Raw genomic sequence first — 138082 nt, forward strand, 5'->3', positions numbered from 1 at the left:
CTCTTTGCATCCATTTTATTACTACATATATAGCATTTTGGAGTTTTCACTTCTGAATTTACATGCCCCCACTATCTACACCCCCCCTTTTCTACTTTCATTGGCCTAGCCCTACAAAATTCTTTCCACAGACAAAAGTCTCAAATCTCAATCATTTCCCACAAGTTTCCCTTTTTTTGTTTGTTTGTTTGGAATTTCCATCCCCTCCCTTCCTCATCACCAATTTCCAATCTATCACACTGACATTTAAATATGAATTTATTCCGCATTATTTTAACATAAAAACATTTCGTATCTAACTGCAAATTATATTGCAGGAATCAAATATATACAATAGTTTTAATTTTCAGCCTTGCAATTGAATAGACTATTAATTATGTATATATGATTAAAAGATAAATAATTGTCAAAGTTCCAAAATCATGCCATGTTTAACAGCCATTACAAATATATCTTATACTATATATCTATATACATATATACATAGATTTTTTATCTGTTGGCATCATAGGGCATCTTAAAGTAATTGTTTGTTACATGAATAATTTTTTTGTAATTGTATATTAGAATCCATCTCATTGCTTTATTTTAGTAGGATCACTACTAGAATTGCATTGATAAATGACGCAATAAATGCATCGCACAAAATAAACAATGACATATCGAACAAAATCGTCTAACTTCCTGTCGCTAAATCCATAAGATAATAAGTGATGCAGTATGAGAGTTGCCTATCTTTTAACTTTTAGCGACGCATTCCATCAATCCATTTATAGCGACTCTTATTTAGCGACGCTCTGCAATAATGTCACTAAAAATATATTAGTGACTGTTTTATATAGAGTTGCTAAATATATTAGTCGCTAATGAGTCATCTATTTAGCGACGCATTAATAGAGTTAACTATTTAGCGACGCATTATTAGAGTCGCCTATTTAGCGATGCATCGACACTTTTAGTGACGCATTATTTATTAATACGTCGCCCCTTTTTTGTTTTTAATTTTTTTAAATTTGTGAAAAGTAATTAAAATAGGAAAAATATAAAAATAATTAAAATACAAAAAAACGAAAACTAGCTTCATCCAAAATAATTAGAATACAAAAATTTAAAATAAATATTTTGTTATAACAAATTAATTATCAAATAAATTAAATATCATCTTATTGACATATTTTTACATAATTTGTAAGCTATTATATGTTTCATAAAAAAATTTAATATTAATTAAACTTCCATGAATGCATACTCATTAAGATGGAAGTTGACGTCCTTTTGTTGACAATATTACACCCTCATACTGCATATGGAAAAATTAAAAAAGTTATTAATACTTATGCAAAATAAATAAAATATTAATCATTATTAAATTTGTAATTTAGTAAATGAAAATTTAAAGAATATTACCATTGTTCTTAAAATTTGACGAGACATATTTCTCCCCTCACAGTTATTACAAACATAGTCACTCTCACATCCATCCTCATTACCATTTTCATCGATACTTGGCAACTATATGTCAAATAGATTGTGAACCATCGTAGTATCTCCATGAACATCTTCTTCAACAAAAGTACGATGTTGTGGTGAAGTTAAAACAATAAACCATCTTAAATCAAGTTGATCTTTAACATAAAATACTTGTTGAACTTAGCAAAACAATGTCAAGCAATATCGCAAACAAAATTTCTACAAAAGTAAGATTAATAAAACCCAACGAACCTAACCTGCAGTTAAAATGAACAAAAAAAAAAAAAAAAAAACCCACCTCATGTCTTTGCCAACCACAAAGAAAAAAGAAACTCACCTAAACGATGGAGACAAAGAAAGATGAAACCCAGAAAATCACAAGAGCGACATAGAGAAATCCAGCTTCCCGACCGACGACAACGTAGGCAAATGAAAAATGAAATCCGAAATATCTCACTCTTCAAGTCTCTCTTAGATTGTTTCTAAATCTAATATCTATTAGCTAGTGTACTTAATGTAGTTTTAAAAAAGAAAAAAGGATTCAAAGGAACGCTTAAAAATTTTAAAACACGCCAAAAATTTTCAAAAAATGGCAAAAATGCGCCTTTTTCTCCCAATTGCATTTTTTTTCTTTGATTAATTTTTTATTTTTCATCTACAAATAAAAACTGAAAATATTTCTTAAAAATGCGAAGTACAATATCGAAAATTGCTATTTATTTTTCTGTTTTTCAAGTACATTTTTATTCTTTATAAAATTTGCATGTCTTTCAAAATTTTTGTTTTTTTTAATTAAGAGAACAGGCGACTCATTCTCTTCAAGAAGGGTCGCCTATTCTTGAATTTTGGGATCAAGCAATGCAATATGGTCCAAAAGCATCGCCTATTTCATTTTTTATATTTTCTTTATAATCTTTAAATAATTTTTTAATTGTTCATCTACAAATATGTTCATGTAACAATCCAATGGACATAAATTCCATTGATCTAAAAATAGAAAATAGTTTTGTCAGTGCTTTTCTCAGTTATTCACATATATGTGTATAGACGAGACACAAAATAACTCAAGACCAAATTTGAGATAGGGTACCGAATATAGAATTCTTATTCAACAAGCATTTATTTACCAACTTATCTACATAAGTATGTTAAATGAGTTTAACTTTCATGTGTTTGTGGTCAATGATAGTTTACTTGTTTTTAAAAATTGAAAGTCTATTAAATTGCTTTTCTTTTAAAAAAAATAAAAAATAATTGAAGGAACAGGCGACGCAATTCAATTAAAATGTGTCACCTATTCCATTTTTTTTTTTTATCTTTAATTAGTTTTGTTGATTGCTCATTTATAAAAAAAAAAAAAAAAAAAACATATTTGCAAAATTAAAAAATTACTAAAATAATTTTCAAATTGAAAAAAAAGTTAAAAATTAGTTGGGTGAAACGGCGACGCAGTTGCTGACAAATGAATCGCCTTTTCGTCTATTTAGCGACTCTTTCTTAAAATACTACGGCGTCTAAAACTATATTAGCTAGTTCTTGTTGTATTATTACATCCAAGTGATTTGGCTTGGTGGTGGGGTGATTTCTTGAGAGTGTAGGAGGTCATAGGTTCAATTCTTGTTATGGCCTTATTTTGATTTTATTTTTTTTATGGGTTTCTAAATGTTTACACAAAAAAATTGAAAAAAATAAAATAAAAGGCGATGCATTTGGTGAAGAATGAGTGCCTGTTCATATATTTGGCGATGCATTCTTTAAATAATGCGTCGCCTAATACTATATTAGCTAGTTTTTATTGTATTAGTACATACAAGTCGTTTGGCCTGGTAGTGTGGTGATTTCTTGAAAGTGTAGGAGGTCTTGGAAAAAATTGAAAAAAAAAGAAAAAAAAGGCAACGCATTTGTTGAGGAATGCGTCGCCTATTCATCTATTTGGCTACGCATTCTTTAAATAATGCGTCGCCTAACACTATATTAGCTAGTTTTTGTTATATTAGTATAGACAAGTCATTTAGCTTGGTGGTGTAATGATTTCTTGAGAGTATAGGAGGTTTTGGGTTCAATTTTTATTATGACTCTATTTTGATTTTATTTTTTTTATGAATTTCTAAATGTTTAAACAAAAAAATTGAGAAAAAAAAAAAGAAACGACAGCACATTTGTTGAAGAATGCATCGTCTATTCTTTAAATAATGCATTGCGTAACACTATTACCTAGTTTTTGTTCTATTAGTACATACAAGTCATTTGGTTTGGTGGTATGGTGATTTTTTGAGAGTGTAGGAGGTCCTGGGTTCAATTCTTGTCATGGTCCTATTTTGATTTTATTTTTTTTATGAGTTTCTAAATATTTAAAGAAAAAAATGGAAAAAAAAAGAAAAAAGAAAAAAAGAAAAGGCGAGCATTGGTTGAAGAATGATGCGTCGCCTGTTATCTATATTTAAAAAAAAAAGTTCAGTTTTGGCGTTCTAATATTTTTACTGGTTATTTATTATTGAAATAAAATTATATTTGTTAAAAGAACTAAAAAAAAAAAAGATGAGGAGAGAACAGGCGACGCACAATCTAAATAGTACGTTACCTGTTAACTATATAAAAAAAAAATAGCTTAGTTTTGGCGCACTAATATTTTTATTGGTTATTTATTATTGAAATAAAATTAGATTGATTAAAAGATCTTAAAAAAAAAAAAGTGAAGAGAGAACAAGCGACGCACAATATTATTGGTGCGTTGTTTGTTAACTATATATATATATATATAAAAACTAGATTTTGGTACACTAATATTTTTATTGGTTATTTATTATTGAAATAAAATTATATTGATCAAAAGATTTAAAAAAAAAAATGAAGAGAGAACAGGCGATGCACAATCTTATTGGTGCGTCGCCTGTTACACATATAACAAATAAATAAAAAAAATAACTCAGTTATATTGCTCTAATATTTTTATGGATTATTTGTTGTTGAATTAAAATTAGATTAATTAAAAGAACTAAAAAAAAAAGGGAGGAGAGAACATATGACGCACAATCTATATAGTGCGTTGCCTATTAACTATATATATATAAAAAAAAAAGCTTGTTTTTTTTTTGTCTAATACTTTTACTGATTATTTGTTGTTGAAATAAAATTAGATTGTTTAAAAAAACTAAAAAAAAATTAGAAAGTAAAGGAAAGAGAACAGGTGACGCACAATCTAATTAGTGTGTCGCCTGTAACATATATAATAAAAAATAAATAAAAAAATATCTCGGTTATGTTACTCTAATATTTTTACTGCTTATTTATTGTTGAAATAAAATTAGATTGATTAAAAGAACTAAAAAACAAAAAAGTAGGAATGAATAGACGACGAACAATCTAACATAGTGCGTCGCCTATTAACTATATATTAAAAAAAAATCTCAGTTTTATTACTCTAATATTTTTACTGGTTATTTATTGTTGAAATAAAATTAGATTGTTTAAAAGAACTTAAAAAAAATTAAAAAGTAAAGAGAAGGTAACAGGCGATGCACAATTTAGATTGTGTGTCGCCTGTTATCTCTATTAAAAAAAAAAAGCTCAGTTATGTTGCTCTAATATTTTTACTGGTTATTTTTAGTTGAAATAAAAGAATACTATTTAAGATATTTGCAAAAATAAGCTATACAAGAAAAATTATATAATTGAACAACAACCTTGTATAATTAAATTTTATTATTATGTAAATATAGATTAACGGTTGGTATTCATTTTTCATTAGTAGTATTTAAACGTATAGTACAATTCAGATAAAATATACACACACTATTAATAGCGACTCTGGCCAGCCCCACATTCAGCCACCTTTAATGGATATATCGCGTATTTTTTGTTTTTAGCGACCTTTTGAGGTCGACAGTTTTTGGATGCGTTGTATATTTATTGAATTTTTACTGACACATTAATCTCAGGGTCGCATTTTTGTTTTTTCAGATACATTTGTTTCGTAGCGTTGCTAAGTGAGTGTCGCTAAATATCAATTTTTGCATAGTGAATAGATCATGGAAGTGGGTCCAATCTACTCCTTGCCCTACAAAATTTCAATTTATGTAATTATTAGCATGATAAACAAGAGGTTCATTTGTCATGAGTTTACACACATTTTACCAATCTAGTTGATAAAGCCGCACTTTGTTATTTGAGTGCTCACCGGCGAAGTTATTATCCCACCACAAAACTAACTCTGTCTGTAGAATAAAGAATTAACTAACTTCATTCTTATAAGTGCTAGGTTCGTTTAATTTCTTGCTTAGGTATGCATCAATTTGTAATTTATAAATCAAAACTTTCAAAATAATTGGTCCGTGTAAGGTAGAATATTTCTCTACTAACGGGAAGTTTTTACAAGCGGATTTCTAATAAATAATATGTGTTTAATTTTTGTTTTTAACTTTTTATTTGATATAGACATATCATGTTTCAAAATATCTATCTCCTCCCCCCCCCCCCCAAAAGAAAAAAAAGGGTACAAATGTATTTAAAATGTAACTGAAATCCATGAAAATTAATATATGTATATATATATATAACAAATGAGAGTTCCCATAAAATAATAATAATAATGAGAGATCTAAAAAAGTATATAGATAGAGAATCAAGCTTATACCAAATTGACCTGAGAACATGTTCAACAGTGAGTAATAGTAAATGCGGATTATTTTATATATACTATCAAAATTAACACTGGATAAATATATGTTGTACGAATATATAGTCAATTATAACATTATTTTTTAATAATAATGTGCATAAAAATTTTTTATTAACTATTAATTTAATAAAATATTTTATTACATTATTTTCTCTTTTGATGGAATTTTAAAAAAAATTATATTTTAGTAAACTTTATAATACTGAATAGACTTTCCAAATCTTAAAGGTTATCTTGATAGTATTTTCTTTTTTTTTTTTTGTCATATTAACTTGAAAAAGATGTTTAGACAAACCCATTAAAGAGAAATTTTTAAATAACAATTTATTTTTCTAATATGATAAAAAAAAATCTATCAATAAATACAATTAGTGGAGATACTTTGATAATTCATAGTTTCAGCATTCGATTTTTCTTTTATTAACTTATTTTTTTATTGAATATATAAGCCCTAGTGTAAGATGCATTTTACAATAAAAAATAACAATTTAATGAAAGAAAACCGATTCAATCATTGATATTAAATTCTATAAAATTATAAAACATAGCCCAAATGAGATTATGATGTATAATTTTGATTACGATTTATCCATTAATTTACCTAGATGAGAAGTATTTTCTTTTTAGGGGGAAATAATCGAGGCAAAGTTGTTTATTTCTGTTTATTATTATTATTATTATTATTATTATTATTATTATTTTACGTATGTAGAGGCAAAATTGATGTACGCCTTTAAAAGATTTCCACTATGGTGTATCTCCGCCTACTTCATATACTTGATATAATTGGCCCAATAAATCATCTTAATAATTAAAATACCTTAATCACAAAAACTGAAAGATAAGCATTTAGATTTTCATGGTTTTTACTTTGATCCTATTGTTGAAAGTTTCATGGAGTATGTCTAATTTTATAATTTACATTGTTATTAGAGATGGATTAAAATTAATTGCACTTAAAATTGTTTAATTTAAATTTTTAGAAAAAAAAAAAAAAGATTGAATGTTTCTACTTTCTATCAAGTATGTGAAACGTTCAACTCGTGTAGTTGTTGTTACTCGGGGCTTTTGCCCTCCATTAATAACAATATATATATAAATAGATATATATATATATATATATATATATATAATCATTAATTCAGAAAGTTGAGCGTGTTGTCCCTCATGATAAAATTAGATGTATTCTTTATAGATTTTCATATCTATTTTCATTGCAAATCTCTGTTATTGTATAGTGCGTCTATAATGTGGGAAGACCGCACTTTATCCATCGGGATCAAAAATGTGATTTTACTCTTGACCATTCGATTAAAATCAATGGTTTGCAGATCAAAATCACAAATTTCCTCCTAAAGATTCATTCTCACATTTTGAGAACATTTTCTACAGCCTTCCTTTCCCTTCCCCGTCTGCTACCACCATTCCACCTTTCTTTATTTCCTCTTCTCCTCTGTCTCCTCTATCTCTTTCTTTCTTTTTTTTTTTTTTTTTTCCTTAAATAAAATTTGGGCGACATCCCAGACATTCCAAAACCCATCGCCCAGGCCTTTCTTGCTATCAGCCTCAAATCACTCCACACAGAAACTAGGATCCCCATACTATTATCAAATCGCTTTGCAGTCCCTCATCTCACCTCGTCATTTTCCAGTTACCAAATTTCAGAATACCGATTTAAAAATAAAAATAAAGTAAAAATCAACAACCGAATCTCACTCAGTTTTTCAATCCTTCAATAATAGGAAAATGGACCAAATAACTCGATCTTCAATGGAAAAGTAATGAAATATTTGGTCATGTATTTTACCAAAAAAAGAAAAATAAATAAATATTTGGTCTTGAACCTTTACTGATCATGAGATTTAAGTTTTCTTTTTTTTAAAAAAAAAAAATATAAAATCATACTTAATTCGCCCTTGCAAGAAGAAACCAACTTCCATAAGATGTTGGGTGGTTTTAGATTTCTAATTTTTTATTTAAGAGGGAAAAAAATTATCTGCAGTACAATCTTTGGATTTGGTTCTCTGTCTACTCAGCAACGTTGATTTTGCTTTACAACCCAAAAATGGAATAACAAGGCTTTTATTACTTGGAAAAAGATAATACACATGTTATTTAAAGAATGCTGAGTTCTGAATACTCCACACTCCACACTCCAGGAATACTTGAAATTTTTCCCTCCCACATCCTTTCCTTCCCTTCCCTTTCTCTTTTCCTCTGCTTCCACCATTCCACCTTTCTTCATTACCTTTTCTCCTCTGTCTTCTTTGTCTTTTTTACAAATAAAATCTGGCAGTGGATTGGATTTGGGATTGTACCAGGGTAGTGGCCCGGTTTTGGGATCCTGGACGGTGGGTTTTGGAATCTTGGGCGGTGGGTTTCGAAAGATCTAGGAAGTCGCCAAGATTTTATTTAAGAAAAAAGAAAAAAAAAATAAAAATAAAAAGATAGAGGAGATAGAGGAGAAGAGGAAATAAAGAAGGTGGAATGGTGGTAGCAGAAAAGGAAGGGAAGGGAAGGCTGTAGAAGATGTTCTCAGCACGTGGGAATGAATTTTTGAGAGGAAATTTGTAATTTTGATCTGCACCGTTGGTTTTAATTGAACGATCAAGAGTAAAATTATGTTTTTGGTCAGGATGGATAGACTGCAGTCTTCTCACATTGTAAACGCACTATATATATATATATATATATATACACATATATATAATCATTAATTCAGAAAGTTGAGCGTGTTATCCCCCGTGATAAAATTAGATGCATTCTCTATAGATTTTCATATCTATTTTCATTGCATATCTCTGTTATTGTACAGCCAGGATTTATATCAAATCTACCGTACAGTACAGCGAGTTCATTAAAATCTTATAACCAGATGCCATAGCATCTTGTACCAGTTTTCTTAGCTTTTTGTCTTTTCTCGTAAAGGAATGACACAAAGCTGACGAAAGGACTAGCTTCTTCTCAAACAGGTAGCCCCTTATATTTTCCTAATTCAACATTGTTAGGTTGGCAGTATCAGTGTTTCTACATTTGGTTTTGCAGATATGCAAACATTCAACATCGAGCTAAAATGTAAGAATAGAGAAGCATATACTTTCTTTTGCTATCAATTTCCAAGTGCAAAAACTATATTCTGGAATAATAATTAGTTCTGCACCAAAACCATTTAAGAGTCGATAGATCAGATGATGCATTTGTTAGTTTGACTCCAAACCTAAAATTGTTACCCATATTCACGGCTAATCAACTTAATACATCGACCTCATATATATTATAAGTATGTATCAAATAAAAATAAAAACTTGAAATTACCGAAGAAAGAAGATGGATATTGGAATTTTGATATTTAGCGTCTATAAATGGTAGTCCGTTTACTTGTGTACAAGAAAGTGCCAAAAACAAAAAAAACAAAAAAAAAACAAAAAAAGAAAAACCACTAGCCTTGTCACGGTGGGCTTTTATTATTCCCATTTCTGTTACCGTTTGGGCCGAAGGGCTTGTTGTTTACATGAGATTTGTTAACGTTGGAGATTTTTTTTTTTTTGTTTTTTGAATAAAACGGTTGGAGATTTGTTAACGGTTGGCCGCTTTTTTTATCTATCACGTGCTGGAAGGATTCACGAATCTCAAGTTCGACAAATAGGCAGCGCTGTGTGCACTTGACATAAAAGGCTTTCCTCAGGTCTCAGAGCATTTTAAGGGAATTTTTAAAAGTGGTTTTTTTTTTTAAATAATATATAAAAGAAAATTTTAATAAATTTTTTATTTTAATTTTTTAATGTAAAAAATTGGTTTAGCTTTCTAAAATCTACAGGATTAAAATTATTTTTTATTTTAATATTATATTTATATAATTGAATGTAATACATTCTTCTATGTTACTGTTATAATATTTAAAATATAAGTAACTCATATAAAAAAAAAACTACAAATAAAACAATAAATATTTATTGAAAAAATAAAAATAAAAAACTTAATAGAAAGTTTATTAGAAAGTATTTATAAATTTTACTAGTTATTTTAAAAAATACTCTTTATTATACAGAATATACTCTTTTATCTTAAAGAATAACTTATGAATGCTCTTACTTTATTAAATAGAAATCATTTGTTGTTAAAAATACTAAGAAATTTAAGTGCCATTGGTAACTAAGAAATTTAAGTGCCATTGGTAACGTGTTAAGAAACAGTAGCTTAGTATACAAGGATATATAATTTTTCATATTACATATTTTGTAAGTATTTATAAATTTTCGAGCATATATAACTTTTCATATTACATATTTTTTAAGTATTTATAAATTAAGGAAGTATCCCATGAATTTACGCCCTAGGTAGTTTCTTAGAGAAATTAATCCCATGCCAAACAGAACAGTCCTGGTCATACATAAATACAAATGAACAGAAATTGAAAAGCTAACATTCTTTTTTGGTAGAAATTGAAAGCTTACATGTTTACACTTACATGGAGGCAAACTAAAGCATCAAATGAAAATCTTCACAAGGCAATTCCATTTTCGTTTTCCGTGAAAAGAACGACAACAAACTTACTTAAAGTACAGCTAAAAATATTATTTATACACTTACTTAAATTACAGCTAAAAATAATATTATTTATATACATTTTGCATGCTTTCTTTAGCTGCAAAACATATATAATTATTTATGATCTTCATTTTTTTTTTCTTTTAACTATAGCTTGCCAAGAAAAAAAAAAAAAAAAGCAAACTTGCCAACAAGTCGAATACAATTTTTTTTCTGGCAAATTTGATTTTGGTTCTCCACCATCACTTCGAGCACATGTATCAATCTTTTACCTTTCGAATCCTAGCTTCAAATAATTGCTTATCCAAGTTTTTGGAATATTGAAAATGGAGGATTTGAATTGGATCATTGTTTGGGAAATTAATTATCACTTTTGCCTAATTAACATACAAGTAAGCCTCGGATAATATATACGCATTGCATTAATTAGTAATTAGTAATTTCGCTACAACAAATTAGCATATTATTTAATTTTCTCATCGACAGATATACTGAAAAGGCTTGATTTGTCAAGAAGGTCATATTCAGGCAACAATTCAAAATAATGATAACTACTCTTATTCAAGCAAAAGCATCAAAAGAAAAGGAAGGAAAAAAACAAAACACTACCGCTTTATAAAGTTATTATTCTATTCCCATAAACTCACAAGCCTACTATTATTTATATTTTAGCTTATCAAAAAAAGAAAAAAACATCACTTACATTATTATAAAGCATTTTCTTATCATAACATTTGCTCAAATGATCCATATAATATAGTATATGTATGATATGTATAACGATAATCTTTTTTAACATAAATATGAATCAATTAGCTACAAGCACCAGCAACCTTCTCTTGATCCGTTGATACATGCATATAGAAACCATATCCTCATCATTGTTTTCCACCTGATATAATTGACAATTAACAAGCAGCAGAGTGAAACCCGACTCTCCCTCCTCCGATACCATACACTGCCTCCAAACTTTTCTGCTGGACATATGTTCCCGAAGATGGTAATGGCAGTATCGTCCTGGTTCCCAGCACATGCCAAAGAAATATTGGACTTACTAAAGGCATAAAATATGCCAGTGGCATTCAAGTCCACCGTAGTCCCTTCGCCGAACAAGAAGCTTATTTTCGGAATCTTCAACTTTTCAACCCCGCTGATGTCATAGCAAGTATCCAACAATGAGTTCGCAGCTGTTATCAACGTGTAATTTTTCATCTGTTTCTGGAACTCGGATCGTAAGGCGCTGTACACCCGTCGCCGGCAAACGAGTTATGACAGTTCCGGAATCGATGACTATGCCAGGGAATGAAAACAGCAATGCTGAAATGGATAATTGACATCTACCAACAATTATCCCTTGCAATCGTAGGCCGTGAAACGAATCATGCACCGAAAGTGTGGTTAGCGAGGTGTACTTGATGTTGCTGGAAGCCTTTTCATCTATGCCAAAGGTCAAGTATCCGGTGGAGCCGGAGGTGTGTGGTAGGCAGTAGGAGAAGATGCGGTTGTATTTCTGGGCGTCTGTTCGACGAGGGAGATTTCATTTTGGCCCAAACCCATCAAACCAGCAATACCCCTAAAGAGATCTGAAGAGACCTTGATTGTTATGGCCACAACCAAAGAGGAAATCGTCGAACATGTCGAACGGGGACAATGTTATCATTTCTTTACTAAAGTATTCAAAGCCGTTTATGGTCTATCCTGGTTGTCATACAAGGATGGTCTAAATCTCCGCAACACATTATTCTTTCCATTCGACTCCAAAAACTTGTTGCTAACTTGCTTACATCAGCAAGTGTTTAAAGTTTAAGAATTTGTTAATAAGTTTGAGTTTGTCTTTCCACTCATTTAATCAAATGGATTTTTTGCCCTCATAAACTATCACGCCCTGGAAATTCCACCAGAACCAGTAATAAAGGAAATGACACAAAAACGACACATTAATTTTGCTCTTCCAAAGGTCTTACCCTTTATCAAGAAGAAACAATATGGTCTATAGTAGTAGTAAACAGAATCTGGGAAGCATAAGAAGAAAATCAAATTACTGATTCACAAAACCATATATATTCCATTTCCAAGCCAAGAAGAACAACATTAAGGATGCCATTACAAACACACTCTTTTCCATCTATGCTGTAAATTATTTGATTAATAACATAGTACAACATCCTATTGGGCTGGCATTAAAAACACACTCTTTTCAGTCTATGCTGTAAATTATTTGATTAATAACATAGTAAATGTCCTACTAGACTGGCATTACAAACATTAATAACATAATATAACATCCTATTAGGTTGGCATTACAAACACACTCTTTTTAGTCTATGCTATAAATTATTTGATTAATAACATAATATAACATTTTATTAGACTGGCTGTACAAACACACTCTTTTTAGTCTATGCTGTATATTATTTGATTAATAACATGGTATAACATCATATTTTGTCGTAAACTTCAGGTGACTTCTTTTAAGTCAGTGACAAACAACAGGGCCAAATCCAATCCTTCCTTCACCAGCATCGTACACCACCTCCAAAGTTTGCTGTTGGGCATTCCCGAAGATCGTGACCTCATCATCGTCGCTGTACCCAGCAAAAGCCAAACAAATCTGTGTAACACTGCCCACGTACAGTATACCTTGGGGTTTCAATTCCACCACAACCCCACCGCCGAACAAAAAGCTTATCTTCGGAATCTTAAACGATGAATAACTGCTGAAGTCGTAGCACGTGTCCAGAATCGATAGCGCCGGTGCCCTCGGATAACTGCTCATGAATTGCCGAAATGCTGACTTCAAGGCCTTATAAGCAGTGGCCGGCAAACGCGTTATGACGGTTCCTGAATCAATAATTGTACCCGGGGATGAAAAAATCGATGACGGAATGTATAGTTTAGTACCGGCAACGGTTATGCCTTCTAGATCAAGGGCGTAAAATGAATCTTTGATATCAGTGGATGTGGATAGAGGCGTGTACTTTATGTCTTTATAACTCACGGGAGTTCGGCCGAAGGTTAAGTGTCCTGTAGAGCCGCCGAAGTGGGTTGGAAGGCAATAGGAGAAGATGCGTTTGTAAATGTTGGAGGTCTGTTGGACGATAGAGAACGTGTCTCGGCCCAGGCCCAACAGCCCAGCAGTTCGGCCGAAGAGTCCGCGGTTTTTATGGCCGCATCCGAAGAGGAAACCATCGAACACGTCGTACTTGGATAACGTAATCGTTTCTTTGCCAAAGTATCCGACGGAGTACGATCGATCACCGTACTGTATGCCGTATATACACGTGGATGTCTCGGAAGCACATTCCGGTGTGTAACCTATTGGAACATAATGGCCAGTTAAATTATTATTGCAAATATCTCACTTATAAATTATTAATTAATGAATTTACCTGTGGATGAAGCGAGTAATGAGCACACAGTTGATTTACATGAAACGTTGATGTATGTGGAAGACTTCGAAGGGTCAAACATTGGATCCTTTTGGTAATAACAAGAGCTCGAACAAGGCAGGCACTGGGTCCAAGTGAGAGGGCTGCCCGTATCAAATATTAGAGATAAGTCCTTTTTGGGTGTGCCTAAGCCTACCGTCACAATGTAGTTTCCGGAGCCTAAGCTGTCACCGGAGCCTAAGCCTACCGTCACAATATGCCTCTCTTCATTTCTTCATGCTTTCTACGCCACCACACCGCAGCAAGATTAGTAAGATATAGGGTAGCGGTGTTTACCTTTTGCTTCTCGTCTTGGAAATCCAAGACCTCGAAGTATCGCTCCATGTGCCACATGTAGTTGTCCAACTCCTTTGCATCCCTTCTCCCACTAAACTCCTTGGGCTTGGGAACATCTACCCTTGGAGTAGAGACTATTTGTTGGGTGGTGGCCGTGCCACTAGTTGCAGCTCTCTTGCATAATGCCCAATCCTCACGAGTCTCCTCTAAACTCTTCTTAAACTCATCTAATTGAGCTTGCATAAGGGACAAGGTTTCAATTACCTTTGTTTGGAAAGCTTGGCTTTCATGACGCCATGCCTCGGTGTTGGCCTCGTTGGTGTCTTGCATGGTACCTCTAAGCTCCCCCACTTGGCCTTCCACTCGGCCATCGAGCTCCCCCATGCCTTGCTCCACACAATCAAGCCGCTCCAACATGTCGGCAACGGCCAACTCCATCTTGACCACCTTGGTCTCCATGGCGGTGAGAACGTCCTTCGACTTTGAACGCCCACGTCCCTTCCTTGCAGCTTCGGGGATGACCTCCCTTCCCCTTGCTTCTTCAATCACAACCTCTGATGAAGACATTTTGCTCTAGATGCTAGCTTTAACCTGGCTCTGATACCACTTGTCACGGACTTGTTTGTTTACCCTTCAAGCCGTGCGGCCTTAGTTGCTATTCCGACCCTTTGTTGCAACTAAGTAAGCCTTTTGCCCACTAAAAGAGAAAGCTAAGCAAAGAAAGCTAGAGCACAAAGAGAGAATGAAAGTATATTACTTGAAAGAGAGCTTTACAAGTATAGATGAGATTTCTTGGATGGTTTGGCCAAATGAGGCCTCCACCTATTTATAGGCATACAAAGCTTAATCCTACGGCTATAATTGCTTTAATCCTACGGTGGAGAATGGTTCCCACCTACTCCCACCTACTTTACATAAAATATCTAAAGAAACATCTAGAATGGATATGTACATGGCTTGGCCCATTGTAAGGCCCAAAATAGGCCCAAAGTGGATTATAAGGCCCATAATGGAGAGAATGCTCACCAAGTGTTTGATGAAATGCTTTAACCGTGACATTCTCCCCCACCTATGCCGTCGACGTCCTCGTCGAGCTTGCTTCATGGAACCTCTTGATATGATCTTCAAATTGCCAAAGTGCGATAGCAGGTTCCCAACTTGCGTCGCTATCAGGAAGTCCCTTCCATTTCACCAAGTACTCATGACTCGGATGGTTGTCCCTTCCACGAACTACTCGATCAGCTAAGATGCTCTCCACATCCTTGTCATAAGTGTTGTAGACCCCTATTGGTGCTCGCTTGGACTCCCCTCTTGTTTGGTCTTCCTCATCCTTGTAGTATGGTTTTAGACAACTCACATGGAAGACCGGGTGAAGTTTGAGTGTAGGAGGTAACTCCACCTTATAAGATACCTTGCCCACCTTCTTGACGATTGGAAATGGTCCCTCGTATCGACGAACAAGGCCTTTGTGTAGTCCTCGGGTAGACTTGTGTTGGGATGAAAGGATTTTGATGAACACCAAGTCTCCCACTTGATACTCCACGTGCCTTCTTTTGGCATCCGCCCACTTCTTCATCTTCTTGGTGGCCTTATGAAGGTACGACCTTGCTAAGTCCACTTGTTCATGCCAACCTTTGGCAATCTTGAATGCGGCAGGACTCCTTCCTCCATACTTGGTAACAAGTGTTTGTGGAGTGAGTGGTTGTTGCCCCGTGGCTAACTCGAATGGACTTCGATTGGTGGACTCGCTCCTTTGCAAGTTGTAGGAGAATTGGGCAACATCTAGCAGTTTTGCCCAATCATGTTGATTGGCACTCACAAAGTGCCGTAGATATAGCTCTAATAGCGCATTAGCTCGCTCGGTTTGCCCATCTGTTTGTGGATGGAAGCTTGTAGAGAAATGCAACTCCGAGCCCATGAGCTTGAATAACTCCGTCCAAAACCTTCCGGTGAACCTTGAGTCTCGATCACTTATAATTGATCTTGGGAGTCCCCAATACTTCACCACGTGCTTGAAGAATAGCCGTGCCGTCTCCTCAGCTGGACACTCCTTTGTCGCGGCAATGAATGTAGCATACTTGGAGAATCGATCAACTACGACGATTATCGTGCTACATCCCTCGGACTTGGGTAAGCTAATGATGAAGTCCATGGAGATGCTCTCCCATGGTCTCTCCGGAGTTGGTAGTGGCTCCAATAAACCTGCGGGTTGTCGCTGTTCCACCTTGTCTTGTTGACAAACAAGGCAGGTCTTTACATACATTTCGACATCGTCCCGCATTTGTGGCCAATAATAGTTGGTCTCTAACAAAGCTCTCGTACGCTTTTGCCCTGGGTGGCCGGCCCATTTGGTGTCATGGCATTCCTTGATCAAATTCTTCCTTAGGTTGCCCCACCTTGGTACGTAGATGCGATGCCCCTTAGTGTAGAGAAGGCCGTCCTCAACCCAAAACCTCTTAGTCTTGCCCTCCATGGCAAGTTGTAGGAGTTGCTTGGCCACAACATCATGGTCCATGCCCTCCTTTAGTAGGTTGGGTAGTTCCCCTTGGAACTTGGTTATCGATGCTAGTTCGGCTTTCCTACTTAATGCATCGGCAACTACATTGGCTGTACCGGGCTTGTATTCGAGCTTGTAGTCGAACTCGGCAAGAAAGTCTTGCCAACGAGCTTGTTTGGGGCTTAACTTCTTTTGAGTTTGGAAATAGCTTGTGGCCACGTTGTCAGTCTTTACCACGAATTTGGACCCCAGCAAGTAATGTCTCCAAGTGCGCAAGCAGTGGATGATGGCGGTCATCTCCTTCTCTTGGACCGTATACCTCCTCTCCGTGTCGTTGAGCTTGCGGCTTTCAAATGCGATTGGATGCCTTTCTTGCATCAACACGCCCCCTATGGCAAAGTCGGAAGCATCAGTGTGCACCTCGAATGGTTTGGAGCAATCGGGCAATGCCAACACGGGTTCCTTCATAATAGCCTCCTTCAAATTCTCAAAGGCTTGTTGGCATTGGGTGGACCAACTCCATGTCTTGTTCTTCTTTAGCAGATCGGTGAGTGGTGCGGCTAGGGCAGAATACCCTTTGATAAACCTCCTGTAATAGTTAACAAGACCAAGAAAAGATCGCAGCTCACTCACCTTGGTTGGAGGATCCCACTCTTGGATGGCTTTCACTTTGGCTTCATCCATGTGCAGCTTGCCATCCTTGATCTTATGGCCGAGGAAGTACACCTCATTGGTTGCAAACGAGCACTTCTCTCTCTTCACGTAAAGCTCATTATCCTTTAGAACCTTGAACACAATTCGTAGGTGGTGGATGTGTTCCTCTAGCGTCTTGCTATAGATGACAATGTCATCCAAATAGACCACCACGAATTTGTCCAAGTAAGGATGGAAGATCTTGTTCATGAGAGTGCAGAAAGTGGCGGGTGCGTTGGTGAGACCAAAGGGCATGACGAGGAATTCATATGCTCCATATCGAGTAACACATGTAGTCTTTGGCTCATCACCCTCCGTAATTCTAACTTGGTAGTACCCCGACCTCAAGTCAAGTTTAGTAAAGTACCTTGCTCCTCCAAGTTGATCAAACAAATCGGCTATCAACGGTATAGGGTACTTGTTCTTGATGGTAACCTTGTTGAGCGCCCTATAATCGATGCATAGCCTTAATGAACCATCGTGCTTCTTTTGGAACAAGACGGGTGCTCCATAAGGTGCTTTCGACGGTTGAATATAACCGGCATCCAGAAGCTCCTTAAGTTGTCTCCTTAGCTCTTCTAGCTCCGGTGGAGACATGCGATATGGTGCTTTTGCGGGCGGTTTTGCACCGGGCTCCAACTCGATGCAATGATCCACCTCCCTCCTTGGTGGAAGTTTCTTGGGTAGTTGTGGTGGCATGACATCCTTGAACTCCTCAAGGACTTGGCTAACCTCCTTCGGTGGCTCCTTGGAAGTAGCTTCTTCTTCCTCGCGTAGAGTAGCAAGAAATGTAGGCTCTCCTTTCTTTACTCCTTTCTTGAGTTGCATGGCGGAGAGGCGGTTGGAAGTACTTGGCTTGTGCATTGTTGGAATCATGCAAGGGCCTCCCTCCATTATACACACCGTGTTGTAGCGAGGGAGTGGTACCACATTGAATTGCCTAAGAAATTCCATGCCAAGTACAATATCAAAGTCATCCATAGGAGCAATGGAGAAGTTTACGTTACCTTGCCAAGTGCCGAGGTGTAACTCCACGTTACGAGCCACGCCATCCAGCGGTTTAGCCTCTGCATTCACAGTTTTCAACCACCCTTGACCTTTGTCGAGTTTGAGGCCAAGCCTCATGGCCTCCTCCTTCCTTACGAAGTTGTGAGATGCGCCGGTGTCTACCATGACTTGGGCATCTTTCCCGTTGATACGTGCCGCCACGTACATTAGGGAGTTCTTCGTATTGTTGGTTGGGATTGGACTAGCCTTCAGTGAGTTGAGGAGTTGTATACAACCCATTTGCGTGTGCTCGTGAGTTTCCCTCTCCTCGAGCATGGCACTTAAGGACTTCCTCTTTGGACAATCTCTAGCCCAATGGGGACCATCACATAAGAAGCAATTTTCTTTCGGCTTGAATTCGGGCTTACCTCCTTTCTTCCAATCTTTGGTTGGTAGTGGTGGCCTTCTTGGAAACTCGTTACTTTGGGGAGTTTTATGGAATTTGGCTCCCCCACCTTTAATATAATTAATCTTAGGCTTAGAGTTGGAAGACTCACCTTGCCTAAATTCGACAAGCGTTTCAGCCGTAGTGAGGGCAGTGGAAATATCTTGTACTCCCCTTCGTTGAAGCTCTTGGCATGCCCACGGTTGCAACCCATCCATGAAGTTGAAAAGGAGATCCTCCTCACTCATGTTGGGAATTTGGAGCATTAACCCGGAGAATTGCTCCACATATTCACGGATGGAACGTTGGTGCTTCAACTCCTTCATGCGTTTCCTAGCTTCATTCGCCACATTCTCGGGATAGAATTGTTTCTTCAATTCACTCTTTAAATCTTCCCAAGAATTGATAGCGCATATGCCTCTCTTCATTTCTTCATGCTTTCTACGCCACCACACCGCAGCAAGATTAGTAAGATATAGGGTAGCGGTGTTTACCTTTTGCTTCTCGTCTTGGAAATCCAAGACCTCGAAGTATCGCTCCATGTGCCACATGTAGTTGTCCAACTCCTTTGCATCCCTTCTCCCACTAAACTCCTTGGGCTTGGGAACATCTACCCTTGGAGTAGAGACTATTTGTTGGGTGGTGGCCGTGCCACTAGTTGCAGCTCTCTTGCATAATGCCCAATCCTCACGAGTCTCCTCTAAACTCTTCTTAAACTCATCTAATTGAGCTTGCATAAGGGACAAGGTTTCAATTACCTTTGTTTGGAAAGCTTGGCTTTCATGACGCCATGCCTCGGTGTTGGCCTCGTTGGTGTCTTGCATGGTACCTCTAAGCTCCCCCACTTGGCCTTCCACTCGGCCATCGAGCTCCCCCATGCCTTGCTCCACACAATCAAGCCGCTCCAACATGTCGGCAACGGCCAACTCCATCTTGACCACCTTGGTCTCCATGGCGGTGAGAACGTCCTTCGACTTTGAACGCCCACGTCCCTTCCTTGCAGCTTCGGGGATGACCTCCCTTCCCCTTGCTTCTTCAATCACAACCTCTGATGAAGACATTTTGCTCTAGATGCTAGCTTTAACCTGGCTCTGATACCACTTGTCACGGACTTGTTTGTTTACCCTTCAAGCCGTGCGGCCTTAGTTGCTATTCCGACCCTTTGTTGCAACTAAGTAAGCCTTTTGCCCACTAAAAGAGAAAGCTAAGCAAAGAAAGCTAGAGCACAAAGAGAGAATGAAAGTATATTACTTGAAAGAGAGCTTTACAAGTATAGATGAGATTTCTTGGATGGTTTGGCCAAATGAGGCCTCCACCTATTTATAGGCATACAAAGCTTAATCCTACGGCTATAATTGCTTTAATCCTACGGTGGAGAATGGTTCCCACCTACTCCCACCTACTTTACATAAAATATCTAAAGAAACATCTAGAATGGATATGTACATGGCTTGGCCCATTGTAAGGCCCAAAATAGGCCCAAAGTGGATTATAAGGCCCATAATGGAGAGAATGCTCACCAAGTGTTTGATGAAATGCTTTAACCGTGACACTAAGCCTACCGTCACAATGTAGTTTCCGGAGCCTAAGCTGTCACCGGACTTAGCCTCGACATCCACGGCGGCGTTGGTTTGTTTTCTATTCTTCAAAACACGGGAGCGGATCGAATTTACTCTGGATTGATCCTGGAGGAGGATTTCAGAGTGAGAAGGTGGAACCGTGGCTTTGTCTTCGTGGTGTTGATTGCATGGACCATACTTGTGTACCACTTTTAGTGACCCTTCCTTATAATTATCTACTTGATTAAAATCGTAAATTAATAATAATAATAATAATAATAATTTCCACAGATATAAATTAATAATTTTTGCAATTTTTAAAGCATAATGCAAGAATATCTTCTATTTCGGTATGTTTTTGTGCATTAATTTGATCCGTTTGAACTGTAAAAGTTTTAATTAAAGACAAAATTTTTAAATTTTTTATTCTAATACCAAATTAAATTATCTCATCGAAAATGAACTTTCATTTCTTTAATACCTTTTCTCTAGCAAATATCATGTTACAACATTTTGGTTAATTTTGATTTCATATATATAATAGAACAATTTTCTTCATAAAAAAAGGGTCGGAAATATGTGTTCTATATGTAGAAGAGAATTATATGTAATATATGATACTATAAATGTACGGCAAAGAAAATGAGAATTAATATAACCTTTGGTGGATGGGCTGCTGGTGCAGACAGTCGGGGGCAGCAAAGAGGTGAGTTGAACAGTATGATGAGTATCGTAGTGGGTCTCCGGGGGGTTTTTTCCTTCCAAAGAGCAAACGAGGCATAGAGATAAGAGAAAATAGGCGATGGGTAAGGAGGAGGAGGAAATGGGAGTATCCATGAATAATTATTAGTCTTTCTCTGATATCAAAATTATGGATGATACTCTTTGCAACCATTATATTACTACTTATATAGCAATTTGGAGATGAAATTTTCCAATTCTGAATTTACGTGTCCGCACTATCTACACCCCTTCTCTACTTTCATTGGCCTAGCCCTACAAAATTCTTTCCATAGACAAAAGTTCTTAAATCTCAATCATCTCCCACAAGTTGTAATTTTTTTATTTTTTATTTTGGAATTTCCATCTCCTCCCTTCCTCGTTACCAATTTCCAATCTACCACGCTAACATTTAAATATTAATTGTCAGAATCCATCCAAAATTCCTTATCGGAATCCTAAACAATCCTTAATCTCAGGGAAACACTACCGGATACTCCAATGGAAAATCCGACAGAACCTCCCCTAAGGAATGAACTTACCACAAATTTCCTGAACTGAAAACACACTTTTATATTCATCTCCTTATTCCTCCCACATTACTACAAGTTGATTCCACAAATTTGCAGCACTCCAATTGAATAACGGTAAATCAGTGCATAATTAATAACTACATGTCTAATACAGTATACAGAGCATTATACAATTAAATATGAAATTAATACGATGACAAATAAAGAAGCAATATAAGATGGAGAGGAAAAAGGGAAGAAATGCTCCGTGGACTTTCGGCAATGAACCAATACGTCGGGCTCGCCCCGGACGATCAACGTCTCCCAACCTGGATCTAGGGGAACGGAATTTAAAAAATCATGAGATGCTAATCATCTCAGTGAGTGACCCTATCTACTGTACACCTTTAATATTAATAATATAACAAATAAAAGAATTTAATTAATACCAACAATTAAATAAATAAATAAATAATAAACAATTGAAAATAATATTTTCTCTCAAAACCCTCACTATTCACTCTGTTGGAAATGTTCCCCTTTTAAAACATTTTCACAAAACCCGTTATTCATATTTCCCAAAAACCAAGGAATCAATTAATTTAATAAATAATAATTAAATAACTCAAATATAAATAAAATGTAATAAAATATAATAAATAATTTTTGAACACTTTGGGGTTTGAAATTTCTATCCGAAAATTTATACTTGACGCACCACACCATATACCAGTGATGCCCTCCGATACCCAGCGTCCCGAGCACCGACTGGTGGGGAGATTAAAGAGAGAAACTTGCATACGGTATTTCGGGGTCCCAACAGCACCGCTATTGAAACCATCATCCCGACTACGGAGGGGGGCGGCTGATGCGCAATATATAAGACTTGTCTGCCCTCGGTCCAATGGCAACTCACGGGAGATATAATAACTTGCGCTCTAATCCACATATACAACCAGAACACCAATATTGTATGAGTGCGTCTGAAATAATTATTAAATTTCTTATTACCGTATCGATTTTCCAAAAATCACCGTGGGAATTATACCAGTTTTCAAATTCACCATCCCACATTTTCCTTTAACATTTCCGGTACGAAACCATCGATAACAATGTACAAATAATTTTTCTCGTAGCACAAAATCCATCAAATAATATTCCACGAGCATAATTATCAAATTTAAACCCACCAATTTCAACAAATATTTTCCTTAAAATATTTAAACCAATTATGCCCAAAAAATAATATAAAAATCCAAACACAAGTAATTAATGAAAATACTTTGCTCATGTGTAATAAATACAATTAAATCACAATAATAAAAATCGGGGATTTCTTAATAACTCAAAAATTCCGTTTAGCACCAATAAACATATACGTACTTATAAAATAATATTTTTCCACAATTATAACTAAATTTCCACCACATGAGTATACTTCCAGATATCAATTTAACACCAAATAAATATAATTAATTACCCCAAAATATTTTTAAAGGTGTGTCACTCACCTGGAGCACGCAATTAATCCAAGATCCTCCATGGGATCAATTCCACAACTCACTCGTGCTCCTAGAACAACAACATTACACATTTCAAATAAATTAATATTTTATTCGGGTAAATAATACCCGGTACCCGGGGGGTTAAACACAAACGTTAACCAAAATTGAAGACTAATATACTGAATCGAAGCTTGAGTGACGAGGATCACAAATCCGGTCTTAGTTCCCGGAGATCGGACCGGTGGTGGCCGAAATCTCGCCGAAAAGCTCTCGGCCTTTAGAGCCTCGATTCTCTCAAACCATCGTGAATTGGAGGAAAATGACACCGGATTTGGATTCAGGGGGTCGGAATTAGTGGAGAGGGACTGACGGTGCAACTGGGTACTCGCTGGAATAGTGATTTCTCCAGCGAGCCGCTGTGGTCACCAGCAACCGTCGCTGGCGGCGGCGCGTCCGGTGGCCAATGGCTGAGATTTTTGGCGGTTTTGTAGATCGAGGGGAGAGGTTTCCAACAGGACCGGCGATGAGGTAAATGGAGGCCGGACGGCGAAGAGATCTGGGTTTGAAGATTTTCGGCCCTCGCCGAAAAATACTCCGATCCCGGCACGTCGGAGGTCCGGTGGCCGTGAAATTTGGTGGGTATGCTGGAATTCCCATATGTGAGAGACCGGTCAGGCGCGTGTGGCTTGGGGTGGCTGGAAACTGGGCAAATCGGCGGTGGCCGGTGGTGGAGGGGAAAAATCACCGTCGACGGAAAACGCTCCGATTTGGGCGAGTCGCCAGTCGGTTGGCCGTGAAATTTTGGGGATTTTCCAGGAATGGGGAGGTGCTCCCGTCTGGCTGACGCATGTGGCAAGAATCGACTGGAAAATTTGACAACTTCGGTGGCCGGCGATTCTCTCTCTCCCTCTCTCTCTTTCTCTCTCCTCCCCCATCATTTTTGCCAAATAAAAGCCACCGTGGGTGACACTGTTCACCCACGTGGACCACTTAGGTGTCGACACATGGTATCACTGTGCACTTAAGCCAGATATAATAAAATATTACAGTAGTCGGAAAACTTTACACGTCCATAACTTCTTAACCAGATGTCCAATTTAAGTGTGTCGCTAGTCTATGAACTCGTATCGACGAGCACTTTGCAACCATACAAAAGTCAGCGCAAAATTCTACAACCATAAAAAGTCAACTCGGACACCTTTTGGACAGTTTGCATCTCGACTTGTTTTGCTCATATCTTTCAAACCGTAGCTCCGTTTTCAACGTGCTACTAGTCTACGAACTCGTGCCAATATTTAGTTCGTAACGGTACCTCAATCAACCAAGAATTCTATCCAAGTCAAAAAATCAACTTTTGACCCCTTAGGTCAACGATTAAAGTTAACGGTCAATCTTGGTCAAGTTGGAAAATTTCCGTTGTACTTTGGGACGGGATGTTACATTAATTTAGTCCACATTATTTTAACATAAAAACATTTCGTATCTAATTGTAAAATTACATAGCTGGAATCAAATATATACAATAGTTTTAATTTTCAGCCTTGCAATTGAATATACTATTAATTATGTATAAAAAGATAAATAATTGTCAAAGTTCCAAAATCATGCCATGTTTATCAACCATTTCAAATATATCTAGATATGTATATATATATACATAGAAAATTATCTGTTAGCATCATATGGCATTTTAAATTAATCAGTTGCTACACGAATAATTTTTTGCAATTGTATATTAGAATCCATCTCATTGCTTCATTTTTGTAGGATGGATCATGGAGGTGGGTCCAATCTACTCCTTGCCCTACAAAATTTCAATTTACGTAATTATTAGCATGATAAACATAATGTTGGTTTGTAATGAGTTTATGCACAATTTACCAATCTTGTTGATAATGCCGCACTTTGTTATTTGAGTGCTCACCGGCGAAGTTAGTATCCCACCACCACACTAACTCTGTCGGGAGAAGAAAGAATTAATTAACTTCACTCCTATTAAGTGCTAGGTTTGTTTAAATTCTTGCTTAGGCATGCATCAATATGTAATTTACCATTATAAATATAACGTCAGCAAAATGGAAAATCAAAACTTTCAAAATAATTGGTCCGTGTAATGTTTGAATATTTATCTACTAATGGGAAGCTTTCTAAGTGGATTTCTAATATATAATGGTAAACTTTTGTTTTTAACTTTTTATTAGACATAGACATATCATGTTTCAAAATATATATATATATATATAGACATATCCCAAAAAAAAAAAAAAGGTACATAGGTAAATGTAACTGAAATTCATAAAATATAATAAAAAATATATATAGAACAAATGAGAGTTTCCATAAAAAATAAAAATAAAAAATAAAAACAAAAATGAGGGTTCTAAAAAAGTACATAAACAGATAATTAAGTTCATAGCTGGTTGATCTAAGAACATTTTCTATAGTAAATGCATATTGTTTTATATGTAGTATAACAATTAACACTATATAAATCTATGGGGTATAAATATACAGTTAATTGTAATATTGATTTTCAATGATAATGTATATAAAAATTATTTATTAACTATTAATTTAATTGAATATTTTATTAGTTTATTTTTTTTTTGAAAGAATTTTTTTTTATTTATGAAATATGAGAATGTCTAACAAAATTTTTAAATGTAAAATGTCATCTTAGCAGCGCTTTTAAATAGACCAATTAGAGGGAATTATTTTTTAATTGCCAATTATTTTTTTAATATAGTAAAAAAATCCATCAATAAATAAAATTATTGGAGATATTTTGATAGTTCATAATTCTAGCATTAGGTCTTCTTTTTATTAATTTTTGAACCCCTATAAGGTATAAGATATTTGAGAAGTGAACTTTCTAGAGACTTGGTCAATCCTAAAGCAATATAATAGTTAAGAAAGCCATCAGACAAATTTGATGTGATATGTATATATATATGTATGTGCAATAAATATTACATCACAATATCATGATTTATTTGAGTTTGCCTGTCTAGACATATGCAATAATTATTACAATAGGATATCAAAATTTTGATTGATTCATATAAAGTCTAATATGATCAATACTATTTTTTTTTTAATGAATATATAAATAATACTATAATATAACTAAGTTCTAGTAGGATGCATTGTAACATATGATAGTTTGGTAAAAAGAAATCGACTCAATTATCAGTGTAAAAATTATAGAATTATAATTCGAGTTTTAATAAACTCATTATAATGAAAGGTATTTTTTTATTCATAAAGAAAAAATAAATTGTATTTTATTTTTAGATAAAATCCGTTATAGTCATTGAATTCCATAAAATTACAAGGCATAGCCCAAATGAGATTTTAATGTATAATTTTGATTACGATATATCCATTAATTCATCTACACGAGCAACATTTTCTTTTTAAGGGGGAAATAATCAAGTCAAAGTTGTTTGTTTCTGTTTTTTATTATTATTTGATCATATCTAGAGACAAAGTTGGTGTGCGCCTTTAACAAATGTCCCCTTTGGTGTATATCGGCCTACTTCATATACTCGATGTAATTGGCCTAATAAATCATCTTAATAATTAAAAAACGTTTATCACAAAAACTGAAAAGATAAGCATTTAGATTTTCATGGTATGTACTTGATCTTATTGTTGAAAATTTCATGGAGAATGTTTAATTTTATAATTTACATTTTTTTGGGAGATGGTTTAAGATTAGTTGGACTTAAAATTGTTTAATTTAAAATTTTAGAAAAAAGAATGAATGTTTCTACTTTCTATCAAGTATGTGAAACGTTCAACTCGTGTCGTTGTTGTTACTCGTGGCTTTTGCCCTCCATCAGTACCAATATATATATATATATACATGAAAAATCATTAATACAGAAAGTCGAGAGTGTATTAATTTTTCTAATTCATCAAAGTTCGGTTGGCAGTAATTGTTTCTTCATTTAGTTTTGCAGATATGCAAACATTTAACGTTAAGCCAAAACGTAAGGGGAGAAAAGCATATACTTTCTTTTGCTATCAATTTCCAATTGCATAAAACTATATTCTGGAACAGTAATTAATTCTGCACCAAAACCAATTAAGTGTCGATAGATCAGATGATGGATTTATTAGTTCACTCCATCCCTAAAATTGCTACCCATATTCACTGCTAATCAACTTAATACATCGACCTCATATATATTACAGGTATGCATCAAATAATATTAAAAAAAAAAAAAAAAAAAAAAAAAAAAAAAAAAACTTGAGATTACCGAAGAAAGAAGATGGATTTGGGAATTTTGATACTGAGCGTGTATAAATAATAGTTCGTTTACTTGTGTACATGAAAGTGAAAACAACAAAAAACAAAAAACAAAAACAAAAACAAAAAAACAAAAACAAAAAAACTGGCCAGGTCATGGTGGGCTTTCATTATTCCTATTTCTCTTACCGTTTAGGCCATACGGCTTCTTGTTCACATCAGAAAGTATTTGAGATTTGTTGAACGGTTGGCTGCTATTTTCATCTATCACGTGCTGGAAGGATTGACATATATCTAAGTATTGACAAATAGGCAGCACGTGTACTTTATATAAAAGGTTTTGCTCTTTTATGGTCACACATACATACGAATGAACAGAAATTGAAAAGCTAATATTCTTTTTGGTAGAAATTGAAAGCTTACATGTTTACACTTACATGGAGGCAAATTAAAGCATCAAATGAAAATCTTCTCCCACAAGGCAATTCCATTTTCGTTTTCCATGAAAACAACAGCAAACTTACTTAAAGTACAACTAATAATATTATTTATATACATTTTGCATGCTTTCTTTGGCTGCAAAACGTATATAATTATTGATGATCTTCATTTTTTTTTTTTTTTTTTTGCCCTTTCAATTTATATTGTAAAATTAATAATTTTCCCAATTGATTAATTTCCAATGGTACAACAACATTTTGTTATAATTGGAAGATTTTTATGTTTAAAGGGATTGGCTTTAGCTGCAACTGGCAGGGCCAAACCCAATTCTGCCTCCCCCAATATCATACACCACCTGCAACCTTTTCTGCTGGGTATTCCCAAAGATCGTCACGCTACTATCGTCGCTGTTCCCTGCAAATGCCAAACAAACTTGTGTACTACGGACCACGTACAGTATACCTTGTGGGTCCAGCTCCACCACAGTGCCACCCCCGAAGAAGAAGCTTATTTTCGGAATCCTAGCCGACGAATAACTGCTAAGATCATAGCACGTGTCCAGTATCGACACCGCCGCCGCAGATGGATATCCGGTCATTTGTTGCCGGAACGCCGATCTCAAGGCGCTGTACGCCGTAGCCGGCAGACGCGATATGACGGTTCCGGAATCGATAATTGTGCCGGAGGATGTGAAAACCGAAGGAGGGATCGAGAGTTTAGTTCCGGCAACACTGATTCCGACCAAATTGAGGGCGTAAAACGAATCGCCGAGCGAAATCGTGGACAGAGGTGTGTATTTTAAAGATGAGGATACTTTGCCGCCAGAACCGAAGGACAAGTATCCTGTAGCGCTGGAGACGGAGGGTAGGCAGTAGGAGAACACGCGATTGTATTTCTGGGCCGTTTGTTGGACGAATGAAATCTTGTTCCGGCCCAAGCCCAGCAATCCAGCGGCTCCGCCGAAAAGGCCTCGGTTGTTCTGTCCGCATCCGAAGAGGAAACCGTCGAACACATCGGACCGCGTTAACGTGATCCTTTCTTTGCTAAAGTATCCCACGGAGAAAGACTGGTCACCGTACTGTATTCCGTATAAACACGTGGACGAACCCGAAGCACATCCCGGTGTGTTTCCTGAACAAACCAATTAATAAAAAATTTATAAAAGTTTAATTAATTAGGGTTTTGATGATAATATTACCTGTGGCAGAAGTGAGGTCAGAGCAGCTGGAGGAGGTACATGAAACGTTGGCGTATGAGGAAGATTTGGAAGGGTCAAAGATTGTTTCTTTTTGGGAATAGCAAGAGCGGGCACACGGCTGGCATTGGGTCCAAGTGAGATCGCTGCCGGTGTCAAATATGAGAGATAAGTCCCGTTTTGGTGTGCCCAGACCCACGGTCACAATGTAGTTGCCGGAGCCGACGACGGAGCCTGACTTCGCCGGGAGAGTGGTGCCGTCCGTCTGTTGTACATTGTGGGGGCTTAGTTTGTTGGAAAGACGGTAGTGGATCGAGTCGACTCGGGATTGGTCTTGTTCGAGTAATTGGTCGTCAGTTGGTGACCCAGTGGCTTGGTCTTGTTGGTGGAGTCGAGCGCACGGACCGTTTTTATGGACCACTTTCAATAATCCTTCGTTGTAATTATCCTCTGAATTAATATGATCAAAATCAGTACCACAATTACTACATTTAATTATCTTAATGGAAATCAAAAAGATGTTGCAAAATAAGGAAATTAATTAATTTGGCCATTTTTCATTGCGTGCATGTATCTCAATCTTCGTTTTGAATGCTGACTTTTTTTTAGATTTGCGTATCTTTCTGTGCAATTGGTTCACAGAGAGTGGTGGACCCTCCTTTAATGATTCATTGTCTTAGAAGTCATGACAATTTTGATGTTTTTGGTTTTATATCCACTATCAATTTTTTTATTAAAAAATAAAATAAAATAAAAGAGAGTGGAAAATATGTAATCTTGAACTTCATTAGATGCTTTTTTTGTTTAAAAAAAAAAAAATTAAAATAGAAACCAACACTTTGATATTTTTGATTTTATATGACTGAAACTTCACCCGTGAGTATGTGACTATCTTTCACAGATTTTTTCAGTCACAAGAGACATTGACTAAAAAATTTACCTAGAAAAATAAATTAACAGAGAGAAGAAAGCAACGTTTGGAAATTTTTTTAAAAAAGAATATATAAATATAACGCTTCTGTTAATAGTCTTATATAAAGCCAAAACAAATTATGATTTGTCACGGGAAGTAGCTAATGCTGTTAATTTCTTGCAAGTTGCAATATATATGAGTCAGAAAAAAAAAAAAATTCATAGTTTTCTTTTTGGACATTACTCGCCTCAACAGAAAACAAGTATATATATAATGACTACAAGTTAAGAATTTCTATAAATATATTATATATATGTATATATATATATATATAGTTGAAGCACTCTAAAAACTACTAATTAATGTCCAGTAGGAAACAAAGGAGGGCTAGAATTAATAATTAAGAAAATCATAATAATTTGTTGCAGAAGCAAAGTTTCTTTCTCACAAACTTTCCGACAATATTGAAAAACACTCCACTGACTATTACAATAATTGGGTGCTTGAATTATTACCCAAATTCCAAATTTTCATCACAAATTTAAACATTTTTAGTCTATACTTAAACTTAATAAAACAAAATGAAATAGAAAATTAACAAAAAGAAACATAAATTTTTTTCGAATTTCTATATTTGCTTTTGAAAATATATATATATATATATATATATGAACTACTAAAATAAAAAGGCAATAATTATATTTTTAAAAGTGCTTGTGAGAAGTTTATATATATATATATATATATATCATATCTAGATTTGGTAGTTTTTATACGGGAGATAGATTTCTTGCTACCTACAAAATAAACAAACACATGTAGGATGTACACATGGGAACCAATATGCTTAAATAAATAATAAAGTCGTAAAACATATTAGTTTATTGCGTATGCTTGAAAATTCATGTCTTTTTGTAGGACCCACCCATTGGAAACTTCTTTAATCCAATTCTCTTATATAATTATTACCATACTTCATTAAATTCAATACATCATTTCTGTGTTAGATACTATATGTGGAGTCCTTTTGCGTACTCTTTTAAAATTATTACTTTCAGTGGTGGCGGGAGGCCGTCCGCTAAAGGCGGCAGCCTTCCTCTATTAATTGTGTGGCCATGGCTACACATGATAATCAAGCATGAGATATTTGATTGATTATTAGCGATTAAAAAATGATTAATTTTCATTTGTAATTTTCACAAAACTGTCTCTCGTAGCAAACTATATATATGTCTTTTAAAAAGAACTTAACAATTCAGAAATTGCAAGATTCATTAATAGCTCAAAATTAATAGTTCTAACACCATAAGCAATATCAATCAGGTACAATTATATATCTGTTTATATATACACAAGCAATCATAAATACATAGATGTATATAAATAGATATGGTCATAAATGGAGATTGAATCGAAGAGCGAGAGAGGGGTTATATAACCTTTGGTGGCGGGAGTGCAGATGGTTGCTGGAAGTAGAGAGCTGAGTTGAAGAGTATGATGAGTTTGATGAGTTTTGTGGCTCTTCGCCGCAGTGGTGGCTTTTCCATCCAAAGACCAAGCAAGACATAGAGATAAGAGGAAATAGGTAAGGAAGAAGGAAGAGGAAATGAGAGCGGCCATGTATGATTAATTAGCCTCTCTCTCTCTATCTCAAATATTATGTTACTCTTGTGGGTCTGCAAACCATGTATAGTGTTAGTTTATATAAGCTATAATTAGAGATAGACTTCCAATTCTTATACGTCACCTCCACTATCAATGACAACCACCTTTTTCTCCTCCCATTTGCCTTCCGCTTCAATATTATTCTTTCGATGTATAAAAATATATATAATCATCTCGTTGGAATTGGCCAATCCATGTCAGACACGTGGCCACTAAGCTTACGGTAAGTAGCCTCAGAGCCACACTTCCCCTACCAATTTACACAAGACACATAATTACTTTCCTCATCCCCCACTTAAATTCCCTACCAATAAGGGTAACTTTATTACTATATTTTTCTTTTAACTTTCGAAAGTTTCAGTACTTTTGATTGTTAATTTTTAAGTTTAAAACTTAAGTTATATGCATGGGATTATTTATAAAATCCTGATCTTTTTTTTTTTTTTTTTTTAATCATGAATTTGGGAAATATATATATATATATATATATATATATGTGTGTGTGTGTGTGTGTGTGTGTGTGTGTGTGTGTATTCTTATCTAAGTGATTTAGACGTCATTCAAAAAAAAAAAAATCAAATATATAATAAGAACTTTACTATTAAAAAAAAAAAAAACGAACACTAATCATTTTCAGGATAGATGCATTTGTATATGATAAGGGGAATAAGTTAAAACATAATTGTCAAGTCGAAATCATGCCCATGTGTCCCAAAAAAACATGGTAAGGTAGCTGTTAACTTTATGTTTTCTTATTCACCCAAAAAACAAAAAAAAAAAAAAAAGCGCGCACACACACACACACACTTCGTGCTTTGCTTGTGTAAGAATCCATCTGATTGAGTGATCTCTGAAAATTGAACAAAAACGATGGAAAACATCTAATTATAAGTTCACATCCGCATTTGACCTCCCAATAACTCGATGCCTATCACTTTATTTTCAGTGGAGGCATGCTGGGACACAGGAGATATATATTTTTTTTATCTGATCAGTGGTCTCCCACTGGTTTTTATCCCCACCATTCCTACTATATCCGTACTCACACGTAATTGTTCATCACTACTTTTTACTATAATTTCTTCATTTGTAGCCACCACTACAAATGTACACGGCCGCCATTAAATGGAAAAAAAAGAAGTTCAAACCTTCAAAAATAAGACAGAAATGGGAAATAATATTCGTCAACCACAATATTCAACCAAAACATAATCGATAAAATGGGGAAATCTTATTATTATTTTTTATTTTTTTGAAACCTTAGTGTTTTGAATTTTTATATATATGTGCTTTTTTGTCGCAAAGTATATATACAATATTTAAATGGTAATTGAAACTAATTATAATTTCTATAAATACAAACTAAATTGTGAAAAAAAAAAAAGGTATAATTTGTAATTTTCTTTTTGTAATTCACACTTGTATCCAGTTTGCAAAAAAGTGCATGAGAGCGCTTTTTTAACCGATTTGATCGACTTTGTATCTCTCTTCCCATTCCTTAGTGCATATAGCTGGTCCCACTAGGCCATCAATATGATTCTTTTTATTGACTGATAAATTATTATAAATCTACAATAATTAGAACAAGTTGATAAGGGGGGGAAAAAAAAAAAACTGATAGATAAGTATGTAGAGATTATCGCTTTCATGAAAGACTTCATGTAACCATTACAAAAAATTAATGAATCCCCCTAGAAGTGATGTGGCCGCCAATCACCATTTGCATCCTACAAAATAATAGAGTACATTAACATCACCCCACTCTCTTAATTATTGGAAAGGTAATGTAGGATTAATTAGGCACCACAATAAACATATCTTACCAAACCATACAACTTAATGAGAATCCCAACACCACCTAAATAAATTTTTCAAACAAAAGACAAATAAACAAATTGTAAATAGTGAATCCAAGCAGAGCCCATAAATCCTACTACTAGTAGTGGTAAATTTGATTAATATTAGCGTGGGAGTTAATTTCATGAAACTGAAGTTGAAAAACATCATTTTCCTGGCTGTCTGAACAAATAAATAAAAGCAAATGTAAATGCAAACAGATGGACGGCCAGCAAGCTAAAACCCAACAGGAGCTAAGTGGTGGGCTTGGTGGGCCTTATAAGCTGAATGTTGTTTATAATATATATTTTCTTTCATATTATCAACTGGAATCTTGTAGTTATAAAAAAGAGAAAAAAAATAAAAAATCAATTGGAATCTTGTTTAAATGTGGGGTATCCTGAATTTCTGGTTAGTATGAAATAGCTGGATTTCTTTACCATCTCTTGGGTGTGATAGCCGAGAGAGATGATACGATTGGAATCTTGTTTGGGTGTAGGCTAGACTAACTTCTTGATGTAGAGTGGGTGGTGGAAGAAAGCTGGAATCTACATATACCTCACCAAATAATTGAAATTGGGAAAGGAGAAAAGAAAGAGATTTTGATAGAAGGTTTTCATATATATATATATATATATATATCATATATTATGCCTTTTTACTTTTCCCACTGAGATTGGGTGGGAATTAATATTACTAAGAAGAAAAACCAAAAGGTCGAGGTGGGTGCAAGTTCAAATCATCTGTAGCTGTCTCTAAGCGTATACTCAATGACAACCGATCATCTCAATATGCTTTAAATGGCATTAATTGGTAATAGCAAAAAACTATGATTAATATTAATTAATGTCATGTCCCAAATGATCGAGGAATGATCAATAATTAGTGGGCGATTTGAGTTGGCTAGCTATTGAAACGGTCGCGCGATTTTTCCATGTACCTAACGTACTCGAACTTCATTTGATGAAACCTTTCTTTCTGACGCACAACTAATATGGTTTGGAACTCAAAATGGATCAAAATTTATAACCACAAACCTTATTTTAAACCAAAAACAGAAATTAAAAAATAAAAAAAAAATTCATGCTCTTCCTTAACGGCCACCCCCCCAACCCACCCAAAAATAATAATAATAATAATAATAAAAAAATAAAATATCATAAAGATGACAAAAATATTCCTGTCATGGCAGCCTGCACTTGTTGGTTTTCTTAGTGCGCTTGCCATATTAAATATCTTGAGAGATAATTAATTATTATATTTCTATTAAAACTTTTTTATTTTATTAGATGTCAAATTGATATTTCGTCTCGGGCCATAAATAAATATTTTTTAAAAAATTAAATTATTCATATATATATTTGACAGGTGCAACAATACTATAGAAAAGTTTCTTATTGAAAAAAAAAAACAAAAACAAAAAAAAAAACTAAATTAGGTTTCTTTTCGTTGTTTGATTTGAAAAAAAAAAAAAAAAAAGATTCTTTCATTGTTAAAGGCTGTATATAGAATGGGAGTGATAGGTTCTGGCCCATAGGGACTTGTAAAGTAACCACGTAATTTAGGATCCTTTAAACTTTGGATAAATAACACAAAGTTTAAAGTATTCTTTGATAACACAAGTTTAAAGTTTGCACATATATATATATCATCCAACTTTTGCTTATTTCGGTGCTCCTAAAAAAAAAAAAATAAAAAAAATAAAAAAACTTTTTCTTATTTCTAAATTTCAATTTTGTTACAAAAACTGAGAACTTGGTTTAAAGAAGGGTAAATTTCTCATTTGGGACTTTGTTTGGCAAATGTTTTGCACGATTTCATTGCCCGAAGGGTATATACTGTAACCAAATCAAAATTCAAGAGGCATCTGAAAAAACTAAAAAACCAATGCTATATGTGCAAAAAAAAAATTTTAATCACACGTCACCTTTATGTAATTTACCCTTAAAATTTTATTTGGTAGCGACTACTACGAACAAGGTGCAAATAACTAAAAGTATTCCAACTTTATTTATCTATTTAGCATCGATCAATATTATTTGGGTCATATCAGACCTCAATAAAAAGATATTTACAAAAAATAAAAATAAAAAAATCAATAAAAAGATTCGTCCACTAGGGCTAGGGGTCAAATAATTTGACTAGTGGGCCTGGTGTCTAGATAATGGATGATCTTCGTATAGACTAATAAAACTGTATACACTTCTAACTTCTGGCTTATTTTCTAGACAAAATCTTCACTTGAATATAAAACTTCCACTTTATCATGTCTATTACACGACCTGTTAATGGTTAATTTACTTTATTTAGGGAAATGGTAAAATAACTCTCATTTTTCATTTGCTACCTTTTTATGCTATGGTTAGACATTTTTACATATAAAATTTTAATGTATGATTTTCAAAGAAACAAATATAGTACTTTATGGCCAATAACGACCAAAGCTTTTAACTTTGATTTGAAGTCCTATCCTAGTGTCCCACAGCAAAAATAATAAATAGACTAATAGTTGAGTATTTTTATTTGTATTTATGAAAATATGTATTCAAGTTATGTGAATAAAAAAATTTATTCGTAGTTTGTAAAATAGATAGTTTGTTAAAAAATAATAATAATAATAAAACTTTACTAAAACCTCCACTACAATTTTTTTTTTATTTTTCTCTCCATTACAATTATTCTCGATTTTTCTCGGCAAATTTTAAGTTTGGGCATCCAATTCCTTCGAGCACCAATGTCAATCTTTTACATTTGAATCCAACACATAGCTTAACATTGTTTATCCTAGTCATATTAGATCTTGGATAGATAATATGAATAGTATTAATTAGTAATTACACTCTATAACAAATTGGCATATATTATTTAATTTCCTCATGTGTGACAAGAAATATTGAAAACAAAAAACAACAATTATTCAGGCATTAAAAAAGAAGGAAGAAAAAAAAAAACCACTCATTTATTTCATTTACAAGCCAACAACAATAATAACAAACTTACAAGCCCCACTGATGCACATTATATATCCAATTGATTCATAAATTATATATAACAAAGCCATTCCATTTTAACATAAACGTAAATAATCAATCAGCCACAAGCTAGCACCTCCAACCTTGTCTTTTTATTGCCACACATATTTATATAAACCATATCCGTATTCTTTTTTCACCATATTATTAATTAGTTAGCAAGCAGCAGAGCGAAATCCAAGTCTCCCTCCACCAACATCATACACCACCTCCAACCTTCTCTGCTGGACATTCCCCAAGATCGTGATGTCACTATCGTCGCTGTTCCCAGCAAACGCCAAACAAACCTGAGAATCACTCAGGGCATAAAATACACCGTTGGAATCCAATTCCACCGCATTTCCACCACCGAACAACAAGCTTATTTGCGGAATCTTCACGTTGTCATTTCCACTGAAGTCATAGCAAGTATCCAATAAAGATTCCGCGGGTGTTGTCAACGTATAATCTTCCATCTGTTGCCGAAACTCGGACCGGAAGGCACTGTATGCCGTCGCCGGTAAACGAGTTATGACGGTTCCAGAATCAATGATCGCGCCGGAGGATGAGAACACCGATGCTGGAATGGATACTCTACGTCCATTGATGCTTATTCCTTCCAATGGCAGGCCGTAAAAGGAATAGCTCCGGGAAACTGTGGATAGCGGTATGTAGTTCACATCGCCGGAAACCTCGTTGTCTTTGCCAAAAGATAAGAATCCGGTGGAGCTGGAAGTGGGAGGTAGACAGTAGGAGAAGATGCGGTTGTATTTCTGAGCGGTCTGCTCCACGAATGAGAGTGTGCTTCTGCCCAAGCCCAACAACCCGGCAGCACCCACGAAAAGACCTTGGTTGTTATGGCCACATCCGAAGAGAAAATTGTCGAACACATCGGATTGCTGTATTGTGATCCTTTCTTTGCTAAAGTATCCGACGGTGTACGAACCATCACCATATCGTACGCCATAGATGCACGGAGATGTAGGAGTAGAACAACCTTGAGTTCTACCTGATCATGGAATCATTAATATATAATTAATTATGCTAAACATAATGGTCATCAGCGGAATGGAATCTATCCTGACGTAGCAGTAATTATATGCCAAAATGAATCTTAATGGTAGTTTATTAAACTACCATGTCAGCATGTTGGTTTACTAGTGATGATGATCAATGATGATAAATACCTTTTTTTTTTTCTTTTTTTTTTTTTGGATAATAATGTTATTTTGGCGTAGGTACCTTTGGATAAAGCTAACTGCAAGCATTGTTGGGAGCGACATGAAAAGCTGGTGTAAGAGGTTGACTTGGAAGGGTCAAACAGTGGTTCGTGTTGTTTATAGCACTTGCTTGCATTGCAGGGTTGACATTGAGTCCAAGTGATATCACTGCCAGTGTCAAATATGAGAGATAAGTCTCTTTTGGGTGTGCCAAGCCCCACCGTCACTATATAGTTGCCGGAGCCAATAGTCTCGCCGGACTTGGCCGGAATGGTTGTGGCGTCAGTTTCTATGGGTTTCTTGGAAAGACGGGACTGAATTGAATTAACGCGGTCTTGATCTTGCTCCAGAATTTCAGCCGGAGTTGGTGCTCTAGTGGTTTCGTCTTTGTAGAGTTGAGAGCATGGACCGTGCTTCTCCACTACTTTCAGTACTGATCTCTTGTTGTTCTTCACTGATGAATCAATAATTGGTTATTAAATTGACAGAAAATTTAAAAAATAATAGGATTTAATATTCAATTAAAAGTGTAATTTATAACTTACTATTTTGGTGGATACTCATGTAATCGATTCTCTTGACCAAAAAAAAAAAAAAAAAGAGTGTAAAAGCCTTGTTGGCTTATTTTTAAATAAGGTTCTCAATTATTTTAGTGTCCTACCAAAATTTATTTTTGGCAGAGTATGACTTTTTTTGGGTAAGAGGTGATTGCGATGAAGCGCAAAAAGCTTCCCACAGGAGGATTACAGAGCAGAAACAACAACGCCAACCATATAAGCTGATATTTAAGTCATCAAACAAGGAGTCTAAATTAACAAAATTAAAACAGAAAGCAGAAGTTAAGCTAAGGGACTTCTTTCACGAAAGATCAACAAGACAATCTTAGAAGTCCAGATTGCTTGGGAAAGGTTAGCCTTATTCGAAGGATGTGTTCTCCCAAAGTCCAGCAACCAGGGGAAGGAAGAAACAGGGGAAAAAAACAGGGGAGACTAAGCGGAGGGTAGTAGTCAATATTATTGATACCATAGAATAGGAAAAAAAAAAAAAAGAAGAAGAAGAAGAAAAGGGTGTTTAATTAGCTTTTTATTCCAAGCTTCACTAAATTAATGACAATGAGTGGTTTTAATTTTATATCGTGTTTTCTTCATGTTTTGCAGCCAATAGAAGTAATTTTAGGCGATTATGGTCCAAATATTCCTAACCAATTCATATATATATATATATATATATATATAGCTTGGTGGAAAATTCGTATTGATCATGGTTAGCAAGTTATACTAAATTACAAGGTCTAACCTTTCTTTCGAATGGTTAACACCCTTGTTTTGTTTATTATTATTATTTTTTAAAAATGTATTTTGATACTGCCGTGACTTCGTGACTATCTTCTTAGAAATTTTTTTTCTTCCGGAAAGTTTTAACCAGGTAATAGAAAAGAAAAAAAAAAAAATCAAAAGAAGAAAAGAAAACGTTAACCACATTAAAATATATATCTTATATCGACCTCATAAATAAAACAATAAACGTTAACCACAATAACAATAAAATATATATGTTAGATCGACCTCATAAATAAAACAGTAAAGAGAAGAAAGCTAAAAGAAAAGAATTTGTCTTTTACGTACTTCCCTTTGGAGGACCAATCAATAAAAGCCAAAACCGTTGCTTGTCACCGGATGTAATGTTTTTGTCTTGCAAGTTGCGACGGGAGATGTTGTTTTAGAAGGAAGAAGTGGTATCACAATACCACCATTTGTATTGATAAATTCATTACTAATATAACATAGATATATTTATTAAAGCAATTAGTTTATGAAATCCTTATTTATTACTACATGAGTAAGACTAGAATTTCTAAACTATTAATCTAGTATATATATATATATATATGCATTCCAGAGTAAACAATGGGTCTCGAATGGTGCCAGTCTATAAATTCTAGTTTTCCATATAACGAAACCATGCTTGCTTGGCGATGACTTACTAACAGCAGTTCAACTAATTGAGCTTTACGGGGTGATTATAATAATCAGCTTCAAAGTTTATTAGTATTCTTTGATATATATTCACATTTGTAAATTCGACAAAAACAGTTTAAAGTTACTTAAGAAAATTATGTTTACTTCAAAAAAATAAAAACAAAATTATGGCTATCAAATAAATTAAAGATACGACCCAAATTATAAAATTCAATGAAACAGTTTTTCAACAACGAATTAAATACTTCTTCAGAAGTTGAGAGAGATCATTTTTATACCACAAAGTAAACATTCAGCAAAAAGATTCAGGTATAAAGAATAACCACCCCAGCGTCCTGCTACTATATACTGTGCGAAGATAAACAAGCACCATATAATACATATATATTTACAGAGACACATATAAGAAGGGCTAGAAATTAAGTAAGGTGGTTAACATTAACCTTTAGTGGAGGGACTGCAGATAGTTACGGGCAGTAGAGAGGAGAGGTTAAGACCATGACGTGTTTGATGGTGGCTCCCGGAGGTCGCCTTCCCATCAAACCCAAAATTCTTCTCCAAACAGAAAACATTATTAATTAGGAAGAGAGATAACAAGAAAGCGAATAGGAGGTAGCTGGGGAAAGAGGAGGCCATGAATTATTGACAATATTTCTCTCGATAATTTATGCAGCTTTTCCACTCCCAATCATGCTCGTCTTATATAAGGCGATGTCACCATACTATTTGTCTCAAATTGACGTCATCACTCTACCAAGAATTTTTATTATTATTATTATTATTTAAAATCATATTGAGACAAAAGCATTTCTATAGTTATTAGTTTTTAGCTTGTCATCATATATTTACTTGGCCTTTTATTTGAGAAGATATAATTTGTAAAAAAGTGAACAAATTTGATGTCTGTATATCATGCAATGTGAACGGAAAGAAAAATGGCGTATGGATTTTATCAAAACTTGCAAGCCGTTTGCGAGAAGGTTTCCCATCTAGCTATCACTTCAGTCACTGTTATGGTTTGCTTGGTGTCCGTTCGGTATATATATATTTTTTCTTTTTGATCCAGATGCTCTTTTTTAAAGAGTGAAAGTGTGTGACAACAATTAAAAAACACCAATTGACAAAAAACCAAGAAAAAAAAAGAGGTTTTTTAAGTTGTCCTAAAGAAGAAAAAAATTAAGCTTGTTAAAATAAAAATAAAAAAGCTTCTCTTCTAGTTTTGTACCCCAAAAAAAAAAAAATTTAAATCCATTTAATGCCGTATTGTTTATTAACAATCAAACATCCATTAACTTATCAATAAATTATGTTATTTAAAAAAATTTATTATAAAAAAACTCTACAAGCAAAAGTTTATTTTCACCAATTAACTTATATTTTTTCAAAAATATTTTCTAAAAGGCATTATTCTTTATTAATTTTGATTGAAAGCTCTTTTAAATACCTAAGCACCTTCAGCAAGTTAACCAAACATTCTGTGCTTGTGACTTCTCAAAAGATACACATGGTTGCGTGAATCTTATTTATTTATTATTTATTTTTTCAGACATAATTGTGCGATTCTTGTTGTAAAGGGAATAAACAGCGGCCCCAAATGAATCTTCGGATTTCTCCATTCAGACTACTTTTTTAGTTTCTTTTTGTTTCTCAATGGTATTCAAACTTAATATGACAATTCAATGTCAGTGTAGTACAATCCAATCATGCAAGTTCTTTTACATTCGTCCAGCTGTACTATTTTTGTAGAATATATGTTGTTATATATAACAAAAAATTATATTATAAATTTATTATTATTATTCTATTTTTTTTTTTGTAAATATAATTTTGGAAAGATGGTGTTATCTGCATCAAATACGCTCTATATTCTTTTTATAACTGTTTTCTTTTTTATATATAATTTTCCATATAGATTATAATGCCAGATAAACAGATGCATGAATATAATAAATTAATTAAAAGCAAAAAAAATGAATTAAACACAGCTTTAACATCAATAGTAGCAGTAGTAGCAGGTAACATGGGGAAACCATACATGTGAAGATAGAGAGCTAATCAAACTATCAAAGGCTTGGAGACATGAGCATCGTTGTCGGTCTCTGTCTTATATTCTATTAAAGTTGAATCCCAAATGGAAGTATGATGGGCTACGTACCAAGCTTACCCCTAATAAAAGGCTAGGATAGCTCGGTGGGCCCTACCAGTTCTTTTTAATCAATAATAATACTTTATTTCGCCGACATGGTTTTGGATTTGGTTGGAAACTGCAATATGAACTCCAGAAAAATAAGAGCCGGGGACAGATTTTGATGGGATAATTACTTTAATTTTGTAATACAACTTTGAAGCATTAAAAAAAATATAAAAGATAAAGATCAATACTTATCCCTTCCAATTGCAAAAGAGCCTTTATTTTATTTTTGTGCTACATATTTTATCTACATGATATCCTTATTCTTTTCCGTCTATATATTGTAAATTATTTGCCCAATTGATTTATGATTGACTGTAAATAAATAAACAAACCTTAAGCTGACTGAAACTATATTATTCTTTAATAAATTAGCCATGTTTATCAAATTAATATAAAAAAAAAAAATGGCCACCTCCAACGTAATTTATCAAGAAGCTTATTTATCTATGGAAACTTCACCTAATTTTCATTACCGCTGAAGCCGCAGCAAGTACCCAAAAACAAGTCCGGTGTTGTTAATGTATAATCTTGCAAAGCTTTGTGTACACCTTCCCCAGCAGTTTTGACGGTTCAGGAATCGATAATGGTGCGCGAGGATGAAAAAACCGATACAGGATCGATATTGGGCTAGTAGTAACATGTTTTCTAGACAGTATAATATCTTCACTTATACTTTAAATTTCCATTTTTTTCATGTTTATTAAAGGCAGGACATTGTAAGGGTCAATGTCCTTATTATTTAAGGCAATGTTGAAATAACTCTCCTTTCCATTTGTTTAACCATCTTATATTAAAATTTTATTATTTGTTATTATTGATAACGATGATCAATTTATCTAATAAATTTTAATTAAAATATTTAATTATTTTATTTTTTATATTAAAATTTTAAAATTAAATTTTTTAATACTATTTAATTTACCATATAACATGAAAATCTCATTAGTAATCACCCATCAATAATAACAAATAACATTTTTATTTATATTATGGTTAGCAATTTTAATTACATATGCAATTTATTGGTGTTTGATTTGAAAAGGAAACAAGTGTAGTTTATGGCCAAACAAAAATGGCAAAGGCTTAACCTTTTGGTTTAAATCCCTATTCCCACCGCAAAATGAGATCCGATAGACTTTTAAGTGAGTAAGTAATTATCCTTCATTCACGTACAATTATCCTTTTTGCATGTGGAAGATATTAATTATAAATTGCCAAGAAAAAAAGCAAAATTGTCAATAAGTCAACTTACATTTTTTTTCTCTTGGAAAATTTAATTTTGATTCTCCACTTTCACTTCGAGAACCTATATCAATCTTTTACCTTTCGAACCCTATCTTAAAAGATTGTATGTCCATTTTTTTTTTTTTGTTTTTTGGGTTTTTTGGATATTGGATCATTCATCAGGAAATTAATTTTGGCTTTTACCAAATTAGCATATAAGTAAACCTCGGATAATCTATATGCATTGCCTTAAGTAGTAATTGCACTATAACAAGTTAGCTTATTATTTAATTTTCTCATGGACAGATATAATCAAAAAAGACTTTATTTTCAATGAAGTCATGTTCAAGCAACAATTCAAAATAATAATAAAAACACTACCGCTTTATAAAGTTATTATTCCATTCCCATAAACTTAAAAGCCTACTATTATTTATAATTTAGCTTACCCAAAAAAAAAAAAAAAAATCACTTACATATTTATAAACCCCATCCTTATTCATAAATCATTTGCTCAACTGATTCATGTAATATTCCGCTATAACATAAGTATGAATCAGTTAACGACAAACACCACCAACCTTCTTCTGTTGCTACATGCATATATAAACCACATCCTCGTATTGCTTGCCTGATATTAAATAACTAACAAGCAGCAGAGCGAAACCCAATTCTCACTCCTACAATATCATACACCACCTCGAACCTTTTCTGCTGGACATTCCCGAAGATGGCAATGTCAGAATCGTCCTTGTTCCCAGCAAATGCCAAACAAATTTGGGACTTACTCAATACAACCAATATCCCGGTTACATCCAAGTCCACCATAGTCCCTCCGCCGAACAAGAAGCTTATTTTTGGAATCTTTACCTCTGCATGACCGCTGAAGTCATAGCAAGTATCCAATAAGAAGTTTGGGGTTACTGTTATCAACTTATAATCTTTCATCTGTTGCCGAAACTCGGACCTGAAGGCGCTATATGCAGTTGCCGGTAAACGAGTTATGACAGTTCCGGAATCAATAACGGTGCCGGAGGAAAAAACGGATGCCGGAATTGGTACTTGACTTCCACCAACACTTATCCCTTGCAATTGGAGGCCATAAAACGAATCGCCCTGAGAAAGTGTGGTTAGCGGGGTGTACTTGATGTCGCTGGCAGGCTTGTCTTCTTTGCCGAAGGTTAAGTATCCGGTGGAACTGGAGGTGGGTGGTAGGCAGTAGGAGAATATTCGGTTGTATTTCTGGGCCGTCTGTTCGACGAGGGAGATTTTGTCTCGGCCCAAGCCCAGCAAACCTGCAATACCCCTGAACAGACCTTGATTGTTACGGCCACAGCCGAAGAGGAAATCGTTAAACACGTCGGACGGGGACAGTGTAATCCTTTCTTTGCTCAAGTATCCTATGGAAAAGGACTTGTCTCCGTACTGAATTCCATATATGCATGTGGATGTAATGGAAGAACATCTAGTTGGAGTACCTGCAAATAATATAATTTGTCAAGGTGATATAAAATATTAAATGTCATGTAAATATACAAATTGTTGAACATCCAAGTGCTATTATTATATTATATTATATATATATATTTAAAAATTATCCGAACTATTTAAGCATTCACTATAATTTGATGGAAATAGTCTTCTGTATATGATCTCCACATTTCTATAGTGTGAACATAGACAAATTAAATATATATATATATATATATATATTTGTTTGGAGAGTCTGGGAAACGTACTGGAAGTTAGCTGGGAGCATTGTTCGGAGGCGGTACAGGAAATGTTGGAGTATGAGGTTGACTTGGTAGGGTCAAAGAGTGGTTCCTTTTGTGGATAGCAAGACGTGGCATTGCAGGGCAGGCACTGGGTCCAAGTTATATCACTGCCGGTGTCAAATGCGAGAGATAGGTCTCTTTTGGGTGTGCCAAGCCCCACCGTCACTATATAGTTGCCGGAGCCAATAGGCTCGCCGGACTTGGCCGGAATGGTTGTGGCGTCAGTTTCTATGGGTTTCTTGGAAAGACGGGACTGAATTGAATTAACGCGGTCTTGATCTTGCTCCAGAATTTCAGCCGGAGTTGGTGCTCTAGTTGTTTCGTCTTTGTAGAGTTGAGAGCATGGACCGTGCTTCTCTACAACTTTCACTACTGATCTCTTGTTGTTCTCCACTGATGAATTAATAATTGGCAATTAAATCGTAATGAAAGAAGTTAAGCAAATAATAACAATAATAATAAGTTCTTTGAGAACTTGACTCGCAAGGATTAAAAATAGAATCTTTCAAAATAAATAAATAAATAAAAATTATAAAAATATTAGAAATAACAATTAGAATAAAAAATGATACATATAATTAAATGTTTTCAACAAACAATTGTCATGTTGTTAATCATCACAATGAATAACAAAGAACAATTTTTTTTTTTTTTGTAATTATTACCAAGCAAATGTATTATACACATATATATATATATATATAGTTAAATATATATATATATATATATATATGGAAATTCTATCGTGAAGATGGTCCGTATGAGGATCGTAGTATTAGTGACGGTTTTTCATAGTATTAACGACGGTTTCTTAAAAAATCGTCACCAATATTATAGTCCGCATGAGGACCGTCCGCACCATAAATGGACTATGTATATATATATATATATATATATATATATATAAAGAAAAAAAAAAAAGAAGAGCTAGAGTAAAAGAAAGATGGTTAATTAATATTACACCTTTGGTAGAGTGGCTGCAGATAGTTGACGGAAGTAGAGAGAGGAGCTGAACAGTATGAAGAGTTTGAGAGGTGACCTTCTCTTCAAACCCAAAGCTCTTCTCCAAGCAGAAAACATTATTAAGGCAGCTCAGATATAACAAGGAACCAAAGAGGAGATAGCTGAGGAAGGGGGAGGAGGCCATGAATTTATTACTCTAAGATAAATTCTCTCAACTTGTGTTGCTTTTGAACAATATTGCATACATTTTCTATATATCCTTATATAATGACACAATACTGTACTAGCTTGCAAACGTTGTTTCCAATGCTATTGTTATGGGTGATGTCATTAAATCTACTAGCTAGTGATGAAAATTTTCTATTTCATTTTTTTTAAAATAGTACTAAGAGTAATATATATTAAGGGGTTTTAATAATTAAAGAGTCGCAAGCTGTTGATGCGGACAAACCTACGGGTTACTTTCGAACGGGACTTTCATAAGACAACAACCAATCACGCGTGTCGCTGCGTGACTGTCACTTGTAAGTGGGGACGAACCCACCGCACCCTCAAAACGACTTTTTGGATTTCTCCGTTTATTCGACTTTTAAAATTTTGCTCGTTTGAATTTTCTTCTTATTCCATGGAACTTGACTAGTTAGTTGACTTGAACAAACAACCCATATGTTCCTGCTCTATTTCACAGTGTAGAGTACATGAAGGGTCCATTTGGCATGTAGAGCAGGACTGCACTGTATTTTTAACTAATATTAGATTAGAATTGAATGGGACATGATAAAAATTAATCCTGTTCAATATTTGGTATCAATGGATTGGACTGATTTTTATATTAAATAAATAAAATAAATAATTTAAATTAAGTTTAAGATATTGTTTACTAATATTAAATTAAGCAAAATGATTTCAATTTGATAAGTTTTTTATCTATAATTTTTTTCCAAAAATTGTTTATTTTATCCTTATTATAGTATATTAATATTAGTTCCCACAATTGTTAATTTACACATCCCAAAAATTTCCACAGATTATTGTTATATTGCTAAGACGAAAAAATATAAATAAATAATAACAAATATAAATAAACAAGGAAAAAAAATAAATGCAAAGAAAGATAAAGGAGAAAAAAAATAATTATGGAGGAGGAAACAAAGATTAAAAGAAAAAAGTTGAATATAGAAAACAAAAAAGGGAGAAAAAAAAAAAAGCAACCGAAATTGAAAAGAGGGGGGGGGGGGTAACGGAAACGGGAAAATGAGGAATAAAAAAAATAAAAAATAAAAAAAAACCAACAAAACTGGAAGACAAAAGCAAAAAGATAATGGGGGATAAAAGAAACAGAAAGAAGAAACTGAGAGATTAAAAAAAAAAAAACTGAAGGCAAGTGAAAAAATAAAATAAAATAAAATAAAACAAAGAAAAAAATAATATTAACGGAAGATGAGAAAAAAAAATTAAATATTTGATATCCAATGATTTAAACTGTCAAATAATAATGTTAAAATTATCAAAATATTTACTAAAATTTATTTATCAAATGATGTGAAAATATACCGTATAAGTAATATGAATAATTAAACACTATTTTTTAAAAAATTGCTTTCTAATGCCTATAATAAATGTAAAACTAATATGTTCTATAAATCATTAGGATAATGTTTGCTTCTAAATGCTATGTTAAACATTATAAGATTTTTTTAAAAATAAACTTTTTATTAAAAGTTAAATCCTTTTCCAAAAAAGTGGAAAAAAATAATAAAATATTTAATCAATTAATAATTATAAATAACTTTTGTATAAATTACTATAAAAGAACAATTTAAAAATTACCTACTTATTTATATCACTTAATAAACATAGAAAACAATTTCCATTGACCATTCGAAATACTCTTACTATTACTTCATTTGACTTATCTTTCTAGCGTTGTTAGTTTATCAATTATTAATAAACTGCCATATCACTTGACATCAAAGATTTATTAGATAGTAAATTTGGTGTATGCGGCATTGGCCTTTAGAAAAAGATAAAATGAAACCAATGATTCCACCCAATAACAAAAGCTGGAATTCCCTTTTTCAAACCATTTATTTTCCATGTAACAAGTTATCTTATGAGGCGTAAATGTCCTGTCCCAACTTGTTAGACACACCAAACAGGCCGAATATTTCAATCAAAAGCTTCTTCATCATAAATATTTTGAAAAGTACTTAATTTATTATTTTATTTAGAAACTAAAAAAATATTCACAAAAAACACTTAGGTGTAATTTAATAACATGATTAACTTTTAATTTTTATATATTTTATTTAATTATATATAATTTATTTATATCAAGAATTAGTTAATACAGAGAAATTTTTATTAAAAAATCTTATATTTTAATAAAATTCAAGATTCTATTATTGACTATTGGATCTAATCAATCGTGAAGATTAAATTTATTTAAAAACCCCACATGCCTTTATATATATTTTTTTTTCTTTCTCACTCTAACTTAATTTTTTCCAACGCCGCCAGTGGCTCTTCATCGGCGTGACAAGAAGTTGTCTTCCTCCCCATGCCACCATCATTTTATACCCTTCTTCGTCTTCTCCTTTTTATTTTTCCTTGAACAAATTCAATGCCTCAATTGAATTCCATTGCCTTAGGTTCTAAGCATTCCATTGGAAAAGATACGAAACCTTTCTCCATGGATTCTCCATTAGCTTAGAGTGAAGATAGACCTTTTCCTACATATGTTGCAATAGGTCAAATTATGATGTTTCACCAATAATTCTGGCGGTGTTATCAATTTAATTTTAAGTCTTAGGTTTTCAATAGTTGTGTAAAATCTGAGAAAGGGCTATATAATTAATGCTAGTCTTTGTTGAGTATTCACTGGACTGGAAAATAATAATAACAAATTGATATGAATTAGAAAATAATTTGAAACCTGACAACAAAAAGTTTAACAGGTGGAGTTAGAAAGGAAAAGTAAGATCTAATAGTCAATATTAAAATATTGAATCTTATTAAAATATAGAATTTTTGAATAGGAACTTTCTATTCACTAATAATAGTTATAATTAATTTAATTTAATTTTGTATTTATGTTTTTTTTTTCCTTAACTTTATTACTAACGTACATGTTTAATAAATTATAACTACTACTCATTTAACATTTAACATAAATATTACTAATTAATTAGAGAACAATAAAAAAATAAAAAATAAAAAACCAATCATGTTATTAAACAATACCTAACATTAAAAAATTCAGCATATAAATATTTTAAAATAAAGAAAATGTGTGGTTAAAACAAAGACTTGACATCATTATCGTAACCTTATCATACTAAAGTTGAATCCCATTGGTTGGGTATGGCTAATATGTCAGCTACCATGGTCACCCCAAAGGCCCAAACAAAACGCGAAGGAAAGGCTCGGTGTTTGGTAGGACCCCGATGAGTTGTTTCATCGTAAATACATGATCTCGTTGATCTGGTTTGGATTTGATCGGCTGAAGAGTTAACTCCACAAACTTGAGCCAGAGAAATACTTAGTTTCAAAAAGGGAAAGAACGAAATAACGTGCCAGTGTTATAATACTATTCTCACTGATGTTATTGGATGTGGTTGGTTGTAGAATGCTGCAATATTAACTTGAAAAACATGAGATCCAGAGACAAACTTTGATTGGATAACTAACTTAATTTTTGTAATACAAACTGTTGACTTCAAGAAAAAAATAAATGAAAAAGGTTCGAGAATATATATAATATAAAGAGAAAGAGTAGGGTGCGAAATTCATATAATCTTCTAGTATCTGCCTTAATTAATTTAATGGCCAATTACAACGTTGAGATTAATGCCATGTTCAAATGATGAGAAATGATCTACTAATCAAGATTTTTGGAGGGGATTAAACCAATAACAAACAAACTCCAAAACTCTACTAAAATTCGTAGATGGTAGGGACCAAAAGGATAAGTACGAATTTCTGCAAAAGATTTTCAATCCACGCGAGGGGAAAAAAAAAAAAAAAAATGTTCCTCTCATGACAGCTTGCATTTTTCGTTCTTATGGAATTTGAAATTAATGATGGAAAACAATATTTATTAGTCTTTTTTATTTTCTTTCATTTTTTTTTTTGGAGGAAAATTTTAGAAAATCATTCAAAAGTCATAAAGCAATACGAGGAGTCAAGGACGTTAATTTATTTTTCCTTTCAAAAATATATATATTTTTTTTTAATAAAAAAAATTGCTTTTTTCTGACTTCTAACTTTTTATTTTTTTAAATCCCAACGACATTGTACGCTTAGGCAGTAACTAAAAGGATTTCATTTTACAATTTTGCTACGGTAGATAATTAAAAGGCCCACATACTATATGCATGACACAGCAGAACTCTAGTGTATAACATCCTACGCAACAGCAAAAGAGCACAAACAAAAAGACATAGTCAGTGAAGGAGTTTTTAGAATAAAAAGATGGAAAAGAAGAGAATGAGAAATACAAAATTTTCCATTATTAATTTAAGTGCAGTTTGTTATAATATTTGGGTTTTTTTTTTTTTAATATATAGTTTGTTTACTTTAATTGTTATGTTAAATAATGATAATTAGACATCTCAATTAATTATAAATTTAAAATGAAAAAAAGCTTAAACACTAAATAAATTATAATTTGAAATATAAATACCAACAACTATCATTTTGAATTGCAAAAGAGACTTTATTTTACTTAGTACTATCTATTTGTATAAATGATAGCTTTAAGATCAATTTGTATAGTTTACATAAAAAGGGTTTATTGATTGTAAAGCTTATATGACAATAGTTTTTATTTTTATTAAAAAACTAATAGATATTTGATTGTTAGTTCAGAACATGCTTTACTATTCATTTAATATATATTTTTTTTAATTTTCCATACAATCTTAAAATTTTTTTTTTTTTTGTGGGGGGGGGGGAGAAGTCTAAAATTTTAACTTTTCCATTTTAATTTAAAAAGGTTTTTTTTGGTCGACAACATTTATTGTCCCATAGCCAAACACTCTTTCTTTTTATTGACAACATTTATTGTCCCATATAGCCAATCACTCTTTCTTTTTATTTAAAAAGCTTACGACAATCATAAATATTTTTTGCTAAAAAACAAAAAAAAAAAAAAAACCATACCAAACAGGTTTACTCTTTTTCCATGTATACTATAAATTATTTTGGCCCGTTTGATTTATGACTGACTATAAATAAATAAACCGTAGGCCTTTGGATGACTGAAACTATGCTATTCTTTTATAAATTGGCCATGTACAACCGGCAGAGTGAAACCCAATTCTGACCCTTCCAATATCATATTAACGAGTCCGGTACTGTTGTCAACGTATAATCTTTCAGCTCTCGCCAAAACTCAAACTAGAAGGGCGCTATAAATCATAACCAAAATTCAAAAAATCGATATAGACAGAAATATTAAAAATTTTCATAAAAATATCAAAAATATCAAATATTAATAAAAAATTATAAAGAAGGATAAAAATTTATTTTATTTTAATTTTTTATAAAAATAAAAATTTTAAAAAAAATATCAATTTTTTTTTTATTGATATTTTAAACTATGGCCGTAGCCAGCAAATTATGTACATGACAAGGAAAATACCGACGCTGGAATCGGTATAAGGCGCGTAGTCAGGTTGATTTGACTAATGGGCCTCGTTGGATCATCTTTGTATACACTAAAAAAAATTTGTATACACCTCCAACCTCATTACATGTTATTTTCTAAAGAAGACCTTCAATTTAAACTTAAAAACTTCCACTTTTTTCATGTCTATTACAGGCTCGGCATTGTAGTGGTAAATAAATAAAATAAATAAATAAATAAACAGATAACATTATTTAATTATATGATTTATATAAGCCACCCATATCCTTATTCATAAACAATTTGCCCAATTAATTGGTATATGATAATATAACGACGACGTTCTCTTTAACACACATAAATTTATGTAAATAATCATATAGCCACAAGCATATCCAACCTTCTCTTTTCGTTGCAATGTATAAATATTTATATAAACCATTTATTCTTAGTGTTTTCAATTGATATTAATTAATAATTAACAAGCAGCAGAGCGAAATCCAACTCTTTGTCCTCCAATATCATACACCACCTCCAACCTTCTCTGCTGGACATTCCCCAAGATCGCAATTTCAGTATTGTCGCTGTTCCCAGCAAACGCCAAACAAAACTGAGACTCACTCAATGCATAAAATACGCCGGTGGAATCCAACTCCACTGTAGTCCCGCCGCTGAACAACAAGCTTAATTTAGGAATCTCCACGTTGTCATTTCCACTGAAGTCGTAGCAAGTATCCAATAACGATACTGGGGATTTTATCAATATATATTGTTTCATCTGTTGCTGAAACTCGTACCGCAAAGCCCTGTACGTGCTCGCCGGCAAACGAGTTATGACGGTTCCAGAATCGATAATCGTGCCTGAGGACGAAATAACAGATACTCGTCGTTCATTAATACTTATTCCTTCCAATTGTAGGCCGTAAAAAGAATTGCTCAAGGATGCGCTGGATAGCTGTACGTAGTTTACAACGCCGGAAACCTTGTCGGCTTTGCCGAAGGATAAGAATCCAGAGGAGCTGGAAGTGGGTGGTAGGCAGTAGGAGAAGATGCGGTTGTATTTCTGAGCCGTCTGCTCCACAAATGAGAGTTCGCCCCCGCCCAAGGCCAGCAACCCCGCAGCACCGCTGAAGAGACCTTGGTTGTTATGCCCACATCCGAAGAGAAAATTATCAAACACATCGGATTGATTTATTGTGATCCGTTCTTTACCAAAGTCTCCAATGGTGTACGACCTGTCACCGTATCGTACGCCGTATTGGCATGGGGATGCAGGGGAAGAACAACTTTGCGTTTTACCTGATCATGGAATCAATAAATATTTAATTAACTATACGAGACATGAGCAAATCATATTACTTTGATAAGACTAATTAAGCCCCTTTATCACAAAACAGTGACTTTTACAATTGGACAAAATTATATAGGAAAGTAAATGGAGTCTATAAATTCTGCCACATTAGCATGTAGGTCTACTAATGAATCAGTGCCGACCGATAGCATTATTTATCTATTTATTTTTTATAATTATGTTGTTTTGGAGTACGTACCTGTGGATGAAGTTAGGAGAGAGCATTGTTGGGAGGTACAAGAAAAGCTGGCGTAAGAGGTTGACTTGGAAGGGTCAAAGAGTGGTTCGTTTTGTTTATAGCACGCATTGCAGGGCTGACATTGAGTCCAAGTGACATCACTGCCGGTGTCAAATATGAGAGAAGTCTCTTTTGGGTGTGCCTAGTCCCACCGTCACTATATAGTTCCCGGAGCCAATAGTGTAACATTCCGTCCCGAACCATGTCGAAATTTTTGCACGTTGACCGAGGTTGACCGTTGACCCAAGGGGTCAAAAGTTGACTTTTTGACCCGGTTGGAATTCTAGGTTGACTGAGGTACCGTTACGGAGTACACGTTGGCACGAGTTCGTAGACTGGTAGCACGTTCAAAACGGAGCTACGGTTTGAAAGTTTTGAGCAAAACAAGTTGAGGTCCAAACTGTCCAAGGGGTGCCGGGGTTGACTTTTTATTCATGTAAGGTTGAGTGTTGACTCATGCATGGTTGTGAAGTGCTCGTCGATACGAATCCGTAGACTAGTGGCACGTCCGATTTGGACATGTGGTTTGAAAGTTATGGACCTGTAAAGTTTTTCAAATACTGTATTATTTTAATATTATTTTTTTACACGCATAACGATGTGCCACGTGTGACTCAATGAAGGTGGCCATGTGTCACCATGGTGAAATGTCACATGTCAAACATGTTTAAAATCAAATTATTTTTATTATTATTTTAAATAATAATATTATTATTTAATTATTTTTATATATTTTATTTTATTTCTTTTCTTTTTCTTTTTCCTTTTCTTTTTCTTTTTCTTTTCCCCACGTGGGAAAACACCTGTTTTTCTTTTTTTCTTTTTTTTTCTTTTCCTTTTCTTTTCTTTTTTCCCTTCTTCTTCCCCGAAACACACACGCACAGTACCTTTCTTTTTCTCTCCCACCGGCCCTCTCTCTCTCCCGTGTTTTCAAATTCCGGCCACCTACACAGTACACGCGCCAGCCAGTGACGTGCGGAAGGAGGAGGCGAGCTTGGCCGCCAATTTTCACGGCCAGCCGCCGCCGGACGCGCGTCGATCGGGCCGGAGAAGCCGCCGGATTTTCTCTCTCCTCTTTTCTTGTGTTTTCCGGCCAGCCCACTCCCAATTGAGCCTTCTATCCCCCTATTTTGGGTCCTCTGAATCCAAAAATGGCCTCCAATCCCAAAAATTCGAAGCGGTTTGCGAGATACGAGGAAGTAAAAACTGGCCGAACCTTTCCGGCCAAATTTTGGCCACCTCCGGCGGAATTGGGGTCGATGGAGACTGGATTTGTGATCCTCGTCCCACGAGCTTCGATTCGGTATATCATTCGCCTATTTTGGTTAAAGTTTGTGTTTGACCCCCCGGGTACCGGGTATTAATTACCCGAATAAAATATTATTTTATTTGACTGTCTGTGAATTTTGTTCTAGGAGCACCGGTGAGTCGTAGAATTGATCCCGTAGTGGATCGTGGGTTAATTGCGTGCTCCAGGTGAGTGACCCACCTTTAAAAATATTTTTGGGGTAATTAATTGTATTTATGTGGTATTAAATTGATATCTGTAATTTGTGCTTATGTGGTGTATTTTAAATACAATCGGGAAAAAATATTATTTTATATATATATTTACCCAATGGTGCTAAATGAAATTTTGGGGTCATTAAGAAATTCCCGATTATTATTTTACTGTGGTTTAATTTATTTATTATGCATGAGCAAAGTATGTTCCGGTATTAATTGTACGTGGTTTCAGTATTAATTTTCCGGGCATAATTGGGTTAATATTTTATGAAAATATTTGGTTAAATTTTATAAATTATGCCCGCGGTATTTTTATGGTTGCATCTCGTATTTCGAGAAAATTGTGGTTTGTTATTATCGCTGTTTCGTACCGGTCTGGTTAAATAAAAATGTGTGGGATGGTGTTTTGTGAAAATTTGGTATACGTCCCACGGTGGTTTTTGGAAAAATGGTACGGTTGTTTATTAATGTTTATTTTTAGACGCACTCATACAGTATTGGTGTTCTGGTGTATGGTGTATGGACACGTGGTAGTGCGCGGTTATTATCTGGTTTAGCGCACGGTTATTACTTCACCCGTGAGTTGCCATTGGACCGTGGGCAGGCAAGGTTATTGTTGTGCACAGCCGCCCCCCTCCTTGGCCGGGTTGATGGTTTTAGCAGTGGTACTGTCGGGACGCCGAAGTGACCGTTGCAGGTTTCTCTCTTTAACCCCCCGCCATTCGGTGCTCAGGACGCTGGGTATCGGAGGGCATCACCAGTATATGGTGTGGTGCGTCTGTGTAAATTGCAATTAAAGTTTAAAACCCCAAAGGTGTTCAAAAAAAAAATTATTTATTATAATTTATTACCGTTTATTTATATTTGGGGTATTTATTTGTTTATTTGTTTATTTGTTGTTTATTAATTTGTTTGGTTCCTTGGTTTTTGGGAAGTACGTACAAGGGTTTTGTGAAAATGTTTTAAAAGGGGAACCTTTCCAACTAAGAGAATTGTAAGGGTTTTGAGAGGAATTATTATTTTCCAATTAATTATTATCTATCTACTGTATTACCGTGATATTATATTGTATAGTAGATAGGGTCACTCACTGAGATGATTAGCATCTCACACTCTTAAATTCCATTCCCCTAGGTTCAGGTTGGAGACGTTGATTGTCCGGGGCGAGCCCAACGTCTCAGTTCGTTGCCGAAGGTTCAAGAAGTTTTTCTTCCCTTTTTTTTTCCTCTCTGTCTTGTATTGTTTTCTTATCTGTCATTTTATAAATTCCGCATGTATTTGTATAATGCTCTGTATATTGTATTGGACGTGTAGTTGTTTTTTATGCACTGGGTTGCTGCTGTTGTTTTATTTTGAAGTGCTGCAATTTGTGGAATCAATCTGTAGTAATGTGGGAGGAATAAGGGGATGTTTTTAAAAGTGTGTTTTCAGTGCAGGTAGTTTGTGGTAAGTAAATCCCTTAGGGGAGGCTCTGTCGGATTTTCCGTTGCAAGGTCCGGTAGGGTTTCCCTGGGATCAGGGCTGTCTAGGGTTCCGGGGAAGGAATTCTGGACGGGTCCTGACAAATAGTCTCACCGGACTCAGCTGGAATGGTTGTGGCGTCGGTTTCTATGGAGTTCTTGGAAAGATGGGACTGAATAGAATTAGCACGGTATTCATCTTGCTGGAGGATTTCAGCCGGAGTTGGTGCTTTACTGGTTTTGTTTTTGTGGAGTTGAAAGCACGGACCGTGCTTGTCTACCACTTTCAGTCTCTTCTTGTTTTCCACTGAATTTAAAAAATTGGTAATTAAATGGAAAGGAATATAAATTAAATCATTTAATATTCAATTAAAAATATATTTTATAACTTACTATTTTGGTGAATATAAATATAATGTATAGTCCAATTTAATCATTCTCCCGTTTAACAAACATATTCTTAGTGTTTTTTTTTTTTTTTTTTTTCCAAAAATGAGTTAATAATCCCTATTAAAAAAGGGAAAAAGAAAAAACGAGTTAATCAAACAGCACTTTTTTATTCCAAATAGTTCTAATATTGAAAAAGAGGTGATGGAGCCACTGTTTCTTGAAACGTTAATTATGATTATGATTTTTTTCTTTTCTTTTCTTTTCTTTTTTTTAAAGTGCACAATCATTTGAGTGATCTACCAATTTATTTTTGGCACAGTAGGACTTGGGACAGAACAGGGGAGACTACGCGGAAAGCAGTATCCTATTTTATCTATTCCAAAGATTTAATAAAAAAATAAGGTTTTTAATTAGCTTTTATTCCAAGCTTGAATAAAACAATGAAAATGACTGGTTTATATATTAATTTATATCATGTTTTCTTCATGCTGCCAATAAAAATAATTTTGGGCTATTATGATTGAAATATGCCTAACTAATTATTCATATATTGTTTGGTAGAAAAGAGGTATTCATCACTATATAGCAAGTTATAAGAGCATTGGGACTTTTTTTTTTCCCCCTTCTTCAATGGCAAGTGGAAAATTTTGTAAAAGTCATTTTTGGAATTTTAGACCAATTTTGTAATTGATAAATTTGATAGTGAATTAAATTAATTTTTAACTATTTTATTAATTGATAAAAACAAAAATTAGTGGAATTTATCATCATTCAATACTTAAATTATTATAATTTCATATTTTTTAATTCTTAAAATGGGTTCCATAATTATTCAATAATATTTACAATTTGACAATGCTATTTTTTAAGCATATACAAAGTTAATATTAAAATTTGATTCTAATATTGGCGTTTAAGCTCATGTTAATATTAAATTTTAAAATGCAAATGATGAAATGACATTTATTGTTAGAGATATTGTTTTAGAAAACCAATTAAGCCAAAATCGTTAATTATCACGGAATGCGATGTTTTTATCTTTGCAAGTTTGCAATGGAAGATAGGTTCTTTCAGAAGCAATAGCAAAATATGCACCACTTGAATTAATTGATAACTACATTACTAGTTAAGAGCGAAGTAAGGCGTTTAAATACGTTACCAATGTTGGAGTGGGTGCAGATTGTGGCCGGCAGTAGAGAAGAAAGCTGAAGAGTATGATGGCCGCTCACGAAGTTGGCCGTCCCTTCAAACCAAAAGCTCTTCTCCAAACACAAAACATTATTATTAAGGCAGCTGAGAGATAACAGGGAAGCAAATAGGAGAAAGCTAATAAGGAAAGAAAGGTCCATTAATTATTTTGATGATATCCTCTCTGTTAATCTCCACCTAGTTACTTTTGTTGCTCTCCCACTTCCAATCCTGTTGCTCTTATATAATGAGAGATCACCATACTATTTGTCTCCAACTGACGTCATCACTCTATGCAATGATCCAATAAAATTATTTTATTTTTAAAAAAGTAATATGAAACACAATTTTATAGTTTATAATTATTTTTATTGATTTAAAAGTTTTGATGTCAATATCATGCAATATGAAAAGGAGAAAGGAACATTGACACATGGCTTGATATTTTGTATGCTAAATTATTTTATTTTTTTTGGTATTGTGCACTTTAAATCTCTTTTTTTTTTTTTTGGCATCTTGCAACATTATTCTTTTTTGTTAATTTTTTAACAAATGTGTAACATATTTGAGGCATGGGATAAAAATAAAAGTGTAAAGTGCAATTTTATATAGTTTGCAAAATACATATATTTTCAAATAAATTAATTAAAATATAAAAATCATTAAATAATACTATTACATTTTATAGAAGTTTGTAAAAGAACTAAGAAAAATCTAAAAATGTAATTTTTCAAAAATCAAAATAAAAACCTTGACATATAATTTATATCCAAAAAAAAATTAATAAATAAAGACAGATAAAAAAAAATTGTACATGCATTAAAAAATATTTTTTTGGGAAAAGTAAAAATTTTATTAAAAAAATACACATTAGAAAATCTTATAAGTATCTTTTTCCAAAATAATGAATATAAATGTAAAAAATACATGTAATAAATAAAATAATATATTTTATGATAATAATTTTTCTTTTTCTTTTTTTAAATTTGATAAATACGTTATACTTTTTTCAAGGATCTTCATTTTTTTAATTATTTAAAATCTTTGTAATATGTATAAATTATTATTTAAATTTTATAAAAATAATATATATATCCAAGAAAACATAAAGATCAATAAAATTTTGAACCAAGCATTAAAAAATTATTTTTTTTAAAAAAGTAAAATTTATAAAAAAATACAAATTAGAAAATCTTAAAAGTAATTTTTTAAAAATAATAAATATAAATACAAAAATACATGTGATAAATAAACTAACATATTTTATAAAAATAATCTTTCAAAGTTTTGTTTTAGATTTTTATAAATACTTAATTATTTAGAAAGCAAAGTAAAATTCAGGGATGCATAAGAAAAATAAATTTTAAAATACAAAATATCAAATCCTAATATTTAAAAAAAAAAAAATTGTGTATGAATTTTGACGAAGCTTGCAGCGGTTTGGGAAATTTATGCGAACAGCTTTCCCATCTAGCTCTCTTTATCACTTTACTCGTTTGTATGTATCATTGCGTTGCGTGACTCTTATCTTTTCATTATTAGTTCTTGAAATAATTGGGAGACTCTTATTGTAAAGGGAATAAATAGCGGCGTCAAACGAATCTTTGGATTTCTCTTCGTTCAGACGTGACCTTTTTTTTTTTTTTTTTTTTTTTTCTTTTTTTTCACTATGGAATCAATTCACACTTTAATATTATGACTATTCACTGCCTTGGAGTAGCTTCTTTTACATACGTCTATAATCTATCTATCGAAAATTATAAACAAAAGAAAAAATTATAATTAAAAATAATATTTGATCTGAGTACGCATGTTGGGTTATATGATAAGAAGTTATTTTATTATTTTACTTTAAATTATTATTTTTTTCAAAATTTTAACTGAAAATTCAATAGTTGGTTTTTTTTTTTTTTTTTTTTTTTTTTTTTTGGGTACAGATTTCCCTATGTGATTAAGCGAGTTTTGAAGCACTAAGGATTTTTTAAGCTCTATTTAAGATATATGTTTTTTTTTTTTTTTGTTTCTAATGGAATATATATATATATATATATTTTCAATTGGAATAAATGAATGTTTTGTTATGATGAAAATTATAAACTTTTAGTTTTTTTTAGGGATAAGTTTGAAACTATAATACTTACCAATTACTAACTCACACTGTATCAATTGCAATTCTATATTTTATTTTTTATAGCTTTGTTTTTTCCACATAATTTTCCGTATAGTATGTAAATCAGAGATAAATAGATGTATTTAATAATGATAAAAATAATTAAAAAAAGGTGGAGCACCCATTAACAACAAGCTAACAACGAAAACTGCACAAGCTACAACTGAATAAAGAGATGTAATGAAAGACTTATTGGAGACATGGACACCGTTGTTGATACGCTATCCTAACCCTTAGTTGAATCCCAAAATGGGGTATGAATCATAATCATCTAGCTAGCCTGCCCTCTAACAAACGGCAAGCGATGCTCGGTGGGCCCGATTGGGTTCTTTCCTTTTTTTATCTCATTGATTTGGCCATGATTTGGTTGGCTGCAATATGAACGCGAGAAACATGAGAGACATAACTACCTTAATTTTTTAATACATCTTTCAACCAGAAAAAAAGGCCTGCCTGGAAAATGGAAACTGGGAATGCATAGAATAATATTGCTATTTCCTTTAAATCATATACACTACTATCACGCTGATCTGGTTTTTGATTTGGTTGGTTGGAGAATGCTGCTATATATAAACTCCAGAAATATTCACAACCAGAGAGATTTTAACTGGATAACTACTTTAATTTTGTAATATAACTAATTTGAAGGGAAAAAACACATTTATGTGTGTATATATATATTGTTGGAGATTAAAAATGAAAACAGATTGCAAAAGAGAAAAATGAAAATGGGGGGTAACTTAATTAGTGCTAGATATTTATATAAATCATTATCATATCATTACTCTTTTCCGTCCATATTTATAAATTATTTGCCTGATTTATAAACCTTAATAAGCTGACAGAAACTATGTTATATTATTCTTTAATAAATTAGGCACAAGCGGAAGGGCGAAACCCAATTCTGCCTCCACCAATATCATACACCACCTCCAACCTTCTCTGCTGCACATTCCCCAAGATGGTAATGCCAGTATCGTCGTTGTTACCAGCGAATGCCAAACAAATCTTGGACTTATCCGATCCATAAAATACACCGGTGGAATCCAAGTCCACCGTGGTCCCATCGCCAAACAAGAAGCTTATTTTCGGAATATTCACTTCTTCGTTACCGCTGAAGTCATAGCAAGTATCCAATAACGAGTCTGCAGGTACTGTTACAAACGTATAATCTTTCATCTGTTGCCGAAACTCTGATCGGAAGGCACTGTACGCTGTTGCCGGCAAACGAGTTATGACAGTTCCAGAATCAATAATCGTGCCGGAGGATGAAAACAACGATGCCGAAATCGATACTCGACGTCCATTGATACTTATTCCTTCCAATTGTAGGCCATAAAAGGAATTGCTCCTAGTAACTGTGGATAGAGGTACGTAGATTACGTCACCGGAAGCCTCGTTGTCTTTGCCGAAGGATAAGAATCCGGTGGAGCTGGAAGTTGATGGTAGGCAGTAGGAGAACATGCGGTCGTATTTCTGGGCTGTCTGCTCGACGAAGGAGAGTTTACCGCGGCCCAAGCCCAACAACCCGGCAGCACCACGGAAAAGACCTTGATTGTTATGGCCACAGCCGAATAGGAAATCGTCGAACACGTCCGATGGCGGTATTGAGATCCTTTCTTTACTAAAGTATCCGGTGGTGTACGACCCATCACCGTATGTTACACCATATATGCATGGAGATGTAGGGGAAGAACAACTTTGCGTTTCATCTGATCATAAAATCATTAATATTAATTAAATAATTTTGTTAATAATATTAATAATTATATATTGTTAATTTTCATTTGGTATTACCTGTGTCAGAGGTTAGCATCGAGCATTGTTGGGAGCTACAAGAAAAGTTGGAGTAAGAGGTTGACTTGGAAGGGTCAAAGAGTGGTTGTTGTTGTGAATAGCAATTGCTTGCACTGCAAGGCACACACTGGGTCCAAGTAATATCGCTGCCAGTGTCAAATATGAGAGATAAATCTGTTTTGGGTGTGCCAAGTCCCACCGTGACGATGTAGTTGGCAGAGCCAATGGTGGCACCGGACTTGGCTGGAACGGTGGTGGTGTCAGTTTCTATGGAATTCTTGGAAAGACGGGATTGGATTGAATTAACTCGGGCTTGATCTTGCTGGAGGATTTCGGCATCAGTTGGTCGCTTAATGTTTTTGTCTTGGTTGATTTGAGAGCATGGACCATGCTTGTCTACTACTTTCATTGTTCTTTTATTCTTATTCACTGCATTAAGATTGATAATTAAATCGTAATAAAAAAAAACAAAAGAACAAAAACAAAAACAAAACATAAAAAGCATTCATTTAATTTTTAATTAAAAATGTAGCTACTATTTTGAACTATATTTTGACACGCAGGAATTAAAAAATATGTAAAACAAAAAGTTAGCTTATAAATGTTTACTTTGTCATATTTATTTACTCTGGAGGGAAAAAAAACATTTTAGTTGTATTGATTTCTTAAACTAGCGTTTTTTTTATTCTGCTAGTGAATATAAATTTGGACTATCTATAGTCTGAATTTGCAAAAACATTTATAATTAACCCAAAGCTAGTTATAAATTTCATGGAAAATACATATTTATTAAATAGCTAGTTATAATTAACCCAAAGAAGAAAGGCAATGGAGATTGACAACTCCATGACTATATGTCTTGTTAATAAACTTTTCCAGAAAGTTTTGACCAAACATTGATTAGAAAAGGAAGAAAAAGAAAAAGAAAGAGAAGAAAGCAAGGATTTTATTTTATTTATTTATTTTAGACATCTTCCAGACAATAAAAGAAACATACTCCTGTAAAACACAAAATGAATCTGTAGAGAAAAAATATATATACTCGTTTTAAGCGCAAGTATATAAGCATGACCAAGTGACTAATTATTAGCTCCAGCTCCAAACATTATCACCTTTTATTGATAGTTACATAATTAAATAATTTTCACTAAATAAACAAGCAGAATATTGCATATAGCTAAAAAGTAATAAAGTGTTTAAATATTAACCTTTGGTGGAGGGGCTGCAGATAGCCGCCGGCAGTAGAGAAGAGAGCTGAAGAGTATGATAGGTTTGATGGGGCCTCAGAGTGGATATGACCTTCCCTTCAAAACCAAAGCTCTTCTCCAAACACAAAACATTGTTTAGACAGCTGAGAGATAACAAGGAAGCAAATAGGATATAGCTAAGGAAGGAGAAGTAGGCCATGAATTATTGATAATTTTTATCTCTTCAACTAATTATGCTGCGCTTGGACTTGCATACATGTTGCTCTCGCTCTTTCTCCGTATATATATAATGAGAGAGATCACTATACTATAAGCCGCGTCATCAGACTGCATACGCAGTGTTGAATTTTTTTTGCTTTTTTTCTAAAATTTTTTTCTCTGAAAAAAGAAAAAAGAAAAAGAAAAAGAAAAAAGACATAATTGTAATAGTACAGTTTTTGAAGATTTTTGAAGCCTAAAAATTGGGCAAGGAGAAACATGATTGTACAGGGATTTAACAAAGACTTGAAGCAGCAGGTGAAAATTAATCGAAAAAGACTTTTTAATTAATACTCCAATCAATCACTTGTATCGTTGCGTGATTGTTGCTGTAAAGGGAACACACACACACACACAGAGTAGCCTCAAAACGAATCTTGGGATTTCTCTCGTGTTCAGACATTTTCGGTTTTCACATTTTTTCCATGAAATTTCACACTTGACTTTGACAAACTTACCTTGTATCATGAATGCTCGGTGGGCCCCGATGAGTTTGTTTTAATAATTAATGATTTAGTAAATATCATTGATCTGGTTTCGATTTGGTTGGCTGAAGAACACTGTAATATATCAACTCCAGAGAGTCAGACACGGATTTTGATGGGAAATTATATATAAAAGTGGTCTACTTCTTTACTTCATGATATTATTTTCTTTTTTTGTTCATCTGGTTTGGATGTGGTTGGTTGAAGAATGCTGCAATATCAATGAGCCAGAAACACTCTTTTATGAGATTATAACTGTCATACAGGTTTGGAATAAAATAAATATTTATGTCCTTTTAAAACAAGAACATTATTTGATTTCCAATTAGCATTTAGATTGATGTCATGTTCAAAATGATGAGAGAGATGATCTATTAATGTGGATTTGTGACGTAGAAACTCGAAAATGGTGAGCAAAAATTGCATGGACCCGAACTATAGATCGCCTACATACAAATTTTATCACATCACATAGGTTCACATATAGATCCATAGGAATATATATATATATATATATATATTTAGTAAATGGTGATGCTGAGGCAAAAATACAAAGTAAAATTAAAAAATTATATATGTACGAAGCTCTACTTCCGCACGCCTTACTAGATAAATGATTTCAGTAGAGACAAAAATATTAATCATTTTTGTTCTTTTCGAATATGACAGCATCTGCGATGGAAAATATTAATCATGAACATTTTCTTTTCATTTAGTTTCTTCATTAGATGAAAATTTGAGAAAACCATTGAAAGGTCACAAAGCAATGCAAAGATTTAAAAAAAAGGCAATGCAAAGATGTCAAGTTAATTTCCAATTTAAGACTCAGTTTGCTTTATCTTACTTTAATTCATTTTGAAAATAATTTTTCCCTAATTTTGATTTGTAATATTGATTTTTTTTTAATTACATATTTTCTTTTTAAAACCCAGAACACGTTGTAGGCTCAGCCGCTTAGGTGGTTTTTTGGTGGAATCAGCCGCTTAGGTAGGTAGTTATTTAAACTATTAAGGATTTCATTTTGCAATTTTGCTACGGTATATAAAAGGTACGCATATAATATACATATAACACGGCGGACTTCTAGTGTATAACACTGTAACAGCGAAAAAGCAACAACAAATATAGCCAGGCACATTAGGATCCTCAAAAAGAATTTTAAACAAGACAAAAAAATCAAAAAAGCTGACGCCAAAATTCCTAGTCACATTATGAAAGAGTAATACACCTCCAATTAAATTTGTCATCTAAAGGGAGTAGCTTGAAAAATAACACTTAGCAACATTCATTCCTGCCCGTATTCAAGAGGAAGAACTTCCTCTGAGACATCTAACAACTCCTCAACCTCAACTTCCTTGGCCTCATACTCCTCTTCTTCATCGCTGGCCTCTCCATCCCTAAGTTTCTGCCTCTCCAATCTCTCTTCATCATGCAACCTCTTCCACTCACTAATCCACTTGTCCCATTCCTCCTTTAACATTCTTCGTTTTTCTCGCTCTTGCTCGCTCAATAACATGGACACATCTTGGTCCTCTGCCTCATACTTCTTGCTGTACTTCTTCAGGTTCTTCGCAATTTCTTCCTCCTTCTCAGGGCTCAAGAACGATGGAGGCCTTGGGCGCCACAAAAACTGTTAACATATCAAAATAAATTATTAAATGATAATATGTACAAGAATCACTGAGAGGCGATTTTGTCAACAGAAATTACATGCATAAAATATCTGTTATAACCAATGAAAAATGAAATTACCTGGAAGAAATGATCCTTTAGTATCCGGTATAATAGCTTCCCATTGAAGGACCATATATTGAAACCATTTTCCATCTCATGGACAGAAGTCACAGCAGTTGCAACATATCTATAATAACCACAAGAAGATAACTTAAGAACTAACATATATATACAATACAATGAGAAGAATTCATCTCCAACAAATAAACCAAACAAAAACAAAGAGCTCTTTAATTCGACTCAAAATAACATAAAATTTTCTGGTTAAGTCTATAATTTCAGAAAGTTATCATCTCAATTACGATGTTTACTAAAAACTTCTCAGAATTACCTTCCGGTAGGATCCCATTCGATATCCGTTGCCATGAAATGCTCTGCTGTGGCCATAGTCTCTAGCTCATCAACATTGTAAAATTCCAACTGTCCGTTGAAACCCTTCAATCCTGCAAGGATTATGAATCGGCCAGAAGGAGACCAAAAAAGAGCATTCGCTTGCTTGCCTTTGAGAGTGGTCAGTTTCGAAACGCGGCCAGTATTCTGCGCTGTCCGCATTGAATAAAAGCTAATGTCAGGCCTCGGGTTATCACCATGGATAACTGCAAATCTATGGCCCTTAGGCTCCCAAGCGAAGGCAATAATCTTATCATTCTTATTCTCTAGCTCCAAAACTTCAATAGGGATGTCACGCTCCTTGATTCGGAAAAGCTCAAAGCCTGTGTAGGTGCTTTTTTTAGTTTTTGTATAGCGATCAACCTTGACAGCAAGATAATCCCCATTGCTTTGCCAATACATTTTGCAGTCACTAACACTAAAGAGATTCTTTTGCCTCAACTCCTCTTTGCTTGGGATTTGAATGAGACTCACCTACAATCAGAGAGAATAAAAACAAATAATTAAACAAACCCACAACCAAGTCAAATTAACTGGGGGGAAAAAAAAAAAAAAAAAAAAAGCACTGAAACACAATATGACTATTGACTAGTTACAAATGAAACATCACAACTCACCCTAGCAGGCTGGTTTCCACCCCCCAATTCAGGAACAAAGATTGCAAGAATTGGATCCGTAGGTGACCAACTGAAATCCATAACATTTTCAACCTTTATAGACTTCTTGTCAATAAGAGAAAATGTTTCTGTTTCATAAACAGAGACAACATTCTTGCCAATTCTGGCAAAATATTTGTCTTCTCTTCCACCACCCCATCTGTTAAAATAATCATGCAATTCATTAGAGGTGTTAGTGATGCTTAAAATGGTAATACCAACGCTAGAGTAGATGGGATAGTAGTTTTAACAAGTTATGCAAATTAAAAGAAAATGAATATTACTTAAAAACAGGCCATGACAACCCTGCTACACCTCCAGTTCCTCCAATTGCAAAATCATCAGGAGTTCCCTTAAAATCTCTCATCACTTTTCCAGTTCTCACATCAAAAATGTTTATTACAACCCTCTGTATAATAAGTTCAAATTAGTAACAGCAAAAATGGAACCATATTTACCACAAAGTAATGAATGGCTCATTAGAACTCACAGTTGCATCACGAGGATTGCTTGGTTCATGGCTGCTGTAGGTCACCAAATACTTCTCCCCAGGAGAAAAATCAATAAGTCTAACCTGCAGAGGATATGATTAAATCCGAGTGCCAAGAAACAAAATAAATAATGGCTAAAATTGAAACAAAAAACAAACCTGGGGATGGGCATAACGCATCAGCCGATTAAAGGAAGAGGCACCACCCCAGACAGCAGCACCCTGTCTGTGCACAGTTGCCAAATAAGTCCCAAGTGGGGACCACTGCACAAAGCTTTCAGTCCAGAACTGTAACAAAAAATAGACAAGATCATTCATACTTGCAGTATTTATAGGTGATCAAATTTACAAGAAAACAATTAAAATTTACTGATCCTATCAGTCCTCATTCTCAAGCTTGAATGATTTATAGAAAATGACCAAGTACATAAATAAGCTAAAACCCTCCCTCCCTCCCTCCCTCCCCCAACACACACACACACACACACAGAGAAGATCCTGCTACCAAAAGCCTTAAGTGAGAAAAATGTAAATGTTCTATATGATGCCCACTCACAGGACGGTTGTAAACAGGTGCAGGCTTCAAGTGTCTTGCATCATTCCAGAAAACTTCAGTATCTGAACCTGCACGAATCACAAACTGATCCCGAGCCTTTTCATCTGTAAGCCAGTGTTGAAGATTTTCCTGAAATAAAGTCCAAGTAAATACAAGGCACAATAAATTAATAAATAAATAGCTTAAAGCGAGAGAAAGGACAGCAAGGAGGGAAGAAAATCATTTAGAAGATTACAGGAGGGCGAAAGGTGGCAAATGCACACACAGAACATGACCCTCAGTGGCTATATCAGACATGAATCCATCATAGCCTCAGGATAACATAGAAATTAATAGTAACATCAACAATTACTTGTCTTACTAAAATTTTAAAGTATCAAGTTGGTGACACAATAAATCTGATTCAAAGACCAAAATATTAAATTATTGAGGACATGACTATTAACAAGTCTCTAAATACCAAAATGTCTATTATCCCCAAAGCAAAGGCAAAAAATAAGTTACCAATACCAGATAATATGGCAATTTAATGAAGAAAAAAAAAAGACTAAAGTTTACACATAGATACTTTATTATGACCTACCAACATTCTGTGTTCCTTAAAATTCAAAAAAAAAAAAAAAAAAAAAATCTAAACAGTCTGCAATGAAGGTTTATCACAATAGTCTAAACAGTTTAAAATCATACTAAAACTTCTGTCACAAGTTGTACCACATTTACTAGTAAAATCAACAACACAATAGCAGCAGAATCAAGAAAGAGAAATGAAATCATATTGAGGAGAATGTATAAGGACATTACCCCAGGAGTATATGGAGTAAATTCAGGAGGGGCCCACTCATCTGGAACTTTCATGAATCGATCAAAGTCATCGAACATGTTAACAGCAAAAATATGAGACCTGTCGAGTTTATATCCATGGGTCTTTTCCTTAGCCAGCTCAGCTTCCTATAAGTATGATCAAACATGAAATTCCATTGTGAACGTTATAACATAATTACCATAATGATCACTTCTTCATGAGGTCAATGACTAAATGATTCTGAAAGAGTTCTTCTCAAACTACACATAAAGGGATCAGGACCCTGAATTATGTAGCAGTTTAATTTCCACCAAACCAATAATATCCTGTCTATTTCAAACTCTTAAGCAGATAGATGATTTTATTGCTACAAACATATCAATAAAAGGGCAACTCACTTACAACACTCAAATATAAATCCAGTTGCCCAGGGTCGTCTAGAGACCTTGTTGAGTAATATACAATACACAGAATGTCATGCAGAAGAATATTGCATTGTGGTGCAGTCATCATAGAAATAAAATTGGAATTTTCTTTTTGGATAAATTTGTAATTTCATCTTAAGAAAGCAGAGAGTTACTTCACTTTGCAGGACAAGTTAGCACTGCTCCAAAAAAAAAAAATGCTTAACAAATGCAAAAAGAGAACTAGATGATAAATTAGGATATAATGATATGGTAGAGAAAATGGGTTAGTAAAAAAGGGGCGTATACCTGAGGAGTATTATACTCAATAAAGCAGTAACCTAAGGTTTTCTGGGTCTCAGGATCTATAGGCATCCAAAGGCCATCCTCCTTGATTACACCAATCTGGCTGTAGATTTTCCGGATTACACCTTCTAATTTCTCAAACTTCTCGCGAGCAACAACCGGGAGATTATCGACAACTATGATGTTCCCAAACCCAGAATCAAACTCTAAATTATCCTCTTCGTATATATCTTCATCATTGCTGAGAAATTATAAACAAAATAAACAGCCTGCTAATGTATAACAAAATAGGGGAACGCACGTTTGACGAAAATGTAAAAACAGAACTCACAGTAGAAACACACATTGGACAGCTTACGGAGCCAAAAGTACCCGAAGAACAAAAATTATTTGGCTTGTAAATCAATAATCAAATATTTCTGTAATTTCCGAAGCTTTCTGGAGAACCAAACAGAAAAATTGAAAAAAAAAAAAAAAAACTATAGCGATAGGTTATAGGCTTTACCTTATAATGCCAAAGTCTTCACCCGGAGGAAGGTGGATGGAGTTGAGATCGATCTGCGAGAGATCGATACCAAGCCGTTCCGCCGTCTCTTCTATATCCTTCATCACCATCACGTCCGCCATGATTTTTATAGCTTTTAGCTTTTATGCGTTGCTCTCAGTTCAGACCAATTGAGCTTCCAGCGAGGACAAACGGTTTGGTAAAGAATTCCGCCAGCTTTCTGAAGAAGATAAGCTATGCTGACTGGCGATCGAGAGCACAGCTACACAGACTCAAGAGAGAATAGATGGGGGTTAGGGTTTCTGTGGGAGAGGACGTAAATATGGTAACACCATTTTTCGGGTTTGGGCCGTATAAGTTTTTTACGATTTTGTCAGAAGCCCAAACACTAACCACATTTCGACCCATCTACAACCGACTTCTCCATTTATATCCCTGAATTGTTGTTGTTATTATTATTATTATTATTTTGCAAAAAAATTAAATTTGAATATTGCAAAAAACCACCTACTAAAAGCTTAATTCTATTTAACACATTCATTATTGATTATCAATGGGATCTTATTAGGCAATCTAATTGACCACCAAAAGGAGTTGATTTTCCATAACCAAGTTTTTAGTATAAAAATTAATATATAATTTAATGTATCCAATTAATATTTGTCATCTCAATATGGATCTTACTAATGATCATATGATATCTATTTCAATTTTTAAAAAAAATATATTTATTTCTTTAAAGAAACATAATTTATTTCTTAAGTGCATTTGAAATCATGACTTTATTAACCGTTTGTTAATTTGTTTTTGAATAATCAATAAATTTTCTTCATACAATTGCGGGAAAAAAAAAAGAAAAAAAAAAAAAACCACCAAATTAGAGGCTTGGGAAAGCATCAGCATAGAAGTCACAATACGCATCCAGATTATGATCCAAATCACACATTAGAACATGTGAATTGGCAACAAAATCTCTACTGATTTCATCCATCAAACCTCCCAATACAAAATATATCTCTCCACAATTAGGGTGCAAACGGTCTTCAGCTTTAAAAGCATGAACCTGGTTCTTAATCTCTATCCAACTCCAACCGGGGACTTTTTTGACACCCCGCTCTTTCATAAGCCTCTTTACACTAGCTTTTTCATCCCACCTCCTAAGATACCCATACATATCAGAGAGGAGAACGTAAGTGCAGTGCTCTTCAGGCTCTAAGTCTAGCAGACGACTTGCCACCTGACTAGCTAATTCGATATTGCCACAAGCCCTGCAGGCACCTAAAAATGTTTTCCATACTATTGCATCAGGTTCAAATGGCATTGTTTCAATCAAGGCTTTTGCCTCATTGAGACGCCCAGCTCTCCCATAGAGATCTACTGCACAAGCATAATGCTCCATCCGTGGGGTTATTCCATAATTTGACTCCATCGACTTTAGAAGTTCACATCCTTGTTCAACCAATCCAATGTGGCTACAAGCGGTTAAAACTGCAACGAAAGTTATGTGATCCAGTTTTACCTTTCTCTTTTCCATTTCAAAGAAGATATCCAGTGCAATATATCCCAGGCCATGTTGTGCATATCCAAAAATAAGTGAATTCCAAGTGATTGGACTGTCATTGGGATTCTCTTCAAATGATTTTCTAGCATCTTCAATGATCCCACACTTGGCATACATGAAGATCAAAGAGCTGGCAACGAATTCATTGGACTCGAGGCCTGATTTAAGGGCCAAGACATGAACTTGTTGACCTAATTGCAGGGTTGCTAAATCGGAGCAAGATCTAATGACAGCTGATAAGGTGTAGTGATCTATCTCTACTGCCACGTATCTCATATGCACAAAGAATTTCAAGGCATCTTCACTCAACCCAAACTGTGATAACCCAGTCAAAATAGAGTTCCAGGAAACCTTATCCTTCATTTCCAAGCATTCGAATATATGCAGAGCTTCTTCCATGGATTTATTGATTGATTTGAGATACATGGCTATCAAAGCATTTGCGATGGGAACTGATTGTTCTAGTCCCCTTTTTATTATCAACCCATGGAGGGATTGTCCAAGGTTTTTATGTGCTTCTTCAAAACAAGCACTGACAATGCTAGTATAACTATAGATGTCCGGTTCAAACCCAAGCCACTGCATATCCATAAAGATGTTAAATGCAAGTCCTTCTTTACCATGTATTAGGTATGCTGCAAGCATGGAATTCCATGTCACCACATCTCTGGTATCAAATGATCTATCAAATACCTTTTTAGCATTTTCAATGGACCCACATTCTGAGTATGAAGTGATTATGGCATTGCACACTGTATTACTAAATTCCAATCCAAGTTTCGTAATTTTTCCATGAATCTGCATGGTTGTCCAGTAAAACTCAGAATCATCAAGCAACGTCAAAAGTGGAGCAATTGTGCCATCATCAGGCTTCACAGCATCCTTCTCCATACAGCCAAATAACCAAAATGCAGTCCTCCGATCACCCACTTGCACAAAACCAGCAATCAGAGCATTCCATGATACAGTGTTACGCTCTGGCATATGTTCGAACACAACATATGCCTCCTCAACTCTCTCACACTTCGCATACATGTCCAAAAGAGCACTTCCAGAGTAAACATTTCCAGCATAACCCATCTTGATAATCATGGAATGTACCTCTTCCCCAATATCCCATTGATGAGAACCAGCTATCCCTTTTAGTATGCTTCCAAATGTGTACCCATCAAGTTCAAACCCAGATCTTCTCATGTTTCTTAGAAACTCCCATGCAATCCCGAAGTTCCCACAGTTTACATACCCAGCGATCATTGTATTCCAAGAAACAGTGTCTCTGTTAAGCATTTTGTCGAAAAGCTTGTGAGCAAGACCAAATTGTTGATTTCTGGAATACCCATTGAGGATATTGTTGGCTATGTATATGTCCGCAATGGTTCCTGACTTGACTGCGTGAGAATGGGTTATCAGAACCTTCAACAAAGCATTTGTAGAACTCTCAATCGCCGAGTGCAATGACCTCATTCAAGAGTGATCACAACTAACGCTTCGGTGTTTGAATGAAATCAGAAACCATAAAAATTTGTTACCTTTCCTCTCTCACTCATTTCCGTTAGATTGAATCAAACTGTTATATTTTAGTAGAGATACAAAGAAGACAGCACAGAGAACCGTGTCATTTTGGGTTCCATAACCGGCTTGGAGCTACCAGAGTTTAATGGCGGCAACAGTGACTGGTGGAATCAAAGTTTGAATTTTTATTTTTTTTATTATTATTATTAATTTTTTTTTTAACATTTGCAGAAGAGAAAAGAAAGAAACAGATAAAAATTACACTGGCTTGTAGAGTGTAAATAGCTGGGTTGGTTATACCATATCACCGCAAGATGAAAAGCCGATTGTTAAAGAGTTTTAAATCTTAAAAATTATTATTATAATAATTAAATATAGAAAATTATTTATTTATTTATTTATTTATTTTTGAGGAATCTATAGAGTATAAGTAAGAGGTAAAATTCTTAAGTTAGCTTTGTTTTCTATTCCATAAAAAGCATTGACTTTTCACAGAAGAAAATCCACCAACAAAGAATGTTTTAACACAATTCCAGTAGGTCTTAGGTTTCAGGATTCAGAATTGACAACCATGTCGTACTTACGCTTGTATTTGTTTATAAATTTTTCCGATGTTGGATGTCAAACTATTTTTAATTTTTTCACTCATTAATTTATTCCATATCTGGATAGCAGAAGCTAATATTACTTCCATAGAATAATTACAAAAAAATTAAAAATCAAAAAAATTAAAAATTAAAAAATTAAAAAATTTACTGACAAAGAAAGAAAGAAAATTTACTCACACCTTGGCTTATATTTGTTTTATACAATCTTCGTCCCACATAACAATGAACACAAACATTCACAAACCAAACCCGGCACCTTCCCCACCCCCAAAAAAAAAAAAAAAACAATGAACACAAACAAGAAAACCTCATAATTAACAATATGAACTGTGTATGCATGTTGAAATTGTTTAGAGCCTCCACTTTCTACTTATTTTCCTTTTGTAGGATAAACTTTAGCTCTTGTTTTCTATCGGTTTCTTTAGGCATTGGTTGATGAACAAGACGTTCGAATTTCCCCTTCTTCACCAGTCTTTGCTCCAATACTAGTAAGCTTCAAGAATGATCGATTCCAACTATCAAAGAAACTAGATTGGTCATCTGCAAAACTCTCCACTTTTCCCCTTGTTCTGTCATCAGTAAACAGTACAGAATCCGATTGGAATAGCCCTTTGCGAGCTAAAAGATTTTGGTAATATCGATTGTCGAACATGAAGGATGTTTCAGGATCATTATCAACAGTTTTAGATGGGCTTGCACCTGCAGGGCACTGTTTCATAAGCTCGTTTGCATAAGCACTGTCAAGGGACGGGTCAATGAGAGTGAGTTTCCCATGAGAGTCTTGTTGAAAGCGGTCATTAAATGCACTGCAGTGAGCTGATCCTATTGTGTGAGCTCCTGCAATAGCCAAAACCCATTTCTGAGATTTTGCAGCCTTAATTCTAAAAGCAATTGGAGTTCCCAATTAGCAATAGGATGAGAATCTGCAATGGAGAATCATGATTCTTCATAGTGGGAAACTATTAACATTCCCTACTAGAGGAATCTCACCAACAGATTGAATACTTCAAATTCTTTATAAAGTCTATCACCAAATTTTGAGATCTTGAAGAGGGTAAAGAACAGGTTTTCTTGCATGTACCTAATTATCAGTTTTCCCCCTAAATAGCCAGGCCAAGAGGCTACTAGCATGTGAGAATTGCAATAAAGATTGTGGTTTATCGTATGAGTACCTGATAGTGTGACAAGGTCATCCAAAGACAATCCTTTAGAAGAGAAAAGCTTAATCATCTCTTCCATGGTAAAGCTTGTGTCTACAATGTTGGGTCTGACATTTGAAGCTGAAGAAACTTTCCCATCTCTCCTGCCCGTTGGAATCTGAATTGCAGGCCCCCCGGTCTGTATACATTCATTCACTGTAAAACACAAAACCAGAAGATAGAAGAAAAAAAGAATGGCATATGATGCACAAACAAGACTAAAAATTAACAAAGAGAAATATGGATCTCACAAATTCAACGGCATCTCTAGCAGCCAAAGCAACAATGTCAGCACAAGAAACGGTTCCTGGACAAAAAATTTCAAGCACTCTTTTAGCAGAATCAATGACCTGAAATCCTCCCAGAGATGCGTTTGCAGGATCACTTCGCTCTGTCCCATTTCCTTGTAGCAGCAAAGATGCATCACAACCCTGCAAATTATGCTAATTAACATCAAGTGCACAGTAAAACAAGTCACAAATTCAAGGGAAACAGAAATTCAAAGAAAATGTTTAGAACTAAAAAGCATTAATTATCAATGTGTATATCTGTTGGTGCATGTTACTCATTGCAGGATTTTGTTTACCTCCACAAAGCAGTCATGGAACAGCAAGCGAAGGAGCTTCCCAGGGATTGTGGGGTCCATGGAGGAAGCTGATCTGACCGTGTTTCTGACAATCAACTCGGCAGAAGGGCATGAAGTCGAATAGAAGTCCCATGAGAGATCTGCACAAGAAGGAGAAGCTGCAATATAAAAGGAAACTGCTACAAAAATGGGGAAGCAGTAAAGAAAATTTGAGGAAGAGAAAGAGGATGATGTTTTCCCCATTAGCGTTTGAAGAGCTTAATCACAGGAGAATAACGGGAAACAGTTTGATCTCTTACATGGTGTAACGACTTAAAAGAGAATGAAAGTAGGAGCGTGCATTAGCCATTAGGTATGTATTCTGGTATAGGTCTATTAAAAGCTGCATTAATGAAGTTGGTACTGTCAGAAAGTAGATGGGTTACGAGAAATAAGTGTAAAAGATGACGAGCTGAATTGCACCAGATTTTCTCCAGAGTGCACACATAGAGAGCTGACTCTATTATTGCAGCACTGTGTCATAATGTCATTTTCGACTTCCTTGTAACTTCCGTTAGACATGGCCATGACAAGTATCCCAATATTGAAAGACCATTGAGTTGAGAGATGGTATGTGTTTTCCTTAATAGAACTCATGAGAGATAATGAAAAAGTTCTATTAACGAAAAATTGAAACAACCTGAAATGGAAAAGATTAGACAATTAATTTAGTACAGGAAAACAGCATTTTTTACTGCTATTTTTATGTTTCAGGTAAGAAGTCAACATCCTCACTATCATGTGGTATTGTTAAGTTCCAGTGCGAAACTGAACTCAAAGTGGCTATATTCTCAATGCCAAGCAGGATGATAAAAGTTATCCTTGCTTGCTTTTCCAATTGCCATAATTCTACTCCAACCTCCTTAGTCCTTACAATATCGGAGCAGGTAGAAAGGAATTCATAAATTGGGCATGTAATAACTCTCATAAAAATGATCAAATGAAAAAGAAGAAAGCACATGCTGAAGGAATCCGAAAGCAGGAATATGAACAAGACAGAGTAACAATTTTATACTTCCATGAACATTCTTATTTATTATTTCTTCAATGTTGAGATTAAATCCAACTTGGTGAAGAATATGAGGATATTACAGCTGTAAATGAAGGATTCAAGGACAAATTTTATTGCTGATCCATTTACTCATTAACTCCAACTTCCCAGTCATTAAATTCTGTTAAATATTGGTTCAGTTTGACAGTTGTGTAATAAAATACCACTCTTAAATGATAAGGGATAAGTTAATAAGGTCGGTGCGTCGTTTCAGAGACATTGGGTGAACATGGCTCGCATTAAGGATTTCTTGCTGTTAATTTTTCTTGCCGTTACAGAGAAATATTTATTTTTTCTTGCTGTTACAACACAATCTGTTTGGCTCATTGGATTCTCTACAAAAGGTTTTGCTGAGAAATGATTTTGGTTAGAACTTTTGAATCAATTGTAATTTTCTTCAGAGCTCAATATACATTTTTTTTTTAGAGCTATGGAGCTAAGATGCTTCCTGGTTGATGCTTCACCTCCAATTTGACTTTGAGATTCATCTCTAATCGGACTTTTATACCAGTGATCATCATGCTTCAGTGTGGAGCTAGCCCTTTCCATCCATGATGCATATTTGAGCAAGCCCTGCCCATGAGTTTCAAATATTGTATAAATGGTCAAGCATTCCTCACTAGTTACGCTCTGCTCAGTTTTTTAAAAGGACCAAAAAAAAAAAAAAAAAAAAAAAAAAGAAGCAAGCAAGCAATTTAAGGAGACAGAACCAAACAAAAATCACCATATTTCTCATAGCGATATGCAAAATTGAAGACTGATGGACATTATTTAACAGTAACTAGAGCCAATAGATATGAAAAATACTTTTCAAAACAAGGAGGTTAGGAAAACTGCATTGTATAAGAAGAGGTCAGGCCACGGTGGAGTTTGTTCTAGTAACTAGTAATTCAACCGAATAAACCTGTACTGGACAATATCAACCACATTGACCATGCGAAAACTAATAAAAACTGCCAGAGGCTGACAAATGATTGAAGGATGAGGAAGATACTACCATGCATGCTTCAAAATTTTGCATCTTCAGTTTCCACGTCACCTTCTGCAACTTCTTCAAATTCATCCACATCATCAATGGGAATGTCTTCGTTAACATCACTTAAAGAACCTATACACATCTTGAATAATTAGTTTTGGGAAGTGTATTCGACAAAATGCAAAATGGAATGAAGGAAAACTTTGGCGAAGGTGAAAGAAGTTCTAAGGTTTGAGCTGATTATATGGAGTTACTCATTTCCACCAGCAGAGAATAACAAACTCTACCTGTAGTGATTTGTGAATTAGGACTAGTTAATACTTCTGAGGATGCTGACATGTCATCAAGAAGATATGGAAGTTCTAGAAACTTCAATAATGATTCTGTTTGAGGATTTCTAATGTATTCTGCAAAAGAATGACAGTATTATTCTCAAAATATTTGTCTATAATTTTATCTCATTGAACATTATAACACCAGATAAAATGAAATTAGTAGTAGAAATGGTAAAGCCGTAAAGACAAGAACATAATTCGCACCATCAGTATTATTCAAAGTGAATTTGGTATATTAAGAGCAAAACTTTTAAATTATTTCTAACTTATTCAGACATGCATATTAAATTTTTTTTATTAAAAAAAAAAAAAAAAAAAAAAAGGACATGCAAAATGAATCAAGCATAATTATGATTACTGGAGTAATACCATCAGAGGGACCCCTAGAGACAGATTTGGAGGGATTGTAACCTTGGGCCGTCTGAACAAATTCGAAAGGCTTGGAGCCTCTAGCTTGAAGTTTGCTCCCAATCCATTGAAGGTCATCTTGCATGTCAAGATTTACATTACTGTTATATCAAAAACTGAGTTAATGATAATGTCTTACCCTAGGAAAGACCCAAAAAGAAACTAAAGGAGAAGGGGGTGGGGGGAAGGGGAGTTTTCATTGGTCAAATCACGTTTCTTGGAATAAAGTTCTTTAAAAATGTAAACGCACCAAAAATTTGCACTTTTGGCGGTCAAAGGGAAGATAGAGTTGAACCTCCTTGTTATTGCTAGCCATTCCTCATCATACTGAATCTCAAAAGGTCCTAACTCTGATTCAATTTCAATGATCTAAATAACCAGATCATGCCACAAATAAAAAACTTTAGAAACTGGCAGTTACTGAAAGAACGCCCCCTATGCTACCATAAAAATCACATCAAACACCTGTAAAAATTTACGCCGTGGAAGGCACTTATCCAGAGCAAGAAATTTTGTCACTGGACCACCCTCTCCATGTTGAACAAGAGCAGAGAATTTGCAGTGTAGATGGGCTGAAAACCAATATGGTGGCTTCAATTTTTCCAGCAGTTGAGCAGCAGGTTTACTTCCAAGAGTTCTTTCCTGAACCTGGAAACATCCCAACACAATAAGAATGAGCTGCTGCTTCACTCATAGGAAATGTTTATTAATTGACCTTGCAGTTTTAAAAACTCCAATTTTAAATCAATGCTTTATTTCACACTAAAATCATCTCACTTTCTGAAGGAGACAACTTTTCTCGCTACATGCTCAAAAGATTGGTATATTTTTAAGTTTTCTTCTTATATTTTTCAATCTTAGATATATTGTTCTTACGATATCTATTCTTCTTGTTTTAAGAAACCAACTATATTTGATTTGTCAACCTCAGCTTCTTGAGAAAAACACAAAAAGCATAAAATCTAGGAAATTCACAAGTCTGAACCCTTTTTTCTGGAACATATCAAGCATATTATTTGAACTTTATTAACTCATGTAACAATTACCTCCTTCTTAAAAAATGGTTTGTCCTGGACAAGTGTCTCCCAGTCTCCACAATCAGTGATGCCAAGAGGCCAATCGTGCGAAAGAAAAATGTCAATGGGTTCCTCAACTTGCATGAGTTTGTGGACATCATATTCACGAACATGATACACAGACCTGATAGTGCTGTCATTATATGGAGGCCTCTCAAAATGTCCTGCTCAGGAAAAATTCATTTGTTGTGACAACGAAAAATAATTGCAGGCTATTCCAACTCCACTTTGGGAAAATAGGCACATCAAATTGCAATAGCTAATTCATTATAAGGCCAAGGAAAATACGAGATCTTCTGGAAACACACAACTCCAGCTTTCAATTCCTACGAATTCATTCTAACAAAGGGTCTTTAAAAACTAAATTATCACCGCTAGACGTTGAGGTCAAACAGGACAACATGCCCATCCAAGAGTCACATTACATTTTAGTTGCCAAATTTAATTAACACATTTATCAGTTAAGTTCCAAAGTACGAGCCAATGACAGATTGAATAACCAACCTAAACGATAATGGCGGGCATTGTAAATTCCAGAGAGTCCACCAATTCGAAGGTTTCCGAATTTGACAACCCCAGCAAAACCCATGAAGTATATATTAGGTGCTGCCCAACCCCCATAGTACCTAAAAAAAACATGTTTACCAATACCCATTACTCGATTTTCGCTTTACAATAAATTTTCAATGAATTTAGAGAAATAGGAAAAATGTAGAGTCAAAAAAAAAAAAAAAAAAGAAAAGTTACTCACAGTTCCCACAAGTAATTGGAAGCTTCATGGTTTCCGCCGATGAATATGGTGGGATAGGGAGCGACTTCCTCACCCGAATAGTACTTCCAAAACGTTTGCATGGACCTATATTTCGGCGGCACACTCAAACTCTCCAAATCCTTCTCATTCCTCACCGCCTAATTAATTCCACAAAACATTTTTAAACAACTTTGCCCAATACTTTGAAGAACAAGCAGAAGAAGAAGAAGAAAATAAAACCTGAAAGTCGCCGCAGCAGAGAAGGAGGTCGATTTTGGTATTGTGAACTCTTTCATAGTATTGGAGGGTTTTGTAAACGGCGTCGAGGTCTCCATGCATACACCCTTCCACTGCTATCTTCATCGCTCTGGTTTTTCAGATCGTTTTGTTGTTAGTGAACTGTGAAGGGACCAATCAATAGGGTTTAAGGAAATTTTTTTTCAAAAATTCTTCTAATTATTATTATTTACAAATTGAGATTTTTTTAAAAAAAATTATTATTATTTACAATAAAATTCTAAAATACAATTAGAACACTGCCGTTTTGTAGGTGACGCGTGGCAGAGGTAAAGTCAAAGTCGTCAATTTGTCTTAAGAACAGACCTCCAGAGTCCAAAACATCTGTGCCACGTAGCATACGTTAATGATGTGTCGCTTATAAAACCGTTGGACTTACGTGGGGATTTTGATAAATTCGGACATGTCACGTGTTGTCTTATTGAGTTTACTTTAAGTAAAGAGACACGTCTCTCCTATTGGTATGAGTGTGAGCAGTGAGCAACGAGCAAAGCTTCAGAGATTTGTGTGGCCAACATCGATGCAGCAACCAACAAGCAACAACCATGACTTTCCAAGCATTTTCCACAAAACAAAATCTAAGGCTTTTTTTTTCCCCTCACTTTAGGTAATGGCTTCCTTTCCTTCCAATACTTGTTTTTGAAAACCAAAAATTTTGATTTTGAGCCAACAATTCTTCGTTAAATGAATTACATATAAATTTAATATCTTTCGTATATATTCTTCTCCCACACCACCACGTATGGCGGCTCTGTCTCACCCATTTCTCTCTCGGATCTTACTTTCCTCCTCTCTTCTCTCCCCAACTTCCAAACCACCATCACCCACCACCAAATTTCTCTTCTCTATCTCTTCAAACCCACTCAAGCCATTGCCGTCAAGAAAGAACCAAACGCAGTGCGGTGCAATCGCAGACATCAAAGCCTCACCTCCATTTGATGATCACAAAGACGTGCTCTTGGATGCTACAATCGAGGAAGAGCACAGAGGGGAAAGAGACGTGGCGGACTATGATTGGACGGAAGAATGGTACCCTCTGTATCTCACAAGGGATGTCCCTGAAGACGCACCTTTGGGTCTCACTGTTTTCGATAAGCAGCTTGTATTGTATCGTGATGGGGCTGGGGAGCTTCGCTGTTACCAAGATCGCTGTCCTCACAGGTAAACTTTACCTTGACCTGTTGATTGTTGCTGAAGAAAACTTCATGAAAAACTAAAACTTATTAAGTCTGAAGTTGTTGTATCAAGTACCATAGCAGTTTGGATAGTGATGAAAAGAAACAAAAAGCAGCATAGTTTTAAGATAGATTGCTCTGTTCCCTCCTTGTCAAAACCATAGATCGCCTTGCTTCATTGTCGCAAAATCCAAATTAGAACTTGTTGGTTTCCATAAATCTAATTTGGGTTAAGGTTCTTGTAGTTCGACATTAGTTTCCAACTCATGATCTATTCGATTCACAAACTTCTATGGAAGTCCATGAATAACACAAGTTTTGGGCTGTGTGTGTTTTTAGGCTGGCAAAACTCTCAGAAGGGCAGTTGATAGATGGAAAACTGGAATGCTTGTACCACGGTTGGCAATTTCAAGGGGATGGAAAATGCGTAAAGATACCTCAGGTTGGTTTTAAATGATACCTCGTTCTATACATTTTGTTTAAAAATGAATTTGCTTTTGCTTTTCCTTATAATCCCACATGGTGAATGATGTCCGATGGCTGAAACTACAGCTTCCTGCTGATGCCAAAATTCCTCGATCAGCCTGCCTTAAAACTTATGAAGTTAGGGACTCCCAAGGGGTTGTGTGGGTTTGGATGTCTCAGAAAACACCACCAAACCCAAGTAAACTACCATGGTTTGAGAACTTCGCGAGGCCAGGGTTTCAAGATATTTCAACAATCCATGAACTCCCATATGACCATTCCATACTTCTGGAGAATCTTATGGATCCTGCCCACATTCCAATCTCACATGACAGAACAGATTGGACTGCAAAGAGGGAAGATGCTCAAGCACTGGGTTTCGAGGTGACCGAACGTTCTAATCGGGGATTTGCAGGGTGGTGGGGAAAGGCAACGGATCAACCATTGCCAAACTTCTTACGGTTCGAAGCACCATGCGTGCTTCAGAATAACAGGGAAATTGTTGACAAGAACGGACAAAAGGACTACTTTACTGGTCTGTTCCTCTGTAGACCAAGTGGACAGGGAAAATCTATGCTTATTGTGAGGTTTGGAGGTACAAAAAGATCCCCATTGATAAAATTGTTTCCGCAATGGTACTTCCATCAGAATGCATGTAAGGTCTTTGAGCAGGATATGGGATTCCTTTCGTCCCAAAACGAGGTTCTCATCAAAGAAAAAGTTCCCACAAAAGAGCTTTACCTTAATTTGAGGTCCTCGGATACATGGGTAGCTGAATACAGGAAGTGGATGGACAAAGTTGGTCACGGTATGCCTTACCATTTTGGACACAGCACCATATTATTGCCTAAAGAGCCTGCTGTAGTAGAACATGCTCCAGCAGGACTAGTTGCTGGTGTTTCAGCCTCTGCACCCGCCAAGGGAGGAATTGGATCGATGCATGTTCCGAATTTGAACAACAGATATTTCCGGCATGTAATCCATTGCAAAGGTTGTAGAAATGCAGTCAAAGCTTTCCAGACATGGAAAATTGCCCTGTCTGCAATTGCTATAGCGATGGTCGCAGTGGCAATTCTTGTGTCTGGAAGGCAGTGGAAGGCGCTTCTGTTGGTAGCGGCAGCAGCGTGCTCGGGTGGGGCTTATGCATGCTCAGCTGCTATTGCCTTGAATACGACCAACTTCATAAGGATTCATAGGAGAGTGTGAGCCATCAAATGGTTTTTTCTCTGGTAGATTCTAAAGTGAATGAAATAGGACTTCAATGCAGAAATTGCCCGTATTCTTTTACGTGCAGATGCTTGAAATATTTCCAGGAAACGTTCATTGCTTAGTCTATATAATTAATCTAATCTCGAGAAGATAAAAGGTAGAGTTTAAAATCCACAACATTTTGACTGCCTGATGATTGGTATTTTGTTAAACATGGAACGGTTGTTGGTTATGCAACATTTTATTGACCATGCCATTCCTACAAGAGTTCTTCAAATAGGTTTCTCAACGTGATCACCAGAAGAAGCTAGCCAATGCTCATAATTTGCAACAAATAAAAAACAAAAAAGTCCACGTAGATAGATAATCATAACCTGTTACCCTTTTCGCATCTTCTAAGAAGTAATATATAAAAAGAAATAGACTCGTTTTCTAGACTAAAGTCAATTTAACAAGGTAAGAATATGCAGCATCACGTGGCGGGGCAGGGCGGGTAAATCAACGAATATTTGCCTGATCTAGTTACTTACTTTTAGGTAAAATATTTTATTTATACACTGGATATATAATAAAGATTTCACGTAACGTACTAAATTCAACCATTCTTTTCTCACACCATCATATACTTATTTTCACATTTTGAATAATAAATGGTATAAAACACTTTATAGTTGTTTTGAAATTACCATCTAAATTATAAGTGATTTTGTTAATTAAAAAGTGAACGAAAAACAAACTCTAAAAGATAATTAATTTTACGCAGAAAATCCTGACCTAATATTTTCTTGGAGCAATGTACTATTACATAAAGAAATTATAAATATAAACCTGTTCTAAAATTTAAGCCATCTCTTCTCTTTTTCTTTGCTGACAACAGCATTGGATGCAGATGCATGAGCTGCCTCAGCCTCTGCTAATGCTTTCCGAGTCTCCGTTAATTTCCTCATAGCTGCCTCATAAACCACCTTCTCCTTTTTGTTTCTGTTAACCATCTCTTCAAGCTTCTCTACACGCATCCTCAAATCCTTCATCTCGTCATCATATGCAACCAAAGCTCGCCGGTCCACTTTTTTCTCCTCTGTACCTTTTCGATGCTGCTTCTTTGGTGACCCGCCATTTAAAGCTTCACCATGCATTGCAAGTTGATTATTAATAAGACTGAAGATATCTGGAGTCGATTCTTCTTCTTCTTTTGCTGCCCGAGCCAATGCTGCATACTTTTTATCACGTTTCTTCCTACCACCTCTGCTCCGCTTCTTCCCCCGATTCTCTTGATTACCTTTACTCTCTTCTGCTCCTTGAGACTCAAGAGCAAGGTCAAGAGATTGCTTAGGAGGAAGAACCTTCACATTTATAGGATCCAACATTCCCTGTCCAGAAACACCTAAACCCATCCCTTCATGATAACCCATATTGGCCATCATCTTGGAAGCTATACCTCTGGTATGGTTCTCCCACTTGGCAAATACAACGGTATCTTTCTGGATGCCCCTCTGCAGGTTGCTGCTTTCTAGAAATCCCAAACCTTGTAAATCCCCTTCCTCATCGTCACTGTAATCAGATTGTTCTGAGCTAGAATCGCTTTCTTCCTCATCACTCACTTCAGCATACTCAGATAATGTTATAGCTTCCTCACCAAGTTTTGCAGAGGTTCCATCATCTCGAAAAACCACTTTCCCTTCCCCAAGTATGTCATCCCATGACTCAAGCTCAGCTTCCCTCCATGGCCTACCTTTGTCAGTGAGTGCCCAAATACTGGATCCTACCAGTGACTGATTCCATACTGTTGGAATGTATTTTCTCAGGAAGTGCAATGGGACATCAACCCCTGTAGAATTAAACCTACATCAACTCTAACATACTATCTCTGGATGTATAACAGAGAATTCAAGATATGACAAGAAAACAGCTGAGCAATAAGCAGACTAAAAACAGCAATATGCATGCAGCTATAAGTATTGAAAACATAAGGGGAAAATGCTATATGTAGCTTAAGACATCTATCATAACAGTTTTGAGAATGAAAAGCACATTGTATAACTACAATGAGCAAATTAAAAATAAAGTTGCCAAGATTTATTAGGCAACAGCTGCATTGAATGAAAAGTAGTAAGTCAACAAAGTTGTTCATAGCTCTTTTGGCGGACCAGAATTGCTTATTTGCTTTGCTTTTTAAATTGAGGCTACACATTGATAGCTTTTATTTTTATTCTGGAAGTAAATGCAACAAGTTTTCCTATTGTGATCTAATGTCGTATTTAAATATCGCCAGACTATACCCACCAATCATCTCATACATGCATTGCTCTCAATGGTAATAACAATGCAAGCACAAGGATAATGGGATTTAATAGCACAACTAGCCACACTGATTGGTCTATAAATATATATGGTTCCAACCTACCATGTGATAAACGGCACTTATTACCAAATCGACATCGTTGCTGCAGAAAGAACTTGCAAATCTGCAGTTTGAGTTTCCGGCGTTAGTTCAGTGGAGGGCAAGCACCATTTGTTTAACTCCAAAATGTAGATCATAAAGAAAGCTAAAGCTTAAGGCCAACCAAATTTCATGGGATTTCTGTACATCGTCTTAGTGAACAGTGTCATGCTAAATCATAATTTTTATAAGAACAAAAAAGAAAAGATGAAAAGAGTTGAGCCATTTTACTACATGACCTTGTTGCATTGATTATTTAACAAAATCAAACATCATGCCATGCCATGAGTAAGACATCTCTCCTAAATGTTTTAAGGAAAACGACATAAAATGCTAAGATCAGCATAAGTCACTTTCACAGAAATCTGCATGAAAGAAATTGTAGTATCTCACACAGCTAAAAAAGATAACTTCTTCTTAATAAAAATACAAAAGGTAGGTGGATAAAGGATCAGATACCATACTTACCATCATGTTTTCTGATGTTGGAGTGAGAAAAGAAATCTTTGCAACATTTGAATTGTCCAACCCAACAATTTGACCATTATACCAACGTCCATCAGTGTGGAGGAATCTGCATTTAGAACCAATAGAGTAATTGGGGTCCTCCAAAGGTTCGGGCTCCAAAGGTTCAGGCTGCAAAGGCTCAGGCTCTAAAGGTTCAGGTTGCAAAGGTTCAGGCTTGACATCCTCATCGGTATGACCAGAACCATCTAGTGTTGCATCAACTTCACGAAGTAACCTTGCACGTTTTAAGAGGAAAAGCCCCTCCTCAGCATCTTTAATTCCCTGAACAAGCTCCTCATAAATCTGAAAAGACATAAAATTACTTGTAGCAACTAAGTAATAGGAACCTTTAGAGAGCAACAGGAAAAATACGAACATTATTATTAAGTTCAGTTCCACTATTACGTCATGCACATACAACTCAAAATCCTACTACGAATCCAGACATTTGAAAATTTGAAGTTTTGCAACAACTATAATGGAAACATGCTGACATTGTTAATATCATTCAAAGCTCTTGTAGTAAAACAGATCAAAATCGCAGGTGCGATGCCATTTCTTCCAATTTAATCTCAATTTAACTTGAAGATGGTTCGTTTTCTACATTTTATATACAAAAATCCTCAGGCCCCTTTTTGCCACTGGGCCAAAGAAGAATTCGAAATAGCAGTGTGATTGCTTCTGACCAATTAGTGAAACGAAAATAGAAATTTATGTAATTACTGTTAAAATGTTGAAAATATAGAAATCGGAATCAAAGAAGTTGTGCAATAGAGTTTTGAACGTTGCAAGCACTTTATTCTAACAACAAATCCCGATAGATAAACCAAGTAATGGTTGTCCCGTAATTTATTCTATTTTATTTTATTTTATTTCAGAATTTGGAAAACCTATGATCTCACAACTTTCAACAATTTCTCGGTAGATTAAATGTGAAACGGGCATGATACTGATACCTCGAGGAGCTCGGGATTGTTAGGGTCAGAGGCGATGGCATCTTTGAGGGCGGTGAGAGAGTCTTTTTGCTCATGTAGTTGGTCCTCCAGTTGGGTCTCCAGAAGCCTCTCTTCCTCGCTTCCCATGGCTCCTGCCAGAGGCTTCTCTTAGTCACCGACCCGGCTACTATAAAAACGGGGACTATCCAATTGTAAATCCGGGTAACCGAGTCGGTCCCCACCGTACAAACACGTGGCAGCATGGAGTTGGCACGTTATAACCACGCCTAATCTGAACCGTACAATTACTAAGACTCATCTGAGCCGCTAAATATTTATGTAAGAATTATATTTTACTTTGTTTTAGAAAATTATGGAGTGCCACCTTTTTTATTAAAAAAATAAAAATGAAACTTACTTATCGATCCGGCGAGTTTTGAAGAGCTCCGAGCCCGTGAAGATTTGAAAAAAGTAGATACAAGAAGCAAAGTGGAGAATCAGGATAGGAGGCGGGGGAAATTGATAAAGTTTGAAACAGAGAGAAATTGAAAACCCTAGGTAGGGGAGGGGAGGGGAGAGGGAAAAATGGGGCGTTCCAGTGAACACCATGAAGCGACGGATGGTTTGGTGAAGCTATTGACGAAAGCCAACCACGATCTCACACTGGTTCAGAACAGGCTCGAGAGGGAATTCCAACAAATTTACCCTGACAATGTCAGTACCAAAATTCTCAACCTCCCAATCTTTTTATTTTCTCAGTTTCTTTTCTTTCCGAATCTCAATTTTTTTTATTTTTTATTTTTTTTGGTTATACCTCTAGATGACTAAATGCAGTGATTTTGAATGGCTGTTTTCAGGCAAACCCAATGAAGCTGGTTTATAGAGTAAAGAAGATTCATGAAGATGTATCGGCTTTGAAAGAGCAGTGCCGCGAACTTCTTTCTGCCAAACAGGTACCTTTCAGTTTTTACTCTGTTTGAGTACTCAATTTTCACCCATGTCAATTTCTTTGGCTTCTTGCTCTACCATTTTCTTATGTTGGGTTTTCCTTTGATTTTGATTTGTATTTTCTGGGGGGAGCAGGATTTGATTGATAAGGCTCGGACAGTTCTTGTTGGGAACAGAAATGCACTGCAGCGGATGCAAGCATCCATGGGCATTCCCCTAGACGACGGTGATTCTAGCGATTCTGCTTTTGCCAATTTCAACCAGGTTTTCCATTTATTATTATTATTTTGTTTTACATTGATAGTGTATTCGTGATGTTAAACTAGAATGAGCTTAATCTAATATCAATGGTGGCAAGCTTGTATTTTATCTGCACATGTCTCCTAATACTAGTTGGCATCAAATTGGAGGATCATTTTGTTGCCGTTCACACACTGATTCTGAAGGTTGTGTAATTTCCAAGTGGTGTCTAAAGTATATGCATCATTTGCCAGCAAGCAACCGAGATTGAACCTATGGCAAGGCTTTGTTTATAATTACTGGAGACTTGCTCTTGGCTATATAGCTGTAGCTCTCCAGTTAATTTGGCCTTGCTATATTTTGAGTCACTTCATTCTGTATTTGCCTGTACACACAACAGGTGGAGAAGGCAGTCTAATATGTTCACTAATTTTGCTCAACTTAATCATGCAGATAATTGATGAGTGGACAGCTCAAGTCAGATCAGGCACAGGTAACGGGTTTCACTCACAAATTTTCTGTTTTCAAAAATACATGCACCATCCGTGGAGGAAATGGTGTTTTTAGTATGCATGTACATAGGCAAAGGATGGAAATTGATATTTTCTAAAGTTTGTCTGTTGATCTCTAATAGAATCTGGTTCTTCTCCCCCCCCCCCCCCCCCCCCCCCCCCCCCCCCCTCCCCCCCGCCCCCTCTTTTATGAGGGCATTTTGGCTATGCATAGTCTAGTGACTTTGACTTTTGCCCCCCCCCCCCCCCCCCCCCCCCCCCCCCCCTCTCTCTTTTATGAGGGCATTTTGGCTATGCATAGTCTAGTGACTTTGACTTTTGCCTTGCTATGGTTTTGAGACTCACTATTGCAATGACGACTGAATGTTTTAGGAGAGAAATACAAAAAAAGGAAGCTCCTTTTTAAATGTGTTATTGTTTTGTAGCCAAATAGCTGTACTTGTGCGCAATGTTAAAGCAGGCGTTTATTTGATGCAGGGGATGATACGCATGCTTCAGGCTCTGAAGATGTTAACGAATTACTCTTCTCGGCTATAATCCAAAGCAACTGATAGACTTTCATGATTTAGTTGAAGCACCTCAGTATTATGAAAGGGGACAACAGCATAGATTAAACGTCCTACCATTTCCCCAGTTCTTGAGAAGAATAGATGATTTACATTTTAAGATTACTCTGTGGAATGCAATTCTTGTCGATTTTAAGTGACGTTTCCGGTTGGTACATGACACAGTTATGACTGAAGTCACCCTCTTATATAATATGCTTTCCCCTAATGTATATGCTGACACGTTATTTAAAAAAAAAATTAATGAAACAGAATTGAATAGAAATTTCTTGTTCTTTTTTTTTTTTTTTTTTTTTTTTTTTTTTTTTTTTTTAGGTACTAACGATGCTAAACAACTTAAATTATAAATCTGTAAAAACATTATTTTATATTCCAAGAATTTAATGAATAGAATACAGTATCATGTCTTGTGTCTTGGGGGATGAATTGTTAACTACGAAGTTAAAACAGTTGAAGGTTTAACCCGTAGTATAGCGTCAAAGCAGCTGTCATCGTATAAGATATTAGACAATGAATAAGAAGTCGCTATGATGCCTTTACAGCCTCGAGAATTAGAGCTTTCAACAGCCTGATGAAGAACGCTGCTATTTGGATATAGGAGGCTCCCCTAACCACCTGGCACGAAAACCAGTCCCCTTGCAATCGGAGCAGCACATTGATCCCTATAAAATTACACATTAGACATTCATTATGTTGTAGGAACAGATTATGATAGCATGATGCGATTGCTCTAGACAATTTTATTTACCTTTCCGGCGCATATTACACAAGTAGTATTTTTGGAAGGGACTTGACAGAGCATGTTATCACCAAGGATAAAGAAGCCCGTACCAGCACACCATTTGCATTCAATATTCCCATTTGAGTTGCAAGATGAACAAGCAACTGGACTTGGTTGCTGTATATATCCATAGAAAACACAGAGTTAGGAAACAACTAGATACCATATCATAAATACAACCTTAGGAATATCCAAAGAGTTATAGCTGAACTGACGACCTTCAGGTTCTCCTATTTGATTATTGTAAACTTCCTTTGAAACTTATCCCAAAACCGATATCATAATCTAATTCTTCTAAGCTCAGTTTCCAGAATGAAACATATGCATTCTAGTCTTACTGTATTGTTACTCAAGGAACAGTATTTTTGCTACCTGCAAAAAATGGCTATAATGAGATAGAGTGGAAGGTTTTGGAATTATTTCCAGGACGCCCTTCCAAGCTTACAGGATTCTTGTGTAGACTCTGCAGGGAAACACATACCTCCTTTATGTGTCCCATCCCATTCCCATGGTCATAACAAAAGCAAATACAAATACAAAATTTTGACATGTCAATTAATTTGAAGCATTGCTCAACTAAAATCTGGATACCCAATCCGCACAAAAAAAAAAAAAGTTAAGCAGAAACTCGAATGTAATTTTTACTCCAAAACTCATTATACTAGTAGACTTAATTTCACAGAATTCGATAGTAGAGTGACTGTATAAGCCAAAACACACCAAACCCAGTCAATGAATATACAAGCTGAAGCCCCTATATTCCCAAAATTCTCCTCCCACGCAATCGACAAAGTTAACAGATTGCTAGCATCAAGAAAAATTTAAAGTGACTAAACAAAATGCTTTTTTGCCAGACATAAATTAGAAATTAATACATAAAAAAAAAAAAGAATTAAATATAAGGATACAGATAAAGAAATATGATAGATACCTGAGAGATTAACCAGACTCGTTCCATTCGCTTGACGAAATTAGAGGAGCTTTCGAATGAGTCTACCATTGACGCACGCACGCCACAAACCCTAGAACACGGATAACTCCTATTTGTACCACAAGGTACGACAAACCCAGCACCATTTACGGCCCTCGTCGACGATATGAGGCTTTTGTTGTGGATCGGTTTGGCCACAACCACTGGCCTACATAACATACAACTCGTCATTTTTCCTCTTCTTTTTCTTCTTCTTCTTCTTCTTCTTCTTCAAGTTATAGTTCTTGAGAGAGTTTACGGTATTTCGTTTGTGTTTTTTTTTTTTATTTTTTCGAAGGAGGCGGATTGTGGACTTTCTAGTGCCACAAAGCTACGGTGAGTTCCCTTGTTTTCAAAGAAGAAAAATATAAATTGGACCGGAAAAACAATGTAGCAAAAGCAAAGAAAATGTTTAGGACCTATTGGAAATATCAACTTTCTTTATTGATTTTTTTTTTTTTTGGGGGGTAAACCTCCAAATTGACTTTTTATAAAACACGAATTTTAGTTTATATGTCTTTATTTAATTATTTATTTTCATTGAGATAGAATTTTTATTTAAAATAAAATAAGATAACAATCAAACTGTACTCTTATTTGGAATCTTGGGTAATAACGAATAAGATAAAATAAAATAATAAGTTAATCTTATAGAAAAAATATTATAAAATAAAAATCCAAAGAAATTCCTAACCAAAAAAAATTATATTTTTAACTTTTGTTTGGCATGGAAATTATATTTTTAATTAGGAATATATTTTTCTTGTTACGTTTTCTCTTTCTGAAATAAATAAAATATAATTTTCAATTTGAGTCCCAAAAAAAGAAAAAATGGATTTAAAAAAAAAAAAAAAAAGAGAACAGGTCGGAATCAGCAAATTGGATTGACGTCGGGTACAACGTTTTGTACATAAAGCGGGCGGACCAAGGGAAGTCTGACCCGTAACCGGGAGTCATTGCACAAATCAGGTAGCCCAAACCCAGCCACCACCGATCCAACCTTGTGCGAAATATATATATAAATATATATTTTTGATTGGTAAGATTACCATAAGATAAAAATCGCAATAAGATAATCTCAACTGAACATCGAAAACAAAAATACAGAATATTGAAATTGAATGCAAAATACGAAGCAAAATAATCGGTGAGAAAATCATTCTTAAATACAGTATAATTCTGTAAGGCACGACATTGCTGAAAAAGACATGAAAATTTTATTTTAAATTCCAATTTTTTTTATTTTTTTTTTTGCAAGGAGGCATTATTTTTTATTTTTTCTTTTTTTAATAAATTAAGGAGGAGAAATTTTAGCAAAAAACCTAATGAACAATATTTCAACTATGCTGGTTCAAGGGGATAAACATGGAATTACTGATAAAAAATATAAAAAGAAATTAGGTGAGAGTTGCAAAAGAAAAATTTTTCTATTTCAAAATTTGTAACTTTTCCTTTTATTTTTTAAAGAAAAAACAAAAAAACTAGGAAAGCAGTAAAGACCAAAGAAGAGACTAGGCCTGCCTATTTGGTTAGGGTTTATGCCCTTTCATCGTGGGCTTCTAAATAAGATAAGCCCAATTATAAGTTTGGTCCAGTGAGGAAGCCCAATTTACTCCCAACTTTCCAATCCATAACTAGAAATTGTTTCCTGTGTTGCATAAATGAGATGGATGTTACAATTGCAATGTGTATGGATAATCTATCTCTCCTTCTTTCTTTTATAAAACCTTTTTAAACACGTAATAAACTTGTTTTCTTTATTAGAAGTTTAAATTGCACTCTTAAAAGGTCTAATTAGTGGTGTAAATGGGAAACATTTTGAGCTAGTTGTTCCTTTCATGTTTCCTTCTTGGTTCTCTAATATGGTAATATGCCTGACATACTTTCAATTTCTTACCTTTTTGTGCTTCATTATTGATCTACTTTCCCCTCACAGTCAATAAAAGATTTGCTTATGTGTCAGCAAGTAAATATATATATATATATATATAACTTGAAAAAGATGTGTAATAATATATTATCTCTAGTTTAATTAGGTACTTAGTTTCTTTTCTCCCGAAAGCAAACTAGCCCTTTTATGGATCTCTTTTCTTAAAAATAAGGCAAGCTTCGTGACCAGGACAAGGCCAAGCATTGACAAGAAGAGTATGTATGCACAGTATCCTGTTATTCGTGGATCTCCTTTTGGCACAATCATGAATTCCATGGACAAACCCTACACGCACACACAGACATTTATGTATATATATATATATATATTTGTATATGTTTGTGCATTCTCTCTCTCTCTCAAACTGAAAAGGGTTAGTGTTCTCGTTATGTCTTCAGTGGGAAAAGAATTCCACATATATGTATTATGCCTATCAGCTATTTAGCTTTTTTTAACTTGCTGACATATATACAGTCTGATCAATAGCACCCTTGAAAGGACCCGCCATGGCAGGCCTGAAGTTCATCATCTTCTTAATCATGTAGGACAATAATTGCGACCCTGCTCTGCTTCCATCATCCACTTTATCAAAGCCATACATAAAATTTTGTCAATATTACAATGCCGGCCTGTTTGGAAAGGCTGGATTCGCACATCCAGGAAGAAACTTATTTCCGGAGATATGTTTATATATATATATATATATATATATATAAAATTGATCTCTCCTAATTTATTCAGGAAGATTTGTGGATGTAAACGCTAATCTCTTCATATCTAATTTATTTGTTTAGTAACTTAATTTTAATTATTAGGATCTCACGTTTGTGTCATTCTGTCCAATATTTTCAAGGTACACAGCATATGTTGTTGATTACAGACCACCCATATAATATTCTATTAGAATTTTATATTTATTCAACGTAATACCAATATTGATTATGAATGAGAGACAACATCATAAAAGGGGAGAAAAGTTATACATATAAGGGATGTATAGGAAAAGCAGAGGAAGGAGATTTTATTAACTATTATTACCTTGGGTAAGAAGGAGAGGAAGGGAGATAGGTGGGAAGCTTCGTGCACATATGTGTGTCTGTATATATCATTCACACATAGATATTCTCTGCGCTACAATTTATATAATACAAACGTAAATAGATGAACTTTGAACCTTATCGAAACAAGACTTTTATGCTCAGTTACTAAATAAAAATCAAACTTGTCGGAGTTATATGTGAATATAAGATCATGACTTCTACATCAGCATTTTTTTTTTTTTTTTTTTTAGTTCTCTTAATTTCCCGTATATCATAGTTAAGAGTTTTCCTATTGAGAATTTGAAATCGATAAACAGTTAATCTGTAGGCTCTAACAATTTCCATGCATGATCTCATAAATATCAATTTTCAATTTTATCGATGATCTTTATCAAACACAATTAAAATAAAAAAAATAAAAGGCATATTAAGAATATTATATAATATATAGCTCTTCAGTACTATACTTGATGGTTAGCACTTTTAGTTTTGGAAGAAACTATTTGGTTTACACAATGGAAGATTGAATGCAATGATTAAAATTAGATATCGATTTTGATAGCAAATATGAAAATTCAATTATTGTTTATCTAGAAGAGCCTAATCAAATGATGGGGAAAAAGTCATGGAAATGCAAACTTTTGTTCTCACCTAACCAATTAATATCTAAACACCAAATTAAATAAATAAATATATAGAAACAAAAGGATAATATATATTTGGTATTTAAAATTAAATAAACAAATGGTGGTAAATTATTTTCGAGGTTTTGAAATCACTGATGTTCTAACAATTGAATGTTCAAGTCTTAACCAACTGTTTTACTTTTTTCGCTTTTCTTTTTTCTTATTTTATTATTATTATTCTTTAATGGAACAATTTGCCATCTTACTGTTAGACTTGTACATTTTCTCTTTCTTCAAAATTACATTAATAATATCTTATAGCCAAGTCATGCAATAGTATTCAAATCTTCTTAAACTAATTAATATAGTTTTTGATTCTTGAAAACCATTTTCCTTTCCCAAAAAAAGGCACCCAATTTCTCTATCTGGGCAATTAATGAGTCTGAAGTATTTTGCTACAGTTTAAGAGGTTTCCTCTGTAACTTTCATTTAAATTAATTTATAAAAACCATGTACTTAACCCATATTTCATACATATAGACAATATAATATACAACATATCAAATCCAACCAAAAGTTGTCTAAAAACCCTTTAAACTTCAAAGTCGCCATTATAAAAACCTCATAGCACCTATTGCCCTTTATTATACATTCGTTTCCAATTTCTAAACTCTCTCAGTCTCTCTGACTAAAATCTATATCTCTCTTTCTCTCACACTTTCCTTTATCATCTCTGAAAATAGCAAAGCAAAAATAACCATGAAAATCTCCTTTTTCCTACTTGAAAACTCAGAAACTATTACATCTCTATTACCTTGATAAAATTAAAAACCTCTCTTCTACCTTTTTATTTTTTTAATTTTATTTTTTTAATTTTTTTCAAAAGATGGAAAAGCTTCCTCATAACAACATGACTACTTCTTCTTCTTCTTCACCATCACCAACATCTCCAACACCAACAACCTTTGTTCAAGCAGACCCTAATACCTTCAGGGACTTAGTCCAGAAGCTGACCGGTTTATCCGGTGACTCCGAGAAACTCCCTCTCACCCTCCCAACCAGAGTCTCCCCCAAACCCACAAATATACCCGTTGACCCAACCGGCCCTCGCCGGTCACCTTTCAAGCTCCAAGACCGGAGACAGACCATGAGAAAGCTGGAGATCAAGCTCAGCCTGGCTACTCTCCGAAGCTCACCCACTCATCACTCTCCTCGCCAACCTCATCATCTCTTTGACTCGCCGATTCAGAGTCCGGTCACCCCACTTGGGTCTGACTCACTCTTCTTCCCGAGTTCTGGCTCCGAGTCGCCATCGTCGCCGGCGGTTTCGGAGGAGGAGAGGGCAATAGCTGAGAAGGGGTTTTATTTGCACCCGTCGCCGCTGAGTACGCCAAGAGGGTCCGAGCGACCGGAGCTCTTGACCCTGTTCCCGCTTACTTCCCCCAAAACTCGGGATTCATGAAAAAAAAAAAAAAAAAAAAGTTAATTTTTTTTTTTTTTTTTTTTGGGTTTGTTGAAAATGGTTTTTATCTCCGACTGGAATGTTGATTGTTGCATGAACTTCTCTCTTATTTTATATATAATTTATTTTATTTATTCGGTGTTTAATCAATATCTGATATATCAGTTATGTATATATCTTCTTCTTTGTGCATGGTTAATTATGGTTCTGATTTATGTGATCTAGACGTACAATGTGTTGCTTAATTTGATCAATTTCTATTTCTCCATTGACAAGTTTGCAAACAAGAGCTTACAAGCTAATTAATTTGGCAGATCCTACCTTATTGATTCGAAATAAGGTGCACTTGATACAGTGTTTAACAGATTTTTCTTTTTTTCCCCTTTTTTTTTTTTTTTTGGGTTAAAAAAAAAAAAGAAAGGAATAAAGATAGTAGTGGTGAATCTTATCAATTACATAGATAGTTCAGTACGTAAATATTCGGTGGTGACTGTATTTATAATTTGACATATATACTTCCCGAGTGCCAAACTTCTAGAATTAGAGCGACATAAAAATCTAGTCAAATTGGACTATTTCATTTTTTTTTATATAAATTTATTAATTGCTTAACTGACTTCAATTTTTTTACTATGATATATTTAAATTGTTCTTTAATATCAAAAGAAAATTAATGTCATATCTGAAGCCCAATTTATATACAAAATATCAAATGAAATTTAATTAAGCAATCATCTCATATAGGAAAAATGCCTAAAACTGAAACAGCATACATAAAATTTCGCTTTAAAACCTTTTAAATAAATATATTTCATAATGGGCGTCAAGTTTGCAGTGTATCTAGGACGGACGGAAACATAAAGCAGAAAAAAAACCTAACTATATATATATATATATATATTCATGAACGAGACAGTTTATTTAAAATAAGAATGACATAAATATCAACAAATTTATATTTTTATCCTTAATATAAACTTTGTTGACACTTATTGTTATCCTATGACATTATATATAATTCGAAAAAAAATTTAATTTTATTTTCCTTCCAAAATAAGATGCGTTATGCTTCCTAACAAAACAAAACAAACAAATATTAATGATATTAATATAAACCAAATATAAGTAATTAAAAAAAAAAATTAATAAACAAGAATAATACATTATATATATGTGATATATTTTGGCTTTTAGTAAAATGGTAAGGGAGTTATAATAAGCGTAATGACCAGCGTATACTGTCAGCCACTGCGGGCAGAGTGTGGGCCCACTCCATGGAAAATGATCCGCAGGTCACTGTCTGACCGCGGAGAGGAGAGCCCTGTGTGGTCTTGGCAATCAATCATGGACTGTCCAATACTGAAGATGAACGGTCGTGATCTTTTTCATCTTTGTGGGCTGGTCTGTCAGGACACGGCACGAAGACTGCGTTTGCGTGTTTTTCTTCGAATCGTGAAGGAAAGGGAGGGCCTTGAGGGTGGTCCCCAGGTCTCATCACAAACCGACGTGGCGATATATGGAAATGCTGGTTATCTGTCCATGGCAAGTACTTTCTTATTGCGGCATAACAGTATTGTCTATCCTACGGTGACCCAGTGCTTCACCACCCAATCATCCTTTGGATTTTTATTTTATTTATTTATTTATTTATTTTTTCCTTTTAACCAATTGTGGGTTTAAAAATTTTAAGAAAGTTTTTCCAAGGAAAATAAAAACAAAACAAGAAAATAAAAACAAGCTGTTAAAGTTACTTTATTTTTGCTTAAAGGTTTGGAATTCTCTTTTTTTTTTTTTTAAGCAATTATGAAAAGAAAATATAAAAAAATTTTGAGAATTAAAAATGTAAAATTTCAATATAATTTATTTCTATACTAACAATTTTAATTAAGTAGATTATCTAATTTATTTTATAATTATAATATTATAAAAATAATAAAATTATCAAATAATATTACAAATAATGTGATAATATTTAATTATTTTTTTAAATTACTTATTCATTAAATTGTGCACTTTTTCCATATAAATATATTAATAAATAATATTTTAATATGTATTATTTGATAAATAATTTTAGTTTGTTGATGATATTATTATGGGCTAATATTAAATGGGCTAAAAAAACATAAAAAAAATAATGTTTTTTTTAAATATAATATTATTTATATATTATATCATAATTTAATAGATTACCATTAAAATGTTTATTTTCTGTTATTATATTTTTAGTATTAAAATATGAAAATAAAATAAAATGCTATAAATTAATGTTGCCATATCCTAAATAGCCAATAACAAAATAAATTTGATAACCCATTCAAGTCTATAGTAAATAGTAATATATAAGAGAAATCAATTTGATTTATGAAAGAAACCTATGTATATTGTAAAACTTGTGTCATGCTTAGCACCTGTTTCATCATTTTTGATTGTACACTTTACTTTTCTAATCGAAACCATTCACATTACTGTCCCAAAAGAAAAAGTCATGGTGTATATTGAACTTTCAATCTCAAGGAATTCAAAGAAAAATTTCGATTATGCATGGTCAATTTTCGGAAGAAAAAGCTAATAAAACAAATGATGGGGGTTCACACGGTATGAACCAATCTTACTTGCCTGGATGACTAAGCTCATTGATTTTCATACACCCACTGTTTCATTTCCCATGTATTTCGATTTTTTTTCAGTTTTTATCGTGCGGCAATAATTTATTGGTGCTATAATTTTTTTAATAAAGTAGGGAATGAGATTTTATTATGAAGTTTTGAATTGAAAACCTACGTGATTATAATTGAATCTAAAAATAAATAAATATATATATATATAGGTGCTATAAGCTTTTAATAGTTTTAAGATTTTACTTTAAACATTTTGTGTATATAAGTCTGCAGAGAATTACAACAAATGAGCCCTATTAATTGTAATCACAATCATAGAGAATAATATGATTTATTATAGATAATGATTGATATTTACATTAATTTCCATATTGATAGACATAAAGATATATATAATTGTAGATATATAAAAGATGTAGTTGAAAACTTGAAAAAGAACAAATGGAGACACTCATATTTGAATTTCTTGTGCACATTGGTTGATGTCAAAGATGCTGAGTTTTAAAAGACCCTGTGCTCACCAAGACGGGAATCCAAGGTGTAAGAATAATCGGTTCTTTCACATTCCCTATCCCAATTATTATTTATTTGTTTTTTTTTAAAAAATTTCATATATATATATATTGGTAATAAGAAAAAATAAAATAAAATTTCCTGACAGTATTATATGCATCAGAAGTCTTATGACATATATACATATATATTTTTGGTAACAGAAAAATGATATCTACTAATAATATCATGTGGTATGACAATAGAAAATATTCTAAAATAATAATGTTGTTTGTCAATATTCAAATTATAATTTTCAAACTTTACAAGATATAGTTGAATAATTACCGCATTCTTTTTGTTATATCAATCCCATTGGAATTCATCACATACACATACTTCGATTTTTCTTTCCTTTCAATTTTTCCTACAAGATTAGGCCTTTGATCTCTATCTTCCTCTCCTTTGTTTTTAGTGGTCAATGAATCATGATCCTTATTCCCCAGGAAACTAGGTCGATCTTTCTTTGCATAGCTTTTTTCTAATTAATTTATAACAGATGGTCAATGAATCCATTACAAAAATGTCAAAGAGTACTAAAAGGGTGATGACCAATGGACCATTAATTCCTTTGATGGAGACAAGTATGTCTCTCAGCTCCCAAAATAGTTAGACAAATATGATGAAGCCGATGGATTTCAACTTAACCAAAGTCATAAGCAATGAAGGAAAAAGGAATAAAAGTTTAAAGATCCATAAATTGAATGTGGGTCTCAATAAGTCTGAAATTATGTTGACTAGAAAATTAGGACATCCATCCTTGGTGGCATAGTGAGAAATTAGCTACGTGGAATTAAATTTTCAATTTGTCATTGTCACCCTCTATAATATTCCCCATTTTTAAAAGCTTAGAAAGCTATTTGAGTCAATGAAAAAAATGGGATTTTTATCAATATTCATCGCTGTTCACTAGCTGTGATATTTTTGGTAAATCACTAGCTATGATATTAATAATAATTTGAGTCGGCATTCTTAACTTTCATATATTTATGCTTAAACTTGGCGTCTTGCAATGCCGACTGAAGCAAAATAGTAACCCTACCCTTTTCGCTTTCCCCCTGTGCTTAAACACAGTAATGGTATGTTTTATAATACTTTCTTTCTTGTCACATTTCTTTTGAAGAAACATTGTAATATATATACTACATAATCTTATTAATTATGCTGTATAATTTAATAGACTGTCGACGACCCACTTACATTTTGAACCTTTATAAACAATTTACCTACTTTGCAACCTACTCAATTAGACATTGATGGGCTTGGATCACTGTCAGTATATTCCAGTTACTTGGAATTTAACCAGTGATCTTTGTAAGTTATATGCAAGGAATCCTAAATAAAGTAGGCGCTAATAAGGGGATTTGGGGTTTTGCCTCCAAACCAAATCCCCTTTGGGGAGCGTGAAAGCTCAGTTTTCATGGATGAACTTTGATTTGTGACTGCTGGGAAAAGTTGGAAAAGTTGGAGATTTTTGGGATCCCAAGTGCATGCATTTGTTAGGTGACGGGTAACTTTATGCCTTCTGGTGCTCTCTTGTCACTCTACTCTATCCGGCTCTTATATGCATGTATGGTTTGATCAAGTTGGGCGCCTGGGACAGGGCAAATTTCCGCCTCAAGTTTTTGATAAGGAGATGTTACCCATTTAGCTACTTGTTTTTCTATATCTATTCTACATATATTTATTATTATTGTATGTTTCGAACAACAATTTCTTTCACTAATCCATTATTAGTTTTAGAATTTGAATACATTAATATTTTTGAAATTAATTGAGATATAAAGCTTTATTTTATTAATGTTTGATTACATATAATTTGGTTTAGAATACTTAATGAATGAATTGTATGTAATTGGATATCAATCATAACACAAGATGATCAGCATTGTTCAATAAAAATATATTATTATATATATTTTATTAAGCTTATATAGGCACAATTTAATGATAAAATTATTAAAACTTTTTTTAATATTTATTAAAATATTTAAAAAATTGAAAATTTAAAAATGTATTATTTATTATTTACTACTTCTTATAAAATTTATTTTTTTTAAGATAAATTTAATATATTATTAAATCTATATTAAATTATTTTTTAATAAACTCATCAAATCTAAAACATATATATATATATATATATATATATATATATATATATATATATAAATATATATATCTTTTGTGATTTAGAATTTACCTAGTCAATTTGCTTCCTTATCTCAACATGCATTTTATACTTGCCGATGATTTTTAAGCAGCAACTAGAGCTAGCTTTTATTACCCAAAAAAGAAAAAAAAAAATCCTAGGCTTCCAGCTTTCTGGCACTGCAACTTGATAGGCTAACAAAAATGAGTTTTCCTTCTTTTTTTTTTTTTTTTTTTTTTGAATGGCTAACAAAAATAAGTTGATCCTTCAGTGATCAAATTTTAGCAATGTTAGAGACAAATCTCCAACAGACAAGGTACTTTGAGAAGGCGTTTGTTGAAAGGTGATCTTGGCTATATATTAGGTGTATGGTATTATCATTAACATATATTATATCAAATTCATGTCTAGAAAAGCTTTTGTGGCAAACAACTATTTGTGGGCATGGACGAAAACAAGCCTAACTTTTAGTATTAACTATAGAGAGCTAGACACAGGATTTGCTCTCAAAACCGTCCTATTATTTGAGTTACACACACACACACACGCACATATATATATATATATATATACATATATGTGTGTGTGTGTGTGTGTGTGTGTATAAACACAGGCATATGTACATCTTAAAACATATTTTTAAAGTTGAAAGTTCATATTTGGAGATAAACTATTCCTTGTTAGTCGCTTATATACTTAGTTCTTAACCCATCTATAAAAAGAAAATTCCACAAAAATGAAGGTGTTTTCTTAGAAACCGAACAGTTTTTGACCTGCCCAATGAGGTATAAGCTTACACAGAATTACATCTATCTGATGATTGCTCCATAATTGAGGTAGACAAGAAATATCCTTTGAGATAATGGGATGTCTCCCAAAATGATCAACTTTTTTTTTTTTTTTTAATTATGGGTAAAAAGATATTTTCTTAGTGTACAATCGGTCAAGTAGTTCTCGAAAATTGCCACACAAGGAGAAACGGCCATGATTGTGAACTCATTTTCAAGGGTCGGGGCTGCATATATTCTTTAAAATGGACACTGAGAAAAAAATAATAATAAATTAAAAGGATAGGACATTCCCTTTGTTATTATAAGGTTTTGAAACTTACTGAAGATAGTGGATTAGAGCATATGGATTGGTTGTATAGGATGAGATCAAGCATATAATTCAAAAGCTACACAAGTACTATTTGTGCTTCGCTTTTATTTGAAAGAAAATAAAAAAAAATAATTCTAATTCTTAAATGCCCACACGAAAGGTAATACCGTCTACCCATGAATCATTGCAAAATTACAAAATAATTGGACCACCTGAAAGGTTCATTTATGCTCCATTCCTGCTCAGTTTGCTGCTTGACGAATCAAAATGGATATTGGATCTTATTAGTAAATTGGGAATTCTAGATTTCTTTGCCTTCTATAAGGTGAACAAGTTTTATGCATTGAAAGACATTGATGCAACCTTACAAAGAACTTAATTTTCAAAATACTTTTGTTCTTAATTCATAACATTTAAAAAAAAAAAATTGAAAAAAATGGTAATTGTGATATTGGTTGTGCTTTTTATGTTTCTCGTTTTTTGCTCTTTTGATGTTACTTTATACGAGTCTCTAAGAAGCTGAGCACCCATGTTATACCTATTACCAAAGGAAAAAAAAAAAAAAGAAAAAAGAAAGTGCAAAATATACACGTGAAATGTTTTGTGTGTGTTTAAAACCGGCATTTATTTTTGGTTTAACTTTTCTTGTTACGATATATAAATATATATATATATATATAATTAAAAAATTTTCCGATTTACAAGTTTGTGAATCATTAGGTTGATTTGCCCCTTTTAGTCCATAGGATCATAAGAATTCTGACTATCAAACTAATTTAAGCCCCAAAAAAAAAAAGGAAAAAAACTAACTAATGAAAGCCTAAAAAGCCACCAACAACAATGAAGGAAATAAAACTCCTTACTTTTTCCACTGCCAAATAAACTTTATGCACACTCTTTTTTTATGCAAATTAGTTTTGTTGTTGTCAAAATGGATTTTTGACGCAAATACTTTATGTAGTTTTAACTTTCAATATTTGTGTGCTTTATCACTTCTAAACTATCTAATATCGAATTAGTACAATTTTTTTTTTTTTTAAGGTCCCAATTGAACTGTATCAAAATCAATGGAAATCTAAAATTATCTAATAAAATAAATCTTTATAGTATTTGGAAAGTTTATAAAAATGAAAAACTATGGGTCCATAAAAATCAAATTTTTAAAAAAAGTGGAAATTTATTCTTATAAAAAAATGTGTCATTTTGAAATTTTCTAAAAAACTTACTTTATATTTTAGTGAAGACAAATTTCTAATAAGCTAAATTTTCTATTACTAACTAAACACTTAAAAAAAATTACTTAAAAAATTGATTCCTAAAAATCAATTTTTTTTCAAAATGTTGATACTTTTCAAACTAGAAACTTTCCAAACTAGAAACTTTCCAAACTAGACTCTAAATTTGCAAATTGTGGAACATTAGTTCAAAATTTTAATACTGTGACTTTTTATTTGCTAAACTATTTTAACCATAACATAATTTTCATATGATTATGCCTCTACTTTATAAAATAGAATCTCTTCAAGTGCAATACACTTGCACTTTAACCATTGGAAAGTCGCATTGTAAAAGTTTTGGATTAAGGTTGCATGGTTTACAAATTTCAAAAAGATATTCATGCTAATTAAGAAATAAAAAGTAAAAATGGTAAAAACTATCTGGAATATTGTTGGCACATACATTTGAAAATTTTACATTAGAAGTAGGTATATGGTTTTTTAATTTTCCAAAGATGGATAATGAAAAAGGAGAAAGTAGCCCAATTTGGGCCGTGTTCTTTTGTTTTCTTTTGGACTGAGTTATTCGTGGGCCAATCCTGAAAACTTTAACATATTTTTGTTCATAAATGCCTCTTTCCTTCACTTTTTTTGGTTGGAAAAAAAGAATAATTGTAACCGTCCAAAATCCTAATACTCTTTGAAGCCTTGTGTACTTCTCTCCTTCATTATTAAAAGATGGAGATAATTACATTTTGGTATTTTTAATTTCAAAATTTTATAATTTATACCTTTGATTTTAAAACCTATCATATTAAACCTTCAATTTTTGATTTTATGCATATTCATCTAACAAATACAATGCCAGAAATGAGATTGAAATGATGTTAATGGTTTAATATAACATTAAATTATGTTTTATTATATTGCATATTTAGAATCTATAAATTACGTTCATTGTTACTAGTATGAAAAATTGAAGATGGGTCATATCTGAAAATATAAATTGTAAAATTTCAAAACTAAAAAAAATAGTAAAATGCCATTTAAAAATGTAAAGAGAAAAAAAAACAAAAAAAAAGTAATCAAATAGGAATAGGGCCTAGAGTTGCAGTGGACGGTGAACGAACAGAACAAGTGAGCAACACACGAGGCTTTTGAAATTGCATGTGCCACGTGGGCTGCGAGTCAGCAACGACTTGTGCCGAATTTTAAGCTGCAATTCAATAAGTAAAATGAATATCACGTGGACTTGAGTGGAGCGACCGCGGCGTGCACTTACTCATTTGAAATTCCCTGCCAACGCTTCATTCCAATTTCCAAGTCATGGTCGGTCTTTCTTTCTTCTTCACAACCAATTGGTTCTCACCATTGCATATGGAGGTGTCCAAAGTTTCTAAGCATAACACAACCCATTTTAATGCATTGGAAAAACCAAAAACAAAACAAAGAAAGAAAAAAACAAAAAAAAAAACATGAATGTTGGTTAAAATTGTAGATTTTATTTATTTAGAATTCCAGCTTAAAATCATTATTTAGAAAAATTGTGATTTTTGTGATTAGCCGTCCCTTGAAGAACATTGGAAATTGTAGGATAATTTGTGGAAAAATAGATGAGTATATATATATATATATATATATTAAAGGTCAATCTTCGTATGGATGACAAGTGTTTCTTTTCTGATACTTGATTAAATTTTGTTTTCACTGGAAAATGCTAATCCCATCTTGTGGACTTTTTTTTTGGCATTTCACATTTTTATCCGTCTGTTATTCTTTCTCACACTGTGAAAACAATCGACCGCTCATGAAATGGACGGAGGACATGCAGTTTGACTAGTAATGACGTGGCAAACACCCATTTGTTCATAGAGATAATGGGAAACTGTGGTGGGCCTCACTGGATGTCGGACGATAAAACTCATACAAATGTTGGTGAGGTTGTGAATTGTGTATGACGGAGTCGAACCCAACCGAACCCAAAACCAAATCCAAACCATACAGATTATAATAGAAATCAAAATTTAGGTGCTGTTCATCTAGTACAAACACAAAGCGCAAAGCGCATTTTCTTCCAAATTCCGAGAATCTACCTTCTCGCTTTCTTTCTGTGTCTTTCTTAGTTTCCATATTAATATCCATCCCTCTCTTTCAGGCACATACACGCGCTCTCACGCACATACTAAAATCCTCTCTCTGTGGCCTCAAAACTCCTCCGCAGGAGACGCTCTCTCTCTCTCTCTCTCTCTCCAAACCCACTTTCTCTCTCTCTTTTACAGCCAGAACTTCCAAAACCCAACTCTTCTGTTTCTTTCCCTGTCTTACTATTGTACTTTCTTTATCTTGTTCTCTTCTCAAAATATTGTCTTTCTGCGTTTCCGAAGAAACCCATTTGTTATTTCGTGATAAGATTACCAATGAACTGATTATTAAGTTTTGCTTTTTTTATTTTATTTTATTTTATTTTATTTTTTCATATTTAGCAACTCTGCAACACAGGAACGCAGCTATGCATAACCCTTCGACTGTAACCTATGATTCCAGTACCGTCTATGATTTTGTATCCCAATTGGGTAGCTTTCCATTCATTTCGAGTCTCCGAAGCTTTGGCTCAGATGGGTATGCTTCTTCCACGTCCAATTTCTTGTTCTTTGATGGGTTTGGGGGATCGTTTACTAAGACAAAGTCCAAGGTCGGTGCTTCGTTGAAGTTGAGTTGTAGAGGCGGTTCGACCTTTCGGAGAATTGTGAGTGAGTTTAATAGAGCCATTAGGTTCCACTGTGAGAAAATCCCAATTGGGTTTGCTTCGGTTCGAATTGGTAACGGTGATGATGACGGTTCGAGGGATAATAATGGCGCTGGGAACAATAATAATGGCTTAAGAGAAGATGGGTGTGGTGTTTTGGAGGATAATGGCTTGCCATTGAATGGTGTGGAAACAGAAAACCCGAAAAAAGTTCTTATTTTGATGAGTGATACTGGTGGTGGTCACCGAGCTTCAGCCGAAGCTATAAAAGCAGCGTTTAATGAAGAATTTGGGGATGAATATCAGGTCAGTTATAATGCATTATAGTTGTAAATGTGATTTCAAAACCTGTCTTTTGATTGTTAAACAACGTGGGATGAGAGTAGGATGAAGTTTTTGATTATTGAACCCTTTGTTATCAGGGGCATTATAAAATGAGAATGTATGGTTGAATGAGTAATGCAGCTGTTGGGCTTAATTGGGGTGAGATAAGATTCAGTGATTCATTTTCATGCTCTTTTTTCTTCCCCCCCTCCCGGGGACAATTTTTATAGCAAACCAAAAAATAGAAAATAGGGGAGAAGGAAGTCAGTGGGTGTGTAATATATGTTTGTTGATCATGTTCTGTTTGTTAAGAGTGCGTGTCACAGGTGTTTGTCACGGATTTATGGTCAGATCATACCCCATGGCCATTTAATCAACTTCCCAGGAGCTATAATTTCTTGGTCAAACATGGGCCTTTATGGAAGATGACATACTATGGAACTGCACCCCGTGTTGTGCATCAGTCGAACTTTGCTGCAACTTCGACTTTTATAGCTCGGTATGTGTTACTTGCCTCTGTAGATTAATTTTTACGGTGAGTTTTCTGCATATTGAAAAATCTTGATAGTTGACCGAATGGTGGTTAATTGACTTGGCATGGTCAATTCTGATACCCTGTATTCATTCGTTTACCTACTTTCTGTGTTGTTTGTTATGCCTTATTTTTGGTGCCACTAGTTTCTCATCTCCTTTCTGGGTTGTTTTTCCTGTATGAATTACCTTCTAAAATCGTAAGCTGAAGCATTAGTGGGAATAAAAAACAGAAGCACTGGTCAAACCAGTTATGCATGCTTGTAGTAGGAATGAAATTTAAGACTAGAGAGGACTGTTAGAATTCTTCTATTAGGAATGAAATTTAGGACTAGAGAGGACTGTTAGAATTCTTTCTTCAATTCTGTCCTCTGATGTATTTAGATACCCTTTCAAATAATTTTGAAGTTGAACTTCTGAAAAGGCCAATTTTAGATAGCATCGTCACTTTCATTTGGTTACTAAATTTACATTGTCCATCTCCTGAGTCCTCACCGAACATTATGAAAAAAAAAGCAACTTGATATGTGCTAACAAAAGAAAACTAACAAAAAATAGCTTAGTAAAAGATGAAACGTGCCAATTGCTTACTAGGCTTTCCTTATATGTCATATGTATGTAAAGCTTTGTTTCAGGATCAACATACAGTTTATTATTCTTTTGGCTTTACTACATAAGAATTTATTTTTAATAGCTGCTTGAGTATAGCTATAGCTTTTCTGACCATCTAAAATGTTATTCTCTTCTGGTTCTGCTTTATTTAGAGAGGTTGCCAAAGGACTGATGAAATACCAGCCAGATATTATTATCAGTGTACATCCACTGATGCAGCATGTACCACTTCGGATCTTGAGGTCGAAGGGCCTATTACAGAAGATTGTGTTTACCACAGTAGTCACAGATCTAAGCACATGTCATCCTACATGGTTGGTTAAGCAGAGTTTCTTTCAACACCCTGGTCTTTTCTTTGTTTTAATAGTGTGTCTCTTTGTATACAGGTTTCATAAACTGGTTACAAGGTGCTATTGCCCAACAACAGAAGTAGCAAAGAGAGCACTGAAAGCTGGACTTCAGCCTTCTCAAATCAAGGTTTATGGCCTCCCTGTGCGACCTTCATTTGTTAAGCCAGTTCGACCAAAGGTTTGCAGTCTATCTAACTGGTCAACTGCTTAAATTTGATGCTTTATTATTTTTTATGGAATCGTGGTTCCTGTTCACATGCCTTGTACTGGATCTGCTGTTTTTTAGAGATCCTGTAGTTCAAAGGATACTGTTTGACAGTGCTCAAATTTCTATACTTCAGAGTCTTAAGAAGTGAATATTGTTATTGGAGTTGGTCAATGCTAAGATTCAACTAACTGTAGGTGGAACTAAGGAGAGAACTGAGCATGGATGAGGATCTTCCTGCTGTATTGCTGATGGGTGGAGGTGAAGGGATGGGCCCTATCGAGGCTACTGCTCGTGCACTTGGGGAGTCATTGTATGATGAGAATGTTGGGGAGCCAATAGGTCAGATTCTTGTGATATGTGGCCGCAACAAAAAGCTCATGAACAAATTGCTTTCAATTGATTGGAAAGTTCCCGTCCAGGTATTATTTTACCCTTAATTCTATCAGCCTTTGTCAACATTCACTATTTCAGGATATATGACAAACTATTTTCGTTGAAGCTTTTACCATCTTGCTAATTACTGGCCACTTGGCAGCCCTTCCCATGTTATCATGCTCACAATCAGCAGGCATTTTTGTCTAATAAATCATCTTACAAAATTCCCTCTAATTATGATGATTTTTTGACATCAAGCATTTGTAGTTACAATTCTGCTAAGTCTACTAAAATATGTTGCAATGTTTATACATGATTCAGTTAGTTACCACTTCAGAATTAATGACATAGCTTCGCATTCACATGCATTTGCATTAGACACTTACTCGTAGAGAGAGAAAGAAAAGACATTGCTGAAATTGTCTAACATTATAGGTGAAGGGTTTTGTCACTAAAATGGAGGAATGCATGGGAGCCTGTGATTGCATCATTACAAAGGTAAGTTTCTGATGGAAGGGATGATAATTATTTCCTCTTCACCGTTGCATTGTTGCATATTCTAATTTCTAATCATATTGATTCTGCCGTAGGCTGGCCCAGGAACTATTGCAGAAGCTATGATACGAGGCCTTCCCATTATTTTGAATGGTTATATTGCTGGACAGGTAATCTCGGTCTTAGACATTGAGTCATTTCTTTCCCTACAAAATTAGCAATGCCAATGGAAAAACTTCATTTTTTTCTGTTGCAGGAAGTTGGTAATGTGCCTTATGTGGTTGAAAACGGGTGTGGGAAATTCTCTAAATCTCCAAAAGAAATTGCAAGTATTGTGGCTCAGTGGTTTGGACCGAAAGCCTATGAACTCAAAGCCATGTCACAAAATGCATCGAAGCTGGCTAGGCCTGATTCTGTATTTAAGATTGTTCATGATCTTCACGAGCTTGTTAGACAAAGAAGCTTTGTTCCCCAGTATTCATGTACGACATAATTTTGTTACCCTCTGGATCAGTTTTGCTGTGAGTTTCCATAGATGTGTATCATTGAGCAAAGTAGATATCAAAATTCAACCCCCTTCTCGCTCCATTACTTGTTTCTACTGTCTCTGAAAATAACAAAATGGTTCATCGTTTTCCCTCCATGAATTCCAGCTCTAGCACATTTAAAATATGAATGTCTATTCCACTTTTGGAGGAATTATCCGTCATAATCATAAACAATTTTCATTTGTTCCCCCACACTACGATATTTCTAAAATAAAATAAAAAAATAAAAAATTGAAACTTTGGAATTAGGAGAGCAGCATTTTAAGAGCTGAGCATGCAAAGCTTGTAGATTTTCCGTTTAAATGCAAATCCATTTCGGCATTTTCCATCGACAAAGAAAAAAAAGAAAAAAAAAGGGAAAAAAATTAAAAACCCAACAGGAACAAAACAAAACGTGGGGGTATACAATTAAAAGGTGATTAAAAATTGATTGTGTATCACGGGTTGTACTTTATATATATTTATTCAAGGATTGCACTTGGTGGGGTGTCCAAGAAAGTCGATTGCTTTGAGGTATTTTTGTAGAGACTGGGATGGAGAAGAGGAGCGAAAGCCTTAGCAATTTGGCTCCAATAAAGACCAAGGAAGTAGAAGATGATGATCCATGGAAGATAAAGATGGTGCTGACAGAATACGATGTGGAGAAAGGAAGGTTTTACAAGCACTTGGACAACAGGGAAGCTGTGGAAAACATCCTCAAACATTGGCCTAACATGATGATCAAAAGGGCTACCCACAATGACATTAAAATGGACGTCCAGGATTTGGACACCAACTCCCAACATCAAGTGAATTTCCGCGTATACCCCAGGAAACATTCTTGTTCATATTCCTCTGTTATTCAAGGCCTTTGGTGCTGCAATTTTACTGAGCGCAGACAGCTTTGTGCTGTTCGATGCCATTCCCTTTACGCTGCTTTTGGGCCTTTCGAAATCCGCTCCTTGACAATGCTATTGCCATGCTGCCCAAAAATTAATACTATATATATAAACACACACACACACACACACACAAGTATTACGCTATGCTGCCCAAATTTTATGGCTACTCCCACAAATAGTTTGTTTCATTCGTATATATATTTTCTAACAAAATGTGAAGGTTCTTACATTTTTGCTTGTTAAATTTATTGGATTATTTAAAAATATATTTGTCTTCATGCATTATTTTTATAAACAAATCAATAAATGATGGAAATGTCCGCCGCCTTTGTGTCAACAAACCATTGCAGCAATGGTCCAAACTCCGCGTGAATCTTTAGTGGACGACGAAAGAATTTCCCTTCATTCTTAACTATGAATTAACGGACAAATAACGGCAGGCTGACACTATTCTTTCTTGATTGCAACTTTAACGAAACGTGTACTGTAATGGATGTGGAGTGCCACATGTCACTGTCATTGACCCGCTTCCGGCACTAACGGCCAAAAAGAAAACGGAAACTTCAATCCAACGCCTTTTGCACAAGTCACAACAAAAATTGACGCCAGAATACCAGTCAACTTCTTGACGCTTCGGTTTTTCCCCCCAAAAAAAAAAAAAAAAAAAAAAAAAAATTCACATGAAACCGCCACCTAAAGCAGAGTTTCCCATACGGGATTCTCTTGCTTTCCGACGAGGTTGAGCTTTTCTGTGTTGCCCCTTTTTTTTTTTTTTTTCCCCGAATTTTTATAGTAAGATTGAGGAATAATACCAGTTCGTATACTGTCTCAAATGTCCGAGCTTTAGTGGGGTTCTTGGTTATGGGTTGGAGGTACAAGGCTGGACTTGGGTTCATTGGAACTTTCGTCCTCATATGGGTTGCAGCTGCAGAGGTGACTCAGGTTTGTTTGGTTTCTTCTTTCCTATTCAAAAACTAGTTTTTGTAGATGTTAGTTTATGTTCATGTAATAATTTTTCTTTGGGTAATTTTGGGTTTAATATTATTGAATTTTGATATTATTGATTGGAGTTATCTCTGCCCATTTTCCGAGTCTATTTGATAAGGTTGGACTTTGTATATGAAATATTCTATTAGATTGGATGTTCATGTTGGCTGTCGGTTTTCTAATTTACCCTTACCCTTGATTTGTTGGTGAAAGAAATGAGGAAGAAGAAACAGGGTCAATTTCTTTTTGTACTTTTTCCTTTTTGTTCTGAGTGGTTAACGATGGAAACTTGTACTCACATTTCTTATTTGTTGCAGAGAATTTTTTCAGAGTATAAGCAACCATTTGCACTCACTTATCTGGGAGTGTCTCTTATGGTCATCTTTCTACCTATAGCAGCGCTTAGAGATTGGCTCTGCAGCTTACTTTGCCCAACTTTGCTTAAGAACTTACAAGATGACAGCAATGAAATGGATACTTTGATGGGGCTTGATGTCCCTCTTAGATTCAATGAAAATGACTATGATGCAGAAAGAGAACTGAGAAGCTGCCTAATTACCGACAAAGATCTTACCGATAGGGAAGAAGGCCGACCCCTAGATTTTGAGAATGAAGAAGATGAATCACACTTTCTTAAACAAAGTTTTGAGCTTAGTTCTTGGAAAGTTGTGAAGTGCGGGCTATATCTTACTCCAATATGGTTTGTTACAGAGGTAAAATAAGTCTCTTATATCTATTGTTATCTTTATATGCTTTCAACTATTTGGATATCTATTGACATTTTAAATTTATTATTCACTATAAAATTGCATGAATGACTAAGAATCATATAGGGCTTTTAATCAAAATCAATTTCTTTAAAATTGCGTGAACAATAAAATTGTGAACTATGATTTTTAGGATGGGTGCTAATTAATGCTGAAAGGTATGATAGAAAAAAGAAGCAAAATGCATTCAGGCTGACATTATATGTAATGAATTTTCCTTTTTCATTCTTACATGCTCCATTCTCTTATTTTGGCTTCACAGATTTTGATATGATAGTCTGTCATCAAATTTCTTTTAAAATATATATTTGACTTGGTTCAGTTGCATTTATGTTGTGCAGTATTTTGCAAACTCCGCACTGGCAAATACTAGTGTTGCAAGTACCACTGTCCTAACCTCTACTTCGGGCCTCTTTACACTTCTCTTTGGAGCTTTTCTTGGTCAGGACTCTGTAAATCTACCAAAGGTGATAGCTGTTCTTATCAGCATGGCTGGTGTTGCAATGACTACTATTGGAAAAACTTGGACATCAGAAGAGCTGTTGACCATGTCCGAGTAAGTTTGAATGTTTCTTAAGCAAACCATATCAACTTCTAGTACCTGTTCTTGTCAACATTCTTCATTTTTACTTTGCAATAATATATATCAAAGCTACTCTAATATAGTCTTGATTTTCCCTACCACAGCCTGCATGAATAATTTTCAATAACTATCATAGTTAATGAATGTTACTTGAGAATTAACCTGAAATGAATATTTAAAGTTGAAATATTGAAATTTATACAGCTTTCTACCTAGATGCTGCATGCTAGGTCATTTTTTACAGTTACCTATTTGTTCTGTTGACAGTAACATTCACTGTTTTTTATTATAGTCATATGGATATCTTTATTTAAATATTTGCTAAGCATTACTCTGTCTATGATATTCTGAAATTGAATAATGTTCTCATTGCAAAAGGACCAGAAAGCACTCTATAACAGGAGACATATATGGTCTTCTCTCTGCAGTATCATATGGCTTATTTACAGGTAAGGCATGTACATTAGGAAATGCTATGCAAATCCACATTCATGATTATTAATTGGTGATCTGTTTCAAGCAGTACTGCTCAAGAAATTTGCTGGATCAGAAGGACACAAGGGTGATGTGCAAAAGTTCTTTGGATACATTGGTCTCTTCTCTTTGGTTGGTCTCTGGTGGCTTGGTGAGTGGATTGATAATTTTCCTTTATATTTCCCTTGATTGCAAATTTTATCATGTTAATATATATTACTAGACATGGATTTCGAGGTAAAACATTTGATCATTGGACCATTGATTGGAAGGCTGGTAAGATAAATTGTGATTATAAGAGCATAATCTGAGACTTGAATATGTGTTATCATTATGACTTGGTAAGCTTTCAATCAGAAAATGTTCTTTGTTGGAAATATGTTTGTCAAATGCCAAAATCATTGGAAATTGAATACCGAGGGTGGTTGGCTTAAAATTTAACTTGCTGACCTTCTTTTCTTTATCTGTCTAGTTTTCTTTTGTTTTTCTTTGTGTGAGCAGCTCACGAGTTATGATTCCTTTGACTTTAAATTCTGTTACATATTCTTGGTGATGATTCTTCCTTTCAATGGAGTAGCATATCTCATAACAGTGTCATTCACTGCAGTTTGGCCACTGAATGCTCTCGGAATTGAACCTCCTTTTAGTTTTCCACATTCAGGATCTGTTGGGGAAGTTGTGCTATTAAATGGTCTTGTGGGTGGTGTTTTTGCTGATTATTTGTGGTATGTAATACTGCCTCCATATATCGATCACCATGAGGACATGAAACCTTTACTTAATGATTTTTCAAGTATTTATATAAATCAACCTCTCATCTGCCTGGCAAAAAGGCAAATAATGAAATGTCGGTTTTGTTGATGATTCATAAATTAAAAGCAGAATTTTATATGCTGGCTGAAGAATGTAGTTTTTGACGATGTCCCACAAAAAATATTACGAACTTTTCCTTAGATATGAAATTGCACTGAAAGCTGCTGCTATCAACTTCTAACTTTTCAAAATTTAACAGGGCTGTCTCTGTGGTCTGGACTTCTCCACTAGTTGCAACATTGGGTATGTCCTTGACAATTCCTCTTGCAATGTTAGCTGACATGGTAATACATGGTCGGCATTTTTCCGCGGTTTACATTTTTGGTTGCATACAGGTATGCTATGCTTGACGTTAAAAGTTTTATTATCTTATCATCTTACAACCATAACACAACTAAATTCCACTAATCTTTGTGGGAGCTTGAAATAATGATGTCCAACCTTGTGTCACTTGTAACTTAACTGGTTATAATTTTGTTTCAGGTTTTTGCTGGATTTGTGATGGCAAATCTTTCAGACAGGTTTTCTTGCAAGTCAGAATTGTAATAACAAGTAACAAAAAAGAATCAATTTATAAACGGCAAAGTTCGTACATACACAGGAGATTGGGATCATTTCACGCGACCTTACGTTTGTATTTTATATATTCTTCTGTATGGAGATCTATATAATGATGATAATGGAAACTAAATTCGTTGCTGATTCGTTACTGTCTCCTGAACTCTCCTTGTTGGTTTTACGAAATTATGATCCCTCTTTCAATCCCAAATAATCAATGGAATTTAATAATTTGATTTTCATATATTTGGAAAATTATGTGAATGGTTTGCCCAAATGCCCCCCGTTAATCAACCTCGTTATATATAAAAGGATCTTGCACGCCAAGTTAGGCTATATGTATATATATGTTGAAAGAAGTTAAGCCATAGATATTAAACATGTGGTTTTAAAGCTCTAAATTTCAAAATTTTGATAAAAGTGGTTTAGGATTAAAAATTTTGAGGAAATCATAAAAGATTTTGGAAATTTTGGATATCATAAACATGATTTAAGTTGTTGCTTTTCGTGTTCTATCGCTCAAGTTTTGTCCTTGGTAATTTAGAAATCCAATATTATGTATGACACGGGGATTAATAATTACATTATTTATTTATTTTTGCTAAAGTGGATTAATAAATAATAATTACATCATCATGTGATATAACATAATCCATATAATTTTTTTTTAAAAATTTTTATCGGCAACCTTGTAATATTAAATGGTAATTTGCTTAAAAATATATATATATATATATATATATATTGAGTTTAGTTTTAATTTTTGTCGAAGGGGTTACAATGCAAACGAGTAAGAATTGATTATAACGAAGGACAAATAAAAAAACAACAAGTGGACTGACCCTGACCCGATGACCCATTAGGGAGGGGAGATCCGATTGGGAGAGTATATGCAAATTGCAACATTGTTGTTGGAGCATCTGAACTGTGAAAGAAGAACGATTTAGGATTTTGAAGCGGAAAAAAGTAAAAAAGCAGAGTTAAAAGGAGGAGGGAATAGAGAGAGAGAGAGAGAGAGAGAGAGAGAGATGGATAAAGGAAAGGGGGTGATGGGAGGAGGACGAAGATGGGCGGTTGAGTTGGCGGACCACTCGACATCACCGTCGTCAAGGGACGTCCCTGATCCTCCTGGTTTCGCTCGTGCCTCCGTCGATCAGGACGATTCCACTCTTACTCGCCAAAAGAAGGATGCTGAAGCTAATTGGAAGTCCCAGGTCTCTCTCTCTCTGTCTCTCTCTCTCTCTCTTTTATTAGGGTATATATATATATATATATATATATGAATTTATTTGGATCTTAGAGCTCTTATTCTTGGAGGTTCAATTCATAATTGACTATTTTGGCAGTTCGAATGTTGGCTGCTTTCCATATGAATTCTTCAATTCTTTTGTTATAGCTCTGGGCTGGGTTTGAGCTGAATTGGATGGCGCAGTTGTTTATTTATTTATTTATTTTTTATTTTTTTAAATAATATGATTTTTGGAGGCTTTTCAGTGATTGCTATATTGCGGGTGGATCAGGAGCATAGTAATCTAACAGTATTGTGGTTTATTGTTTAAACAGAAAGCTTGGGAGGTGGCACAGGCCCCTTTCAAGAATTTGCTAATGATGGGGTTCATGATGTGGATGGCTGGCTCTACAGTCCATTTATTTAGCATTGGAATTACTATTTCTGCTCTTTGGCAGCCCATTAGCGCCTTACAGGGTGTAGGAAAGGGTAAGACACATTGGCAATCTTTTATTCAAACATTTGTTGGTACTCTCTTTCATCTCCCCATGTTTCAACGCATGGTGTGATGGTGATGGTAGAAGAAAGAAGTTGGAAAGTAACTCATATTGATATTGTCTAATCTCTAATCTGGACTCCGTTAATTACGTATTTATTCATACTTATCTGTTATGAACGCATAAATGTTTCCTTTTTTTTTTTTTTTTTTTTAAGTATGGCATTGGGTTTGGTAATTCTTCTTTCCCCTTGATGTTTGTCATGCACTAAGTTGCTCAATATGTTTTCGAATCTCCAGGTGAAAATTTTAGCATCAAAGGCCATGAAATTATTTATGTTTGCTTTGGTGTTCAAGCTTCACTATTCTGATAATAACCTTCCTTTTTTGGTCATTATAAATGTTGTATTTTAATCTTGGAGTTTAGAAAATTCAGGTCATATGTTGTTTTGGTAGGTCAGAGTTCAGATGGAGAGATCCTCTCCTCTTCTATCTCAGCTTTTCACTTCGCTTTATTATTGTCTAACATAAGCAAATCTCATTTGTTGAGTTATTGCTTGACCATTGGGCAGATGTTTTTTGGTTACGAAAATAATGTGATAAACTTGAATTTCAAGTTCTGTTTAGGAGATATTTTATTTATTTGTCAAATTGATTCTTGCTCGCTTTTATTTTTGACTCTGCAGTTTTTGAACCTTATAAAGACAGTAAGGTAGATCTTCTTGGCCCCAAGTTGTTGTTCATAGCCCTTAATTTGGGGGGTCTAGCACTAGGTGTTTGGAAGGTGAGGTTTTTGTTTTTTTTTTTTTTTCCTCTCTAATTGTTTTATCCCTACAGTTGTTCTCAAAATGTGAGTGCATATACCTTGTGTTGTTACTTACCAATATTCTCTATTAATTCATGGTCTTCCCTTTTTTTTTTCTTTTTTTTTTTTAAACTAAATATTTGCAGCTAAACACTTTGGGTTTGCTTCCTACACATGCATCAGACTGGGTTTCATCTTTACCTCCTGCTCAGGTACAATTCTTCTTCCTAAGATGAATAAGGCCTGTTGGTTTGATTTATGCTGAAGCGCCTTAGCCCTCCAGAGACTTGAGAAGGCTGTTGGGAAGTCTAGGTGTTTTTAGGTCTCTAATTTCCTAGTCTCCTCTGAATGGACAAAGTCACGGAAATGTTGTTGATTTCATGGAGTATCTAAGTCAGCTTCTTATACAGTTATACTGAGTTTTGGAATAGTTTTATATAGAAATAATAATGTGTGTGGTTGATGAGAAGGAGCACCTATAAACATTAAGAGGATTGTTTAAGCAGCACAATGTACTTATGGAAAGTAGAGCTTGAACACCTAATAGAGCAATGCTGTAACTCTTTAAGGAGTTGTTTAGGATTGAGCAATCAAAATGATGATACATTTTTAGATTGTTTTAAAGTCAGTTGTGGACTTAAGAGTACGTTAATTACTAACATGAACAAGTTTATTTTGTTGTCCGGATGGTGATATACTTTTAAGAGTATACAAATACAGCATTTTTCAACTTAAAAGTATTGTACTGTGTATGAATGCATACTAGACATTACATAACTGTGTAAGTTCTTCTAGTTCTGGTAATGCTTGGGTTCATCAGCAAAACTGAGTCTTATGACCCATAGACATTAGGAGATTGTCAATACCATTTTAATGCCTTTTCCTCGGCTATTTCAGCAACATGAGAGACTCTTTATCTGTTACTCTTAAAACTGCTTCATATTATATATAGGTGCTTTGGAGGTCCCATTGTAACTTTTCAATATTTTCATGTGTAATGTTCAGGAAGTGGAATATTCTGGTGGAGGAATTCCTCTTCGTTGATGTCAATGTTAGTGTTTGGTCCATAGGACTGTCGATCTCTAAACAAGGCGGTTGGAACTTGGTGAAGCAGAGGAGATTTGAATTCTGTGTTCTGGGTGAGTGCTGATGGGTCCTTCATGTAATATGGGTGGCGTGGAATTTGTGGCACAAGTTTTTGTTTATTCGAGTAGTGAAGCATTGTGTAAGTCAACTTTATTTATGGCCAGAGAGAAAAAAGGGGCCTTTGGATACATATATTTTTAAATCAAATTATCAATGGATTTAGGTTAACAATTTATTATTATTATTATTAGTATTAGTACTTATTTTTTGCTTCTGAATATTAGTGAGAATGTTTGGTTTCTAAAAGGCCCTCGATGGCTGTTACGCTAAGGGTTCTAGATAATTTATTTTGTTTATGACACAGGTTATATAGCTAAATGATCGATTATTTGGCACTAATATTAATTGATTTGAAAAACCGAAGTTTTTTACTTTTAATAAAAATGGGCTATCTTCTTCTTGTGTTTGGTTATCATGGATAGATCTTGCATGGAATTCCCCATAGCTAAATAGTGAATTACATTTTCTTTTCCACAAATGGTTTGTGTTTTATATATTGGTTTTTTGTGGTAAATGAGTTTTATATATAGTTTTGCTTATAGCTAGGTATACCCTGTATTTCTATAGAATATAATTTGTGGGTTCAATTAGTTATGTTTGCTCTAGGCCACCAAATATTTCTTAATATATATAAAGGTTTTTGATAAACAATTTTGGGAAATTTAAATTTTATCTTTTCAAATAGCTTCAAACTTTTATAGTCAAATCCAAAAACTAGCTATTTTAAAAAATATAAAAAGTCAGAAAATACATCATATAAGTTTCTCTTTCCTAATGATATTAATTCCTTTTTTTTTTTTTTTTTTTTTTTGAATTTTAGCATCACTGCGCCTGATGTTTGGCGACCTTTGATAAACAATTTTGGGAAATTTAAATTTTATCTTTTCAAATAGCTTCTAACTTTTATAGTCAAATCCAAAAACTAGCTATTTTAAAAAATAAAAAAAGTCAGAAAACACATCATATAAGTTTCTCTTTCCAAATGATATTAATTCCTTTTAAACAAACATTTTTTTCCCAAATAATCTCAAGCTAGCTGTAGAAAAAAAAAAATTCTAACCTTTAACAAGTTCATCAAACTGGTTTTGGAATGTGATGAACATTAATTTTTCTTTTCTTAGGTGAACGGAAAAAAAAAAGAAAAAAAAAGAAGGATAGTAATTATATAATTTGGTACTTTTATATTTTTTTTTTTAAGGAATCAGTTTCAATTTTTGGTTTAATTTTTTGAAAGAAACCTTTAAGATTAGAACAATCAGTTTTTGATAAAGACTATAAGATTAAGAATGCAAAATTATTGTGTATTAACCAAAAAAAATATTGATGAAACTTGAGAGACAGACGTGGTTACTGATTGATGGAGAGGCGAGGGACCTGAATTTTTTATTTTTTATTTTTAATAACATCATCAACGATTTATAATTTTTTTTCTTAATATTTTTTTATTCAATAACTTGCTTAAGAGTGTCATAAAAAGAAAAATAAAAATAAAAACAAACACGGTTGATTTAAAAAAAAAAAATTGAAATGTGCATTGAAAAGAAAATTGAAACGGAAGGAGAGAAAACTATGATTAGAGATTGATTATATGTATGGGAAGATAAATATCATTTATTTTTAACTTTAAATAGAAGATTTTTATTTTTTTATTTTTTTACTTTTGGTTAAATACTTTAAATAGAGGATGTTTGGATAAGGTGCTTCATGGCCTTGAGCATCTTCAAACTGAAAGTTACAATATAAAACAAATTTCTTTACATAGTGTAAGTTATTTGCACCGACTACATCTGCACAAAGTTCTCCTGTACTTGAATGTCAAAGCATAGCAAGTTTCTTAGAATCTATCTATTGAGTTCCTACTGTTCACATGAATGTTCAGATTTACAGAAAAGAATTAAAATAAATTGACAACCTCAACAACTCAAATGTTTCAAGAAAATGTGAGGTTGCAACAGGAGAAGGAAACCAAATAGTAATCAGGAAAACTGTCTACAACCCTCCCATTATTATATTCACATCTTACAACAATACCACCTTTGTGATAAATTAAAGCAGTTAACCGAACATGCGGACAATCTTGGATATAGTTGAGTTGATCCCATTTGAAGAGGATTCAATCCTTAAAAAGGACCATCCTGAAATAGATAAAACAATCGCTTCCATTCAAACCTTGCAAAAATTAAATATGAAATGAATATAGCAAAGTTGCCAAATATAAAAATATGAATATTAGCAAATGTCATGCTAATGCCTAATATGAAAAACTCATCAAAGTTGCCAAATTCAATGCAACAAAAGTTTTATGTTCAATAAAGATAGATAAGAAATTTGAGATCAAAACAACAAAACAAAATTATATAGCAGTGTCCAGGATTTAATACAATCAAACTCAGTTTATGGTACCAGTAGAGACAGAAAAACCTTCTTCCTTAAAACACTTGATCCACGACACGACACTTCATTCTGCAGAGTAACTTTCCCCCATGCAAGCAGTTCTATCAGGTATGTGCCACAGCGATTTCCGCCGGCGTCTGCGTTTCGAGGGAACTTGAAATGGTGAAGTTTAGTGCCCGTTAGGTAAGCAGGGCAAGGATTCATCCCGTGTTTGCTGCAGTATACTTTATTCATATTCCCATGCTTGCTGGGATAGCTGATGGGATCAAAAAATTCTGACCAAGAAAATAAATATTTATTCTATAGTAGCAGGATACAATTATTTTACCTCTATCCAGTGAATAAAATTATTCTACCATAGCAAAAACTTACCTTTTATTTATTTATTTATTTATTTTTCTTTTCTACCCTTCCACCAACAATTTTTTTTTTTTTTTTTCCTTTTAATATGATCCTATCCACTATTGATAGGATCATACTGCCTTGAGTTTATGATAAGATGGTGCAGGAACCTAAGACAGATCTCTAGTGCTTCAACCTTAAATTTCCATAGAAGAGAGCAGTGTTGCCAACTAAACTCCCAAACATAAATCAAATGTCCTGTTCATAACCTCAGTTTGATAAATTTTGTTTTTTTTTTTTTTTTTTTTGGGGGGGGGGGGGGGTATAGAAGATTAAATCTGAATTTAGATGGATATCATATTTCAAAAATATATAAAATAACAATAAAAAATTTAATTTTCAAATTTTAAAATTTCTATAAAAAAAATTAATTTTATCAAATATATAAATAAAAATAATTATTCATTTTTCATTTTTTTTATTTCTATAAATAGTTAATTTTATTTTATTAGAAATGATTATCAAATATGTCCAAAATGTTAATAATTTGAAATTGAAAACTGATGCTTAAAATTATTGATAATTTTGCTTTTTAGGTACGGGTGAAAGTGATGTTCATTTAGCACCCAAAAAAAAAAATATATTTATATTTATTTATCATGCTAGTATTTTTTTTTTTTTTTTTTTAAGGCACAAGGAAGAAGAATCAAGTAAATTCGGCGAAGAAAACAATAATAATAATAAGCAAATGAATTAAAAAAAAGAAAAACTAAATGAATAAACCAACTTGTGGAGCACGTGCCACCGACCATTTGTTGGTGGTAGGTAAACGAGGAATTCTTACCACTAATCATCAACCACCCAATTTCAGTAACACACCGAAATAAAAAATTCCCCAATCTGCTGCAAAAACTCATTTTTACAGCGTATCGGATTCTCACATCGAACCCAAAGCAACAACCAACAATGGAGCTGACAGCCCAGGAGCTTAGCCAATACAACGGCAGCGACCCATCAAAGCCCATTTACATAGCTGTGAAAGGCCGCATCTTCGATGTCACCACCGGAAATTCCTTCTACGGACCCGGTGGTCCCTACGCCATGTTCGCCGGCAAGGATGCCAGCAGAGCTCTGGCCAAGATGAGCAAGAACGACGAAGATATCACTCCCTCCCTCGATGGCCTCTCTGACAAAGAGATCGGCGTCCTCAATGACTGGGAAAAGAAGTTCGAAGCTAAGTACCCTATTATTGGTCGTGTTGCTTCTTAAAAAATTCTCTACCGACTTTTTTTTTTATGTTTTTCATGCTATGTTTTCGTGCACCTTTTGTATTGTAAAAATTTGGTGCAATTGCTGCCTTATGGGTTTTCTGCAAGACTGTATCTTGTTTAAATTTGGCAACTGTTTTGGGATATATATGTGATGTTGGATGTCTTGTCCATGAATTCTTGAATAAATTAATGATGGGTTTTGTGTAATATTGGCCCTGATTTGAATTTTCATTGTGCTTTCATTTGCTGAATTGTGTAATATTGGCCCTGATATGAATTTTCTTTGTGCTTTCATTTCCTGAATTTGACTGTGTGTGGTTTTTTGCGGCTAATGTACGTACTTCTGGATGGATGAGATGATGATGTATATACGTCTATGCTTCGTCTACTGAAGTGCATAATACGTGCAGTTTTGGTAAACTTCAGCTTATGGGAATTCGTGGAAAGTGGCAATTCATAGCTTTTTTCTGCTAATTCTATGTTGATTACCTTTGTATGATATTGTGATGCAAAGGTAATCAGGAATGGGTACATGAAAGACTTGCGTTTGGTTAGCTTGTTGCATGAATATGGTGTTTTCAACAGAAAATGTATATAGGAAGACTCAGCATTACAAATTCATATGGACTACTTGAATATACAGTTGCATTGTGTTCATTTTAAAGGATAGATTTTGCCATGTTAACCGTTTTAATGCTGTGTATGATTATAAAAGTATTGCCTGGAAGGCAATAAGCTTCACAATGACCAAGTCATATGAAGAAAAAGAAGTTCACCTCCTTTAACGTATAATTGCGTGGAGGTAGCACTTCTGCTTAGCATATAACTTTTATTTGTTGGTTGCTTGTCCCTGAAACTCTATCTCCAGAAGAGCTCTATTGGTTGAGGGGATAACAATGGTGCTTTACTCCCTTAGGTAATTGTCCAAAAAAAAGATCACTTTTGTATTCTTCCTTAGGTTTGTCTGGATAATGACTTAGGACTTGGATTTTGGCCATTATATTTCCTGTAATGTTTGAGCTAGTGACTGTTTATCATTTACGATTTGGTATGTATAGATTGATATGTTGAACGACTATTCATTTGTTAATGGCCAGTTTATTTGAGTGTCACGCATAGATGGCATCTTCTGAACCTGTCAATTTTGCAACGAAAGCGGCGCATTTTAGGCAGCTAGTTTATTGTTTTTCTTTCTTTCTTTACTGATCTCTGAAAGGTCTTATTTATAAGGCAACTAGAATTCTTCTCTAGAATATCCTGCTGCAAATTATAATTTCTAGATGATATTATAATATCAGGCTTCTGCTAACTAAAAGAGCTGATAATATTGGTATGTGAACAAAATGCAGCTGTGGTGTTTGAACTAGTTATGTTACTTGAATTCATTCCTTCATTGGTTGTAGCGTTCAAGTTAGATTTTGTAGTTGACTCAGTTTTTATTGAATGTCTATGTTGAAGCAATATGAATGGAGTTTGTCAATCAGGTTATATCTATATGAAGCAGGTTTAGTTATTAATTAATATCACCTGCATGATTATTCTTACCAGGCAAAAAAACTTGGAAACTTCAGTTCCCCTATGGTCTTTTGTTTCTATTAATGAAGTTAATTCGAAAAGTTATTTTGGATAAACAGTTCCTGTACATGTCTTTCTTGGAGCATGTTGCCATTGTAGAATGGGGATTCAACGTTGCTGGTTAAAAGGATCTCCTAGCAAGTTTTATTTAAAATACCGTTTGCTATGAAAATTCATCTATGCACTTGCTGTTTGAAAAGATATCTATTTTTTTATGTTAAAAATTGGCATGTGATTTCCAATTCACATGGAAACCGGCTCATGGCTTGTCTAATGTCTATTACCTATTGGATGATCGAATCTTTTATACCAAACCAGCCAGCTACATTTGATTTCGTGAAAAGAAAGTGGGAAATAATACAAAAAGGCTTTACTACATTTCATTTCTTTTCCCCTTGTTTCATAATCAAGCATCGAAGTCTTTACGTTTTTGCCTTGCCATTAGAAGCAAAGGTTCTCTCTCTCTCTCCTCTCTCTTCATTTATATATAGGGAAATGGGCCGCAAGGCTAATAAATACGCAGGAATTAATCACCATGCTCGCCTGCGAATCAACAAGAAAAAATACTCATCAGAAGAAATGGTAAAAATTTTCATTTTCAATATTTGGAATACAAGATATTCATTAAAAAAAAAAAAAAAATTTCAAAGCACAAGAGAGACAATGCTGGATGGCGTTTTTGGTTCCCCTTAATCATTCATGCCTGGGGGCTGATGTAGGTGGAATGGTTTATTGGATGAGCATAGCTGGCATGGTTCATTGCAATAATGGGGAGAGATAGGTGTCATTTTGGATGACCATATATGTAAAAGAAGAATAATGAGAATTTGTCCAGCTTTGTTGAATATTATATTAATATCTCTACATAACACAATGACCTTCAAATTCCACTCGCTCAACGCCAAAGCGGTTTATTTGTTCATGCATTTACAATTTGAGATTACACGTATATTAGGCGAAAATAATAATAATTATAATGATAATGATAAAACCAAAGTGAATTTGCCCGATACTTATTTATCATTTTGCTCGGCTAGCAAATCAAAGAGAAAATGTTGATTCTTTTCTTTTCCCGGGAAATCGACCTATAAATAAAACAATTTCTTCTAATAGTTTATGTTTTTTTCCCAAGTCTTAAATATCCCATTTTTATCTCTTTTCAATTCTGGGAAGGATTATCGTCTGAGCACCTGCATCGAAACTAAAAATATCTATCAGAACCTAGCTAATTTTTTTTTATGTTTTTAACCTGGCTAATCTTTAAACAATTTAATCAACTACTATCCTCTTTCCTTCTCTTCTTCTTCTTGTTTATTTAATTTTTGTGCTTTTTTTTTTTTTTTTTTTTTTTTTTTTGGGGGGGAGAATTCAATCAACTGATTGAATGATTAAGATTAATACGAAAACATTTATGTAAAATGAGTAAAAACTTTTTTAATTTTTAATTCTTTTTCGGCATATGGAATAAAGTCTCCTTGAGTCGGTCCACAAATCATAGTGTTCAGTAATCACAAGACAATAAAGCAGCCTCTTCTTTCTCCTTCCCTTCTTCATTAAGTCATCCCCAAACAAAGCCTAGACTCTACTTTCGTTCTCTTCCTGTCTCTCTTGTTCTCGTTACTTCATCGGAGATCAGACCTTAATACCCACGAAAAATATATCCAAACCCAAATCTCTCTGTCCCTTAAGTCTTCCAAATTCAATCTCTGATCCTCTTTTCGGTCCTTTTTTCAATATTTCCTTTGAAAGATTAAATCTTGTTTTATACATAAATATACTGTTATTACTATCATTGATATTTCAAGTTCCAAATATTATTTATTTATTTTTTTTAAAATTATTTTTGGTGATTGGCAACAAATCAGAACTTATTCTTCAATCTTTTTCGAGATGAACACAAGAAATCCACTTTACACGATCCCCAAACCCTGCAAGCACCTTTCGGATTACAAGCTCAAACATGGGTTGAATGGCTATAAATGCCTCCAAAAGTGCCTCAAAACCACCCCTGATGGGAGGACCAGGGTTGAGAAGCTCAATACAAAGATACCCATTTGCAGTATCTGTAATGGGTATCAAGGTAGATTGTATTTCTGCATAATTTGCTCTTCAATCTCATGTTCAGACCATAGCTTTATGCATACCCAATCTAGAAGCGGCCATGATATAGCGGTGGACATTGAAAGGGCCGAGCTTTACTGCTGCGTGTGCTGTGATCAGGTTTATGATCCTGATTTTGATAGGGCTGTGATGTCAAAACATAACATTGATATGCCAGATGTAGAGAGCATCGGTGAGAGACTATGTAAGAGAAAGAGGTTGGGTTCAGGGGCCGAATTGGTAGATTTGAAGAAGTCCAAGCACTTGGCTTTGATGAGAGATCGGAGGGCTAAATCGTGCTATCCAATTGGTTTGAGGGGTTTGAATAATTTGGGTAATACTTGTTTCATGAATTCTGTGTTGCAAGCATTACTACACGCACCCCCTCTGAGGAGTTACTTCTTGAGCAATCAGCATAATCTTGAAACATGCCGCAGAAAATCAGGGGACCGGCTATGTCTGCCTTGTGACATTGGGGAGATTTTCGAGGCTGTTTTTTCGGGTAACCGGAGTCCTTATAGTCCTGTTCAATTTCTTTACAGGTCTGCAATTGCTCTCTAGGTTCATTCTCTGATTACATCATATTTTTCTAGTGAGTAATGCTAGATATTAGGATGCCGAGATAGATTTTAATGAAATAAACTTCTGTCATAGGAAATTTCATTTTGAGTGGATTTATCCGCAAGTTATAACTTCTTAATTGTTTTGACAATTTAAAAGTACCATTAGCATTATTAGTTGATTAAGTTTTGAGGCTTTCCATGAGATTCAACCAAAATGAGATGGATTTTTGTAGTCCACAAGCTGGATTTGGTGGATATTGAATGTTCTGGTTATCTAGATGCTTCACGAAGACTGGATATGAACATTTGTCTATCAATGTTATCATTCAGAATTTGCATGTTGGTTCACCTTTTCTGTGTTGTGGGATCTCAGTTTCGTAATTGTAATTTTTTGCTAGATCTCTGTTTAGCTCTTGTAATTGTACTTTTACTTTAATTGGTAATCTATGGAGTAAACTTAATTCTGAAGTAACAAAAGCTTTTGTTTTTACTTCAAGTTGGTGGCAGCATTCTGCAAATCTGGCGAGTTATGAACAACAGGATGCTCATGAGTTCTTCATTGCAATGTTAGATGGTATCCATGAAAAAGAGTGCAGAAGATTGAACAAAAGAAAAGGTAACTAGACAATCAAATTACACGTTCTATATTTTAGTTGATTCATGACGTAGTGTCTTGTTGATTGACAAGACAAAGGTTATGCTTTCCTTACAAAAACAGCTCCTATTTTCCACAGATAATGGAGATTGTCAATGTATTGCTCATAGGGCATTCTCCGGACAGTTGAGATCAGATGTTACATGTATGACATGTGGGTTCACTTCGACAACATATGATCCTTGTGTAGATATTTCACTTGATCTGGATACAAACAATCATTCCTTGACAGATGGTGTTAACAAGCTTTCTAAACCAAATACAAGCGGCAGTACATTTAGTCTTTTAGGTTGTTTGGACTTGTTTACAAAGCCAGAGAAGTTGGGGTCGGATCAAAAGTTGTATTGTCAAAACTGTCAAGGTATGCGAGACTCATCAAAGCAGTTGTCCATCAGAAGGCTCCCATTGGTATTGTCTTTGCATATCAAACGCTTTGAGCACTCTCTGATAAGAAGAATGTCGAGAAAGATCAATGGCTATTTGCATTTTCCTTTCTCCCTAGACATGACTCCATATCTGTCATCATCAATTGTCAGAAACAGATTTGGGAATGGGATCTTTGCTTTTGAGGGTGATGAATCTGATGTGTCAACAGAATTTGAGATTTTTGCAATGGTTACTCATTCTGGGACACTTGAATCTGGTCATTATGTGACATATCTACGCTTGGTAGACCAATGGTACAAATGTGATGATGCTTGGATTACTGAGGTTGATGAGGGGACTGTGAGAGCTTCCCAATGTTATATGATGTTTTATGTGCAGAAAAAGCTTTACCCTAAAGAGATTGGAAATTGAGTTGCTTGCCAGCTTCCTTGCAGAAGTAGCCTTCCCATCCGGTTGCTGGTTCCTGCCAAAGGGAATGTGTAAAATGACTATCTGCTGAAAATTGCTTGATCCAAATGGCTTTTCATGTGCATGGAGAGCTGGATATAAACCGGGTGGGAGAGTGCAAGGGAAGATTTCTGCATTCTTGGATTTGTTTGGATCTAAATGCCTTGCATAGGAGTCTAAATCACCTCCATATGCTATACTGGCCATGACCATGAAGGCCAAAATCGAATTGCAGGTTCACAGGAGATCACAATTTGAAGCAGAAATGCACAAATATAATCTTTCTTAATGATTTGCTTATGGGTAGAGTATTATCAATGTTTGCAGGATTTTTAGCCAAATAGTGGTGTTCTATTTCCACTATTCCTTTGCAGAATTCTTTGACTGAAATCGGTCATGTACAGCATTAATCTTTTACTAACTAATGGATTAGTTTATTTCAGATTTCACTGACTGTTACTCAGAAGGTTACCATTGTTCATTATGTTTTTAGTTTTGATGTGTATTCCTCCAATATTCTTTGTATAATTCTTCAAACTTCCCTGCATTGTGCTGCAAACTACCTTTTAATTCTGTATGGATAGAAACGGTCCTTATTCAACCACATCTAGCATCAATAAGATTTATGACAAATCTACTGCTAAGCATGCATTTTATGCATGAATCTTATTCATTTTAACTGTTTTATTTGTACTTTTTTTAAAAAATAAATAAATTTGTGCACTGTGTTTTGTAGGAGTAAAGAACAAAAAGGATCGAAAGAAAAGAATCAAAATGATGTAGAGATCAGACCAAAGGAAAAGGAATGCTTATCCTGTTTTATTTTGTTTAGTATGAGAGACAGATAAAGAGAGAAATTTTAGTAAGAATATGGAAAGGGTAAGAATGCTTGTATCTTATTATATAAATATACATATAAATAAATATTTAGATCAACAAATTTATCAACTTTTTTGTTTTCTTATTTTCTAGGTTTGATTCTTTGGTTCTTAAAGCATCTTCAATAGTTATTTTTATTGGAATCTATGTAGTATTGATTTTGGAAAATGTTCATGTTTATATGGAATTCTTTCTATTTAATAGATAATGTTTTATGCAATTTCTCTCCAATAGATTTTGTTTAAAATATCGTTAAATGATAATGTGTAATTTTTTATTTTAAAATTATATCTAATTAAAAAAATAAAAAACTCACATAGAAATTTTTTTCTTTTAACAAAAATCAATAAAAATAAATAAAATACTGATTCAGCATGATTAAACAGAACTTTTACAGTTTTTATTTCTTTTGTTGTCATATTAATTTGACAGAACTAATACACATAATCATTGAAAAATTTTTTTTAAAATTTTATCTAGTGATAAATAATTTTTAAATAAACAAAGAACTATTAGAGATGTTTTTAACCCTTGATTTGCTAATCTGACTCTTTGTCCTCGTCTAATCTTTATTTCAAACACAATGTGATATTTTAATATATATATATATATATATTTTTTGTTTTAACCAATAAAAATATTATATATTAGATATATATTTTTTTTTGAAACAATAATTTATTGAATCTATTCAAATAAGGAACAGTAGTTGACTAAAACAAAGCCTCATCCATCTACCTACTGCACCTAAAACTGGCATCTTTTTCCCCAATTATAATGGGTCCGCTCAGATCCGTGGCTTATTATAATACTTAACCTCTACTACCTAAAAGCCATATTCCCCTCTCACGTTTTCTAACTTTTATTTATTTATAAAAATTGAAGTTTAATAATAAAGCTTAACTCTACTCCCAGAAATGAACTTATGGTATATTGATTAGGTAACAACTTCTACAACTTCAATCGGTAAAAAGTAATGTTTATTAAGAAGCTTTTATGTCAAAAACATATTTATGTTTTATAGTGAAAAAAAATAAAAAAGGCATCTTGAAAAGAAAACAAAATGAAATGAAGCGTTTTTCTGTTATTGGGATAATTATTGATTATTTATACCATGAAAATCACACATAAAGATTTGACAAGATTAGTAGAAATATCATTAAAAGATAACTTTTTGTCAAATGAAAATGACCAATTTGGAATTAGAATCGCTTTTAGGCGGCGTTCGATAATACAAAACACCGAATCTTTATACCAACTACTTTATTTTCTTTTATTTATTTGCTAAAATTCTTTTGTTTGTTTTTTGAAATAGTAATATTGTCTGATTCGGACAGTGGGTACTGTGCATTGGACACAGATACAGCTTTTCCCACGCGTCCACACATTGACATTATCAACCAGAATCTCATAGCGCACTTGTCCCCACTTGCCTGGAACCAATAAGATTTTTCCACTTGCCGTTAATTCACACGGATAGAACCCTTTTCCAGTAATTCAGAAACAGATAAAAAAAAAGAAAAAAAAAAGATACACGGATAAACCCATTGCCGTGGAAATATTTTCTCAAAGTAACACCCAAGATACATATATATATATATATATATATATATATATTTGTTATCTCCTGAGGAAGCGAGGGGTCTGAAAAATTTTGAAGTGAATGAAATTAAGCCATGGCCACTGCGCAGAGAGAGAGAGAGAGAGAGAGAGAGAGAGAGAGAGTGAGAGAGAGGGAGAGAATTTTCATGAAATATTTTGTGTTCAATGTACTGTTTAGAAGATTAAATTGGTGGAAAAAGAAATTGTGATTTGTTGGTGATGAAGAGCTATTTACAACATAGAGGTCTGTATTTTGGACTTTTAGTACATGGAAAGGAAACAAATACAACACACTGAAGTTTCACATTTTTAACATTTTTATATTATCAATTACTTTTGATCGGACCTGTAGTTGAAAATGTTCACGTTTAATCAAGTTAAATAATAATTATTCTAAAATAATCAAGAAAAAATCGTTTTGGTATGATCACAGTAAAAAAAAAAAAAGGAAAAAAATAGATCGTTTTGTTATTAAAAAAAAAAAAAATTTGTCACAATGAAAACAACCAATATTTTCAGGAAAATATTGCTTCTTTTTGCTTCAATGATGGCAGCCAAGTCCAATGTTTTCCAATATAGAGAAAAATATTTACAAGTGGGTGGGCAAACCAGTTTCTATTATAGTGTTTTCGCTTTACACAATGTAAAAATACATTTACCGTTTGTTTTGTCAAAGTCAAACATGCTATGGAGACCCTTCTGCTACCTTGGAACTACCAGCTTTTGATTCACCTTGAGGAGATTGTTCTGTTCTCGAAGATCAGTGGTTCGGATTTGATGAATTAGAGTGCGAAAAAATACAACATTTTTATTAGAAAGATCTTTGTTCTCGAATATCGGTGGTTCGGATTTGATGAAATGGAGTGCGAAAAAATACAACATTTTTATTAGAAAGATCTTTATTTTTAAGGAGAATTCATCAACTGAGTTCATGGTGATTTAAGCAGACACCAAAACCAAAACCAAGCTTCAGGATTTCAAGCTTTCCTCTGAAACCTATATCATCAGGTCGAGGAGCCCAGTTCAAAGGGAAGTGGCCCATGAATTGGGTTCTACGTTTTTGTGATTTCCAGTTCAGAGAGCAGATCTCCAATTTGAAAGCACTGATTTTTTAAACTGGGTTGTTGTTGTTTTCTGCAATTTGTTGCCAAGAAGTGAGATATGGTGGAGGAGGAGGATCTACAGTCCTCTGGTTCAGTAGAGGAACATGATTCCAGAAAAAGCTGCTGTGGTTGTTTCTTCGCTCCAATCCACTGGTTCAAAATGCTTGCCTCGGAAATGCACTGGAGCTTTGTATTTGGGGTCGTTGCTGTGTATGGAATAAGTCAAGGATTGGGTGGATCGCTTTATCGTGTGGGGACAGAGTATTACATGAAAGATGTCCAAAAGGTACAGCCTTCTGAAGCACAGATTTATTCGGGAATTACTTCTATTCCATGGATTGTCAAGCCTCTTTGGGGTCTTCTCACGGACGTTCTCCCAATTTCTGGGTATCGAAGGCGACCTTATTTCATTCTAGCTGGTACAATGATAAATTTCTAGCTTTATGTACCTCAATTTTCTTCTCAAGTTTTTTTGTTTGTTTATCAAATCTCAAATATGCAGTTCAGCCCTGGCAGGATTTATTATTAGCACAGTGTAATCTTTCATTTTCAAATGTTGCCTCGAAGATTACAAATTTCATTTCGATTATCCTAATGGTTTAATAAAGAGAGGTTGTGCCAAGTTATAACATGGATAGACTCTCTCTCAATTGCTGTTTGTAGTTATTGTTTTTTGCTTGCTAGGAGTGGCCTAATAGTCAGTGCTAAAACTCTGGGTTATGGTTTCAATTATCTCTTTGTTGCTAGTAAGTTGTGATATCTTTGATTTGCCTATGCTAAAAGTGATGATTTGTAAGATTAAGGGGGAATTGTAGATAAGAGTTACAAGAAGAGAATAGCTAGGAAAAGTTGTTTTAAGTGGTGAATGAGTTTTATGTGGAACAGAGTGGAGGAACCTGAGAATACTATCATGTCAAATCTAAAGGAAGTATTTTACGCTGTTTATGTTGTTGGGTAAACCAACACATGTTATATGTAATGTCTTAGTTTTCTCACAAAATATCCTTGAAATGCAACATTAATAAATGAAAAATCTTGTAACTTTGCCCTACTTTCTACAAAAACCAAGGTGATGTGGCTGGAGAAGTAAGTTATTGTTTAATCTTTATGTAGTGTGGCATTTGCATCTCTTATTGTAGCTCAGAAAGGGTGGTATTTCTACCTGTTAAATTCTTATAGCTCAGAATGCTTGTTATGGAGAAGCATGAACATAGCAATAACATAATTGTCTAACCGAATAGTACGTGGCCTTTTTTTTACAGGATCTCTTGGTGTTATCTCCATGTTGATTTTGTCATTGCATGAAAAGCTGCATCTTGCACTAGCCCTTTTGTTTTTAACAGCTGGAAGTGCTGGTGCAGCAATAGCAGATGTGACCATAGATGCCTGCGTGGCACAGAACAGTATTAGTCATCCTTCATTGGCAGCTGATATGCAAAGCCTGTGCGCATTGAGTTCTTCCATTGGAGCACTAGTGGGTTTCTCTATAAGTGGTATCTTTGTCCATCTTATAGGCCCTAAGGTTAGGTGCTACTGAGAGATACTTTTCCAAAGCTTTAAATTAGCTTCTCTTTGTTTTTAATTCCATCAACCATATATATGCTTTATTCTAAAGAGTATTTTTCCTCTTGTTTCTGGTAGGGGGTGTATGGCTTGTTGGCAATACCTTTTGGACTTGTATTTACAGTTGGAATTTTGCTTGATGAGCCTCATATGCCCAATTTTTCCTACGGAGAGGTATTATTCTGCTCCTTCTGATTCTTGTTTCCAAACGATCATATTCTAATATTCACACTGTACTCAGGTAAATCAGAAGTTCATAGATGCAGGCAATGCTATGTGGACAACATTGAAATGCCCTAATGTATGGAGGCCATGTCTATATATGTACTTATCCCTTGCATTAAGCTTGAACATTGCTGAAGGAATGTTTTATTGGTATACAGACACGACGAACGGTCCAGGTTTCTCTCAGGTATTTCACTCCGTACTTGGGAGAATTTTCTGTTATTTAAGATAAATTATAGTGTATCAAAATAACAAATAGGAAAGAAGTATTTGGTGTTGGGAAAACCTGAAGAGGTAAGTTAAGAAAAAGAATTTGTTATAGTATATTATTAATTGAGAAGTCAAAAATATCTCAAATTTCATTACTGTTTGTGTTCGAATTGAACATTATGCACATTAATAGCATAGTATTACCATGGAATAGTTTTCTTGATGAATATTTTGATTTTATGTTAGTCTTAATTCTGAGCTCCTTCTCCAATGCTAGTAAAAGTTAGTTATTCATTTGTTTTTTGGCAGGAGAATGTGGGTTTTATATTCTCAATCGGTTCGGTTGGCTCCCTACTTGGAGCAATACTCTACCAATACAGTCTAAAGGATCATCCTTTCCGCGACTTGCTTTTTTGGACACAGTTGCTTTTTGGTTTATCAGGAATGCTAGATTTGATTCTGGTCTTGCGATTAAATTTGAAATTCAGTCTTCCTGATTATTTCTTTGTTGTGATTGGTGAAAGTGTATCTCAAATGATAGCAAGGCTCAAATGGATGCCTCTTCTTGTGCTTAGCTCGAAGCTTTGCCCTTCAGGCATTGAAGGCACTTTCTTTGCTCTGCTCATGTCAATTGATAACGTTGGACTTCTGTCGTCAACATGGGGAGGAGGAATCTTACTCCATGTATTGAAGGTTACTCGGATACAATTTGACAATCTCTGGCTGGTCATTTTGATCCGAAACATATTAAGAGTTGCTCCTCTCTGTATGCTATTTTTGGTACCCAGAGCTGATCCCAACTCTTCAATTCTACCAGCTGAAATCTTGAGTACAGAAGTTGAAATTGAAACTCCAGAAACAAAGAATATTGAGTTGATATCCCTCATAAACAGCGTTGATAATGGTAGATAACTGAAACAAATACATTAATTTCTGTACGATTTTACATTTTAATGGCAAACAGATTTTAAAAACCAAGCTTAACTTGGTTGAGTTGGAGACAAGAAAGATGGCCTAAATCAAGAAACTTTATGGCGGTGGCCCTTATGTATGATTCTTGCACTCGTGCTTTCTCGCATATTTTCTATCATGTGAAATATTTCATTGTAGTGCAACAAGATTATAATGAACACGTTAGGAAGAATGCTCAGATGATTTTTTGTCATTATTTAAAATATAATGTATCACTTTTGTACTTGTTACCCTTTTGTTAATGTATACCAAATACATCAGCTTCTCTGCTAGCTATACATATTTCTACCGGGAACATTTGCATTCATTCTATTCTATGGTTTGTTCAAGAGAATGAGACCGCCTTTAATTTTATTTATTTTGTTCAATCGGAAGTAATAACTTGGAAAGTGAAAGTCAGATAGGCGTGCGAGTCGGATGAAATTTAATTGTTTTATTCAGTTTGTTTCGTGTGCTGTACTTAATACATGGGAACCAAACAGACAACACCAGACGCACACACCCCAACTAAAAAAAAAAGGTTGCAGATTTAGGCTCTTACAATGCTAAAGCTAGACGGACCAAAGTACAAAGTAGCAGACGAATTGCTTTTAACGGCCAACACTGTTGATGCTAGTAGTGACTGGAGACTGAAATGAATCAATTCTTTGTTGAGGTAGAATGATCGAGTCATGCATATCATGTGGAAGCTCGGGCATTGGCATGTCAAGCTGAAGAACTTTAATAACTTGTCCTGCTTTTGGTCTATCTTTTTCATTGGGACAAGTGCACCATAATCCCACCATCATCAACCTTTCCATCTCATTAGAATCAAAATCCATTTGTAATCTTTCATCAGCTGCTTCCATGATATTTCCAGCAAGGTAGAGCTCCCACATCCATCTCATTAGCGGAGCATGATAGTCACCATTCTGGTAAGTCTTCCTCCCACATGCAATTTCCAAAGCCACAACACCAAAACTATACATGTCTGATTCTTTACTAGCCCTCCCTCCGTTGACATATTCTGGCGCTAGGTAGCCGTAAGTCCCTACCACCCCTGTCATCTGAGTCCTCAGTCTAGGATCCACCAGCTTAGCAACCCCAAAATCGCCAAGCTTGGTGCTGAAATCTGCATCTAATAGTACATTGGCTGATTTTATGTCTCTGTGAAGGACACATTGCTCTGCATCTTCATGAAGGTAGTGAATTGCTGAGGCCAATCCTAAAGCTATTTTGTACCTGATACTCCATGGCAGAGTTCTTCTATTGCCGAAGAGATGAGCATCAAGGCTGCCATTAGACATGTATTCATAAACTAATAAGAATTCATCTTTCTCATGACACCATCCAATGAAATGCACCAGGTTTTTATGAATCAGACGGCTTATTATCTTCACTTCATTGATGAAGATTCTTTCAGAATGGTCAGATCCAGCAACAATTCTCTTGACAGCAACTAGACGGTCAATATCACTCAACGTTCCTTTGTAAACTTGTCCAGACCCTCCCTGACCGAGCTTTCTACCATTTGCAAACCCATCAGTAGCCGCAACAAGTTCTCGGTGAGAAAATCTTTTTGGAAGCGCCCCTCTTTCCAGATCTGTATTAACCGAGAGGGGTATATTGGCAATTCTGTTAGTTTTAATCTTCCCCATCATGGACCGAGATATGCACATTCCAAACATCAATATCATGAAGAAAGCTGCAACAACAATGAGTGAGATAACATACGACTTTATTCCTTTCTTTCTCCCTAATTTCCTTGCATCCGAATTAGAACTGAATTCCCAGGAAGTGATGATATGATTTTCTGGATACAAGGCTGTAGAAGCGGAGAATCCAAAGGTAACCCACTCGGGAAGAACTTCCTTTAGATCAATGATGTGAGAAAGAGAAGAAGAAACAGGGTGTTCCTCTTCTCTGTATGTCCAGGACGCGGACAGGTTCTTTGTGGTAGCATTGTAAGATATATAAACATCAGCCACCTGTCCACTATGCGAATTGGCATCCCAACTGGTTTTGACTACTGAAGAGATGGAGTTGATATTGATCCCAACATGCTGCTCCGGCGGATCCCAAACTCTAGGAAATCTTACATTGGGACAAGTATCAAACTCAACCATGATGATTTGGTTTTGAGAAGTGGCGAACCTGGTTGTGTCATTGAGGAGTCCCAGATATGGACCAGCAGAGTTTGGAGGAATTGGATAACCAACAGGAGCAAGGAAGAAGGCAAAGCCATCATCGGTATGGTTAGAATTGTGAATGACAATGCTGAAAGAGAAACGAATAGCGAAATTGGTGAGTGTTCCTGAAGCTGAGTCCCAAAGATGCAATGGCTCCGAGTATGTTGCCCTCCCAGCTAAGAAGCAATTTTCCACGGTGTTAAGTTGAATCACTCCAGAAGAAGACTTGGCATCACCTTCGTATACTATGTTGGTTGGCTTTGGTTCAAAATAAGTTATACTGAAATTCAATGAATGAACAATGGGAAGCAACGAAAAGAAAAATAAAACAACAATTACTAAACGCCCAAGAAGAAGACCAAAACATAGATTTTTAGGTGTGTTTAGATACATGCTTGCCGTGGAGTATCTGTCTTGGGGTTATTCATGCCAGTGTACACATATACATAGGATTTTGTAATTACATATCGTTTGCGTATGGTAAAAGTTATCCATGATAAAAAGATTAAGAGCAATATATTTAATTTTCATCAATCCCTAAAGCTTAAATTGTTAAGATGTAAGTTTATTATGTATATCAAATTTGTATCTAACACAATAGTCGTTGTTTTTGAACAATAATTTGACGTTTAAATACTCATTGCGCGAATGATAAATATAAAAACATAAAAATAGACATTATAAAAAATAAGTCCGATTACGCCTATTTTTAATCTTAAATGGATTATCATTACGTAGGGATCTATATGTAAACATAATATCTATTTAGATACGTTCCAATGATCCATTCTCATAATTAAAATGTATATAACCCTATTACGGTCTGATCCGATATGGAATGAACTTATAATCATAGAACCAACTCGATTCCATGATTATAAGTTCATAACCCTAGCCCATTCTCATTTTAGGAAGAATAGATCTACTAATTCTTTGACTGCAGTTGGTAAAAGAGATTTTGAACTAAGAAATAAATTCTAGAAGTTAAAAAATGATATCCTGAGCAATTTCAATAGCCAGTTTCATTGATATTCATGGTATAGTAAATGCTATCACACGTAATGTGAAACTCAAATGCACTGTGGGTAGAACGAAACTCTATCTATATCGTCAATTTTAAGTTAGTTTTTGTAATTACTTATTCTGTAAGTTACTTTTCTATCTTCTGTAAGTTACTTTTCTATCTTCTTTCATCTTTTTGTTTCATTGTATTTTATCAATTTTGTTTGAGTTATTGAATAACATTTATGAATTTCCCCAACAATCTGAAGACCGTAAAATGGGTTTACAAACAATGTCAATCCTATTGAATAGAGTG

The 138082-nt window shown here is 34.3% G+C and overlaps 22 protein-coding genes and 1 pseudogene across 29 annotated transcripts; 9 read left to right on the forward strand and 14 right to left on the reverse strand.

Moving 5' to 3' along the window:
• Nucleotides 1-11604: 11604 nt before the first annotated feature.
• Nucleotides 11605-12821, reverse strand: LOC125422874 (aspartyl protease family protein At5g10770-like; annotated as a pseudogene).
• On the reverse strand, nucleotides 12783-28085 carry LOC107419865 (aspartyl protease family protein At5g10770). The gene is made up of 4 exons (XM_060817089.1): nucleotides 28032-28085; nucleotides 27784-27868; nucleotides 14086-14328; nucleotides 12783-14011 (listed from the first exon to the last, which is right to left on the reverse strand). Exons 1-4 carry the CDS (start codon nucleotides 28083-28085, stop codon nucleotides 13173-13175), a joined length of 1221 nt encoding a protein of 406 aa, XP_060673072.1. The 3' UTR covers nucleotides 12783-13172.
• LOC107419943 (aspartyl protease family protein At5g10770) lies at nucleotides 27966-31898 on the reverse strand. Its single transcript, XM_016028784.4, has 3 exons — nucleotides 31583-31898; nucleotides 29234-29680; nucleotides 27966-29166 (listed from the first exon to the last, which is right to left on the reverse strand). The coding sequence occupies exons 1-3, from the start codon at nucleotides 31761-31763 to the stop codon at nucleotides 28334-28336; spliced, it is 1461 nt and encodes a 486-aa protein (XP_015884270.1). The 5' UTR covers nucleotides 31764-31898; the 3' UTR covers nucleotides 27966-28333.
• A 4678-nt stretch (nucleotides 31899-36576) lies between these two features.
• LOC107419897 (aspartyl protease family protein At5g10770) lies at nucleotides 36577-40541 on the reverse strand. Of its 2 annotated transcripts, none has more exons than XM_016028725.4 (3): nucleotides 40298-40541; nucleotides 37898-38329; nucleotides 36577-37664 (listed from the first exon to the last, which is right to left on the reverse strand). In XM_016028725.4, exons 1-3 carry the CDS (start codon nucleotides 40488-40490, stop codon nucleotides 36832-36834), a joined length of 1458 nt encoding a protein of 485 aa, XP_015884211.3. In that variant the 5' UTR covers nucleotides 40491-40541; the 3' UTR covers nucleotides 36577-36831. The 2 variants fall into 2 exon arrangements, with proteins under 2 accessions (XP_015884211.3, XP_024930808.3); XM_025075040.3 differs by lacking the exon at nucleotides 40298-40541 and adding an exon at nucleotides 38421-39073.
• A 3040-nt stretch (nucleotides 40542-43581) lies between these two features.
• LOC107419906 (aspartyl protease family protein At5g10770) lies at nucleotides 43582-46316 on the reverse strand. Its single transcript, XM_048475200.2, has 3 exons — nucleotides 46011-46316; nucleotides 45012-45440; nucleotides 43582-44750 (listed from the first exon to the last, which is right to left on the reverse strand). The coding sequence occupies exons 1-3, from the start codon at nucleotides 46192-46194 to the stop codon at nucleotides 43918-43920; spliced, it is 1446 nt and encodes a 481-aa protein (XP_048331157.1). The 5' UTR covers nucleotides 46195-46316; the 3' UTR covers nucleotides 43582-43917.
• A 5625-nt stretch (nucleotides 46317-51941) lies between these two features.
• Nucleotides 51942-58059, reverse strand: LOC107419866 (aspartyl protease family protein At5g10770). Its single transcript, XM_060817090.1, is given in 6 exon segments — nucleotides 51942-52938; nucleotides 53214-53353; nucleotides 53355-53415; nucleotides 56310-56501; nucleotides 57744-57877; nucleotides 58037-58059. Coding segments are annotated over 6 exon segments (1371 nt in total). The 3' UTR covers nucleotides 51942-52117.
• Nucleotides 58060-60565: 2506 nt separating this feature from the next.
• On the reverse strand, nucleotides 60566-63356 carry LOC107419917 (aspartyl protease family protein At5g10770). The gene is made up of 3 exons (XM_016028757.4): nucleotides 62948-63356; nucleotides 61740-62168; nucleotides 60566-61654 (listed from the first exon to the last, which is right to left on the reverse strand). Exons 1-3 carry the CDS (start codon nucleotides 63144-63146, stop codon nucleotides 60816-60818), a joined length of 1467 nt encoding a protein of 488 aa, XP_015884243.3. The 5' UTR covers nucleotides 63147-63356; the 3' UTR covers nucleotides 60566-60815.
• Nucleotides 63357-64752: 1396 nt separating this feature from the next.
• Nucleotides 64753-69837, reverse strand: LOC107419937 (eukaryotic translation initiation factor 3 subunit B). Its single transcript, XM_016028779.4, has 11 exons — nucleotides 69534-69837; nucleotides 69032-69269; nucleotides 68318-68464; nucleotides 67517-67645; nucleotides 67120-67248; nucleotides 66961-67044; nucleotides 66755-66879; nucleotides 66432-66630; nucleotides 65756-66288; nucleotides 65443-65551; nucleotides 64753-65320 (listed from the first exon to the last, which is right to left on the reverse strand). The coding sequence occupies exons 1-11, from the start codon at nucleotides 69653-69655 to the stop codon at nucleotides 64976-64978; spliced, it is 2160 nt and encodes a 719-aa protein (XP_015884265.1). The 5' UTR covers nucleotides 69656-69837; the 3' UTR covers nucleotides 64753-64975.
• Nucleotides 69838-70392: 555 nt separating this feature from the next.
• On the reverse strand, nucleotides 70393-72945 carry LOC107419911 (putative pentatricopeptide repeat-containing protein At3g25970). The gene has a single exon (XM_016028751.4). It carries the CDS (start codon nucleotides 72556-72558, stop codon nucleotides 70411-70413), a length of 2148 nt encoding a protein of 715 aa, XP_015884237.3. The 5' UTR covers nucleotides 72559-72945; the 3' UTR covers nucleotides 70393-70410.
• Nucleotides 72946-73376: 431 nt separating this feature from the next.
• LOC107419894 (uncharacterized) lies at nucleotides 73377-80110 on the reverse strand. Its single transcript, XM_060817091.1, has 15 exons — nucleotides 79876-80110; nucleotides 79636-79793; nucleotides 79389-79510; nucleotides 78855-79048; nucleotides 78274-78456; nucleotides 78059-78177; nucleotides 77770-77909; nucleotides 77353-77472; nucleotides 77100-77197; nucleotides 76598-76662; nucleotides 75462-75678; nucleotides 75000-75257; nucleotides 74665-74844; nucleotides 74387-74552; nucleotides 73377-74051 (listed from the first exon to the last, which is right to left on the reverse strand). The coding sequence occupies exons 1-15, from the start codon at nucleotides 79996-79998 to the stop codon at nucleotides 73636-73638; spliced, it is 2559 nt and encodes an 852-aa protein (XP_060673074.1). The 5' UTR covers nucleotides 79999-80110; the 3' UTR covers nucleotides 73377-73635.
• Nucleotides 80111-80433: 323 nt separating this feature from the next.
• LOC107419939 (protein TIC 55, chloroplastic) lies at nucleotides 80434-82958 on the forward strand. Its single transcript, XM_016028781.4, has 3 exons — nucleotides 80434-81093; nucleotides 81447-81549; nucleotides 81660-82958. The coding sequence occupies exons 1-3, from the start codon at nucleotides 80675-80677 to the stop codon at nucleotides 82776-82778; spliced, it is 1641 nt and encodes a 546-aa protein (XP_015884267.3). The 5' UTR covers nucleotides 80434-80674; the 3' UTR covers nucleotides 82779-82958.
• Nucleotides 82959-83471: 513 nt separating this feature from the next.
• LOC107419891 (zinc finger CCCH domain-containing protein 22) lies at nucleotides 83472-86959 on the reverse strand. The gene is made up of 4 exons (XM_016028719.4): nucleotides 86685-86959; nucleotides 85690-86031; nucleotides 85186-85246; nucleotides 83472-84609 (listed from the first exon to the last, which is right to left on the reverse strand). The coding sequence occupies exons 1-4, from the start codon at nucleotides 86808-86810 to the stop codon at nucleotides 83615-83617; spliced, it is 1524 nt and encodes a 507-aa protein (XP_015884205.1). The 5' UTR covers nucleotides 86811-86959; the 3' UTR covers nucleotides 83472-83614.
• Nucleotides 86960-87072: 113 nt separating this feature from the next.
• On the forward strand, nucleotides 87073-89194 carry LOC107419912 (uncharacterized). Of its 2 annotated transcripts, XM_048475709.2 has the most exons (5): nucleotides 87073-87377; nucleotides 87521-87616; nucleotides 87747-87875; nucleotides 88305-88344; nucleotides 88841-89194. In XM_048475709.2, exons 1-5 carry the CDS (start codon nucleotides 87249-87251, stop codon nucleotides 88912-88914), a joined length of 468 nt encoding a protein of 155 aa, XP_048331666.1. In that variant the 5' UTR covers nucleotides 87073-87248; the 3' UTR covers nucleotides 88915-89194. The 2 variants fall into 2 exon arrangements, with proteins under 2 accessions (XP_048331666.1, XP_048331667.1); XM_048475710.2 differs by lacking the exon at nucleotides 88841-89194 and having other exon boundaries at nucleotides 88292-88344.
• A 71-nt stretch (nucleotides 89195-89265) lies between these two features.
• LOC107419910 (uncharacterized) lies at nucleotides 89266-91084 on the reverse strand. Its single transcript, XM_016028750.4, has 3 exons — nucleotides 90642-91084; nucleotides 89678-89827; nucleotides 89266-89591 (listed from the first exon to the last, which is right to left on the reverse strand). Exons 1-3 carry the CDS (start codon nucleotides 90870-90872, stop codon nucleotides 89514-89516), a joined length of 459 nt encoding a protein of 152 aa, XP_015884236.1. The 5' UTR covers nucleotides 90873-91084; the 3' UTR covers nucleotides 89266-89513.
• Nucleotides 91085-94822: 3738 nt separating this feature from the next.
• LOC107419908 (VQ motif-containing protein 4) lies at nucleotides 94823-95872 on the forward strand. Its single transcript, XM_016028742.4, has one exon. The coding sequence runs from the start codon at nucleotides 95163-95165 to the stop codon at nucleotides 95736-95738; it is 576 nt and encodes a 191-aa protein (XP_015884228.1). The 5' UTR covers nucleotides 94823-95162; the 3' UTR covers nucleotides 95739-95872.
• A 9459-nt stretch (nucleotides 95873-105331) lies between these two features.
• Nucleotides 105332-109610, forward strand: LOC107419930 (probable monogalactosyldiacylglycerol synthase, chloroplastic). Of its 3 annotated transcripts, XM_025074486.3 has the most exons (9): nucleotides 106293-106433; nucleotides 106550-106610; nucleotides 106764-106950; nucleotides 107747-107908; nucleotides 107981-108122; nucleotides 108347-108571; nucleotides 108963-109025; nucleotides 109118-109192; nucleotides 109279-109610. In XM_025074486.3, exons 2-9 carry the CDS (start codon nucleotides 106580-106582, stop codon nucleotides 109513-109515), a joined length of 1122 nt encoding a protein of 373 aa, XP_024930254.3. In that variant the 5' UTR covers nucleotides 106293-106433; nucleotides 106550-106579; the 3' UTR covers nucleotides 109516-109610. The 3 variants fall into 3 exon arrangements, with proteins under 3 accessions (XP_024930253.3, XP_015884255.3, XP_024930254.3); XM_016028769.4 differs by lacking the exon at nucleotides 106550-106610 and having other exon boundaries at nucleotides 105334-106433; nucleotides 106778-106950; XM_025074485.3 differs by lacking the exon at nucleotides 106550-106610 and having other exon boundaries at nucleotides 105332-106433; nucleotides 106778-106950; nucleotides 107747-108122.
• A 1456-nt stretch (nucleotides 109611-111066) lies between these two features.
• LOC107419931 (uncharacterized transporter C405.03c) lies at nucleotides 111067-114779 on the forward strand. The gene is made up of 8 exons (XM_016028770.4): nucleotides 111067-111393; nucleotides 111756-112151; nucleotides 112547-112761; nucleotides 113167-113237; nucleotides 113312-113413; nucleotides 113870-113987; nucleotides 114275-114410; nucleotides 114559-114779. Exons 1-8 carry the CDS (start codon nucleotides 111313-111315, stop codon nucleotides 114619-114621), a joined length of 1182 nt encoding a protein of 393 aa, XP_015884256.1. The 5' UTR covers nucleotides 111067-111312; the 3' UTR covers nucleotides 114622-114779.
• A 757-nt stretch (nucleotides 114780-115536) lies between these two features.
• On the forward strand, nucleotides 115537-118495 carry LOC107419898 (uncharacterized). Of its 2 annotated transcripts, XM_016028726.4 has the most exons (5): nucleotides 115539-115847; nucleotides 116197-116350; nucleotides 117044-117141; nucleotides 117309-117374; nucleotides 118168-118495. In XM_016028726.4, the coding sequence occupies exons 1-5, from the start codon at nucleotides 115662-115664 to the stop codon at nucleotides 118204-118206; spliced, it is 543 nt and encodes a 180-aa protein (XP_015884212.1). In that variant the 5' UTR covers nucleotides 115539-115661; the 3' UTR covers nucleotides 118207-118495. The 2 variants fall into 2 exon arrangements, with proteins under 2 accessions (XP_048332281.1, XP_015884212.1); XM_048476324.2 differs by lacking the exon at nucleotides 117044-117141 and having other exon boundaries at nucleotides 115537-115847.
• A 1433-nt stretch (nucleotides 118496-119928) lies between these two features.
• LOC112491979 (uncharacterized) lies at nucleotides 119929-122020 on the reverse strand. Of its 3 annotated transcripts, none has more exons than XM_060817210.1 (3): nucleotides 121889-122020; nucleotides 120730-120977; nucleotides 119929-120443 (listed from the first exon to the last, which is right to left on the reverse strand). In XM_060817210.1, exons 1-3 carry the CDS (start codon nucleotides 121959-121961, stop codon nucleotides 120429-120431), a joined length of 336 nt encoding a protein of 111 aa, XP_060673193.1. In that variant the 5' UTR covers nucleotides 121962-122020; the 3' UTR covers nucleotides 119929-120428. The 3 variants fall into 3 exon arrangements, with proteins under 3 accessions (XP_060673193.1, XP_024930404.3, XP_048331462.2); XM_025074636.3 differs by having other exon boundaries at nucleotides 119972-120443; nucleotides 120712-120977; XM_048475505.2 differs by lacking the exon at nucleotides 119929-120443 and adding an exon at nucleotides 120450-120477 and having other exon boundaries at nucleotides 120712-120977.
• Nucleotides 121881-122522, forward strand: LOC107419945 (probable steroid-binding protein 3). Its single transcript, XM_016028786.4, has one exon. It carries the CDS (start codon nucleotides 122011-122013, stop codon nucleotides 122311-122313), a length of 303 nt encoding a protein of 100 aa, XP_015884272.1. The 5' UTR covers nucleotides 121881-122010; the 3' UTR covers nucleotides 122314-122522.
• Nucleotides 122523-125246: 2724 nt separating this feature from the next.
• Nucleotides 125247-128508, forward strand: LOC107419944 (ubiquitin C-terminal hydrolase 22). Its single transcript, XM_016028785.4, has 3 exons — nucleotides 125247-126532; nucleotides 127051-127169; nucleotides 127288-128508. The coding sequence occupies exons 1-3, from the start codon at nucleotides 125781-125783 to the stop codon at nucleotides 128004-128006; spliced, it is 1590 nt and encodes a 529-aa protein (XP_015884271.3). The 5' UTR covers nucleotides 125247-125780; the 3' UTR covers nucleotides 128007-128508.
• Nucleotides 128509-131008: 2500 nt separating this feature from the next.
• On the forward strand, nucleotides 131009-134826 carry LOC107419896 (probable folate-biopterin transporter 2). The gene is made up of 5 exons (XM_016028724.4): nucleotides 131009-132045; nucleotides 132889-133148; nucleotides 133268-133363; nucleotides 133431-133601; nucleotides 133934-134826. The coding sequence occupies exons 1-5, from the start codon at nucleotides 131685-131687 to the stop codon at nucleotides 134534-134536; spliced, it is 1491 nt and encodes a 496-aa protein (XP_015884210.1). The 5' UTR covers nucleotides 131009-131684; the 3' UTR covers nucleotides 134537-134826.
• A 159-nt stretch (nucleotides 134827-134985) lies between these two features.
• Nucleotides 134986-137157, reverse strand: LOC107419868 (L-type lectin-domain containing receptor kinase IX.1). The gene has a single exon (XM_016028698.4). The coding sequence runs from the start codon at nucleotides 137155-137157 to the stop codon at nucleotides 135187-135189; it is 1971 nt and encodes a 656-aa protein (XP_015884184.3). The 3' UTR covers nucleotides 134986-135186.
• Between the last annotated feature and the right edge of the window lie 925 nt (nucleotides 137158-138082).

Source organism: Ziziphus jujuba, chromosome 5, assembly GCF_031755915.1.
Source record: "Ziziphus jujuba cultivar Dongzao chromosome 5, ASM3175591v1".
NCBI lineage: Eukaryota > Viridiplantae > Streptophyta > Magnoliopsida > Rosales > Rhamnaceae > Ziziphus > Ziziphus jujuba.

Bases quoted from the DNA above. Each gene is read 5' to 3' on its own strand.
- LOC107419939 (XM_016028781.4), top strand. From the start codon at position 80,675: ATGGCGGCTCTGTCTCACCCATTTCTCTCTCGGATCTTACTTTCCTCC. The intron at 81,094-81,446 runs GTAAACTTTACC...GTGTGTTTTTAG, and splicing joins CAAGATCGCTGTCCTCACAG to GCTGGCAAAACTCTCAGAAG. The intron at 81,550-81,659 runs GTTGGTTTTAAA...CTGAAACTACAG, and splicing joins AATGCGTAAAGATACCTCAG to CTTCCTGCTGATGCCAAAAT.
- LOC107419937 (XM_016028779.4), bottom strand. From the start codon at position 69,655: ATGGCGGACGTGATGGTGATGAAGGATATAGAAGAGACGGCGGAACGG. The intron at 67,646-68,317 runs GTAATGTCCTTA...ACTTTATTTCAG, and splicing joins TTACTCCATATACTCCTGGG to GAAAATCTTCAACACTGGCT. The intron at 66,631-66,754 runs GTAATATTCATT...TTATTTTAACAG, and splicing joins TTGTCATGGCCTGTTTTTAA to ATGGGGTGGTGGAAGAGAAG.
- LOC107419931 (XM_016028770.4), top strand. From the start codon at position 111,313: ATGGGTTGGAGGTACAAGGCTGGACTTGGGTTCATTGGAACTTTCGTC. The intron at 112,762-113,166 runs GTAAGTTTGAAT...TCATTGCAAAAG, and splicing joins GAGCTGTTGACCATGTCCGA to GACCAGAAAGCACTCTATAA. The intron at 113,988-114,274 runs GTATGTAATACT...AAAATTTAACAG, and splicing joins GTTTTTGCTGATTATTTGTG to GGCTGTCTCTGTGGTCTGGA.
- LOC107419891 (XM_016028719.4), bottom strand. From the start codon at position 86,810: ATGGGAAGCGAGGAAGAGAGGCTTCTGGAGACCCAACTGGAGGACCAA. The intron at 85,247-85,689 runs GTAAGTATGGTA...CTCAAACTGCAG, and splicing joins CAACATCAGAAAACATGATG to ATTTGCAAGTTCTTTCTGCA. The intron at 84,610-85,185 runs GTAGGTTGGAAC...TTAATTCTACAG, and splicing joins TAAGTGCCGTTTATCACATG to GGGTTGATGTCCCATTGCAC.
- LOC107419865 (XM_060817089.1), bottom strand. From the start codon at position 28,085: ATGGAATTGCCTTGTGGGAGAAGATTTTCATTTGATGCTTTAATTTGC. The intron at 27,869-28,031 runs GTAAGTGTAAAC...CAATCCTTCCAG, and splicing joins ATGCTTTAATTTGCCTCCAT to CACGTGATAGATGAAAATAG. The intron at 14,012-14,085 runs GTAAATTCATTA...ATGTTCCAATAG, and splicing joins ATTACTCGCTTCATCCACAG to GTTACACACCGGAATGTGCT.
- LOC107419944 (XM_016028785.4), top strand. From the start codon at position 125,781: ATGAACACAAGAAATCCACTTTACACGATCCCCAAACCCTGCAAGCAC. The intron at 126,533-127,050 runs GTCTGCAATTGC...TTTTACTTCAAG, and splicing joins CCTGTTCAATTTCTTTACAG to TTGGTGGCAGCATTCTGCAA. The intron at 127,170-127,287 runs GTAACTAGACAA...TATTTTCCACAG, and splicing joins AAGATTGAACAAAAGAAAAG to ATAATGGAGATTGTCAATGT.
- LOC107419943 (XM_016028784.4), bottom strand. From the start codon at position 31,763: ATGGCCGCTCTCATTTCCTCTTCCTTCTTCCTTACCTATTTCCTCTTA. The intron at 29,681-31,582 runs GTTATATAACCC...ATATTAATTCAG, and splicing joins CTGCACTCCCGCCACCAAAG to AGGATAATTACAACGAAGGA. The intron at 29,167-29,233 runs GTAATATTATCA...TGGTTTGTTCAG, and splicing joins TGACCTCACTTCTGCCACAG to GAAACACACCGGGATGTGCT.
- LOC107419912 (XM_048475709.2), top strand. From the start codon at position 87,249: ATGGGGCGTTCCAGTGAACACCATGAAGCGACGGATGGTTTGGTGAAG. The intron at 87,378-87,520 runs GTCAGTACCAAA...GGCTGTTTTCAG, and splicing joins AACAAATTTACCCTGACAAT to GCAAACCCAATGAAGCTGGT. The intron at 88,345-88,840 runs GTAACGGGTTTC...TATTTGATGCAG, and splicing joins TCAAGTCAGATCAGGCACAG to GGGATGATACGCATGCTTCA.
- LOC112491979 (XM_025074636.3), bottom strand. From the start codon at position 121,961: ATGAGTTTTTGCAGCAGATTGGGGAATTTTTTATTTCGGTGTGTTACT. The intron at 120,978-121,888 runs GTAAGAATTCCT...TTTCTTGGTCAG, and splicing joins TGGGTGGTTGATGATTAGTG to AATTTTTTGATCCCATCAGC.
- LOC107419917 (XM_016028757.4), bottom strand. From the start codon at position 63,146: ATGGCCTACTTCTCCTTCCTTAGCTATATCCTATTTGCTTCCTTGTTA. The intron at 62,169-62,947 runs GTTAATATTTAA...ATCTTAATGCAG, and splicing joins CTGCAGCCCCTCCACCAAAG to TGAATAAGAATAAAAGAACA. The intron at 61,655-61,739 runs GTAATACCAAAT...TTTTATGATCAG, and splicing joins GATGCTAACCTCTGACACAG to ATGAAACGCAAAGTTGTTCT.
- LOC107419897 (XM_016028725.4), bottom strand. From the start codon at position 40,490: ATGGCCTCCTCTTTCCCCAGCTACCTCCTATTCGCTTTCTTGTTATCT. The intron at 38,330-40,297 runs GTTAATGTTAAC...TTGATTCATCAG, and splicing joins CTGCAGTCCCTCCACTAAAG to TGAAGAACAACAAGAGATCA. The intron at 37,665-37,897 runs GTACCTACGCCA...TTCCATGATCAG, and splicing joins GCAGTTAGCTTTATCCAAAG to GTAGAACTCAAGGTTGTTCT.
- LOC107419911 (XM_016028751.4), bottom strand. From the start codon at position 72,558: ATGAGGTCATTGCACTCGGCGATTGAGAGTTCTACAAATGCTTTGTTG.
- LOC107419898 (XM_016028726.4), top strand. From the start codon at position 115,662: ATGGATAAAGGAAAGGGGGTGATGGGAGGAGGACGAAGATGGGCGGTT. The intron at 115,848-116,196 runs GTCTCTCTCTCT...TTGTTTAAACAG, and splicing joins AAGCTAATTGGAAGTCCCAG to AAAGCTTGGGAGGTGGCACA. The intron at 116,351-117,043 runs GTAAGACACATT...TTGACTCTGCAG, and splicing joins CTTACAGGGTGTAGGAAAGG to TTTTTGAACCTTATAAAGAC.
- LOC107419930 (XM_025074485.3), top strand. From the start codon at position 105,891: ATGCATAACCCTTCGACTGTAACCTATGATTCCAGTACCGTCTATGAT. The intron at 108,123-108,346 runs GTTTGCAGTCTA...AACTAACTGTAG, and splicing joins TTAAGCCAGTTCGACCAAAG to GTGGAACTAAGGAGAGAACT. The intron at 109,193-109,278 runs GTAATCTCGGTC...TTTCTGTTGCAG, and splicing joins ATGGTTATATTGCTGGACAG to GAAGTTGGTAATGTGCCTTA.
- LOC107419894 (XM_060817091.1), bottom strand. From the start codon at position 79,998: ATGAAGATAGCAGTGGAAGGGTGTATGCATGGAGACCTCGACGCCGTT. The intron at 77,473-77,769 runs GTATTACTCCAG...ATTCTTTTGCAG, and splicing joins CTCTAGGGGTCCCTCTGATG to AATACATTAGAAATCCTCAA. The intron at 74,553-74,664 runs GTGAGATCCATA...GAATGTATACAG, and splicing joins CTAGAGATGCCGTTGAATTT to ACCGGGGGGCCTGCAATTCA.
- LOC107419868 (XM_016028698.4), bottom strand. From the start codon at position 137,157: ATGTATCTAAACACACCTAAAAATCTATGTTTTGGTCTTCTTCTTGGG.
- LOC107419945 (XM_016028786.4), top strand. From the start codon at position 122,011: ATGGAGCTGACAGCCCAGGAGCTTAGCCAATACAACGGCAGCGACCCA.
- LOC107419906 (XM_048475200.2), bottom strand. From the start codon at position 46,194: ATGGCCTCCTCCCCCTTCCTCAGCTATCTCCTCTTTGGTTCCTTGTTA. The intron at 45,441-46,010 runs GTGTAATATTAA...TTAATTCATCAG, and splicing joins CTGCAGCCACTCTACCAAAG to TGGAGAACAACAAGAGATCA. The intron at 44,751-45,011 runs GTACGTTTCCCA...TATTATTTGCAG, and splicing joins ATGCTCCCAGCTAACTTCCA to GTACTCCAACTAGATGTTCT.
- LOC107419896 (XM_016028724.4), top strand. From the start codon at position 131,685: ATGGTGGAGGAGGAGGATCTACAGTCCTCTGGTTCAGTAGAGGAACAT. The intron at 132,046-132,888 runs GTACAATGATAA...TTTTTTTTACAG, and splicing joins ACCTTATTTCATTCTAGCTG to GATCTCTTGGTGTTATCTCC. The intron at 133,602-133,933 runs GTATTTCACTCC...GTTTTTTGGCAG, and splicing joins ACGGTCCAGGTTTCTCTCAG to GAGAATGTGGGTTTTATATT.
- LOC107419910 (XM_016028750.4), bottom strand. From the start codon at position 90,872: ATGACGAGTTGTATGTTATGTAGGCCAGTGGTTGTGGCCAAACCGATC. The intron at 89,828-90,641 runs GTATCTATCATA...GGATATATACAG, and splicing joins GAGTCTGGTTAATCTCTCAG to CAACCAAGTCCAGTTGCTTG. The intron at 89,592-89,677 runs GTAAATAAAATT...GTAATTTTATAG, and splicing joins GTGTAATATGCGCCGGAAAG to GGATCAATGTGCTGCTCCGA.
- LOC107419908 (XM_016028742.4), top strand. From the start codon at position 95,163: ATGGAAAAGCTTCCTCATAACAACATGACTACTTCTTCTTCTTCTTCA.